Source organism: Lygodium microphyllum, chromosome 10 (genome assembly GCF_053477565.2).
Source record: "Lygodium microphyllum isolate KBCC chromosome 10, Lygodium_microphyllum_v1.1.10, whole genome shotgun sequence".
Lineage (NCBI taxonomy): Eukaryota > Viridiplantae > Streptophyta > Polypodiopsida > Schizaeales > Lygodiaceae > Lygodium > Lygodium microphyllum.
This window is the reverse complement of record NC_141144.1, coordinates 37,019,815-37,158,048: the sequence shown is the minus strand read 5'-3', so window position 1 is coordinate 37,158,048 and position 138,234 is coordinate 37,019,815. Positions and strand designations below refer to the sequence as shown.

Below are 138,234 nucleotides of genomic sequence, written 5' to 3'. Positions count from 1 at the left end.
GACACAAAGGAAGAAGCAAGAAGGAAAACGACCAAAAGCGCAAGGGCAACCTCAAAAGCTAAGTCAAAGGAAAAAGCATATTTTTAAATACATGTCACCCATAAAACTTTTGTAAAAGAGCGCCAAGCTCCCTCTTGTGCAAATTATAAGGGTAGATGAACAAGGCAGAACATAAAAATAGTGACAAATCACCCAACCTCTAACCAAAACCAGCTAAACCAGACCTTGGAACCCCCTAGATAAATGACCGCCTTACAAAAACCGAGAACACTGGAAATTGTGACCTACAGCCTAGAGCCAACCTCTAGTAGCCTAGTCAAGAGCCCAACCCCACTTAGAGTTGAAACCAACTCATAGATCCCAATTCCGCCCTGACCGAGTAGAGAAGAGTAGTAAAGACCCTAGACAATTCTTAGGAACAGCTAGAGAACGCGGTTAGAACCACATTAGGCTGCAAACGAAAATGGGAATAGTGTGAGTTGCATTTTCCATTCTACATTCACACCACCCCACATTGATTTTATCACTTGAAGTGCACTAAAAATCCGAAAGCCTGATTTCGCACCAGGCACTAAAGAGCACCACGTAATGAGTGTAAATAATTTGAGAATTGGTTGCAATAAGAAGGAACGCACCCAGACTTAATAAGCTGAAGGAACCCATGAGTAGGAGAAGACCCAAGACATAGAAGGGTGCCCAAGAGCCCCAATTCTAGGACCTTCGAATACATCAGAAGGAATTGCAGGGGCCAACATTATTGAAGACACAAAGCTATCGGATTTGATCGGGCTAATTGGCAGTCTCGTGGAGCTTGGCATTGCCAATATGTTAGGAACTAGTGCAAATCAAGGAGACAACCAGCTCGGACTTGTGAGAATTCCCAATCGAAATGCAGAAGATGGTAGGATAATACAATGTGTTGGCTAGTACAATGCACCACGATAGGCCAGCTGAGGAGATCATTGCAGACCTCGAGGAGGAGAGAAGATTTGTTAGGAAGGCGCTATAGAGCATAGTGACTTATAACCATGAGCAGAGGGCTAGGAAGTTGCAGCATGACATGGAAGTGTGAGAAGTCCAGCGAGTCCTTGCTCTAGCCTATAGAAATAGGACATGACCTAATGCAGAAAGGGAGCTAGAAGCTGACCTAATGCTAAGCAATCTTGTTACCAAGCGACTCATAAACAATATAGACACCGAGAAATACGTAACAGCACAAGCGACCTCATTGCTTGTTGCAGGGCTAGGAGTCAGCCACCATGGCTCCAAGAGCCAGTCCAAGATCCCTGCAATAGCCAAGCAGTTGGACAAGTACCAACCTAGCAATGATCCGTATATTTTTGTAGAGTAGTTTGAGCAGGTTTGCAAGGCCAATGTCTCACGGACCTTGCCCAACACTCCTAAGCATTTGGGCTTTACATAGGCGACAAGGGTAGAACCTAGTATACTAGCTTAGACAAAGGAGAGTGGAACGATTTCAACTGCCTTAAGGATCTCTTTATCAAGAGATTCTTTGAGGCAAGGTACTCAAACAACCTCATAGTTTGATTGATGAATATCAATCAAAAGGATAAAGAGGACATAAGGGACTACGTTACCCATGTGTGAAGTCTCTTTAAGAGAATCCCATCTAAAAAATGACCCAATGAATGAGAGGTCTCCATGGTGTCCATCAATAGGATCCACAGAGCAAAGATTTCTACAAGGCCTTAGCAAGCAACTCCAGCCTACAGAGAGACATCCTAGCTAGGGTTTTCAATGAAGCCATAAGAGTGGATGACCATATTAAGGAGAGGAGCTCTAGGATATTAACTCGAGATAGTGCTAGTTCTAGATGCTCGGAGAGAGCTGCTACATCTAGTGAGCCATCGGCCCCTAGCACCCAAGACAAGGGGAAGAGCATAGACCAAAGCCAAGAGTTGACTGAGATGAAAATGGAGATAGCAAGGCTACAAGAAATGGTGAGGAGACCAATGCATCCACACATCCAATGCATGCATTGTGGTGGAAACCACCTCCGAGTGAAGTGTTGGGATCCTAGATCCACGATTTCTTGCACTAATTGTGGTAGATTCAGCCACAATGCCATGCATTGTAGGCTACCAAGGAGATTTCCGTATGCCCAATAGTATAACCCACCATACCTAGGGAATAGGGCACCAAATTTCTTTGGAAGGAGAGCCCCATAAGCTCTCCCAATGCCCAATGATGTGAAACCATCTATTCCTGGGATCAAAATCAACCCAACAAGCATACCTCGGCCCCATCAGGACCCTTCATAACCCACCCCCACCGAGCAATGCTTAAGTCCACTATGTGGAGGAGCCAAATGACAAGGATGCATACATGAACCCTTATGTCTCATATGATGAAGAGGGCAATCCAATCCTCACGGACTACAAACCAGTGTTGGTGATGACATTAGGAAGAGGTAGGGGTAGAGGCTTGGGGGGGTAGACCCAAGAAACAAGGACTTGTGGTCACCCAAGGCATATCTCCTTGCGCTACTTGGAATAAGAGCAAGATAATCGAGAAAAGACTCAAGAAAAGGTCGATCTTAGGTACCCAGAGTGTGGAATCACTCACTTGTTTGCCGAATGCCCTAGACGAAAGCCACTCTCTAGTCCGACGAACAATGCATTAGCACCATTAGGGTTGTTTGGAGTTGAGATATTTGACGAAGAGGACCTATCCCGTTACATGTCATGACTTGTGCACAGATGAATCAGGCCCTAGCAATCTAGAGACAGCCTCGATAGGGAAAAAGAGCCATAGGAAAATGAAGAAGAGAATGGAAGCCAAGGTCATGCTTAAAATGGAGAGTGCTATGACACTACCCATAGGAAAGAAAGTCACTGATACAAATGCAGCAACATCTGCTCCAAAGACAACAAAAAATGAAAGTGGCAAGGTAGGGGAGTACCCCAACCCAAAATGCCAACTCGAAGCCATAGAGAAGGTCAAGGAATAGGTGAAAGAGGCCCAATAACACTTGAAAGATACTAAGCCCATCCTAGAGGATGAAATCGATGAGCTGTCTAGCATGAGTACACGGGTTTCACCTGCAAGGGTATAATGGAGAGATGTATCAGCACCACATGCAGTACCATAGATATGGAGCTTAGATGCTACGGGCCAACAAACTAGCCAGGGCCAATGGTCAAGGAGTACTAAATTAGGAGAGATGTACACGATGGCTACATCTAAGCTCCGTCTCTACAGTACCATCTATGGTGCTAGTTTAGTGACCTACACGATCATGATGTGGTAACTCAGATACCCAGTCTAACACTACACTCACTACCCAAGTCATTACACGTGAATGCTTTTTGGAAGGGTAGAGAGATGCATGCAATCCTACGGTCCTAGCATTAGGAGATGCCACACGAAAAGAGATCGTGGACACGAGGGCCAGAGTCAGTGTGCTTAGCCATGCTAGGTTTAATGCTACACATGCCAATGGAATGAAGGTTAGGCCATTCAGATTGTTGAAGAACTGGCCATTGAAGATGGCACGTGTCCCATTTTCTATGAAAATTGTAATGAAGGGAGTGGGCTATGACATCTTGCTAGGTCCCGACCCTGGATGAGGAATGCGCGAGTCATAGAGGACTGGGGCAACGGTTTGATCTTCTTAGGTAACCAAATGGAAGCAGTGAGAGTGGAGATGGACACTTGGAAGACCACTTCAAATGACTTGGATGCCGTCTCTGCCATGCTAAAGGGCGATGTACAAGCAAGAAACTATTACATGCCACTCACCAAGTATATCGCTTGTCCTAAGGATGAGCGAGATTGGATGCACGTGCTAGCCATGATCAATCTACAATTATTGGATAATGAGGAGTATGAAAAAGCCACTAAGGCAATTGGTAAATCTTGTGACATGCCTTCAATACCAGTTTGCATGATGGCTAGAAGCTCACAGAGATGAGCCACCCCTATTACATTCCACGTACCAAACAGCAAGCAAGAACTCCTTGAGATCTTAGAGCATCTAGCAAACAAGCTAGCTGGCAACCCAACAATTAATCTTGAACCCCTCAAGGACTCTTGGACGAACCCAAGTGGAGGTGGACCAAAGTGCATGATCTCAACTTGATGTACCATTGGGGCCCTAGTCACTGATGAGAAAGAAATGGAGCATTGAGGCTTAGGAGATGACAAGCAGTTAGATGAGGAAATTTCAAACAATGATTATAAAGATTTGCTATTCCATGAACCAAGACAGTAAAGAGGAGACTCGCAAGGTAGATCATGAAACTCAAAATGGAGAGGGCATAGGATTCTTTAACGGGAGTTGTATTAGGAAGTGTTACCCTCCCACGCATCCATTGCACAAGCCTCCCATGCTAGAGGCCCCCTCTGAAAGTTTGAGTCACCACATTAATGGAAATTGAGGAAGAAGATGAGGAGGCAATGGCACCCACATACCTGTGCATGACTGTCACTGCCCAGCAAACATATACATTTTATGCATTGATTGATGAGGGACCTAAATTTAATATCTTGACTCACAATCATTGGATTCAAATTGGTAGACCACAATTGCAGCCCACTAGCACCAAACTCATCCCATTTGGGGGTCAATCATATGCACTTCTGAAAAAGTGCAAGGTTGCGATCTTTATTAAGTCTGAAAACATGCCAATTATCTCTTATGTGTTGCCAAATGCAAAAGATGTAGGTCCAGAATTGTTGTTGGGACATGTGTTTCAAAAACGGACACTTTGTAATGTTGACTACCGATCACAACACATTCATCTAGCCATTGGCAACGTACGTATAGTCACGGCTTTTAGCAAGGGTAGTGCTACTCCATCAAAACCTACAAAGCCACCAAAAAAAGGGAAAAAAAAGAAAGTAAAATTGAAAAAAAAAATCATATGCAGCATCATTGCATGTAGGGCAACATCCTAGCTCATTTCCCCATGTCACAACTTTAGGGTACAACATTCCATGTTTACTTGGAATTCAACCTAGTTCCTAGTTGCACATGCATGCGTACCAACCACTACACGAGTAAGATAGACACCCCCCCATAGGGAGAGCTCACAAGATCTTTCCAAGACCCATTAACATTAGTAGCCCATAGCCATCAAGATTTTTCGAGTGTTGATAACCATCTCTTCACCCTCTTCAAAACAACTTGTCAAGCATAAAATCCATCAAAACACCATCACTCTACCAAAACTCCTCACTAGTCGTCCCAACACCTCTACCATATATAGCACCAAGTTACCCTTGAAATGACTGTCATGTGACTGTCACTCGTCTGGGGGGGGGACATAATGTTAACCACATTATCCATAATAGAAAAAGGCTCCATAATTTTTAAAAATTTAATCTTTAAAAAGATCAATTGGATTGAGATTTGATATTCCTCCCATGCAAATTATATCTAATCAAGTAGCACCATGGTCAGACCTTGTGTTTGTTGAGATGTAGAGAGAGAAGATATGTAGAGACGAGAGAGAGAGAGAGAGAGAGAGAGAGAGAGAGAGAGAGAGAGAGAGAAGAGATACACCATGTACACTCCCAAAGACTATATCATATTGATCACAATCTACATATGTTACGCTAATTTTCCATTATTCTATAAAAAGTGAGTTTCTGGTAGAGCTCACAAGAGACAAGGAGTACTAGCAAGATGTGCAAAACCCAAACCAACCTTATGAATAATATCTTCAATGAACTTTGTTTAACGCAATTAAAAAACACCATTTTCTCAATAGTGTTGAATCTAAATACCAAAACATGTGTATGTCTCCAAGATCCACCATATCAAATGTAGAAGATAAAACCTTATTCACTTGTTGAAGAAGGTTGAGATTGTCAGAAACAAGTATTGTATCATCCACATATTGAGCAAGAATAACAAAACTATCATTGCAATGCTTGACATATAAGTTAGGATCTGAAGAACAAGAGATAAAACCTTATTTTGTAAGGAAGAGATCAATCTTTTGATACCAAGCTCGTGAAGATTGTTTGAGACCACAGAGTGCCCAATGAAGTTTGCAAGCAAGATTTTCCTTATGTTTGACTACAAAATCCCTCTGGTTGCTCCATGTATATCTCTTCCTTTAGATCACCATTAATAAAAGTAGTTCTCACTTCCATTTGGTAAACCTCTAAATCAAATTCAACGGCAAAAACTAACAAGGCCCGAATACTGGTAATATATACAATCATGTGAGAAAGTTTCTTGATAATCAACTCCTATAATTTGTGAGAAACCTTTGGCAACTAGCCTTGCTTTGAATTTTTCAAATGTTCCATTTGTTTTTGTTTGTCTTATAAACCTACTTACATTTAATAGTAGTATGTCCAAGTGGTAACTTAGTAAACCCATGTACCTTTAGAGAGAAGAGATTCATACTCAGCTTTCATGGCCTCCTGCCATTGTTCCTTTTGTGGGAATGACATGGCACCACTATAAGAGACAGGGTCTTCACAAATATTGAGAGCATTCCCAAGAATAGCAGCATCATGAACATGACAAGTACCATGCTCATTGTCAATTGGAAGATCAACATAAAGATCAACGCCAAGGTTATTTCATTAGCAATAATTAGTGCATGTTGTGAATCCTGATTTGAAGAGTCAATATTATCCCATGAAGGAGGTTCATCATCATATAGAAAATGAAAATAAGTGTGAAAAATGACTTTGGATCATCAATGTCCTCTAGTGACCACATCCTCCCAGCATCCTGTTAAGACCATGTGATGTGAGTAATATCTTCTTGGAGGATGGAACATAAAACTTGTATCCCTTAGAAAATTTTGAATAGCCAATAAAAATAACTTCCAAACCAGGAGGATCAAGTCTTTTGCAAGTCTCTTTGGATACATGGATATATGCAATGCATCCAAAGGTTCAAAAATATAAAATGAAAGGAGTTCCACCTGTCCAAGTAGTAATCGGTATTTTACCAGGAGCAGTCGTAGAAAGATGATTTTGCTTAAATACTACTGTTAAGATTGAATTATCCCAGAAACATCAAGATAAGCCACAATGAATGCGTATACATCACATGGCATTGAGGATAGTCCTGTTTTTACATTCACCAATACCATTCTATTGAGGAGAGTAGGGAACTGTATATTCATGATGAATACCTTGATTATTACAATAATCATCAAAATCATTTGAAACGTATTCTCCATCATTATCACTACAAAGTTTCTTGATGTGATGATCAGTATTAAGTTCTACAGCTTTTTATATTGCTTAAAAGATAATAAAGCTTTTGATTTGTGTCGCAAGAGAAAAACAATGGCGTATCTTGAGAAATCATCAATAAAAGTCATGAAATACTAATAGTGAGATTTCGATGGAGGAAAAGGTCCACAGATATCAGTGTGAATAAGATCAAGCAAATCTCTCGAATGAGTTGTGGTAGAAATGGAAAAGGCTTTGTGAAAATGCTTTCCAAGTATACAATATTCACAAATACTGGAGGACAAGCTTTGAATTCCATACCTTGAACAAGGTCACATTGATAAAGATCGACAAGCATTGAAAAATCAAAGTGAACAAAGCGATAATGCCATATTTTGCTAGATCGCCATGAGCTGCAACAACATTTTCAACATCTTCATTTAAATATAACTCAAAAAATTTACCATTTTGAGACCATTAAAAAAAGCACATCTTTTGCTTATCTTGGAATGCCACAACAACAAAGGGAATTCATACTCATTCTTTTTCTTGTTAAATTTTGTTTGGTTTAGGTGAGGAAAAAGTGACATGCACACACATGCTCCAACTGGCACTACATAATTGCTTCATTACAAAATCGTCTCGAGTGAGTCACCCTTATCTTCTGCCCTATGCATAGCAAATACTCTAACACCCTTGTTCCTCTAACAGCATGACATAATGAGATATAGTGCCAGTAAAGATGAACAAACTCAAAGAATGCAATGAGCATCCTTTGAATAATAACCGTTCAAGACACATCACTTGATCAGTGACCTTACCAATGAGATACAAAGCTTATAGTAGCAATGTGCATGTGCCTCATAATTTCTTGGGAGATGATGAGTGTTTGTATATGCACCAACAATTGGCTATGGATGGTTGGTATGTATGTGTATATGTATGGGATTATTTATGTATCTATTGATGATAGAATCTGCACACCATATACGAAACAACAATGAAAGTGTAGCAAAAGAAGTCCTACGCAAAAGCTATGTTGTAAAGAAAGACATTTAGTTCAAAAAACATACTCCAAAAGAAAGAGACCCAAGATAGGCAAAACATGGGCAAGAATAAAATGACCCAAAATAGATGAAACGTGTGTGAGAATAAATCAGCCCAATATAGATGAGAAATATAAAAAACGATCAAAATGTTATCGCTTCACTTTTTGGCCAAGAATAGATAATGATTTGACTACTTTTGGTAGAAACTCAAAGCACTAGAATCAATAATATAAGAAGACATCCATTACAAACATGAAGTATCCTTTCTGAAGAGATAGAATAACTCACACAATTTGCTTCTTCAGTAGTGTTGTCATGTGTAGCAGCTATGCTCTATTATGATATGAATCAAAATGCCTCTTGAAGCATAGATGGATTGGATGATCACTCTTTTTGTAGTAGTCACAAGGAGAATAATCTCTCGATAAACATGGTTGTTTATTTGTAATACTATGTTCTTCATCATATTATTTTGCCCAGCAATCATCTATAGTGTGACCATTTCTATTGCAATAAGAATATTTTCTATTAGGAAACTTGAGACGAGAGAAGTTACCATCACTAAAGCTTGGTCAATTTTTTCTTACTGTGTGTCCTCTTGTGAGATCATAATTGTTTCTTGATTTGTGTGTCATCATGAATATTCAATCAAAGATATACAAGCTTGATCAAAATTGATCCCATCTTTGCTAGATAATATGATAACAATATTATCATAAGCAGGATCCTCTACAGTGTCAAGAAGTTGTGTTACAATTGTTTTCATAGAATGGCATCACAAGCAACAACAAGCTTATTGATAATGTTCTTGAATGATTTGATATGTGTTGTCATAGAAGTTCCAATGTTGTATTGTAACTCGATGAGCTGACTACGAAGATAAAGTATTTCTGTAATAGATTTCTTCTCAAAATTTACTATCAAATACTCCCATACAGCTTGTGAGGCTGAAAGATGGCATACATCAATCATAAGAGATTCTTAAAGAGCAGAAAGAATATATCGACGAGCTGCTTTGTCAAATCCAATCTGCTCATTATAAATACTTTGCCATTCTTCAAAGATAGGCCCTTCAGTTACAAGGGTATTATCGTGAGTCTACTCAATTGGTTGAGGTGGACATTCATAATTACCAAGAACAATATCATGCAAATCCTCACCTTCAAGAATTAGCAGCATCTTCACTTTCCATCCAAGAAATCCTTGTCCTTGAAAGTGAGGGACGGAACATTGTCTAGAAGGAAATCTATTGAGGATTATAGAATTTGGCATATTTGGCTAAGAGAATATGTACAATATGAGATCACAGACTCTGCACACCATATACGAAACAACGACAAAAGTGCAACACAACAAGTCATACGCAGAAGTTATGCTATGAAGAAAGGCATTTAGTTCAAAAAGCATACTCCAAAAGAAAGAGACCCAAGATAGACGAAATGTGGGCAAGAATAAAACGACCCAAAATAGATGAAACATGTGCGAGAATAAATCAGCCCAACATAGATGAGAAATATGAACAACGATCAAAACATTATCGCTTTACTTTTTGGCCAAGAATAGATAATGATCTAGCTAATTTTGGCAGAAACTCAAGAGTGAGTAATTGTCACGAAACATGTGTCGTAGAAGTCTACATGAAAAGCTATTGTCCTATTTGTTTCCCTATTTCAAGTCCAATTTACCTAAACTGACATAGATTTTGACACAGAACTCCAAATTGAGCATGGATTTACTAGGAAGAAAGCTTGTGAGTCCTAGCATATCACAAAAACTAGTTTTCCTTAGAAAGGCGTTGCCTTGAGAGTTTCCCAAATAGAAACTTTTAAGATCTCCAAGGCATACCTATAATTCAACATATCTGCAATCTAAATGATAATCGATGATGATCGAGTGAGCTTCTATGCTTAAAATTAAAAACATAAGATGCTTATACCATACACAATACATCAAATTTAAGCATTAAAAAAACATGAATCAAGAATTGAAGAGATACTACATAAGTATACTTCCTAATTGTCTTCTTCAGGGAATTGGTTGTAGTTGATTGTGATAGCTCTGCTACCATGTTGAGATGTAGAGAGAGGACATGTAGAGACATGAGAGAGAGAGAGAGAGAGAGACAAGAGAGACAAGAGAGACACCATGTACACTCCCAAATACTATATCATATTGATTGTTGTGGGTGTGTGTGATCTAGTCTAGATAGGGTGAGCTATATATAGCTCCAACACTATTAAGTCTCTTTTTCATCAAGATAAGGCCTAGGTGCATGTAAAAAGAGCTATGACTGGCTAGAAAGGCCACAAAAGAGATATGATACTCAAGGGGGATGGGGAAATCCTAATCCTAAATTTTTTGTATTTAAAGGATGAGAATGAATAGAACAAGCTATACATGTATGTGCAAACTTTGTCTACTTGCTTTCCTTTGTGTGTGTGTGTGTGTGTGTGTGTGTGTGTGTGTGTGGGACTAAGTGAATGAAGCTCTTCCATCTTCTCTCAAGGTTCTCTATTGCCATTTCCATGCTTTCTCATGCATGAGGAGGTAGTAGAGGGTGGAGGATCAAAGTGCACTCATTTGGATCATGGATTTTTCCATGTGCTTCTATCATGCTTGATGGAATGTCTAGCAAGCTCACTACTACAAGAAAATTGTTGATTTCATTAATTATGTGAGTGGCTAGGTGAGACCTAGACAAAGTACTTTTTTTTGTCAAAATCTCATTAATAATAGGGGTGTGTCCATCAGTCCCAATGTTGACCTCATGTAAAATAGCATCTATCTTCTACATGGCACAACTTTTGGCCAAATTCTACTCCATTTGACCAACACTTTATTTATTTTGGTACATTGTAAAAGAGCCATAGAATTTGACATATTAGCCCATAAAACCATATAATTTGATATATTAGCCCATAAAACCATAACATCCTTGTTATCCATATGGCAACATTTTGAGAAAAGGTTTCTCATATGGATCAAATGTGCATGATATGACATAGCTCAATGTATATTACTCCTCCAAGCACTTCTGTTGTTGAAAGTACTTGGGTCTGTGTCAACACAATCAATTGGGGAAGTTGGGAGGAAAGCCTCCCACTACCCGCTCCAATGAACATCAAAGGGGGGTCTCCTTAAAATAGTGCTTCCATCCTACAACGTTGCAAAATGAAAACCTTAACCTTTGATTATTCAGAGAATGCTTGCAGTGCAAATAAGCCTTCAAGCTCTTCAAGCCATATCTCCCAAGTCTTATCTTGTCTTCTTTTCACCATCAAACTTGTTCAACTTCACCTTTTGAAAACCTTCCTAATAGCAAATTCTCTACTATCATATTTGAAAGATCTTTCTCTCCTTTTTATTTGTTGCAGTCTACGTTGTTGAGTCAGCTCTCCACTTAATCCACTTAATAGCAAATTCTATAGTGTTGGCCTCAAATTATTTCTCTCTCCTCTTTGTTTATTGCACTCTACGTTGTTGAAACAACTCTCCACTTAATCCATCCATGCCAATCCTATTTGCATCACCTCCCAAATCCACAACAATCTTTGGTGCCTTTGTTGTTTCATCTTGTTCTCTTCGCAAATCCAGAAGAAGATATTGAATAAGTACTTCTTGCTCCTTTATTATTTGCTCCAAGTCTTTCATCTCTCAGAATTAGAACTACTCTGATACCACTTGCAACATGACTCCTTTACAATCACAATAAATTAGATGTACAATTGAACTAAATGAAGAGAAGTATATAGCAAAGAGAGGAGAAGAGAAATCCTTATTATACTTGATCAAATTTACAAAGTAGCAGTAGTGACAACATCACTCCAAGATGGAGCTTAAACCCCCTAACCACCCTCAAGCGATAATCATGTACATGAAGATCTCAACACACTCAATCTCAATCTCAGAATCATGATAAAGTTGAATAGGATGTCTTGACCTACTCTACTCTATATGAGTCGATGAACTTCAAATAAAGAAAAAAAACATGCTTCTTTTTCTAAAAAAATGTGTTTCCCAAAAAAACATGTTCCTAATCTATATGTTTATAAAAATTTGGCATGCATGCATGATATATCAAAAACAATGGAAAAAAAGTGTGAAAAAAAGGCAAAGAGCATCTTCTTTTATTTTTAAAAGTGGTTTTTTTAAATCTATTGTTGAACATAACATCTTCAAAGCACTAAATAATTTAGAGAATGCTTGTGAAAGGACAAAATATTCTCCTCAATGTCCTTTGAGCTCCATGAGACAACTTTCAACCAAATTCTACTTTGTTTAACCAAAAATTAAGCTCAGAGGTGAGACACATTCCTTTTGAGAGAAAATTTTTTACCAAAAATGTGTCATCACCAAAATTTTTCAATACATCCAAAATGACTTAAAAGCCATTTCTAAGCACTATTTACACATGCTACAAAAATGTTCAATATAACATTGTTCATGCATATCACATTTGCTTTTAACTTTCTCTATGGGCTACAAAGATATTGCATTTACCAAGCTAACATTTTATTTTCCTCTTACATCACATTTATTCAAGAACTGTAAATACGAATATAAAATTGATTTTCCAAAACATACTCTAGAATTGTTTAATCTTAAATTTTCACTCTTTATTTATGAAGGTACATTATAAAAGAGCCATAGAATTGGATACCTTAGCCCATAAAACCATAACTCTTATTCTCCATGTGGCAAAATTACAAGAGAAGTTCTCTAATATGGTTAGGATGTGCATGATATGGCATAGCTTGATGTATATTAGTAATTTTGGTATTGAAAGTACTTAGGTGTAACGTCAACACAGACAATTGGGGAGGCTAGGAGGCTGTCTCCCACCACCCGCCCCAAGCACTTCTGCTATTGAACTAAGTCACCATAGCACTAGGGAGACAAAGAAGTAACCTAGCGAAAGTTACCATTGCACTACTACGAAGACCCACATACATGCGTGTGTGCATGCAATGTGTATGGATAAAAATGTTATTTGAGCCTCACAAAATGCAATTCAGTATTATGTCTCATTTTCAATTGATGAGCTCTCTAATGGCAACTTCAACATGCCCAAATTCAAATGGTGTGTTTGATTGCTTCATGCTATCTTCTAGATTATATATTTGCTACTATAGAACTCTTGTAGATGCATCAAGTATTCTTGTTTGATGATCAAGTCAATGGTTACCTACTAAAGTTTTAATGTGATGCAACACATAACAATCTTTTTTTTTTCTAAAAGCTTTAATCAACGCATAATGAGTACATTGATTCTTGATGATTTGTCATTAGAAGTTTAAAACGTGAGTACTCTAGCATTTTTGTGTTAAGAGATATTTTGAACCTCATCATAACCAACTTTTAAAGGTGATGACTATCTTTCAAACATTACAAACACCATTTATATGTAATAAGCAAAAAGTTAATTGATAAGTGAGCTAATATGGCATTGCCCAACATAAAATATGGGTGTATTCACCATAGAGTTGAATAAACCCCCGCTAATTGAAATTTTCAAGAAGTGGGAATACTAATAGCAAAAAAAGGGTAAAATATTAACATACAAGTGGATGAAGGAAAAACAAAAAGCCACCTTTAAAAGAAGCAAAAGTGACCAAAAACATATGAATCCACAACAAGAAAACTCCCAAAATGGTTCAATATTAGAACTAGGAAGGAGAGGCTATGCAACATTATATAGCTAGGCAATCAACATCTCAAAGTTTGAAACCCTTTGGAAAAAACGTGGTATTGTCCGAAGATATCATAGTCAAGTGGGTCTAGGATCGCCCACTCCATGACAAATGGCCCCTAGAACACAAATGTAGATGGCCCCTAAAGGGACCAAATGTGCCGTGTAGAAAACTACATGCCCCCTCCAAGAACAAATGAAAATTTTGGGTTTCTTTTTGTAACTTGAGTTAGACGTCAATTATATCGAACATTAAAATCCTCACGAAGGATGTAGTGTGGTTCCATTAAATAGCTAGGCAATCAACCATTTCGAAGTTTGGAATCGTTTGGGAAAAGCATGGTATTGTCCAAAGATATCATAGCCAAGTGGGCCTAGGGTAGCCCACTGCAAGAAAAATGTCACCTACAACGCAAATGTTGATGGTCCTCGAACGGACCAAAATGTGCCCTGCGCATGCCCCCTACAAGATTGAAATGCCCTGTAGTGTCCCTTGCTCAAATGAAACTAAAGTGTGCTCAAATGAAATGCCATCTAGTGCCCTTTTCTCTCCTATAAATCGTCCTATGATATGCAATCGACAACTGTGAAGGTTAAAAAACACTTACTATATGAATACTCTCATAATCATCAAACTTTTGATAAGTAACCTAAGTAGTATCAACCAAGGTTTCATGAAGCAATCACAACTTTCTCAATCATGACATTAGCCTCAAAATGATGAATGACCATAGGGATTTGAATATTATTTGAACTAGCAATCAAAATGATGCACCCCTACATCTGCACATGTATCTCCACGTGCATCAAATAATATATATGATTGAATGGGTCTTGCACTCATAGCATCATATTGTAGTCTCAGAACATATGTAAAAAAAGAACCTCCAAATTACCATGAGGCGCATGCATAGGTGGAATTTGTTCTATTTTTCAAAGGGATGCAAGCACCATGGGTTGCACTAGAGAACACTAACAATGACCATTGAGGCCATGCACTAGAGAGCATCTTTCACTAACTCGTCATATTTTTGGTTGTTGCAACTTGCATGGCCACTTTGCTCTTGAATGCAATGAGTAGCCCATTTGACCATAATAAAACTTTTGCGTAGCTAAATAGAGAAGCAACACAAACAAGAACTTTGCATTTCAAAGTACGTAACTGGTGTTTCAAAGCGAAAGAGTTCACTTGCTTTTTAGAAGCTCATTGGTTGATGCCCTTTTGTCAGCTAAATCCCAACCTTAGTGTGCACTCGGCTGATTCTCATCAAATTCCACCTTCAAGTTCATATCTTAGCGTCAGGTTGGGTGGAATATCACCTTGCACAAACCGACTGTACTCCATTTGCGCGACTGTTAGGCTGTGGACCTTCGACTTGGTTAGTACACCTTCAGACAGTCCCCCCAGTCGGTACACACCTTGGATGGTGCACCTACATGGACATAATGCCATAATGTTCTGATGTGATCCGCAGCATAGCGTGCACTCTGATACCATGATGGGAGTACACTGCTGTCAAAGAGTATGAGCAAGAGTGTACGCATCCATGCATGTTCACAAGTGGGCGTCTATTGAGAAATGTACTCCCATCATGGTATCAGAGTGTGTGCTATTGATTTGAGGAAAGCCTATGAATGAGTTCCATTAAACTAGAGACATATGGAGTTCATCTCTTCATAACCTGAACATTAGAAGACTCTCTGCAGGCAGTCAGCCTTGATAAGAACACATAAGAGTACAAGACGGCCAGTTTATGCTGGGTGCGGTCTTTTCCTTTACTAGGGGTGGTCTTACATCGAGGAGACCTATGGGTGCAGGGCCCTCAAGCCAGCTGTGTGATCTCTCATTACAGAGTCTCACAGTTATCACTAAGCATCCTCTATGCCAAGCTTCTACTGCTGTCCAATATATATACGGGCAACGAGGGCCTAAAACCATGAGCTCTGGAGATGCAAAAAATTTTACTTATCCAATTAAAGTCTGTTTGCTCCAAAGATTATAATACATCTCCATACAATTTCCAGGGAGTGGAAAAAGTAAACACCCCGGAGTAATTTGCTTGCTCTAGAGGCTCCTTTCTTGCACATCGTCAGCTGTCTGATTGTTCAGAATTAAAAGAGACCACATACTGAAATTGGGAAACTTTACATGAATGCTTGAAATCTCTTGGCCACCAGAACTTGTGGTAACACTGGATCAATGATTCTCTTTTACCTAATGATGCCTGTCTACCTTCCTGTGCGGTACTGTATTTGGCAAGGCCTACCAATTAAAAATAAAATAATGAATATAACACCCCAATTGGAACCCAAAACCAAGGGTGGTAGATGGCATCCATCATCCCCTCAGCGCGCACTGCCCCCCACCCCCCCAACCCAAAAAAAACAATGCCTGTCTACCTTCCTGTGCGGTACTGTATTTGGCAAGGCCTACCAATTAAAAATAAAATAATGAATATAACACCCCAATTGGAACCCAAAACCAAGGGTGGTAGATGGCATCCATCATCCCCTCAGCGCGCACTGCCCCCCACCCCCCCAACCCAAAAAAAACAAACATCGACTCTAGTCTGATCAACTAGCTTCATGATCAAGTAAAATATCAACATCTGGCAGTTCTAGTTTGAAATACATATTGCAAAAATACAATGATGAATCAGACATGGACAACAGGTGATAAACGGGACAGAAGATAATGCAACTCTCTATTAGATTGAGAAAGGCACTTAACTTGATGCCAAAGGTTCTGTACAAGTTGATACTATAGATTTGCCAGGCCGGAAGTACCCATTATGTACAATTGGAGTAAAGCAGGCATGGTGTGCCATGTACATTCCTAAGCCCCTGTATAATTTTGCTGGTTCCCCATGTACACTTGCCATAAAGCTACCCAGCTCTTGTACAAAGCTGATGTATAAACATATGCACAACCATGTCAATTCACATATGTACATTCATCTCATTTACAGCACTATATACACAACACCTATCCACCAAAACAGCATGTCACTGACTTCAAGATTCCAAAATCAGGTACTGCAGACTTGTGTCACTGGATCCGCACAATAGTCAGATTAGGAAGCGATGAAGCCTGAAGCTTTTCAACAGCTGGCCCTGTTACTTTGCATGCTTGCAGAGCAAGAGAAGTCAAATTACTCAGGGGTCTCAAATATTGGAGGCCAGAATTTGTGACCCTTGAATTTGAAACATTCAATGAAACAAGACCTGTCATACCTGCAGCAAAAAGAGTGAATGAAACAAGACCTGCCATACCCACAACCAAGAGAATCCCTCCCTCCCTCCCACCCGCCAAAAGAATCTGTGAAAGAATCTGTGGTTTCTTAGAGGAGCTACAAAGCACTATGGGGGTGAAACATGGGTTCCCACTCTTCCCCGCCACATAGATGAGATAGCTGAGTTTATAGAGGAAGGTGGCAGTGGTGTCTGTCATTGGACTGTTAGTCACTTATATTGCGCTCATAGGTGGGATAACAGAGCCGCATTGATGCATTAGATGAGTTTTGCACAACAAAGGCTCTCTGTGAACCTCGGGAAAATCCAAATCATGGTCACACATCCAGACAGGTAATAAGTCAGAGATAGAGAGAGAAACAACAAAAGGAAGAAAGAAAGTTATATTAACATCCTGCAGAGGCCAAAACTGACCTAAAGTGCAAATCAAGTACATCAATCATCATTTGTGCATTCCACTTCAGGTGCCAAAAGGCATAGTGAACTGGAAAACTTTTAAGAAAAAAATAAAACTAAAGTCTAAGATCAACCTATCCTTACTGGATAGGAGTATAATATATGGAAAGATCCATCTTTAGGGTGTTTTAGATAGTCGCTTCCTTTCTACTTTGGATGTCAGAACATAATTGCCAAGAAACCCATTTCCTAAGGTTTGGAAACTCATTTCATACATAGGTGTTTAAGAAACCTATGAAACACCTATTTTAAATTTCCAAAAAAGCCCTACCCTTTAAAAAATATGTTGAACTTTTGTAATCAACATTTATCGCGGTTTCATTTGACACACTAACACAGTCATTGATATTGATTGCAATAATTTTTGTTGCCTATAGTGCATGTATATATTGATGGCTTCTTCTATAATTAAAGCTAATATTGTTGTGGATAATGAACAAGGATGCATGCATATGTTGTTGCTATGTTTAACCTCTATTTGCATTGTGTAGAATCATGAGTTACGATAAGTTGCATTATATGAGTCATACTCTATATATATAAAGTCTCTCTATATGCATAAAGTTTCATAATAGTTTTCTTCCTTCTAGAATGAAACCCATTTCGAATGTTTTAGGAAACTCATATGACACCTGTGAAACTTGTTTCATTTCTCCCATTTCACAAATCCTTGGCAACTATGGCCCAAAACTCTACAAAGACAACTCTACCTCATTTGTAGGCTACCCATTTTCCTCGTCTTTGAGCTTTGTGTACTTTGACCAATTCTTGTTTCTTGTTCTTGAGCTAGGTGGTCATGAGCGGCGGCGGGGCGGGGGGGGGGGGGGGGGGGGGGGGGGGGGGTGTGTTGGGGTTGGGGTTGGGGGGGGTTGTTTGTATGTGCGTGTGTGTGTGTGTGAGAGAGAGAGAGAGACACACACACAAAGGCATGAGGAGGTGACTTGTAAATATACACGACCATCACTTTTACCAACACAAGGAGCCATTTTCCATGAAGCAAGCATCAGAGGACTGGTGCATACCAAGGTATGCTGCAATTGCACAAATAGATGGACAACAAACTCATTGAAATTTACTTGGCATTTTTTCCTTAGGCTAATCAATCGGGCCCATAGGCTACTTTGTCCTTAGGCTACTTAGGCTTTAGGATTTCCTTAATTCGTCTTCCACTACATTCACACATACACATCTTTTCTTCCTTTTAGCTTTACTTTTTGTTTCGATTTCCTTTGAACCCTCTCATTTTGAAGCTCCTACTTTTTGCAAATTCTAATCTCTTTTGCAGGGTTTTGTATTTCAATCTAGAACTAGCATGCAGGTTTAAACCGGTCCTTCCAAGGCTGAAGACATGGGAAGTTCACCATTCCATTGTGGTTTTATCTTCCTTGGAGACTTACTCTTCTACCAATATAGAGCCTTCCGAAGCAAATCTTGCAACATCTCTTGATGCTATCACAGCAATAGCTTCTCCCTAGCTTCTCCAGCTAGGGTGGTTCTGTTAGAGATCATAGCCTGACTGGAGGGCAGGCAGCTGCACAGTCGGACCAGCAGGGCAGCTGCACAGTTGGACTGTGCAGTCGGACTGCCACGTGGCAGTCCGACTGCCTGCAGCCCAGTCGGCTGCATTTAATGCAGCCGACTTATTCAGGCTGCGCCCTATTTTCTGGCGCCCCAGTTCGTGGCAGTTTTCGACTATTTATAGTCGACGTTTCCAGCAGTCTGGCCACTCTTCTCTGTCGCAGATTACACACCGGTGCCGTGCAGATTTCTGTCTCTGTTCACAGATTTCAGACAGCAGACAGTGCAGACTGCAGCAAACTTCGAGGTGGACAGCAGGTCGCATCGTTGAGGTGGAGACACACAGTCCAGTGCACTGCGCCCGTGTATATCTTTGTATTCAGCATTCTTTATACAGCAGATCTTCATCGTCCACTGTCTCTTTCTCTCCCTTCTCTCTCTGCGTTCTCTCTCTCTCAGTCCTACGCTTCCGCACCGCTGCACTCTGACATGGTATCAGAGCAGTGTTTGAGGGCTGACTGAGCGCAGGATCAACCTGAAGAGGAGTTTCCATCGCAACACAAATTTGCGTTTTTTGCGTTTAAGGGCAGACAGGAGGGCTGCGCCTTGGAACAAGGCTGAAACGAGTGTGGGCGCATAGGAAAGGAGTACAGGTGGTGGATTTGCTGCTGTTTACTGCTGTTTGACGCGGAGGAAGTTTGAGTTTTCAACCTAAAAGTGCAGGTTTTGCTTTTTCATCGCCTCAGGCAGGTGAAGAAGCTTCGGGACGCGGAAGAGCCTTAGCAGGCTGAGTTTACCCAGTCAGAGGGGGTTGCTTTTGCGTTTGAGAAGGCATTGCAGGTGAAGATGTCTACAGAGATGGACTTGGAGTTCCAGGCGATTATGGACCGGAAGGTGCCTGTCTTACCGGCTCTTCCTACAGATCAGAAGCTCGACGGCGACAACTACCGCATTTGGCGCGTTATGATGTTGGCCATCCTTGAGTCCTATGATTTGGCGGAGTTGGTACAGGAGGATATTGACCGGCCGTCGGTAAGAGATGAGTCCAAACTCTCTTCCGATGCTCGTGCGGAGTTGGCCAGGGCCCAGTCTCATTGGGACAAACTGAATGCCAGGATTCGATCCTTTCTCTTTCTATCATGCACTACAGCCGTGATCACTCACATCGAGCACTTGACGGTGGCTCGTGAGATATGGCTGGAGCTTGATCAAATGTACAATCGGATGACCCTGCTGAAGAGGGTTTCTTTGGAGGTACAGATGCGGACCTTGTCCGTCAATAAGTCTTCTTCGCTAAGGGAACACATTAACAAGCTAAGACAGCTACAGATGCAGGTTCAGAATGCGGGGAAGCCGATTTCCTCCGAAGACATGGCGATTACACTATTGTCCCAGTTGCCGCCACGATTCGGTACATTTTACTCTGCCCTTATTGCTTCGGGGCGAGAGTCTACTCTTCGCTGGGAAGAGTTGGTTCCTATGGTCTTGGACCAAGAGGAACAGTTAAAGGGACAAAATGCTTCCAAGACGGAGGCGTTGACAGGTCAAGCCTCTCAGAAGAAGGGGAAGGACCAAAAGAAGAAGAAGGGGGATAACAAGTCCAAGAAGGACAAGGAGAAGGACAAGGACAAAGACTCCACATGTCATATTTGTGGAAAGACTGGCCATTGAAAGAAGGATTGCCCTGACAAAGACACGAAGGACACCAAGAAGGAGGATACCAAGGATTCTGGAGCAGTGGCTGCACCCTCATCAGCTGCATTTCTACATTTAGTTGTCATTGAGGACACTTCACCGAATGCTTCTGATGCTGCGATGACGGCTCCCCAAGCTCGAGAGTGGATTGTTGATAGTGGTGCCTCACGGCACATGACTCCTTCATCAGATGGTGTTGCCCAGCTGCGACCTTCGCGTGGGCAGGTTCTCATTGGAGACAGCTCTTCAGTTTCTATTGCAGGTCGGGGTAAGATGCAGCTTATTCCGGATGGACGAGGTGGCACCCATACCTCAGAGGTTTTGCATGTACCAGGATTAGGGTACCATCTCCTTTCAGTTCATAAGATTTGCTCCCTTGGTCTTTTGGTGGAGTTTGACAGTTCTACTGTGCGAGTCCTTGATCGTGAATCGAGGAAGGTTCTATCATCTGGATATGAGGAGAACGGCATTTACAAATTGAAGTCTTCCACTGCCCTCTCTACTCTTCTTCTTACCTCACAGTCACAGTCTGAGTTATGGCATGCTCGGTTTGGTCACCTGAACTATGACTATCTTCGGAGGGCGTCACGTGGACAGCTTGTTCGAGGGTTGCCGGATATAGTGGTGAGCCAGCAGCCATGTGTCTCATGCATACGGGGGAAGCAGCATAGGGATGCCATTCCCCACACAGCTTCGCGGCGGTCTACTTCACCGATGGAGCTAGTATCTACGGATCTATGTGGCCCTATGAGGAATGAGTCCCTGCGTGGAAGCTCGTACTTCATGCTGATCGTGGATGACTACAGCAGGATGACATGGGCCTACTTTTTGGCACTAAAGTCAGAAGCTTTCTCGCACTTCAAGGATTGGCTTCTCTTTGAGGAGAACCGCTCAGGCCGGAAGTTGAAGACCTTGCGATCCGACAAGGGAGGTGAATTTGTGTCTAATGAATTTGCTCGGTTTTGTGCAGATAGAGGAATTCACCAGGAGTTTGCCAATACCCATACTCCTCAAGAAAATGGTATTCTAGAACAGAAGAACCGCAGTGTGATCGAGATGGCGCGCACCATGATGGAGCACCGACAGACCCCTCAGGTTCTGTGGGCCGAGGCTGTGGCTACTGCAGTCCACATCCTTAATCGATCCCCTACTTCGGCCATGGAAGGGATGACTCCATTTGAGGCTTATTTTGGGACGAAGCCAGATGTTTCTTACTTTCGGGTCTTTGGATGTGATGCCTATGTTCACATTCCCAAGGCTCACCGTGACAAATTTGAAGCGGCTTCCCGAAAACAGGTATTTGTTGGCTACAGCTCTCAGTCCCAAGGCTACCGACTGTATGATCCCGTTAAGCGGGATGTATATACTAGCCGTGATGTGCGGTTTGTGGAGGTTCCGGCTTCTTCAACGGGTGAGGAGCACCCCGTTCTTGGCGATCCAGGGGAGAGTTGGGCTCCTTCTACAGTTCCACTGGAGCCCGTGCCTTTTGATTATGATTTTGTTTCTGACACAGAGTCTACTGTTCCACCGGACCCTTCTGAGGAGTTACCACCGGTGGACATTCCAGAGTCTTCTACTGATGGAGAACGACGAGGGGAGGTTCGGCCTCCTCCTCGCTGGGCCCGTGACACACTCCGTGATTCAGGGATTGAGGGGGTTCCTGAGGAGTGGGGACCGCAGGATGGTCCGCAGCGGTCACGGAGGCACCAGGCGCATTCTTCGGAGCTTGTTTGCTCCAATTATTGTTTGATGTCCCGTGTTATGCAGGATCGAGAGCCCACCTCCGTGAAGGAGGCTTTACAGTCCGCCCCATGGAAAAACGCTATGGAAGCTGAGTTGGAGGCTATTGAGAGGAATGGCACTTGGTCACTTGTGCCACGCCCCCCGAAGAAGAAGGTGATTGGAGTCAAGTGGGTCTTCAAGACCAAATATCTTAGTGATGGTACTTTGGATAAGCACAAGGCTCGCCTTGTTGCTAAGGGTTTTGCCCAGCGCCCAGGGATTGACTGTCATGACACCTTTGCCCCCACAGCTCGTATGGCAACCATTAGAGCTGTTCTTGCTTTGGCTGGCCATAGGAGATGGCCTGTTTATCAGTTGGATGTGAAGTCGGCCTTCCTAAATGGTGATTTGAAGGAGGAGATCTACGTAGAGCAGCCTCCTGGCTTTGGTTCTTCAGATGGGAAAGTCTACAGGTTGAAGACGGCCCTGTATGGCCTCAAGCAGGCCCCGCGAGCTTGGAACGAGAAGATTGGTTCGTTCCTCCAGTCTCAGTTGGGATATCGGCGGTCCAAGGCCGATCCGCAGCTGTATGTTCACACTTCCGAGGATGGTTGTGTGCTGTTTGTATTATATGTTGATGATTTGATTGTCACAAGTGATGATGCACAGCAGGTCCAGGAGACAAAGTCAGCTTTACATCGGACGTTCGAGATGACGGATTTGAGGCTACTCCATTTCTTTTTAGGCCATGAGATTTATCAGTCTCAGAGGGGGATCTTTTTCTCCCAACAGAGATATGTACAGGAGCTCTTGGTGTCTTTTGAGATGGAAGATTGTTGGGCCCTCTCTACTTCTATGGATCTGAACTGGAAGGCCACTTCCCATTCAGCTTCTCCTTTGGCGAATGCGTCCCGCTATCGACAGTTGATAGGGTCTTTGATTTGGCTTCTCAACACGAGGGTTGATCTATGTTTTGCTGTTGGGCTCTTGGCCGGGTTCATGAGTGAACCTAAGACGGTGCATTGGCAGGCTGCTCAGAGGATACTTCGGTATCTGAGGGAGACGTCTGATTTGGGGATTCATTACCCCGCAGGGACAGATGGGTCAGATCTTGTATTTGCAGGTTGGAGCGACTCGGATTGGGCCGGTGACGTGGACCACAGGCGGTCTACTACAGGTTACTACTTTACTTTGGGTGCAGGTGTTATTTCATGGAGTAGCAAGAAGCAGCCCACGGTAGCCCTTTCGTCTACTGAGGCGGAGTATCGGGCCGCGTCTTCCACCACATGCGAGGTTGTGTGGCTTCGGAGATTGTTGGAGGAGCTTGGGTGCCCCCAGACTCGTCCTACATTGCTGCGATGTAACAATGAAAGTTGCATTGCCTTGGCGAGGAACCCTGTTTTTCATGCCCGAACGAAGCACATTGAGATCCAGTACCACTTCATCCGAGAGAAGCTTTTGGATGAGACCATCACTGTGGAGTATTGCAAGACGGAGGATAATCTTGCGGATTTGTTTACGAAGGCGCTTCCTCAGGCTCTTCTTCGGCAACATTCCAGATCCCTCAGGCTTCTACCCTGTCCAGGCTCTGAGAGGGGGTGTTAGAGATCATAGCCTGACTGGAGGGCAGGCAGCTGCACAGTCGGACCAGCAGGGCAGCTGCACAGTCAGACTGTGCAGTCGGACTGCCACGTGGCAGTCCGACTGCCTGCAGCCCAGTCGGCTGCATTTAATGCAGCCGACTTATTCAGGCTGCGCCCTATTTTCTGGCGCCCCAGTTCGTGGCAGTTTTCGACTATTTATAGTCAACGTTTCCAGCAGTCTGGCCACTCTTCTCTGTCGCAGATTACAGACCGGTGCCGTGCAGATTTCTGTCTCTGTTCACAGATTTTAGACAGCAGACAGTGCAGACTGCAGCAGACTTCGAGGTGGACAGCAGGTCGCATTGTCGAGGTGGAGACACGCAGTCCAGCGCACTACACCCGTGTATATCTTTGTATTCAGCATTCTTTATACAGCAGATCTTCATCGTCCACTATCTCTTTCTCTCCCTTCTCTCTCTGCGTTCTCTCTCTCTCAGTCCTACGCTTCCGCACCGCTGCACTCTGACAGGTTCATCCACGTCCTTTTTCATGGTTCTTGGCACACCACACAAAAACCAACATCAGGTTCCTCTTTCTCTTTCGTTATCAACATCCATGGTTGAGAGGGGGTTCCAATCCTTTCTTAGTATTCTACAAGTTTCGGCATTTGTCTTTGACATCAACCTCTCTTCTCTGTTGTACCTCCCCTTCCCATTGCATGATCATCATCATCTTAAAAGGGTACTTGAGCAAGTAACCAATTTTCCCACGAGGAACACTATCCAAGTGGCACTTGTTACATGCACATTCTCATCATGTAGCATTACTCTATGCATCTCATTATACAAAGCACCCCTTAGTGGATCTTGAGTTGTTTCCACCATCGGTTCTTCTACCACCTTACCAACACACCATACTTCTTCACCCTTGCACTTTGTCAACAACACCCAAGGATAGTCAAAACAGCTTGTCTATTGTGTGATGCAGTGGATCTAAACATCTCTTTTCATTCTCTCCCTAGGAGATAGTTACTTAAAAGAACAAAAACCTTATTCAAATCAATCAAAAAGGAAAAAAAAATATGGTTCCATCCGTCAAAAGATGACGTACCAGCGAGACAGTAGGGTTTGCAGGGAGGAACACGAAGTGAACTCGGCCAACATGGAGAAGAGAAGAGAAGAGAGATGAAACTCTAATGAATGTAATGATGAAGATCTGAATCATGGAGTGAATGTGATACAAGGGACCAAGGATGCCACGAACCACGAACCACGAACCACAATGTCCTCCTGAAGGGGTGTGAAGGTAGTGGAGAGGCTAGAGAGAAGAGGTGACGGACTGAATGAATCAGCCATAAGGAATGAATGAGAGAGTGGCCTATAAATAGGCACAGTTAGTCTAGGATGGCGGCCCTTTTTGGGGCTACAAACCCTAAACGCAAAACGCAAAAACGCAAAAACACAAACTGCGGGTGAAGGGTGAAGGGTTTCTCAACACCATCCACCTTTGTAGGTCCTGGTAGGCCACTGAGCAACCGACAAGCACCCTTTGTCCGATGCATTGGCCTCTCTAGGGTGATCACTTGGACTCCTTTGGTAATATAACCATCGCCTCTATAGTCTTGGGAGGCCATTAGGTAACCAACATGTTCCCTTTATCTAATACATTGGTGGCTTTGGGGAGGGATGCCTTGAGGCAAAATTGGGCTTGAACTTTTTGTACCACCCCTTTCTGGTTCCACTTTTCATCAAGAGAGGGGGTTTTTCGTCTGGAGGGGGTGTTGAGCTAAAAATAGCATTACAAACTAATTACCTCTTTTAAATAACCCCAAAAATGATATTATCAAAACTTTCATTAAAGGGACAATTGGGAGAATCCAATCATATATAAATAGACAAGCTACCAACCATTCAGCTCTATCCTTATTTTGTAGGTCAAATCAGTCCACACTCTCTCTTCTATTATTGGCACCAAGTTTTCAGCCTTCAGTCCATATCCATCAACTATCCATCCCTTGCCAACTACAGCCATGTTCACTCAAGCCCCTGCCACCCAATTTCCAACTATAGCATTGCTCCCAAGAGGTGTCACACAACTGTGTTTTCAGCCTGCAGGTCATTGGCAGCTGCTGACATCATCACTCCATCTGTGTTGCCTGCCTTTTCAAGTTGTGCAAGCCACCCTACATCAGCAAACCCTCTTCTAACTGTCGCCTAACTATTATCAGCCTCATGTGTTCCGCCAAAAAGAGCCTCTAAACTGCTGTGTTTTGGTTATCAACCTGCCACCCTTTCATTCTCAGCATTATTTCAGCTCCGAGTGGTGGTTACAACTCTCGGAATCCGTCTTCAGTGGACATCACACTTTTAACTACTCTCTTTGCTTTGCCTTTGAGCATCTTGTACACTCTTTTCATCACTCACTTCAAGGTTCTCTTTCTTCTCCATTTGTGTTTGTGTTGATGCATTTTGCATATATTGCATTATTATATGAGTTATTGTCTTTTAATCGTGTTCATTATTTCTCTGTTTTCTCAATGCAAGCCCTAGCATATCTTCACAAACGATGATGTTAACTTATAGAACACATAGAAAGAAAGACTAGATGCTAATAGAAAGGTTGTCTAATAATATTGCCAAAAATAAAAAAAATCACGGCTTGATAACATGACTAGAGTTAAAAGAAATATGGTAAAGGTGGAGTTGGAAATAAATTAATACAAAGCCTCTCAAGGTGTTTTCAAGAGAAATGGGAGAGAAGAAAGAGAACATGAAGGGACTAAATCAATAAAAGCCACATGCTGCAAAGGAAGAGACATCTTAGCTATTACTATTAATGGTATGAATTTCCTTTTGGAGGAAGAGACATCTAATCTACCGCTGCTAATTGCATCAATCTCCTTGCAGCTGATCCCAACATATTTCGTGTATATGAATGATGGAGTTCACTAGTTGTAGATATTGATGTCTTTCTTAACAAATTGGCATACAACCTATAAAACCTTTCTTAATTCACAAATTGGCATCCAACCTGTGACCCCTTTCAATCTATATATCTATGATAAACAGGTAATAAGCTCACTACTAATGACATGAATCTCCTTGTGGCTCTAATCCCAACATCCTTGATTGTATGAATGATGGAGCTAGCTAAATATAGATATCGAGGTGGTCCTTATTTCGCACTAAACACAAACTAACATGCAACCTTTTAGATACACCATATGAGACCACCTTTAATCTCTCAACTTCCAACAAAGATATCGTGAAACACTAGAATATATATATATATATGGGAATGCCTCAAACCAAACCACAAGTAGGAGCCACTCTCTATGATGAGAGTAATGTCATGCATCTCAACCTAATGGCTACATGATCCCAAGCTAATGAACTAGCAACAAAAAGCCTCCCAAGTAAAGCATTTTGGACTTAGCTCCACTCTACATGGGATCTACAAGCTCCTTTCAACACCCTATAATCCTTTTGTTAACACGACAAGCATGAGGCCCAAAGTAAATATTCCATCAAAGATTACATAGATTTATGCACCACCATCTAAATAGATCTATTCAACTTTCCTTCCGTGTATCCACCTTCATGCTCAGTTTTAGTTCTTCATTTCCTAATACTAACCAACCCATGCCATTGTCTTCTCAATGATGAATTCAATTGCAGAAGCTATCTATATTAATTGTAAGGTTCTCAAGAAGATTGAAAGGCACTTTTTGACTCCCAAGGGAACCCAAAAGAATAAAGGAGAGGGAAAAAAAACTCTCTTAGTTGAATCAGGTTGATTGCACAAAAGTTTCATCAAGTGCCAATCACTCCATAAAATAAATCAAACATCATAAAAATAACAATGCCAAAGTTTAAATGCATGGATGACTACCATGAGTTCCTTCTCTTCTATGATCTAACGTCTCTAGGCATCGATGAGGTTACAGCTCTCGAACACAATAGGTCAGCCATCTTGATATAAGGTATGTCCTGAGCATTAGTAAGCCTACAGCTCTCCAATGCAATGGGTCAAATGTGTTAAAATAAGATGGCATCTGCCTTTGTAATTTAAAGATCCTCAAGCACGTAATAAGGAACTTGATTGACTCCCAAAGGAAAATCTCCTAGCTGAATCAAGCTGATCCCAGAGAAATTTCCGCAAGTGGTGGTCAATCCATGTAATGAATTGGGCGTTATAAAAATAATTATGCCAAAATTTAAGCACGACCAACTGTTCCTTCTCTTCTTACGTGTAACGGGTGTCAACATCCATGAGCTTATGACTCTCGAACACAATGGTTTGGCCGTCTTTCTATAAGGCATGTCTAGGTATCAATAAACTTATGGCTCTAAAATGCAATGGGGGCAGCCCTTTGGCATAGTCACTAGCATCCATATGAACCTTACAAGGTTTATTTGGATCAAAAACCTACAACATCGTAGACACTTAGATGTTTGAAAATATTAATCAAGCTCACTAATCCAAACAAGTGGACTAATGTGCTTCTTGCTTCAAATAGCCTCCAACAAACTGGTCAAGGGTTCAACAATTTTAGTATAGTTCTTAATAAGCTTCCCAAAAAAACTAATGAAACCCAAAAATGATTTCACATTCCTAAAGGTCCAAAAAATAGGGCAATCAAAAGAATAGACCAATTGAGTACTACTCCTCACCTTTTCAAGATCAATCCTAATGCCATCAGCTGACATAACATGTCTAAGGTAAAATTGCTCCTTGCAAAAAAACTTGCACTAGGATAGCTTCGCAAATAAGTGCTCTTGTTTTAAGAGATGTAAAATGATACGCAAGTGATTAACATGGTCCTCCAACAACTTACTATATATAAGCATGTCATCAGGGAAGGAGACTATCCACTTCCCAAACACGAACAATACAAATAGTTTACCCTTTGTTGGCAAGTTAAAAGAGCATTGGTCAACCCAAAAGGTAGGATTAAAAGTTGATAGTATCCAATACCATGTATGAAACCAACCCACAAGGCTATAGCATGATTGGACTTGTTTCTACCATATGGGAGGAGATATCATGAGTGCTATTAGTGTTAAAGAAATATTTGATACATTACAAAGAGCATTTTACATATTAGACTTAATCATGAGGCCTTCTTTCAGAACTGATGAAGAAATAGATTGTATGGCTGCCATCAAAATAACAAGGACTGGGGAGCCCAATGTTCAACTGCCAGTACATCCTGGTTTTGTATATCAGGATGCAGAAACTGGAGGTCATTGTCACCTTGTATTCAGTCATCCCCAACTGAAAGCCACCTTGGAAACAGTTTTAAGTTTCAAGATAGTTTCTGACATGTGCCAGTAGTAGTCTCTCATCTTCGATTGACCCATTTGGCTTTCAGTTGACATGGCAGGCAGAGTTTTTATAGGAAGGATTAGACTGTCACCAGTATCACCTACATGACTTGCAGGAGAGGAAGATCAAATAAAATGGCCAGAGGTAAGGGTGATGACGACTGGGCAACCAGGACTGCATCACTATTACAACACTGTCCTCACCACAGCAAACATACCACCTCTTCCAAGGTCTTAAACAGCATATTTGCAAGTGAATAGTCTACTCGGACTGCTGGTTATACAATGTCAAGGCTCCCATTGTCTTAGTTCCTAATGACCACCAACTCAAGCTACTTAGGCCTTGCTTGCTTTTCATCCAAACAAACATACAAAATTGCCATCCCAGGAAACTTCACAGACATACAATCAACCAAGCAAGCATATTAAACTGCCATTTCAGGCAACTTCACCAGCATACCATTCATACGATGAGGAAAGGACTCAACAAGAGCAACATACTCAACTGCAACAGATCTACTAAGATCCTTGCATCTCTTTGTAGGTAACCTATGAAGATTTCTTGAGCTACCTTACATTATGCACCATTATCTAATGTTTGTTAGAATTCTGCTTGTTCAACTGGACTAAAGTGTTCTGAAAATATCAGGTCGTTTGGAACACTGTTTATCATCACTCAGAATCAAGTTTTAAAAAACAATCATCAATCAAACTCACCACCGAGAAACTCAAGTGCACGATCTGTAAGTTGGCAATTTTGTGACAAGTTAAGCGAGGTCATGGCTGTAAGGTCTCTCATGTTTTTCACGCCAGCATCCGTTATCCCACCTCCGCATATCTCTAGAGACTGTAGCTTCTTGAAATCTGAAATAGAACTCAGGTCAGATCTATAGTACATGCAATGTGTTTGAACTGACACCAGATGCTGTTGAAAAACAAACAATATTTTAAAATATGCAGCAGACTAGAAGAATACGCTTCAAGCAAGATGTGCCGCTATCTGTTATCTTTGCTCCAAAAAGATCCAAGTGCTTGAGATTAGTCAAACCTAAAGAGCCAAAACACATTCAAAGCCTGATCAGTTGCAACTTCTAACCAAACTTTTGAAACTAAAAAAGTACAAACAGATACTTTGCCAGATAATGTTTGAGCTGCTATACAACAATTCTAATTTTGTCCAAAGGGTTTCAGCAAATATTTCATAGAGATGAATATACTTTAACAGACTGTTTTTATTTAGTTTACTGCAACAGACAATGGTGAAATATTAAAAACCCAGTATCATAAACACAAGGAAATTAACCACTTTAACAACTCTCTGGAGGGTGCTAAAGCAGTTGAAAGCAATTGGACCAAATGTCTAAATGTGGATAAAATGAAACAACGTACTGGTAAGAGCGTAAAGTCCCATGTCTGTTACATGTCGTGTGTCAAGATTGAGTGAAGTAAGTGAAGTCAGCCCTGCTATTCTAGCCAGACCACTATCACTTACATTGGTAAAAGACAGATTCAGGGCTTTGAGCTTCTTCAAACCTGCAAAATAAGCTTGAAGTCAAAGAGAAATATATTTGAATTCACCTTTTCAAGGACACCAAAAAAAAGAGGGTTTAAAGAGGGTCAAATGATCACCAGATATATGACGAAGTCCATTACTGCTGATTAGAGAATCTGAAAGATCTAAACATCTCAAATTGGCCAAACCTGCATTCATTATATGCCAAAGTCCAATTAGCAAGCTAGGCAATAAAACACACATACACATTATATTAATGGCTTTAGAGAGGCCAAAGTTGCCAATGAGACCCAACAAGTACAGTGCCATGATTCCAATAGAAAAAACACCTAGGTAAAAGAAAAGAAACATTACGTAAGGAAAAGCTAAAGGACTGAAACTGATAAAAGCATGCTAGATTGCTCTGGATGTACAACCCTAATAGCCAATAAGAGGTACCACACACAGACAAACATATATGTATATGTGCATATCTCTCTCATGAGATCAAAAAGGGAACACAATTGATCAAAACATCTCAACTCTCATTGTGGGTAAACGAAATGAACCACCCAAAAAAAAAAACAGAGTCGTCTCTGCATGCAAGAGCTCCTACTGTCCTAAAGGATCCAGGATAGGGTTATGATAAAGGGAACTTGATACATCTATAATGGTATCTCTTGAGGTCAGTCTCCTTAACAATGTCGAACATGACAGGCTAGATTCTCCCAATAGTCTCTTGGACAATGTCTGACAATCAGAATCAAAGAATAGAAGCCATTAGTTATTGGCTCTTCAAGAAATATTTGCAACCAATGAAACCAGCTTTCAGGCATCAAGGGCAGTAAGCCACATTTAAGCGAACACTTAATTCTGCATGATAGTAAATTTCAGTAACTTAATTCCACACAACTAGAAGTGCTCCTACACCACACGTGACATTAATTGATCCCAAAGCCTAGCACTCCGTTCACTATTTCTTTAGATTATTGATAATGCTCTGAAATAGATACAAATGGCTGGATTTTCAGCAGTTTCTCATGACACAACTGATCAAGAAGGGTTCAATGCCTTCATCACCTTCATTGTTGGACTCAAACCAACTCTGGCTATTCAAACATCCATCCGAAGACTTCAACCTACCAAACCCTAGAAACAGCCAGCAATTAAGCTTAATTTCACAGAGCATTTGTTTCAATATTTCTATAGATTATTGCAAATGCTCCAAATTAGATACAAATGGCTGGTTTTTTCACACAACTGATCTGCGAGTGTTCAATGCCTTTGTCACCTTCATTTAGCATCCATCTAAAGACTTCAGCCTACCAAACCCTAGAAATGACAGTCAACAATCAAGCTCAATTTTGCAAAGCATTCATTTCAATATTTCTTTAGATCATTGAGAATACCCCAAATTATATACAAATGGCATGACACAACTAATCCACAAGTGTTTGATGCCTTTGTCGCCTTCATTGTTGGGCTTAAACCAACTTTGGCTATTCAAACGTCTTACTCCAAATTAGGTACAAATGGCTGGATCTTCAAAAGCTTCTCACAAAACAACTGATCCGCAAGTGTTCAATGCTTTTGTCACCTTCATTGCTAGACTCAAACCAACTCTCTCTATTCAGACGTCCATATAAAGACATCACCTTGCCAAACCCTAGAAATGACAGCTAGCAATTAAGCCCGAATTCACAGAGCATTCATTTCAATATATCTTTAGATCATTGAGGATGCTCCAAATTAGATATAAATGGCTGAATTTTCAGCAACTTCTCACAACACAATTGATCCGCAACAAGTGTTCAATGCCTTTGTCACCTTCACTATTAGACTAAAACAAACTCTCAGTATTCAAACATCCATTTTAAGACTTCAACCTACCAAACCCTAGAAATGACCGCTAGCAATTAAGTTCAAATTCGCAAAGCATTCACTTAGTTAACTGTCTCTACAATCCCCATGATGCCTACAATGTTCACATTGCAAAAAGAGGGATCTTGCAACAAAACTACGAGGAAATCACTTTCTTTGCAATAGGATGGTCCAAAAAGTGCACAAGGCTCAAGATGAAGAAAGGATCTCAAGCCAAGCTGCTGCATAGACATCTTTTGGCTTGTTTAGAAAGGCATTGCAGCAGGTCAAAAAATGAAAGCTTTTTCCCCTTCTATACTAGTCACAAACTAATTTCATCAACCTTGAGAATAGTGCCTCAACAGTATGCATCACAAACAGTACACATGTAGGCCACATTCATCTCATGTTGAGACGTTCTCTCGATATACCCCCCATTGAATTGTTGCTTACCATGTCATGATTCAGGCAAAAGTTGATATTCTACCCAGGCTCTTGAATTGCTCTATATGAATGCTATGAGATGCTTGCCTTCAACTCGATACACTAGCATTTGAGACCTTTGATTACCAATTTGCATATTTCAAGAGCTACTGTATCATGATTTCATAAATTTAAAAAAGCTACTAAATGATATTGGTAATCTTCGAAAAAAAAATTCTATTGTCCAATTTTTTCTGTAGTGCACTAGGAACAAAGATAAATGCCCCAATCCTTTGGCTCTAGGCAAAGTTCCATCCATCCAAATGGAACACCTAAAATAATTGAACATTACTTGTCTCTTGATGATTTCTCTCTCTCATCAAATGAAAAAAGACTAGCTGATCCGTTGGTTTCTCTTCAAAATTTTACGAAACTTTGCATGGCATTTTATTCTTTCTTTTATTCAAATGCCTTATTCCCTAAGACAGCCCAACGAATGATCAGAGTCAAAGTCAAGGGCTGCTACATGTCTCTGTTAGCAAATATGTCAGTTCATGGCTGAGTCTATGCATGCCAAAGAGGGCTGGGCACATTCTAGATATTTTAGGCATTTTTTATTCGTCGCTTTGATGGTGTTTATGGCATTTATTACTGGTCGACCAGCATTTAATGTTGGCCAACATGGCATCATTTATGGCATTATTTTTGCCTATTTATTCAAGCTCCTCCTCCATGGTCATTACATATCATCTGTTATTCATCATTTGAGATGTTCTGGTGGAGGGAGAGGAGCAGGTGTGAGTGCCTTGGCCCTTCACAACCGGGGACTCACATTGGTTTTGTACCGTCTCATATCTTGGTATAGGCATTCCATTTCCTAAGTGACTCTTTGCTTCTGAGTTCTTTGTGCAGTGTTCTTTTCATTTGCAATGTTTCTCTCTCTTTCCTTTGTCTCCTGTGTTCAGCACTCTATTACAGCATTTTTCCACACTTCCCATGTCTGCATTCACTTCTGACATGGTATCAGATTGCAAGATCATTGTTCCTACAGCTGTTTTACACTTTTCCAGGTCTGAGTTTTGACTTTTCATCTACTGATTGGACCTGTTTCTGAATGCTGCACCTGATTTGCAGCCTAGTCGACCATTTGCCACAAATTTTAAGCCTGTTTTTCTGCTATTTCTCAGCATTTTGCAGTCTGCCATTTGGGTTTTTATAGTTTTCTGGGGCTGTTTCACGGCTGATGGCCTGTTTTTGCTCCTCCTACATCAGCATTTTGGTGGCTGCTGGCTGAGGTGACCTGTTTTCCTGCAAGCCGACTGCATTTAGTGCCATTCCTACCTGCATTTTATTGATCAGTCTCTATGTTTTGCTTTTTGTTTCTGTGCACAGTTGGGTGACATGTTACAGGCTGCTTATTGGCTGTGTTTGGTCTGTATTTTCCTTCTATGCTACACTACTCAGCTTTAGATAGGGTTCATGTGCATCCGGTTGTCATGTTCTCATCACTACGCCCTAGTTACCGTTGATCTTTTCTCTCTGTGCTTTCTTTACTACTTTGAACTCGCACAATCCTTGTGAGTCTGTATTTTGGGCATACTTTTCTCCCTGAAGATCCCTTGTCTTTCTTCATCTTCTCGGTATCTCCTTCCTCATGGCTCATCCAACATCTCCTCCTGATGGTCAACATGCAAACATTATTTCCTCCTCTACAAGTGTTATGTTGGAGACTTGCTATATTCAACTTCAGATTACTATTAGGATGCTATCACTTGGTGCTTCATATATTCCAGTTTCAAAGAGGGGTGCCATACGATAGAGGAAGAAGAAGTCTCAATGCTATTATTGTGGTAAGAAGGAACACCTCCGGAAGGACTACAAGACATTGCTAGCTTTACAGCAAGAGTGGGAGTGAATGGTGACGAAGGGTGACGACTCTCTTGGTGAGTCTTCCTCCTCTCAAGGTCCAAGTCTAGGCTCCAACTATGTGGCCCCGGCGATGGCTCCAAGGGCCTCGCTTCTAGGTTGCTAGTACAAGTGATGCGGTCATCCCTCACAACTCTCTAGTGCCAAAGAGAAAGTGTGAGAGGGTGGTGAGATGGGACCAGAAAGCCTCATCTATACAGGTATACAAGTGCATAGATTCCCAAGAGGGATTTTCCTAATACATCGACCAAAGTCTGACAAGTTCAAATCCTAGAGTTGGGATTGACATCCAGATTCATGATGAGCTGGTTCATCGACAAAGAGCATGTTTGGCTCCTAGTCTGAGTTCACATGACGGGACACTTTGGCTTGGCCAAAGGCAAGGAAACCCTAGTCACATATGTTCAGAGATACTTTTGACAAGATGGTCTTCTATGCTATTGCAACACATTCTTGATATATATTGAGCGTTGCTTTACTTCTCTAATTTCAAGCGCGTTGATACGATCAACATTGACATCGGGTTCTCCAAGAGGCACCTTGGCAGTGTCTTGCACACCCACTGCTTAAGTATCCATGGTTCTTCTCTGGTGGTCCTTGTTGTATGTACTATGATGGGCCATTATCATTGTATATTCTATTGTATCAAATCACCCATGATCTGAGAGAGGGTGTTAGCAGATATGTTAGTTCATGGCTAAGTTTGTGCATGCCAAAGAGGGCTGGGCACATTCTAGATATTTTAGGCATTTGTAATTTGTCATTTTGATGGTGTTTATGGCATTTATTGCTGGCCAACCTGACATCATTCATGGCATTATTTTTGCCTATTTATTCAACCTCCTCCTCCACAGTCATTATGCATCATGTGTCATTCATCATCTGACAAGTTTTGGTGGAGGGAGAGGAGCAAGTGCCAGTGTCTTCACAATCAATAACTCACATTGGTTCTACACTATCTCATATCTAGGTATATGGATTCCATTTCCCGAGTATCTATTCGCTTCTTAGTTCTTTGTGCAGTATTCTTTTCTTTTGCAGTGTTTCTCTTTCTCTTTCTCCTTTGTCTCTTGTGTTCAGCAGTCTGTTACAGCAGTTTTCCACACTTCCATCACTGCATCCACTTCCAACAGTCTCTTGATTATCTCTCTCTCTCATCTCAAAAAAAGTAAGGCTAATCCATTAGTTTCCCTCCAAAATTTTAATAAACTCTGCATGGAATTTTACTCTTTCTTTTATTCAGATGCCTCATTCTCTGAGACAGCCCCATCAATTATCAAAATCAAAGTCAAGGGTCTGTGGATTTCCTCAAATGCCCACAGACTGACTTCCTGACGGTGATAGCAACCTCCACATAGCAAAAATTTCAGAGGCTAGGGTAAGAAAGTAAGCCAAAGGAGTCATTCGAGGCTTTGTGATATTTTTCTCTCTGTTGACTTTGATATCCACCCTTCTCAGAATAAGACTATCAAATACATTTTTCGTTGTGTGCATACACAACCTCAAACTTAGAAACACACAGCTTGTTACTCAACTTAACAAGGAATGTACCTTTCAGATGTTCCAAACTGTTGTCACCAATCTTACAAGAGTCCAAGATTAGTTCCTCCAGGTTTATCAATCCTATGGAAACAAACCTTCTATCATTCAGTCTGTTTGTAAGCAGCCGACAAACACATAGCTCCTTTAGCAACAGTGAACAGTTATACAAACTGCAGTAGGCCAAACACAACCTAAGCAATCCCATTCTGTATAATTCACACATAGACAAGCTTCTGATCCCCTGTTAAGTTTTCTTCCATCTCTAAAGACACACCCTTCTATGAAGCATACCTTTCAAGTAAACCAACCCTTCATCCGTTATGTCATTGTAAGCAAGATTCAAGCTCTGCAAGCTAGTTAGTTCTGCAAAGAAAATCAAGAATTACTATTAACCCAGACATTGATAATACAACAAATAAGGAGAGACACGTCTTATTACTATGGCTGAAAACTATAAGCAACTAAATTCGTGCATGTCTTCAAAGTAGACAGGATGATTCAATGCCAATTGCATTATCAGCACTTGTTCGCATATCGTGGGTTCTCTTTGATGCCACTGTATTACAAGACAAATTGAAATCCTACACAGAAACGGTTTACTGTTTCATATTAACCCTAACTGACAGGTCAAGGAGGTCAAGCAGGTCTCTACAACAGTTTACAATAGCTTAGAAAACTCAGAAGACTCAGGCTTCAGTTTGGGATGCAGGATGGATGATTGGATAAGTCAATCCTGAAGGGATGGATAATTATAAGCAGTTTCAGATGGATGTGGGTTTGGAAGAGGGTTAAAGCAGGTTCCCCAAACTGATCCCAAGATTGAGATGCTTTATTGCCTTTCCAAAAGGCTTCATGACAACTATATGGAATAGAAGCTTTGAGTCTCTGCAGAGGGAGAATAAAGGTAGGGAATGATCAAGTCCTATGACTGTTTTCTAATACTTTATGATCTTATGGAGTCTGGACAATCCACTGACATTACAATAAAAGGAATAAGAAGACATTGGCAGGTAGTGCTTCCCATTCTAGAATCACTGTGGACAGACAACTAAAATTAAAATAAAAGAAATAACAAGACATCAGCAGCCACCTCCACAAACCTGGCTTCACTTAGAAGAAGTAATCTACAAACTGGTTTTGCATCGGGCCACAGAATAAAAATAAGTGAACTAAGGCAGAAAAGATAACACCTAAAAAGAATTTCCAACCTATATTAACAATAATAATTACAGAGTAAGCCAAATAGAGCACTCTTTGGTATACCTTTGATCTTTTCACAGCCTTGATCAGGTAAACCACAGGCCTTAATGTCCAGAGTAGTCAATGAGGTTAAGCCTGGATGATGACAATTATCAGCCATAGCCACTACTTGTTAACAAATCATTATTTCCATTCTCAGATGCAAACATGCCATATACAGACTTACGAACAGAAAACTGAGGGTCAAAAACCTGAAATAGTTTCCATGCATGCCAGTGTCACTTGGCATCCCTCCATATGGAGCACGCACAGCTTCTTTAAGCCTGTGAATTTCAAAATGTCAGTAGTATCAACTATCTACATTCAAATATAGTAAGATTGTAACTCTAAAAAGAGCATGCATTCATACTTTTTTAGAAGGGAAATCTAATAACTTCATAGGGGAGCACATAAAAGGAATTTTATTTGGGCTGCTGCTTTCACAACTTCCTCAAGTTTAATTATGTGGAAGAGTGCACATGAAGCAACAGATGGTCCGGTGCCGTTACCGTATGGGTAACACTAGTGACAAGAATGCCTCCTGTCATATGGGCAACATGAGTGACAATGTGCCTCTCATTTTGCCTGATTTTTGTTGCTCCAATACTTTTGAACTTTCCTTCATAACATCAACTGTGCTAGTGACAAGTGTGCCTCTCAGTCTCAAATTTTTTTCTTTTGCCTTTTTGAAAAGGGTAATGAAAAGGAAAAAGCATGCAGGCAGGTCTTGAGGATTTGTGGTGCAATGAATCTGCTTAGCAATAGGGCCCCTAGTATGCAGTAAATATGATCAGCAGAAAAAGCATGTCAAACCAATAGCATCAAAGGTAATTTCAAGCAAAGCTAGGATTATTTTGCAGTGCACCCACTGATAAAAAGTCAACATTATGCCACAGTACCTGTAAGAAATGCAACCCCAGCATCTGTAACTTTACTACGTGAGATCTGTAACTCTCGCAAATTCACCAATCCTGCATCCAAAGAAGTCATCCTCACAAACATAAGCGTGGAAAATACAAAATCCTCAATTTCTTTTGACATGAAAAAATAGAAAACCGCATAGTGCCTTTAAACAAATGAAACCCAAATGTTAACAAGTTCATTCTAATGTGTAATCTCCAAAGAGTTTCATAACAAAATATGGCATATATCATTGAATACAGCAACACCTTCCATGTTGCTGTTTGATATGCAAAACAGCAAGCTTCCTAAAAGTAACAAAACCCACATGTTCACAGGTATGTTCCAAAGCCCAATCTCCAGATATTTGCAGTGTAAAAACACACTATGTCACAGACCAACCAAAATACAAGATTTCAATAAATTGGAAGATATCTACTAAAGCTACCCTGCCTTTACCAGAAGGCTAAGCCATTGTACAATGCCTGGGTGGATAGCTTGGAGATACAGTATTTATTGCTCCTGCATCCAGGTCTTGGCCTTGCTGCACAGTAGCCCATTTTATAAGACAGCCAGAAATGCCCTTTGCATGACACGACATCTACCGGGAGTGTGATGCCTTGTGGTGGTTGGGGGGGTGGTGTGTGTTTTAGGTAGACTAGTAGTAACTTAATTTGTACTTTCCTTTGCATGACACGAAATCTACCAGGAGTATGATGCCTTGTGGTGGTTGGGGGGGTGGTGTGTGTTTTAGGTAGACTAGTAGTAACTTAATTTGTACTTTGATTGATCTCCTAGTCCTTCATTTGTTCACGTTACAAATCCATACAGCAAGGCACATTACAAGCTCAATTCACTTCTCATACACAAAGGAGTACAGGGGTATACTAGAGAAAAAGGTGTACTATTTTCTTTCTTGGAAGACTTTTGAAATTCTTTTCACATTGCTCCAAAAATACTCCACTTTTGTGGGTTACATGAGATGGGCATACCAAGAAAGTTTATATGACAGTCAACTGCTGTATGTTCATCATCACTTTTTGATACTCAGACATTGTAGTTTAAAGTAGCTAGGAAACCCAGTTGCCTTCTCAAAGAAGCAATAAAATAGGTGACCCTCAGAAATGGCAAAGTATAGAAGAGGAGCTCTCAAGACAATCCTAACAGTATTGAGGACCCCTCAGGACTGAAGGTAGCTGTCAAATCATGGACCGAATGATAATAGGAGGCAAAAGTCCAGAGATCCCTTCCTCATCACCACCAAGATAAGCTCCAATACCTTACGTTGATTAAAATACAGACGACCAAACAAGTGTGATAAAATGTGGATAGAGCATGGACAATCCAACATGGTAAGGGCCAAGAATCACACAGAGGTGGCAAGCCATGTGGTGGATTGCATGTAGGTGCCTAGGCTGCACCATGCAGGCAGTCAGACTAGAACACAGCAGCATCAGCCTGACAGGCCAGGTGGGCAGGGCAGCCAACCAGCAAGGCAATCAGGCCTGGAGGTATCACACACATGAAGGCAACAAAAAATCACCTTGCAGACAGAAAAAACCAAATGTTCCAAACGAGTAAAAAAAAACAGCAAAGCAAGTCATTTTGTTTAAAAACAAAACTTATTAACCAATTTGTTATATCTTCTCAACTAAAAAGTGGATTTCAAACTAGCCTCAAAAAGAAATAAAATTTTAAAAAAGTACCAGATATAGATTTGATATCGTAATTCTTTATGCAGTTGCACCATCCAATATTCAGCCGTTCCAATTTAGTCAGGCCTATTAAAAACACAGCATGTCACAAAAGTCATGACACACAGAGGTCTGAACTCTGTGAATCAGGCCAGCTAATGAATAGCAGCAAGACTGTTTGGGAAAAGCCAGTGAACTACTAAGCAACTCAAGAAGATTTATCAACCTTTTATATGAGATAGTCCACCATGTATTTTTGGACACCTCTCCAAGTCCAAATCCTTCAGATTTACAAGCTCTGCCAAGTGGTGCATGCTGGCTGCAGTTATGGCATTGCTCCGTTTAAAACTTAAACTCGTTAAATTCCTGAAGCCTGGACAATTATCAGAGTCAATTCTAATGTCAGATTCAAAGACAACATAACATCTATAGCTCGTCACCAAAGTCACTCGCATAAAAATAACTGATAATCCCACCTGACAAACAGTCCAAGCCTGTTTCGGAGATATTCTCGCAATAATTCAAATTCAAGTTCTGCAAGTTCGCACACTGCCGGATATGTGCTAGTCCTCCATCAGTAATGATAGAACTGGATATATCCACTGCCAAAAGAGAGAGACCTTGAGATCCAATCACTTCAAGCCAGCAGTCTTCAACACCTGGATAGTCACCCAAAAGCACATCCTGATTGACAAAAAGAAAAGCAGTGAGTGAGTCCAAACAAAAGATGCCATCACACAAATGGTGAAGCCTGAAAATTAGTGAGTCACCTGAATTCCACAATTCTCAAAGGCTTTAAAAACACATCCATTGAGGGAATGACTGCGAATCAATTCATTGAGAACCTGTTGACTCAAGTCTCTTGGAAGATCGCAAAGAGGACCATAATCTTCTATTCTCTGCAGCACAGGACCATGCATTGAGAGAATGAATAAAAGAGCATATTCCATACATTTTTTCTTTACTATAAAAAACCTCAGCTCACCTTGCAGATAGCCAAAATTGTCAAGTGTAATAGAGAAGGAATTCGAGCATAAGGTTTCTCTTGTGAGTCCACAATATGACTGATAAATGGCTTATGAGGCCATCTAAGACTCATATTTCTGTTTGACCTTGATGGACCAACCCTGTGAGCCTCATCTCCATCGTTTTCTTGCTGATTCCTCTTACGAGAACAAGTCCCGCCCATGATCGATGCGTTGTAAAAGCTGTGTCAAGATGAATAATTCTTCCAGGAAGGAATATATAGGAAGCCTCGATCCTAGCCAACAAACTACTTAAAGAAACCTGTAAAATGGATAAAAATAATAAACTCCGTGCTTTTCTTGACCTGTAAAATTTTCCTGGCCAGCTTGAAGGCTGACATCTAACTACCACATATAACAACTCATAGGCCCATCCGAAGGATTTATCATGTGCAGGAAAGACACAGCGTAAGGCCATGTTACAAGAACTGTTTTCATCACTTATCAGGGACCAAACAAATACACTCTTGCTTTAGAAAACCAAAACAAATAATGCAGCCAGGTCTTCATACAAGGAAGACTAAAGACATGCAGCATATCTAATTAGATCAACACCAACAACTGAGAGCTGTGCAAAAGCTGAAACTATTGCAAGAGCTCAGAAATATACCATTACTGCCCACTATCTTGCACAATTATCACACACACAAGTTAAATACATGTGACATGCAAACAGACTAGGTTGTGGCACGGACATCCAACAGGGCAGGGTCAGTTCTTCAGTCGTACAATCATCCTTGAATTAGTGATTTTTCTCTCACAGTTCTGACATGCAAAGATACTAGGTTGTTAGTGTGAGTGATTTGTCTCTCACAATCCTAGAATGACACTTTGCAACTCTTGATACAAAGCAAGCTTCTGACAAGTATTAAGAATTATTCAATATGATTTCAGTACACTACTCAAGATACAAGGTTTGATTACCGGTCTCTAAATGGAACCCTCTGTTTCATTGTGAAACCTAAAAACAAACAGACATCACCTTCAAGCTGTATTTTTCTTATTTTTATGGTACAGTATTAAGATGTACATAGACGTGTGCAACTTGCAATAATGCTCAATACAACAAGCTTCCATGCATGTAGATGCCCAACCACAAGGGCTACCTCAAATAGGTCAACAACACACCAACCTAGTCCAGCACATGGTCTGGTTGGCAACAAGATCAGCAATCTTTGGGACTCTGTAAGGGTTGCATCACAAAGATTCAATACTCTTAATTACAAACAAGTAACAGTACCTGAAGGGAAAGACAAAGACCATACAAGAACATAATACTAGGGTGGAAATGAAAGAAGCCCTCAGATAGAAAACCAGCACTCAGATCCAAGACGCTTAATAAGTCTCCATACAGTTAGCACTCAATGTATTCATGCATGTCGTCTCTTGGCTGTCAATTAAGAGTCTGACAGACACAGAGAACCTCCCCTCACTGACACATTGGGCTGCGTGCAGGGACTGATCAGTCCTCTTTGTATTTAGCACTCTTGGAGTTCATTGCAGATTTTCTTCTTCCATTCTCTTCTTTCATTGCAGTCTTTCTCTTCTCTTCTCTCTCCATGTTCATGTTCTCTTCCATTGAGCACTCTCACCACATAGTAGCATTGCCAGAGTGAGGACTCTAAGGAGGTACAAAGAGAAGACCACACTCAGCTTGCTGTTTGGAGCAGATTTTCTGCCTTGTTTGGGCCTTCTACAAAGTGCATAGGGCATCTACAATTTCTCTTAAAGGGTATAGCTGATTTTCCCTCCGTTTGGCCAGCCCAACCCCACATAGGAGTGTCTTGCATGTTTGCAAGCCTATTTGAAGAGTTATGGAGTACCAGTTTGACAAGTTTAATAATCAAATGAGGTGACCGTTCAATCTTTGCTTTGGTAGGCGATCCCATCAGCGACTATCACAAAGAGCAGCGCAAAGATCAACATTCAAAGCCTTGTTCTCACTCTGGTAAGTCCAGAAAAACAAAGCACCCTTCTCCCTTCCCCCTGCCCCTCCCCCTCTTTTCCATAGTTGCACTCGTACGTAGTACGAACTGGTTCGTACTATACGGTTCGTACTGTACCATACCGTACGAATTCGTACCAAAAAACAAGCACTTTTTTTTTATTTTCTTTTCTTTTTTTTTGGTTGGGTGTGGCTGCTGTTGTTGGTGGTGGTTTGGGTTGTTGACTGTTGTGGTGGTGGTGGTGGTGGTGATTTTGTAGCCTTGATCGATCAACCAAGAAAGGGGGTGGAAGCTTGATTAGACTCCTCATACATGTTTTGTTATGATTTATCCTAGAGCCAAAGGCCATACATAAGGTATTCAAGCAATTCCAAACGTTTCTAATTGATGTCCCATCATTTTTCACAATATGTTAGTGTCATCAATAAATAAATTCAGCACCATTTGAGAATCATCAAGAAGCTTAATCCTATTGATTTTACATTTGTTCACAGCTCATTTTGCACCACCCAACCCAAAGCATTAGTACACATTGCTAATAAAACTAGGCTAGAGGATAGCTTGGCCTAATGTACCTTCTGAGAGTACACGAATTAGTGAATGTACCATCAGTAGCTACTTTAGGCTTAGCAATGCCAAACAAAACCATAACAAAATTCATAAATCTTTTACCAAAACCTTGTCAGAGATCATAGCCTGGTTTCAGGCAGGCAGCAGCTGCACAGTCCAGCTGCACAGTCGGACTGTGCAGTCGGACTGCCACGTGGCAGTCCGACTGCCTGCAGCTGATTTTTATCAGGCTGCGCCCTATTTTGGCGCCCCATTCTAGGCAGATTTTCGCCTATTTATTGCTGACGTTTTCAGCAGTCTGGCATTCATTCTCTGTCGCAGATTACAGACCGGTGCCGTGCAGATCTCTGTCTCTGTTCGCAGATTTCAGACAGCAGACAGTGCAGACTGCAGCAGACTTCAAGGTGGACAGCAGGTCGCATCGTCGAGGTGGAGACACGCAGTCCAGCGCACTGCGCCCGTGTATATCTTTGTATTCAGCATTCTTTATACAGCAGATCTTCAGTGTACACTGTCTCTTTCTCTCCCTTCTCTCTCTGCGTTCTCTCTCTCTCAGTCCTACGCTTCCGCACCGCTGCACTTTGACATGGTATCAGAGCAGTGTTTGAGGGCTGACTGAGCGCAGAATTAACCTGAAGTGGAGTTTCCATCGCGACACAAATTTGCGTTTTTTGCGTTTAAGGGCAGACAGGAGGGCTGCGCCTTGGAACAAGGCTGAAACGAGTGTGGGCGCACAGGAAAGGAGTACAGGTGGTGGATTTGCTGCTGTTTACTGCTGTTTCACGCGGAGAAAGTTTGAGTTTTCAACCTAAAAGTGCAGGTTTTGCTTTTTCATCGCCTCCGGCGGGTGAAGAAGCTTCGGGATGCTGAAGAGCCTTAGCAAGCTGAGTCTACTCAGTCAGAGGGGGCTGCTTTTGCGTTTGAGAAGGCATTGCAGGTGAAGATGTCTACAGAGATGGACCTGGAGTTCCAGGCGATTATGGACCGGAAGGTGCCTGTCCTACCGGCTCTTCCTACAGATCAGAAGCTCGACGGCAACAACTACCGCATATGGCGCGTTATGATGTTGGCCATTCTGGAGTCCTATGATTTGGCGGAGTTGGTACAGGAAGATATTGACCGGCCTTCGGTAAGAGATGAGTCCAAACTCTCTTCCGATGCTCGTGCGGAGTTGGCCAGGGCCCAGTCTCATTGGGACAAACTGAATGCCAGGATTCGATCCTTTCTCTTTCTATCATGCACTACAGCCGTGATCGCTCACATCGAGCACTTGACGGTAGCTCGTGAGATATGGCTGGAGCTTGATCAAATGTACAATCGGATGACCCTAATGAAGAGGGTTTCTTTGGAGGTACAGATGCGGACCTTGTCCGTCAATAAGTCTTCTTCGCTAAGGGAACACATTAACAAGCTAAGGCAGCTACAGATGCAGGTTCAGAATGCAGGGAAGCCAATCTCCTCCGAAGACATGGCGATTACACTCTTGTCCCAGTTGCCGCCACGATTCGGTACATTCTACTCTGCCCTTATTGCTTCGGGGCGAGAGTCTACTCTTCGGTGGGAAGAGTTGGTTCCTATGGTCTTGGACCAAGAGGAACAGCTAAAGGGACAGAATGCTTCCAAGACGGAGGCATTGACAGGTCAAGCCTCTCAGAAGAAGGGGAAGGACCAAAAGAAGAAGAAGGGGGATAACAAGTCCAAGAAGGACAAGGACAAAGGTTCCACATGCCATATTTGTGGAAAGACTGGCCACTAGAAGAAGGATTGCCCTGACAAAGACTCGAAGGACACCAAGAAGAAGGAAACCAAGGATTCTGGAGCGGTGGCTGCACCCTCATCAGCTGCATTTCTACATCTAGTTGTCATTGAGGACGCTTCACCAAATGCTTCTGATGCTGCGATGGCGGCTTCCCAATCTCGAGAGTGGATTATTGATAGTGGTGCCTCACGGCACATGACTCCTTCATCAGATGGTGTTGCCCAGCTGCGCCCGTCGCGTGGGCAGGTTCTCATTGGAGACAGCTCTTCAGTTTCTATTGCAGGTCGGGGTAAGATGCAGCTTATTCCGGATGGACGAGGTGGCACCCATACTTCAGAGGTTTTGCATGTACCAGGATTGGGGTACCATCTCCTTTCAGTCCATAAGATTTGTTCCCTTGGTCTTCTGGTGGAGTTTGACAGTTCTACAGTACGAGTCCTTGATCGTGAATCGAGGAAGGTTCTATCATCTGGATATGAGGAGAACGGCATTTACAAACTGAAGTCTTCCACTGCCCTCTCTACTATTCTTCTTACCTCACAGTCACAGTCTGAATTATGGCATGCTAGGTTTGGTCACCTGAACTATGACTATCTTCGGAAGGCGTCACGGGGACAGCTTGTTCGAGGGTTGCCGGATATAGTGGTGAGCCAGCAGCCATGTGTCTCCTGCATAAAGGGGAAGCAGCATAGGGATGCCATTCCCCACACCGCTTCGCGGCGGTCTACTTCACCAATGGAGTTAGTATCTACGGATCTATGTGGCCCTATGAGGAATGAGTCCCTGCGTGGGAGCTCGTACTTCATGCTGATCGTGGATGACTATAGCAGGATGACATGGGCCTACTTTTTGGCACTAAAATCAGAAGCTTTCTCGCACTTCAAGGATTGGCTTCTCTTTGAGGAAAACCGATCAGGCCGGAAGATGAAGACCTTGCGATCCGACAAGGGAGGTGAATTTGTCTCTAATGAATTTGCTCGGTTTTGTGCAGATAGAGGAATTCACCAGGAGTTTGCCAATACGAATACTCCACAAGAAAATGGTATTCTCGAACGGAAGAACCGTAGTGTGATCGAGATGGCGCGCACCATGATGGAGCACCGACAGACCCCCCAGGTTCTGTGGGCCGAGGCTGTGGCTACTGCAGTCCACATTCTTAACCGATCTCCTACTTCGGCCGTGGAAGGGATGACTCCATTTGAGGCGTATTTTGGGTCGAAGCCAGATGTTTCTTACTTTCGGGTCTTTGGGTGTGATGCCTATGTTCACATTCCCAAAGCTCACCGTGACAAATTCGAAGCGGCTTCCCGCAAACAGGTATTTGTTGGCTACAGCTCCCAGTCCCAAGGCTACCGACTCTATGATCCCGTCAAGCGGGATGTATGTACTAGCCGTGATGTGCGGTTTGTGGAGGTTCTGGCTTCTTCAACGGATGAGGAGCATCCCGTTCTTGGAGATCCAGGGGAGAGTTTGGCTCCTTCTACAGTTCCACTGGAGCCTGTGCCGTTTGATTATGATTCTGTTTCTGACACAGAGTCTACTGTTCCACCGGCTCCTTCTGAGAAGTTACCACCGGTGGACATTCCAGAGTCTTCTACTGATGGAGAACGACGAGGGGAGGTTTGGCCTCCTCCTCGCTGGGCCCGTGACACACTCCGTGATTCAGGGATCGAGGGGGTTCCTGAGGAGTGGGGACCGCAGGATGGTCCGCGGCGGTCACGGAGGCACCAGGCGCATTCTTCGGAGCTTGTGTGCTCCAATTATTGTTTGATGTCCCGAGTTATGCAGGATCGAGAGCCCACCTCCGTGAAGGAGGCTTTACAGTCCGCACCATGGAAGAAAGCTATGGAAGCTGAGTTGGAGGCTATTGAGAGGAATGGCACTTGGTCACTTGTGCCACGCCCCCCGAAGAAGAAGGTGATTGGAGTCAAGTGGGTCTTCAAGACCAAATATCTCAGTGATGGTACTTTGGATAAGCACAAGGCTCGCCTTGTTGCTAAGGGTTTTGCCCAGCGCCCAGGGATTGACTGTCATGACACCTTTGCCCCTATAGCTCGTATGGCAACCATTAGAGCTGTTCTTGCTTTGGCTGGCCATAGGAGATGGCCTGTTTATCAGCTGGATGTGAAGTCGGCCTTCCTGAATGGTGATTTGAAGGAGGAGATCTACGTCGAGCAGCCTCCTGGCTTTGGTTCTTCAGATGGGAAAGTCTACAGGTTGAAGAAGGCCCTGTATGGTCTCAAGCAGGCCCCGCGAGCTTGGAACGAGAAGATTGATTCGTTCCTCCAGACTCAGTTGGGATATCGGCGGTCCAAGGCCGATCCGCAGCTATATGTTCACACTTCCGAGGATGATTGTGTGCTGTTTGTATTATATGTTGATGATTTGATTGTCACAGGTGATGATGCACAGCAGGTCCAGGAGACAAAGTCAGCTTTACATCGGACGTTCGAGATGACGGATTTGAGGCTACTCCATTTCTTTTTAGGACATGAGATTTTTCAGTCTCAGAGGGGGATCTTTCTCTCCCAACAGAGATACGTATAGGAGCTCTTGGTGTCTTTTGAGATGGAAGATTGTCGGGCCCTCTCTACTCCTATGGATCCGAACTGGAAGGCCACTTCCCACTCAGCTTCTCCTTTGGCGGATGCTTCCCGCTATCGACAGTTGATAGGGTCTTTGCTTTGGCTTCTCAACACGAGGGTTGATCTATGTTTTGTTGTTGGGCTCTTGGCTGGGTTCATGAGTGAACCTAAGAGACGGTGCATTGGCAGGCTGCTCAGAGGATACTTCGGTATCTGAGGGGGACGTCTGATTTGGGGATTCATTACCCCGCAGGGACAGATGGGTCAGATCTTGTACTTGCAGGTTGGAGCGACTCGGATTGGGCCGGTGACGTGGACCACAGGCGGTCTACAACAAGTTACTGCTTTACTTTGGGTGCAGGTGTTATTTCTTGGAGTAGCAAGAAGCAGCCCACGGTAGCCCTTTCGTCTACTGAGGCGGAATATCGGGCCGCGTCTTCCACCACATGCGAGGTTGTGTGGCTTCGGAGATTGTTGGAGGAGCTTGGGTGCCCCCAGACTCGTCCTACATTGCTGCGATGTGACAATGAGAGTTGCATTGCCTTGGCGAGGAATCCTGTTTTTCATGCCCGGACGAAGCACATTGAGATCCAGTACCACTTCATCCGAGAAAAGCTTTTGGATGAGACCATCACTGTGGAGTATTGCAAGACGGAGGATAATCTTGCGCGTTTGTTTACGAAGGCGCTTCCTCAGGCTCTACTTCGGCAACATTCCAGATCCCTCAGGCTTCTGCCCTGTCCAGGCTCTGAGAGGGGGTGTCAGAGATCATAGCCTGGTTTCAGGCAGGCAGCAGCTGCACAGTCCAGCTGCACAGTCGGACTGTGCAGTCGGACTGCCACGTGGCAGTCCGACTGCCTGCAGCTGATTTTTATCAGGCTGCGCCCTATTTTGGCGCCCCATTCTAGGCAGATTTTCGCCTATTTATTGCTGACGTTTTCAGCAGTCTGGCATTCATTCTCTGTCGCAGATTACAGACCGGTGCCGTGCAGATCTCTGTCTCTGTTCGCAGATTTCAGACAGCAGACAGTGCAGACTGCAGCAGACTTCGAGGTGGACAGCAGGTCGCATCGTTGAGGTGGAGACACGTAGTCCAGCGCACTGCGCCCGTGTATATCTTTGTATTCAGCATTCTTTATACAGCAGATCTTTAGTGTACACTGTCTCTTTCTCTCCCTTCTCTCTCTGCGTTCTCTCTCTCTCAGTCCTACGCTTCCGCACCGCTGCACTCTGACAAACCTTTGGTGGTTTGTTTGGTAACTGTTGGTCTCATAAGTCACTTGTAGACGTTAATAAAGCATCTCATGTCATTTCATCTCTCTCTCTCTCTCTCTCGCCTCTCCCTTTCTCTCAACCTTCTCTCTCTCAAGCATACATGCCTCTTATTTGTATGATCATTCATGTATGATATATCCACTCCTATGTATGTACTTGTAAGTTGTAGCGCATGCGGCATATGCCATAGAGGTTTTGGCGAGTTACCCTCAAGTATTCATCTTATATACTCCAATAGCATTGCTATTTAGACTTTAAATATCTATTCTATCATCTATAGTTCAATATAATGAAGTTAATTTTTCTTTTCGTACTAATATCGTACCATACCTTATAAAATCTTAAGGTACCATTTGGTACCGTATTTTATCGTACTGTACCGTACTTTTCGTACCTGACAACTATGCTCTTTTCCTCGGTGCTTCTCTACATGTTTCTTGCAAGGCCCATACTACAAGTCCTCCCATAGCCATGATGACTCCTGTTCACATGCCAATGCTTCCTTCTCTCCCCAAAGAAGATTAACTTCATGTTGCAAACTACTCCCTTTGGTTCTACAGCGTGGAGTGTATCCTTGATGAAACAAAGCTTTCTCCTTGGATAGGGTGGTACTAACCTAATTTAACACTAATTACAGCAAGTAATTCACATAAACTGAAAATACAAAGGTTACCACTTAATCTTGGACAATGGACAGCCTGTTGGCCCCAAAGCCGACACCCCTTGGAGTATTTCTAAAACTTTTATTGCAAATGGATGGAGTACAATTGAGATCCTTTGACCTCCTCCACTGATCTAAGTGCCACTTACTATCAAAACTAACCAACAAGCCTTCAAACCAATTTTCCCCTTAGTTCGCTTAGGAATTGGCCTTTACCCTGCTCCTTGAAAGACATATAATCCCAAATCTGATATTGCCTAGCTAATCTCTTAAATCTCTCCGAAATTCTTTGATTTTAGCTACTAGAATTCAAGTCCAAGGGCCTCAATTTTGAGCACACATCCCGAGGTGGCTATCAAACCCTAATTTCTATTGTAAATTAGGGTTTACAGCAAAGATTTTCCAATATCCCACCTCTAATTACTCAAATGGCTAGATTTTGCTAAGATAGCTTGAGAGATGGCTAGGGGATGAGAGAAAATGACATAGAAAAAAAAAATTTAGAGTTTCATCGTGAGAAATACTGAAAACTAATGCTACCCTGCTCAAACTACCATGGAAGCTATCATCCACAACTTCGGACCACCAAAAAGACTACTGCCCCCTCCAGTATGCCATCACCAACACTAGAAGAACCTTGAGCTACTATCATCTACTCCTCGAGGGCTCCGAACTATGGTCACTTGCTGTAGGAATGGTCCCTAGTGGCTACAAATCACATCAGCAGCATCTCCTTGCTCTATAGCAACCTCCTCCTCTCTCACAATGCTTGAATAGATTCCCACTAGTCTCCCAAAAACCTTTTTTTTACTTGAATAGACAAGTTTAGCAAGTGGCAGTCTTCTAATCTTGATTTTCTACATTATTCAGCTTATTAAATTAATTTTCAAGATATTAATTTTTAAAAAAAAATTAATGATTATTCTAATGCCCAAAATTTTAATTTCACCAATCAATAATTAAATTAGTTAGGCCAATTTGACTTCCAAGTATCCCTCAGCAATTATTGACCCTTAGACTAGTATTAATTAATTAATTAGTACCTAGTCTCTAATGTCACCATTGACATAAGCGGTCAATATATTGGTCTAGGCCAAAACCTTGGGTAGGTACCACCTAGTACCAGTCATTCAAACCTTTTTTTTTAGGTTTTTCTCAAGCTCCTTTCCCTAACCGGGGTTCGCATGTGCAAGCACAAAACATCAACTTTGTGCAATTTTGGCCCAGAAAGTTGAGGCTTTGCCAGACTAAGCACTGTTTGTGGAAAATTGAGGCATCTGTGTCAGAATTGCAGACATTATACGCATTTGAATTGGGGATTTCACCAATTGTTGAAATTTTGCTCATCTGAGTGAAATTTCTCAACATTTAGCCCAAAAATTTGGGGCTTTTTCCAGATTTGGGAAATTTGAAGAAGGAAAAGCAAATTTGTCTCAGAAATTGCAAGAATTTGTGACATTTCGTCCCCAATATTTGGGGCTTTTCATGTACATGTACAAATTGGGCTGAAATTAACCCAATTTCTCAACATTGAGGCACGTTGGACCCCGTGCAATTTGGGGCTTTTGCAATTTGGGCAAAATTTGTGCAGCATTTGGTCATTTTATGTACATGCAGGTTGAATTCCGCGCAATTTGGACATCAACCATTGGTGAAATTTGGGGGTTTTGCTGAAATTGCTTTATTTTGGCAAAATTGGGCAGTTCTATGCATGACAAAGGAAATGCAGATATGTGTTTGACGCTTTTGAGCACAAAATTTTGGGCCTTTTGACCATTCGTGTCAAATTTTAAGCCCGTGGGTACACGTACAACAGAAATTGCAGCTGAAATTTTGGGATTTCTCATGTAATCTGATACACATGCCCTTTGGAACAGCTGAAATCAGTTGGATAATGCCGTAGCACTTGGTTTGGTGCTTCTGAAAACTGAATTACAGATCTGAAATCTGTACTTCTGGGTGGTAATTTATTGCTGATTGGTACTTGTTTGTACCTTGGTCACTTGGGTGACAATTTGGGCCTGTATTTACTGGTTTTTTGGTCACTTTTGAGCTGAAAACCATGGCTGGCAACAATGACAGCAGTAATTTGATGCATATAAAGAAGCTTGAATGCGCACATAATTTTGCAGTGTGGCAAAAACAGTGCTACAATATCCTGTTGCAAAAGAAGCAGGCAAAGCCGATCAAAACTAAAGGGGCAAAGCCTGTGGACATGGATCAGGACGACTGGGATGAGTTAAATGAGCTTGCACGCTCAACCATAGAGCTATCGATTTCTGATGCCTTGCTCTTCAACATTGAAGGTTTGGATTATGCATATGCTATATGGACTAGACTGGAAGAACTGTATGCATAGAAGAGCGCTGCAAGTAAAGTGTATTGGCTGAAAAAGCTTATGGATTTGCGTATGAAAGAAGGTACAGCAATGTCTACTCACTTAAGTGAGTTTAACACCATTTTTAGCCAGCTGGTTGCCTTGAAGTTCATGATTGATGAGGAATTTAATGCTACTTTCTTGCTTTGCACTCTACCAGAGAGTTGGGATACATTCAAGACTGCCATGAGCAATTCTAATGTGATCCTTTTGTATGCTGATGTAGAGAGTGCTCTACTTATGGAAGAAATGAATCGGCAAAACAATGTATCCAACAAGTCTTCCAGTGCTTTGCATACTAGGGGCAGATCACAACAAAAGGGCAAATATAATGGCAAGGAACGCAGTAAATCACGTGGCAAAGATGTTGAATACCATCATTGTGGCAAGAAGGGTCACTTTAAATGTGACTGCTACAAATGGAAGAAAGGGAAAGGAAAAGGCAAGAAGACAAATGATTGCAAGGAAGAGAAGAAGGACAATCAACCTAAGAAAAGCAGTGTAAAAATTGAAGAGGTGAATGTAGTCACTCATGACAGTGACTGTGGTAGTGATGTACTCTTTGTCTCTTCACATTTTGATACACATGCTCTACTTGCAGATACAGATGATGACATGCATACCTCGATTCTTGATTCAGGTGCTTCCTTTCATGTCACCCCTCATCGTGAGTGGTTTTCCGCATATACAGGGAATCGACATGGTGTTTTCCATCTTGGGGACAACTATGCATGTGAGATTGCAGGTATTGGTAGTGTACAGTTACAGTTTCAGCATGGCTCTGTCTTTACACTTCAGCATGTACGGCATGTACCTCAGCTCAAGAAGAGCTTGATCAGCACAGGACACCTAGATGATGATGGTTTTCATACCACCTTTGGCAATGGAAAATGGAAGATCTGTAAGGGATCTAGGGTTATTGCCAGAGGTTGCAAGAGTGATACGTTGTATCCACTTCATGTATCTAGTGTGCGTGACCATGTTGCCGTGACCGAGCAGCCAAGTGTTTCTTTGTGGCATGGCCGGTTGGGACACATGAGTCAAAGTGCTTTCTCGTTTGGGTTACTTGCCTTGTCTTCGTTATGTTGATTTTGAGCACTGTGATCATTGTATTTATGGAAAACATGCACAGACTTCTCACAAAAAGTCTCTTTCTTTGAAATCTTCTCCTCTAGAGTTAGTACATTCAGATGTATGTCAAATGCCAAGATTATTTTTAGGGGGAAATAAATATTTTGTCACCTTTGTCGATTAAGCTACACAGAAAGTATGGGTTTACCCTATTCGTAGCAAGGATGAAGTGCTTGATAAGTTAGAAAAATTCTTGGCATTAGCTGAAAATCAAACAGATAAGACACTTAAGTGTCTTCACTCTGACAATGGTGGGGAATATGTGTCCAAAGCCTTTCAGGCATTTTGTAACAGCAAAGGGATAAAGAGGGAGCTCACTACCCCTCATAATCCACCCCAAAATGGAGTTGCCGAGCGTATGAATCGGACCATACAGAATAAGGTCCGTACGATGTTGTCTCATGCTGCATTACCCCATGGTTTTTGGGGGGAGGCTGTTATGACAACCGTTCACTTGATTAATCGGTCACCAAACAGGTCTTTGGGGGGGGGGGGGGGGAGGTTCCCCAAGAAGCGTGGTCGGGCAAGCCACCTTCATATGCTCATCTGAAAGTGTTTGGCCGCGAGGCTTTTGTGCACATTCGTAAAGAAAAACGCAGCAAACTTGAGCCAAAGTCCTGTAAATGCATTTTCCTAGGATATGGTGACGAGGATGAAATGGGGTATAAATTGTGGGATCCCGAGAAAAGAAAAATAGTACGCAACAATGACGTTATCTTCCGGAAAGATCGCATGCACAAATAGCCTGAAAAGACTGAGGAGGTCCGTAGGGTTATATTCCGGGAAGAAATACCTTTTGGACAGTAAAATGTGCCCGCTGTACAGCAGCAAATACCTGCTATAAATGAACCTGTAAATGCAAGAAATGATGCTGAAAATGATCAGCCAGCTATTGCCCACGAAAATGAGCCATTACATGTGCAGGAACAGCCAGGACAGCAAGCTGTTAATGCTGATTTGCAGGCTGAAATGCCAGGACAGCATGTTGAAAATGGAAATTTGCAAGAACAGCCAGCAAACAATGACTATTGGGTTAGAAGATCGTCTAGGGCTACAAGACAACCTGATAGATTTGTTCCTGGTGCAATTAATGTGGCTGAGTATGTCATGTTGACAGACTGTGGTGAACCGTCTTGCTTCAAGGAAGCAATGGACAAACAGGACAACAAGAAATGGTATAAAGCCATGCTGTCAGAAATGGAATCTCTTGACAAAAATGGCACTTGGGACTTGGTGCAGTTGCCTAAAGGGCAGAAAACCCTTCCATGCAAAAGGTTTACAAAATGAAGGTCACTTCTGGTTCCTCACCAAAGTACAAAGCAAGATTGGTTGCAAAGGGGTATAAGCAGGAGCATGGAATTGATTTTGATGAGATTTTCTCTCCTGTAGTCAAGATGACTACATTGAGAACCATTTTGGGCTTGGTTGCAGTTGAGGATATGGAGCTCATACACATGGATGTAAAGACTGCGTTTTTACATGGTGATCTGCATGAAAACATATATATGCAGCAGCCTGAAGGGTTTGTTAAACAAGGAAAAGAACAAATGGTCTGTAAACTCAAAAGGAGTTTATATGGGCTAAAACAAGCACCAAGAGAATGGTATCATAAGTTTGATACATTCATGCAGCCCCAAGGCTTTCATAGAAGTCAAGTGGATCACTGCCTGTACACCAAGAAGGCAGCAGATGACAGCCTGATTATCTTGGTTTTGCATGTTGATGACATGCTGATTGCTGGCAGCGTTTCAATATGGAGGGGGGGAAAACAATTGGGGTTCCATTGCCTCCACATGTGAAACTCAGTGCAAAGGACAGCCCTACATCTGATGATGAGAAGGCTGAAATGGCCAAGATACCATATGCTTCAGCTGTTGGCAGTTTGATGTATGCTATGGTTGCTACACATCCTGACATTCTTTTTGCAGTGGGAGTGGTTAGCAGATACATGGGAACCCCTGGCAAGAAGCATTGGGATGCAGTGAAAGGTATTATGAGATACCTCAAAGGCACAAAGGAGTTGTACATCTGCTTTGGAAAGCAGAAGGCATCTGTTGTTGGCTTTACGGATGATGACTATGCTGGTCATGCGGACTACAGGAAGTCCACTTCTGGGTATGTGTTTACTTTCACAAGAGGAGCGGTCTCTTGGATCTCCAGGCTACAAAAGTGTGTTGCATTGTCTACTACAAAGGCAGAGTATGTAGCTTCCACTGAGGCATGCAAGGAGCCTTTATGGCTTTCACGTCTGGTGGGAGAGCTTGGCACCACAAAGTTACCTATTCTCCATTGTGACAGTCAGAGTGCTATCATGCTAGCATGGAATCCTATCTTTCATGCAAAGACAAAGCACATACAGGTGAAGTATCACTTCATTAGAGATGTACTTGACAGCAAGAGCATTGAGCTTGTCAAAGTGCATACAGATGATAATCCTGCAGACCTTCTCACGAAGGGTCTTTCAACAGAGCAGTTTGCTCATTGCCGACAGATGATGGAAGTTGGATAGATATACTTATTTCAGCTTTGTACATACTAAGACTTAGCTAATTCTTTTCTCCTCTTAAGGCACATTGCCTTTAGGTGGAAGGTTGTTGGGAATAAAGGGCCATCGTGCCTTTTATATGTGCATGGGTGTGAACACACCCTTAGCACATTGTACTTTCATACATATATCTATCTAAAACCAAAAGTGGTACACTCGTCCTTATACCGAAAAACATGTTCAATCTCTACTCTGCTTACTCGCACTCTCTGTCTCTCTCTCAGAGCGTAAGGTCAGTCTACCTCTATCTCTGTGCCTCATCGACTCCTACAACGTCCTCATGACTGACCACCCCCATAAAATCCTTGCAATCATCCTCGATTGCACTACAATGTACCATTGGATCCATTGTCACTATGGAAAAACATTCTAGCATCGTAGTCAAACAACATGTGTACCTACTACTTAACCATGCTCATGTCTTCTACATGTCTAAAATTCTAGTCACTTAAATCAGTTATGATGCACACATATGAATCGTGACCACTATCAAAGCCATAAGGGATGCATCCACATGCCAAAATGCAACACTATTCTGCCCACCAAGGCATTGTAATGCATAAACTAAGGACGTACTACATGATACTCATGTAAGGCATACATCAATTGCAAACCATGTGTAACTTAAGCAATTATACTTCTCTTGCGTCAGCTGCAAATGTATATCGCATGCAATCCATATATCCCAAATATGCCTTGCAAATGCACATCATATCCAAATGTACATTCCATGTATTCCATACATGCTAGCAACCTTGCAAATGTATAGTTTTAGAGCCTAGGTATAAACCATACCACATCCATACCAACTCAAAGTGACTAGTACACTCAATAGTGATCCCAATGATAGAAATATTGTCAACGTGTAGTACCCTGAAAGCAAACTAAGTACATCCAAGATCCACTACATAGCCGAGTTGTCCATCACTAGGAGAGTGGAGGTACTATGAGAGAACACAACGGAAAAAGAAACTCAAACACATAGAAAAAAAGAGACAATCTGCAAGAGAAAAAGAAAAGAAACCTACAATAAACAAGAAACAAATGTTAAATATAGAAGGAGGACTGATCAATCCTTACACACAGCCCACAACGTCAATGAGGGTACAAGATCAAGCTGATGATGATGCCAACTCTAAAGACAGAGAATGATGACGGAGTCAGAGTGTGCACCTACCAAGGAAGGAGGGAAGATGATAATCTAACTAACTTACAAGTGGGAAATGGCTATAAATAGCCAAAAATCCCAAAAACTAGCTGACCTGAAATTTGGGGGCAAAAATATGACCAACCAGCATTTAATACTGGTAAAAATGCCAAAAAAATCTCAAACAGGGTGAACAATGTCTGGCAGGTGAGGTAGACTCAAGAATGCAGAAACTACCCCAGGAAATACACATAAAATCTCAACTGGATGAGAAAATGCACTAAAATGCAATAAATTGAGCACTCTAGAATGAGCTACCTCGTCCATCAAAACAAGTGATACACAGGTCAAGCTCCTAAAGTCCTCATCTGACACAGATTGAGGCTCACAAGCAAGAGATGACAAGGCATGACAAACATGACTGCTAACACCCCCTCTCAAATCTTGGATGTGGCGGAAGGCCAAGGGAGAAACGGATCCTAAGATGGCAAGAGAAATGCCAATGTCAATGAATTCCATTGATGAAGATTGCCGATAAAGAAACTCCTTGCGATCCTAGAAAGCCTCCTCTAAAACAATAAGGTCCAAAAAATCCATAGCTGCATCACCGAGATTGTCTCCTCTGAAAGGGATAGGGAATATGAGGGAACCACCCGAGGAGAGGGTAGGGGATGGGAAGGAATCTATGGACAAGAGAGTGCACAAGCAAGAACGGGTGTAGCAATTGACAACTACCTTGGAGGACCCCACATAAGAGAAGGGGAATGGAGCCTGTAAAGCCCACTCTCCTGCCAACCCAACACAATAACAGCCCCTGTAGAAGAATCCTCAATACAAACGGCCCACTTGTGAAGACAACCCGATACCAAGCCTTGTAAGGCCATAAATTGAGAGGAGTGGAAAGCCCAAGTCTGGAACATAAAGAGCCTATGAAAGGGAGCTCGATGCGCGATCGGGAAATAAAGACAAAGTGCCAATACCACAAATAGGCACTGAAACAATGTCACCAACACTGACTAAATCCTCAGAAGGTCATAGATCATGCAACAAATCACCTTGTGGAGTCATATGACTAGAAGCTCCACTATCAACCAACCAAGGCCTCTCAAGAGATGAAACAACCACGAAAGAAGGCTCCTCCAAGTCAATAATACGAAGGAACGGTGACTCATGGGTAACCGCTAGAGTAAAGGTAAAAGGCTCGGATGTTTTAGTGCCATCCTTCACTCCCAAACAAAGGTGAGGATACTTCTTCCAATATTTCGCCTCTGGATGTGTCTCCTTCCTACAGTATGGGCATTTAGGCTTCTCTGAGTCAGAAACAGAACTTGAAGAACTCTCTTGTCTTTTAGTGTGTGACTTTCCTTTCTTTTGCATCCCCCCTCCCAACTTGCAACAAAAGCTTTGGTAGAGGTGGATCCACTAGCTACCTCTTTGGTGCACTCGTCATTCTCCAAAACAAGTGGAGCAAGCTCCTCCCATTGAAGCTTCTCACGGGTCCTTGATGTAAGAAGGCTAGTGAAGAAGATATCAAACCGGGAGATGGCAACTGAGTCAAAAGAATCATGGCCATATCCTCTGAAGAGATCATCTTGCCAAGGGATGCAAGCTCATCCCCCATCCTCCAACCTATTGATATGATCCTTCATGGAAGAAGAATCATCAAGAACGAGCATCTATAGTTTCTTCTCAAGAGTAATCTGATGGGCAAATGTCTTCAGATGGTACAAAGAAGCAAGCCTTGTCCACACTTCCACTGCTTTCCACAACCTGTGCACATACACTAGGACGAAATCCGGTAAGCTCGTAAAGAGGAAAGATCAAGCTTTTGAGTTGAGCTGATACCATAAGGCCGAACGATCCATTGATAATCCAATGATTGGACGCTCCACTAGATGAGGAATAGGGTGGGTAACAAACTCCCAAAGATGGAAGGTATCAAGGACGCACTCCACCTTACACGACCAAAGCAAGTAGTTGGAACCATCAAGCCGGTCTTTTTTAGGCGTACGGACACTTGCATAGAGAGTGCCACGGAAGGCATATGAAGGCTAGCAAAACAAGCCTTCTATGAAACATTGGAGGGAACGGGGAGGAGAGGAGTCTCATACAAACGGGCTAGGTGACCTCTAATCATCACGTAAACTAGCATGAAAATCTCTCCGTCTCTCAGAGGAAGAAACAGAGACCTCATCCTCTGAAACAACAAAAGACTGATGATAAGACATCTTTGTATATATCTACAAAACACCCACAAAAAGTTGCATTTGGCTATGGACAGCCTCAAGACAGGAGGAATCGGCTACAAGATACAAAGATCTCGATGTAGAAGGTCTGCCTGAGGGAGAACATACTGTCGACTACTCACGAAAATGCAAGAGCACCAAAACGCTAATGTGAATGCTATCGCTTGCTCCTAAAAGGTTGTGTTTAACTATATAAGGTAGTCGCCCGACAAACAGTCACCTCCACCCAGTAGGCTCCAGATGATGATGCCTAAGCACTAAATGCAATCGCTAGCTACTAGGAGCTTGCATTTTCAGCAAACACAAATGTGGATGGCCTCACAAACTCTGTGTCACTCTCAAATACCATGCTCTGATATCATGTGAGAGTGTGCAACGAAAGAAGAAACTCGAACAGGGAGAAAGAGAGAGACAATCTGCACAAGAGAAGAATAAAAGAAGCCTTCACTAAACAAGGAACAAATGCTGAATACATAAGGATTGATCAATCCTTGTACGAAGCCCATAGCGTCAATGAGGAGACCAAATCTAGCGTCAATGAGGAGACCAAATCTGGCTAATGACGATGGCAGCACTAAAGACTGGAGGATGATAACAGACTCCGGAGTGTGCACCTACCAAGAAAGGAGAAAATATGATAATCTAATTAACTGTCGAGTGGGAAATTCCTAGAAATTGCCAAAAATCCCAAAAACTAGCCAACCTAAAATTTGGGGCCAAAAATATGGCTGATCAGCATTTAATGCTGGTAAAAAATGCCCAAAAAAAGCCCAAAAAGGATGGACAATGTCCAACAAGTGAGGCAAGATGAAAAATGCAAAAACTGCCTCAAGAAATGCACATAAAATCGCGATTGGAGAAGAAAATGCAATAAATTAAGGGCTCTAGAATGAACTACCACCTCCATCAAAACAAGTGATACACAAGTTAGAGCTCCTAAAGTCCTCGTCTAACTCAGACTAAGGCTCACATGTAAGTTATGACCACGCATAACAACATGACTGCTGAAAGATACAACTTGCCCCTTGAGCATCATGCAATGCTCTAGACCTTCTATGCTCTGCTAAACTTAAATGAGCCCTGCTAAGAAACCCTTCACCTGTAGTTTTGCATTCTGCGTTTTGCATTTAGGGTTGTGTTTTGTGTTTAGGGTTTCACAGTGGAAAGCCCCAAAAAGGGGTTGGGCACCCACAGTGGGGCACCACCCTAGACAGGTAGCGCCCTCCCTCCAAGCGCCACCCTAGACAGTCTCATTCCTATTTATAGGTTGCCTCTATCACTCATTCAATACGGCTAATTCATTCAATCTGTCGCCTCTTTTCTCCATCCTCTCCATTGCCCTCATACCCCTTCAGGAGGACACTACGGTTTGTGGTTCATGACTATCTTCATCATCTTCCTTGTACTATGGCACCCTTGTTTCCTTGTATCACATCCACTCCATGATTCAGAACTTCGTCATTTCATTCATCAGAGTTTCTTCTCTCTTCTCTTCTCCATGTTTGCCAAGTTCACTCCGTGTTCCTCCCCGCAAACCCTATTGTTTCGCTGGTACATCATCTTTAGACAAGCCCAATCCAAAATCGGCTCTAACTTAAACACATCAAGGTAAAGTGCAACATTGAGGATAATCTGCCAAGTCTCCTCCATCCATTGCATCCATCAAAGGAAACAATACTAAAACTTCACCAAGAAGCACAAGGAAACTTTACCTCTCTCTTCACTTGCCTTAAAACCTCCACTAGGTTCTGGGCCTTTGTCTCCCTAGAGCATGTGACTTTGCATAAGAATTTGCATACTATCCCAACCATACCAAGATACATTTTCCCATACATTGTATGCATTACTAGCTATATTTTTCCTCATGACCAGAACTATATGGAGCATTTGCATGACCAGCATTAATACCGAGAATCCAAAATATGGTGGACTACATATATGCATTGTCAATCTTGCCACTTCGTGTCACAACATTATCCCAACATTGCTATACATGGGGTTATGCATATTAACAACCATACCCGGATACATTGAGCCTTACACACTATGCATTGGTTGTTATATACCATAAGGAGTTGTGTTATATATCCCCATATACAGTCCTTGACCCACTATAGTATGGAAATTGGTGCCATCCCAAAGTACCATGGCTGCCTCATCATTGCATGCATTCCCTGCTATCCAAAAAGGATTGGATTGGCACTTCTAAGTTGGCCTTGCATATGCATTAATTGCTAGACTAGCATCATTTTCTTATGCTCACTACCCACATTTGGAACATCATCCTGTTGTATTGGCTCTTCCTTCATTACATCTTGCTATCTCGAAGCTCTTTCAAGATTATGTCCTCTTCTTGCTTTTGCTGCTCTCTTTTAAGAGGTACAAAAAGTGCATGCATTGAGGATCATTTGCCAATTGCATAAACATTTCAACTATTGTTCTCAACTCACTGTTAAATTGGTCATCAAATTCCTCTTACTCTTGTTGGTCGTCATCTTTAAGAGACCTAGAAGGACCCACCTCTTGTCCAATTCCCATTCTCAGCTTGCTACCCATGCTGCGTACCTTGTCCAAGATTAAGCATTGCATTTTTCCCAACAATTTATGAATTTTCAGATTGAGAGGGTATCATTCCTACTTGATCACATTCACTATCTAAAGACATTCCTATTGTAATGCTTAACTAAATACAATTTCAGCACTAGAGTAAAGCTTCTAGCCTTCAATCAAGTGCCTCGAGCCCACCAATTCCAAGGATTTGATAGTATCCCAGTGGTGGAGCCTTGGAACTAACTATCCTCCTTGAATAGAGTGATACTAACCTGATTTTACAATAATTACAACAAGTAATTAATTCACATAAACTGAAAATACAAAGGTTACCACTTAATCTTGAACAACGGACAGCCTATTGACCCCAAAGCTAGCACCGGTATTTCTTTAACTTTTATTGCAAATGGATGGAATACAATTGAGATCCTTTGACCTCCTCTGCTAACCCAAGTATCACTTGCTATCAAAACTGACTAGCAAGTCTTCAAGCAAATTTGCCCCTTGGTTTACTTAGGGATTGACCTTCACCCTAATCCTTGAAAGATAAATTCAACCCCAAATCTAATGTTGCCTAGTTGACCTCTTGAATCTCCCTAAAACTCTTTAATTTCAGTTACTAGAATTCAAGTCCTAGGCTTCCAATTCTAAGCATGCATCCAGAGGTTGCTATCAAACCTATTTTCTACTGTAAATTAGGGTTTACAACAGAGATTTTCCAATATCTCCACCTCTAATGACTCAAATGACTGGATTTTGCTAAGATAACTTGAGAGGTGCTTGGGGGACAAGAGTGAATATTGTAGAGAGAAATTTTAGAGTTTCATTACGAGAAATGTTGAAAAACTATTGCTGCCCTACTCAAACAACCATGGAAGCTATCACCTACAACTTAAGACCACCAAAAAGATTACTACCCACTCCTGTATGCTGCCTCCTACAATAGAAGGACCTTGGGATGCTATCATCTACTACTAGAGGGCTCCAAACTATAGTCACTTGTTGTAGGAATGGTCCTTGGTGACTGCAAATCACATCAACAAGATATCCTTGCTCTGTAACAGTTTGTTTCTCTCTCACAATGGCTAGAATAGACTTCCACCAGCCCCCAAAAAAGTTTTTTCCACTTGTATGGGCACGTTGCCCTAGTTGCGGCCTTCTAATCTCATTTTCTAGCATTATCTAACATATTAAATTAATTATTAGAATATTAATTTTGAAAATGAATTTAACTGTTATTTTAGTGCTCAAAAAACTAATTTCACCAGTTGATAATTAGATTGGCTAGGCCAATTTGTCTTCCAAGTATCCCTAAGATTGACATTAATTGATTAATTAATGTCCAATCTCTAATGTCACTGCTAACATTAGCGACCAATAAATTGGTTTAGGCCAAAATCTGACACCAGGTACCACCTAGTATCTGTCAAACATAACTTATTGCAACGTTTGCCTTTGGCATCAACTAATATTTCAGGGTCCTAGATCCCACATTGTGAAATAATTAACTTCCATCCCACATGTACAAGTCACATTAGCACATTTGATTTAACTTTTAATCGAATGCCAAGCAAAGCAATTAAATTTCACATCCTCGTGACACCTGACATCTTTGATTTATGGGACTTTGTTACTACCCCAACCCCCCTTCCAATGAAGAAACCCTGCATTGATTCTACAATGCACCAAGCAACCCTTTGGGATCGACTCAATTGTAAAGCACGATCTTCTCTCTTTATGAGTATGCATGTGCATAGACTTCAAACTACAGCAAGCCATATAACCATAGATGAGAGACTCCGAATGTTTTCTGTTGACGATTCCCCTTCTATGCAGGATCACATTAACAAGATGGAGGATATATTAGATAAGCTTGCATCCCTTCACAGGACGATATCATCGAAGGACACAGTGATGATTCACATTACTCAATTATTATCTCCCAAGTATGATATCTTCTACACTAGCTTGCTTACATCTAGAATTTAGGAAACTCTTCTATGGGGAGAGCTAGCTCCACTTGTTTGGGAGTATAACAAGTGACTTAGAGAGAGGTTGGTAACATGGATCCAACCTTTCTAAAGCTTTTATTGTAGGTTCGGGAGGGGGCAATAAGAAGGACAAGGCTAAGAATAAGATAAATCTAGTTAAATATTTGGAGTCTTCTTCAAGCTCTAGCATAGATTCAAAGATGCCTAAATGCCCACACTAGGGGAATGGTACTCGTCCCAAGAAGAAGTGTTAGAAAAAACACCCCTACCTTCATCCAAGAGTAAAGGATATAGCCAAAATATCTAAGCCCTTCCCTATTTCTTTACTAGCCGTTACACAAGTCCATGTTCCTTCACATCCATGAGACGAAGAAGCTTTCTTCATTGGCTCCAAAGAGGCCTTAGTTATCGACAATGGTGCTCCAAGTCATATGACTCCTCAAGGAGATTTGTTACAAGATCTTCATCCATCAAAGGTAGTGACATTTCTTCAATGCCTATTTTTCATGTTAGCACATTGCTATTATTGTCTAACCATCCATCAAGCTCCGATTCAAAAGTCCTACATATTCCAGACTTGAGCTTTCCACTCCTCTCAGTTTATGGCCTTACTAGACTTGGTATCCAAATTGTCTTCAGCAAGCAAGGTGCTTTTAATTAGGATTCTTCTATAGGAGTCATTTACCAAAAAGTTGGCAGGAGAGGACTATACAAACTCCATTCCCCTTTCATTGTACAATGCCCTTCCAAGCCAATATTCCATAGTTGCACCTGTTCTCGATTGTACATCACATTTTTCACGCGTTCCATCCCATCTCCCAACATCTCCTCTAGTGCTTCCCTCATTCCTCCCATACCTTTCAAGGGGGGGAACAATATGGTGATGCACTTATGGATTCCCTGGCCCCTTACATTTCAAAGAGGGATTCCCAAGATCATGAGAAGCTTCTTCATTGACAAACGTCATGATTGGCACTTCAAGATTTGAGAGGGCGTGCCAACAATCATGTCTGATGCACAATCATCTGTTGAGAAACCCTTCACCCGTAGTTTGCGTTTTTTGCGTTTCTGCATTTTGCGTTTAGGGTTTAGGGTTTGCAGCCCCAAAAAGGGCCGCCATCCTACACTGACTGTGCCTATTTATAGACCACTCTCTCATTCATTCCTCACGGCTAATTCATTCACTCCGTCACCTCTTCTCTCCAGCCTCTCCATTGCCCTCACACCCCTTCAGGAGGACATTGCGGTTCGTGGTTCGTGGCTGTCTTCATCATCTTCCTTGTGCTACAGCACCCTTGTTCCCTTGTATCACATTCACTCCATGATTCAGATCTTCGTCATTCCATTCACCAAAGTTTCTTCTCTCTTCTCTTCTCTTTTCCATGTTTGCCGAGTTCACTCCGTGTTCCTCCCCACAAACCCTACTATCTCGCTGGTACGTCATCTTTTGACATGGTATCAGAGTTGGATTTGCTCACCTAGCAACAAAGATCCTCCATTCTAGTGAAGGCAAAGACCAGTGGCAGGTTCAACTTCCACTTCTCTTCTTCTTCCGCTACATCAAAATCTCGTTTTTGCAGATTTCAGGTGTTTCAGCTTATTGCCCACACCCTGTTTGCAAAGGACATCTCAGCCGAAGCTGTCCATTGCTATCTCCATCAATTAGCGTCTGATTTTCAGTCCTCTTCACGCAGTTTGGAGCTGATTTCAGTCAGGCGACTGTTGTTCCTGTGCAAACCTGCTGCCGTACAGCCTGCCACGACATCACAGTCCTGCTGCCTACGTTTTTAGTCTTTCTCTCTCCTGCAGGCTGCCCTGCCTACGTTTTTAGTCTTTCTCTCACGTGCTGCCTACGTTTTTAGTCTCTCTCTCTTGCAGGCTGCTCTGCCTACGTTTTTAGTTTTTCTCTTGTTGCCTACGTTTTTAGTCTCTCTCTCTCCTCACTTGCGTTTTTCTACTGGTTGCTGGTCACATCCTCCTCACACTGGCAGCTCACTTCCAGCCCTTCCACTACCCTCCCACCTCTTGAGGCAGACATTGCGGTTTGTGCTTCACACTGCCCTCACACCCCTTGAACAAAGAAAAGTGCTATATCAATCCAAACCTAGCCAACTATCTATTAGATGAATAGAGATATTGGGCTTATCAGAGGTGATCTTTCTAGAGGTTGCAATGAGATCCAAGAAAATGGGTGTGGAGGGATCCATTCCTCAATAGGCCATGCAACATGACCTTCCTAAACTATACTATTAAGCTAGGGAGGAAGATTCAAATGAGCAAAATCAAAGCACAATTTGTTAGCAAATATGTTAGTTCATGGCTCAGTCTGTACATGCCAAAGAGGGTTGGGCACATTCTAGATATTTTAGGTATTTTTTATTTGTCAATTTGATGGTGTTTATGGCATTTATTTCTGGCCGACTTGACACCATTTATGGCAATATTTTTGCCTATTTATTCAAGCTCCTCCTTCACAGTCATTATATATCATCTGTCGTTCATCATCTGATAGGTTCTGGTGGAGGGAGAGGAGCACGTGTGAGTGCCTTCACAACTGGTGACTCGCATTGGTTTTGTACTGTCTCATATCTTCGTATATGGATTCCATTTTTGGAGTATCTCTTTGCTTCTGAGTTCTTTGTGCAATGTTCTTTTCATTTGCATTGTCTCTCTTTCCCCTTCCTTTGTCTCTTGTATTCAGCAGTCTATTACCACAGTTTTCCATGCTTCCATCACTGCATTCACTACTGACACAACTAGCAACCACCTCCCCCCTACCATAAACAAGGCATCTCATACCATTTTATATCAGATTTTTGGAGACAACTAGATGATAACTTTAAGCCTAGAAAGATATTCCTCCCCCTATGATTATTAGCTTAAAGTAGCTTGGTAGTTGGTACTTGACTTAGACACCACAAGGACCCAATGGCATCTACAAGAAATAGTGAGCTCTATGGAGGGGGGGGAGAGAGACTTCCTATGGACTATCCCAAAGCTCAATAGGTATGGAGGAGAGCCCTTAGGATGATCTTCCATAGCATAGCAAAGACCATGGTTGCAACCTAGCTTTTCTTTTATCATCATTGATCATCTAAGCAAAGCTTTCCATTTCAAATTACTCGCATGCACAGCTAATCCAAGAACATTGTCAGAAATGGGAGGTGATTGCAAGGTACATTTGGAACATGAAGCACAGCCATACTATAGATCTTTAGGATATGTTTGTCAAAATCATATAGAGCAACGAAAGCAAAAAGATAGAACTATTTTAAATACAAAGGACTGAAGAGACGAACAAGAACACGTAAAATCAAAGATAATAGACTCAAGAACAAAATCCATGTACCAAGGCATAAGAGTATATACAAAGGCATGTATTGTGGGCAACCAACATAGTACTCCCGATCTCCCTCTCACCAAAACGATGCAATGTGCTCATACCAAATGCATGTGAGATGGAAAGACAGCCAATAAATAGGCTGAATCAATACATCCAAATAATCAAGTCGGATTGGCCAACACTAAATATGCACCACCTCAGAAATGAAATGCACTTAGACCATGAGCCCATAGATTCATGATATGTGTATCACTAACACCCTCTCCCAAATCATGGATAGTAACTACAATAAACTATACAATGATGAAAAACCCCACCATAAAGATATACAACAATGACAATCAAGTAGGATCATGGAGACCCAAGCAATGGGTGATCAAGTCACCACCAAGGTGCCTTAGAAAGACATTGTATATCAATATCAATCATACCAATCCTTGACCATAGAGAAAAGAAAAAGTTAAATTGCCCATTATGAACCAGCTCCTCGTAAGTGCTATCGCAACCATAACATGGATTCCCCACCTTCAACACCACCAAAGTATCCCCTTATGTGGGAACAAACTAGGACCAAAGATCTATCTCATGAACAGCTCCAAGATTTTGATTCTAGTAGACTTCATTGTGTACGTAGCACACCTCACTCAAGGTCCACCATACCTCCATATGGATGAGGCTCACATGCCCTACCACCACCATCCACTCGCACTCCTCCAACACTAGAGAGTTGTAAGGGATAACAAGCTAGAAGGACAATTCAACAGCCATCATGACCGTGGAAGCACATCGAAACCCAAGGATAATAAGTCGTCAAATTGGCCTTTGCCCCCCCGCCCCCCCCCCCCCTCCTCCTCCTCTTTCCGCAACACTCCTAGCTTGTAATAATCCTTATAAAGATACTCCTCCTTACCACAATGATAGCATTGACTTCTTTTTCTTCTACATATCATCCCTCTAAAGCAGCTAAGGCACCCAAAGAATAGCTGCCAAAACAAGATGAAAACTTCCCCTATAATTATAAAGGGGACTTATGCTCAAGTATCATTTATGTCGTGTTCAAAAATGGCGGGTGAAATCGATGTCTAAGCTCACAAGGCATTTGCAATATTATCAAAGTCTGGAGGCAATTTGTAGAGAACAATCCCCAAAAAATTGTTAATACCTTGAGCACACAAGTGATGCTAGTTTGAAGTCCTAACAAGTGACAGGCAACATAGCTTAGTCTAGATCTTGTGCAACCAAGAGCTGAACTTAAACAAAAATAACTTTGTTCAAAGATTTCTTATTTGCATGATTTGAAGCTGAGTTATTGGCTTACGTGACAAGGTCAAAGGTCTAATTGTGAGAGTGACCTCTGCAGTGCAATGTTCATGGTAACAACATTTTGAAGCTGGGACTTTGGAACACGCATACATTGCTGGATATAACTGCCTGCACCTTAAGTTGCCTATGAGGGCAGAGAGAAAACTGGAAGAGATAATTCTTCTCGATTTATCAATACCCCATTGCGTAACTGAACCATTAGTAAATCTCTACATCCTCCTGCCCATGATCATTGCGGTTAACAGACTCTCATATGAAGGAGAATCTCTACGTCCTGCCCATCATCATTGCAGTTAACAAACTCTCATATGAAGGAGACCTGCTCCACATCCATATATTGTGCTCTCCAACAACCATGTCTATTACTAACGAGCCAATAATGCTACACAAGGTTTCACTAATCCAAAGCCATAAGGTTTAAAATCCAAGAGAGGACGCTTCAGAAACAGTTGATGGTAGCCATAGGCCAATTGTAGTTTGAGAAATTGTAATGGAGGGGAAATACTTAGGTCAAGTTGACCTAAGTATAAAAGGTGTAAGGGACACTGCATAGGGACCATTTTGATAAATATACATCTGTCCTTTCACCTTCTTCATCTTCTTCCCTATCCTTCCATGGCTGCCAACCATCTCTCTCCTCTTCTTGCCTTTCTCTCTCTACTCCTAGTATTTCTCTCTCCTCGTCACCCTCTTTCTCTCTCCTCTCTGCAGTCTCTCCCTTCTCTCCTCTCTCCTAGGTCTCCTTCATTACAATTGGTATCAGAGCTTAGTTTTTAGATCCTTCATTTCTCTCTCCTTTCCCTCAAATCTAGTCTCATTTTCCAACAATAAACCCTACTTTTCAAGTACACAAGCAGAGATGGCAGCTTTCTTGGAAGACACACAGGAGTTATGGTAGGAGGATTGGCCAAATCTGGAGGCAAGGAGACAAGAATAACAGCTCGTTTTTACTTCACAGAGCAATTTTAGGGTTGCCTCTTCCAAGAAGACCCCTCCGGACTTGGGGAAAAGACTAACCGTGACTATCTTTTACAAAAGTGAGTTTTCCCCCTTCTTTCTCTCAGAACCCTCAAGCTGCCATGGAAGCTCCAACCCAAAATCTTGCAAGATCTCTCTTCCCCTTCTTCTAGGGCTTGCAAGGTACCTCCAGCCACTCTCAAGTCCTTGGGCTCACCCTGGAGTACCTGAGTGCCACCCCATACCTTGCTCAAGCCCCAAAGCTGCCCCCTTAACATGACTTTGTGGATCAATGTTACAGTTCTCTCAGACGATTAGTCCAGTGACATCTCTGCTTTTACAGAAAGTAGCTGCCTAACAGGCACTTTTCTTGCTCTCTCCTCAGCAGCTCAACGCAGGTTGCGCTGAAACTTCAACTCTGTGATACCCTGGTTCTTAGGCTTACAATACACAATACCCTTAGAAACTAGCCGCCTTCTTCCTCCATGCCTCACTCACACTCGATACACTACATAGCCCTCTTTAACCTTGTAACCGAGACGGCGGGCTTTGTCGAGACGAGTGATGCGCACAATATTGAGCAGCTGGCAGTACTCCCAACAACGAACACGGAGGAGGAAACACATCACATCCGACTGCTTCTTGCGAAGATTGGCACAGAATGTTTCACTGAGAGAATGTGTTTCACCTTGGGTGTACATTAGAAACTCACCAACAGATAGTGTTGCTAAAGCCAGGCTGTTGCTTCACTGCAAGATTCGAGGGTTGAGCAAGAAACCTTGCCTCCTTTTCCCAGCAAGCAACCAATCTGGCTGTGAGGCACAAGGAGACGCGCCATTACAAGAGGCGGAGGTTCATCGTCATCAGAGGCCCCCATGTCTGCCTCAACAATCAAGCCAAACACTCTGAATAGAGCCTCTTGAGCAAGGCACAAGCTCTAAGTGCCAGGAATTCGGTTTTCTCTGCTGGAAGCTCATCCTTTGGCGTGACTCTTATTTGACAGGGTATTTCTCGCCTCATCTGTTTAATAATCTTGCCTCTTTTTCCCAGCAAGTGAGGCACAAGGAGACGTGCCATTACAAGAGGCGGAGGTTCATCATCATCAGAAGCCCCCATGTCTACCTCTACAATCATGCCAAACACTCTGAATAGAGCCTCTTGAGCAAGGCACAAGCTCTAAGTGCCAAGAATTCGGTTTTCTCTAGTCAAGCAGATATATATAACACTCTCTTTTGATCCCTCGACAGGATCCTCCACCTTTATCTTTGGCTTGCAATCATGCCGCAATGCCTTGATTGAGGCCCCTCCCTTCCCAATCAGGCTTCCGATCTTTGAAGAAGGGCATAGGATGCGGTGCTCCACATCATCAGACTGAGGGCTCTCATCAGGATTAGGTCTTTTCTTCTGTCGCCATTGGATTCAAGTGTTTTTTTTCATCATCGTAGTGTGCGTGCATGCGCTTTCCCGTAGATCCAAGGAATGATGAGCAAGTGTAATCAATCACAGAGCAGACATGAGGGATGTCTATCAAAGCTGATGGAAGAAGAGGCAAAAGACCCAAAAGCAGCAGGATTGGACAAGCTTGCAGGCCTCGACCCATGGCTTCTGTGTCTCTGACTTGAGAAGAGTGTTGCAGAAAGCAGGCCTTCATTTTATCGTGCCATCTCAATCATGGGCTCATAAAAGGGGCACAATCCTAGTGAATTCTGGGAATCTCGATAACTCCTGCACGTGAGGAGGCGGGTCTCAAGATTGTGCATTACACTAGTGCTCCCAGAGCGCTAAGAAGGGTAGAAATCCCAGAGCTTGAGGTCATCTCTTAGGCAGTTGCAGAATTCTCTTTAAAGAACTTTGCAGCACAGGACTTGTCTAGCTCAGTCATGCACATTTTGAGAGTGTAGACAGGGTCAGAAGATGAGCCTTTATCAGTAGCAAATCCTATGTAGATGTGCCATTTGTGTATCTTAGTGTGGTCACCCGGAACATATGCCTTGCTGCCTGATCCAAGATGGCAAAAAATTGATCAAGATAGAATATCTCATCCATGAAACTTCCATGTGGAAAATACTGCTCCTGGGGGAAGATGAACACCCTTGTGTATACTTGCAGCCATAAACCTCCGAGGACAAATTGGACACATACTCCAGAAAAATAGGAATACATCTCAACAGCTTGGTATTACCACATGTCTTCAGGATAATTTTGTAGGGGTACACAAAGAGGCTGGACTCAGAGAGCACATAGGAATCAAAATGGTCATCGCTCAGCTGCGACACAATGGTGCATTCCGCAGCGTGTAGGACATCCAGTTCCATCCGTGAGAAATTCCCTACTTCTTTGCTGTCCGACTCTGGTAAACTTCCTAATGTTCACACTATTTGAATGGTCACAATTGGCGATCTGAAAGTACTACTATTCAACAAATTATCCGCTGCTGCTCACTCTTCTCATTGTGGTCAAAATGACCTATAGTTCATCTACTATGGATAGCCCTTGTTGGCCATATCATTCTTGAGAGATTACTCCTGCTACTTAGCTAAAACATGCACCATTGCTACTGGTTAAAGTTGAGTTACTGCTGCCAAATCTTGGTTGAACATGAAGTCTGTCGCTCTTACTGCCACAAAGAAACTACTTCACTTGTATAAAACTCGTGGGAAATCAGGCGCAATGGCTACCAGGATCATGCTCTGTTTTGCTAATACAGTGTGTTTTTTATATCGGAAGGAGCAGTAGCTTGCAAATCATGTACCACAGATGTTGGAAGCAAGTTGGATATTTCAGAAGAGCTGAGTGGACTCTCTAATATCTGTTTCAAATTTGGAAAAACATCAGCAAGAGCAATTCTGCCTCTCTTGACATACTACTTGAGTTGTTTGGTCCAACTCTTGTGAACATTTTGATGCAGCAAGCATGTGCAGCTAGTAATTTAGTCAATTAGCTTACCCAAACCATGGTTGCTATGGTGTATGCCTTTGTTTTTTTAATTGTGGCTTTGATGCAATCAGTGAGTCACTTATTTGTAGAGATGCAGGTACTCTAAATTGGGGGCCCGAGCCCCAATCATTGACATCCAAGCAGCTTGCACATGTATGGACAGTAAATGTATGACTTGATGGATGTATGGTGAATGTATGCAGTGGGAGATAGGTGTACCATGTGTCTCAACTTTGAAAAGTCAATTACAGCAAATTTTGCATATTTACTGTGAGAAATATTTTTGCATGGCCTCGTAGAGGGGATCAAGGGCTCCGTTTCAAATCAAGAGGCTCGACGATTGGAGCTCCCTACCTCGAGATATTGCAATTTTGTGACAGGAGGTCCCGTGGACTGCACCTAGTATGGTAGGTCATAAGGGTAAAGCCAAGACCTAGAAGAGGACATACATCAGGCATATTTGGAGCAGAGACTGACAGGACTAAGAGTAATGCAAGAATGATGGTTCTACTGGAAAGAAGGTGAATCTCAGTAGTCAAATCTGCAAGCTTTAAGGTTTCTTGACAATCTCTTTACATCACTCAGGGAGATTGACAAATCTGAAGTAGATTGCAGGTTGGTTGTTGGAACTGAAGGCTCTGTGTGAATAGCATTCAGTTCATAGATGTAGACACATCAGTTACAGCATTTAGAGGCATTCTCTGAACGCTCTGTGTGAATATTTAGGGAGATTGACAAATCTGAAGTAGATTGCGAGTTGGTTGCTCGACACATTAGTTACAGCAGCAGCCTGCGGAATAAGAATAGCAGAGTTAAACAGTCAATACTGATGCTTGATCCATAAACACTCTATTCTGACAATAACAGTGTGTCGTATGCACTTGCAAAATACTCAGTGACTGCATCTCAATTGTCATCATTGAATGAAGATGCTCTGAATGCAAACAGTAGTGGTAAATATGTTTATGAGCCTTGAATAGTGAGCAACAGTTGCTTAAATGGTCTGAAATCAGCAACAGCAGTGAGCAGCAATTCTGAGGCTTGAAGCAATAGTGGGCAACAGTTGCTTACGTGGTCTGAAGTTTAAAGCAACAATGAGCAACATTAGTGGGCAACATGTATGCATATACTCAACCACATTGTCCCTATGGACAACAACATGGTTCCTATCAACAGCAGACATATGGAGATTCCTATGCCACGCAACCATATGGGCAGCTGCCTCATGGAGACCCTGATGCAATGCAGGAGCGGCAAGCAAGTGATTATGACCGACATCATGCCGATACCTATGCTCATGGACTTGCCAATCATCATACTTATGGTCAGCCTAGGATGCAAGGACACCATTGTAGTCATGTTGGACAATTGAGACATGCATTCTCATAGATATTATGGACAGCATGACCAATGATGTGGGATCAATGATCAAAGGCAGCATGCTTATGACGGTTATGCGTGTGATGCGTAGCAAGGCTATTATCACCACATGCAGTATGGACAGCATGAGTATCATTATGAGCAGCAGCCTCATTGCTACAACCATCCATATGGGCAGCATGAGCATTATCGTCATAAGCATGGACAGCCATCTGCTGTATATGAGCAGCATGCTTATATACGTGAGTAGCAAATACCAGTGGAAGCAAATGCATATGCTCAACCAAATTGTCCCTCTGATGCGCAACAGGGCTATTATCACCATATGCAGTATGGACAGCATGAATATCATTGTGAGCAGCAACCACATTGGTATGACCATCCATATGGACAGCATGAGCATTATAGCCATGAGCATTATCACCATATGCAGTATGGACATTGTGGGCAGCAGCCACATTGGTATGACCATCCATATGGACAGCATGAGCATTATGGTCATGAGTATGGACAGCCATCTGTTGTACATGAGCAGCAAGATGACTATGAGCAACATGTCAGAACTATTACTGAGCTGACCAATGGTGATGAGCAGGTGTGTAAATTACTATCTAAGACTAAACGCATTAGACACCTTACTAGTGATACAATACGAGAATTGCATGCTGCGGGCTTATGCTATCGATGTGCTAAGCCAATATCTTGTAATCATCAAGCCACATGCGGAGCAAAGACTGCCAAGACACGCTTAGTATTAGAGTATTATGATGCAAAGGATGGAGAAGATCTTGTTGAAGACCGTTTTGGTATGGATCCACAACAAGAACCTCGGTTCAAGAAAGCAGATCATGGGCAGCATGTGGATTTGGATGATCATGACCCCATGCGGGAGCCCCGTCAGTCCACAGACTTGCAGTTTAAATACTTGGACATCACTAAAAATGCAAGGTCCATGAATATGCAACACTTAGGGCTGATGCAGTCCATGCAATGGTGACTTCAGCCTCATATGTTTCAATCATACGGAGCATGGTGATGCCTGAGAGGCTTATGGAATAGCTAGAGAATACCACCATACTGATCATGCTTCCAGTTGTACTTGACTTTAACCTTATGGAAGCTGATCCAATGCATGGCAGCGATACCACTTTCCCTTTTGATCCAGGTGGCTACAGGCTGACCTTGACCCTCTGCATAGACTAGTACTACTCTTGAATATTAGGCAATCTTGTACTGGGTCTATGCCAAGAAAACCCCCCTCCCCCCCCCCACTACCTTTTGGCACTTGTAATGCTATACAGAGTAGTACTCTGCAGCCCACTACTTGGCTATACCAATAAGTCCGATCTTTGTTTTTTAGGACAAAAACTTCATTTTGAGTGGGGATGGATTGTAATGGAGGGGAAATACTTAGGTCAAGTTAACCTAAGTATAAAAGGTGTAAGGGACATTGCATAGGGACCGTTTTGATAAATATACATCTGTCCTTTCACCTTCTTCCCTGCCCTTTCATGGCTGCCAGCCATTTCTCTCTCCTCTTCTTGCCTTTCTCTCTCTACTCCTAGTCTTTCTCTCTCCTCATCACCCTCTTTCTCTCTCTCTCTCTCTCTCCTCTCTGCAGTCTCTCCCTTCTTTCCTTCTCTCTCCTAGGTCTCCTTCATTACAGAAATAGAGGATAATCGCTTGTAATAGGTGAAGAAATGTGGTTCAAAGCTCTCTCAACCGGTATGAAGCATGATTATATGCATGTATGCATCAGAGAACAAGACAAAAAACTGGTAAAATCCAATGCAGAATTTGGTTACAGATATCAGTTAACGACAGAACAAATATGTCTCTGCAACGCTATGCACCAGACAGACAGACAAAGGGAACGAAACCAAGCTACACAAAAGCTTCCTCGGAACAGTCAGGAGCAGATTGACAAATAACAAAATTAAAGAAAAGCGACCCAATTACTGGAGAATCGTAACACCAGTTACTACAGAAAACAATATACGGATGGAAGCAAACCTGCTAAGAGTCGCAGAGAGAGAAACAGAAGAACGTGGATAGGCAGATTGAAGTGGCAAGCATTCCTTTGTAGCAAACCATTGCCTTTTTCAGGGCAGTGCGAAATCCCTGCTTAGGTCCTCAACATTCGCTGTCTGGTCTTCTTCTATCATGTGGCGCTACAAGCCCCAGAAGCCCCTGTTTGTATTGTCCTGCAAGTGAGGCAAAACGCGCAGGTATTGGAGCATCGCCAGAGGCTTAAAAAATAAGCAAATCGCAAAACTAATCGCAGTGGAGGCCGAATGATTAAGCGAGCGATGCACTAATTCCGAAACCGAGGTGACATGACTTCAAGGTATTTCTTTCTGGTCACGGAAGATTGTTCCGCATGTTTAATAGGCTGTTCTGACCGACAAAGAGCGCAAAAAATGCCACAAAAATGGGGGAGGGGGAGGGACCGACTACAGAGGATATGGAGCCTTGTAGGGTTTAAGTTTCCGGCAGGGCAAAGCACTGGCTTGTGTTGCGTGGAACCGGGGCCGTGCTGCCGCAGGACGGTGGCAGTTGCAGGATCGTTTGGGGCTGTAGGAAGAGGACTGCGATACGATGATGGGGAGTCTCAACATCTGGATGGAGGGGGTAAAACCCTAGGAGGATCTGGAAGGCAAGGGAAGGCAAGGGAAGCGGGGCGAAGAGGGAGGAAAGGGGATTATGATAAGAAGGTCTGTACAAGTGGTGGAAGAAGGAGGGGGGCGCCGGCTATGGAAGAGGGCCACAAGAAAGCTTAATACGCAGAAACGAGGACGGGGGGAGAGAGAGTGGAGAGAGAGGGGGATGACGGGGGGGTGATGGATTCCCGGCTCCACGTCATCCTACACGTGGCCCGCCTGCCGTCTGCGACGCTGCGTTTCCCGCGCTGACGTCACCAGTGGATAGAGCTCCATCCCCTTTATTCTGGCTTCTCTGGGTTCCTTTTATTTTTAGAGAGATCCTTTACTTTTCCTTGACGATGAACGAAATGGTTTTTAAAAATCCCTACCTTTTAGATTCGGATGGTTGCATTACCCGCAGCACCACACGCAAGTCCTGAGTCGATGGACCTACTTCCGTGGGCTACTTGCACGACTCTTGCTAAGTTCACATCCAGATATCACATGCACGATGGATGGAATGAGGAACCCACCATTTGTCGAGTTAGAGAAGCACCAAGCGAATGAGAGAAAGCTAGAACCTTGCAACCATCCTCTACCTGTTCAACACTTGGCCCCTTGTGAACATTGCTGTCACCTTGACTGTTCAACACTTGGCCCCTTGTTGTGAACATTGCTATCACCTTGACTTTCATTGACCCATCTAACTTAGAGCCTTCACTAGACTTTCAATGTAAAGGTAGCCATAATTTAGTATGGCTGCCATCCTATTATTGATGAAATTATCAAACATACCATTGATCCTACATGGCAATGATTCCAAACCTCCAAAATGTGCAAGCATATAAGGTGATGGAATAATAAAACAATAGTCAAATGCACGTTCCTCTCTATCATGTGTGAGTTAATGCACATTGCACTATATGAACTATAGTTAAGAAATAGCTACAATACCTCTCTCTCTCTCTCTCTCTCTCTCTCTCTCTCTCTCTCTCTCTCTCTCTCTCCACAATGGATCCTAGGACCTCAGGAAGGCACGCTCCTAAAGGACATCATGTGTTGTTATGGCTACATTGCCTCGAGATGAAGGGTCAATGGTACAAATGCAACCATTATAACATTAGCTCTCTTGTAATGGGACAAGGAGAAAGAATGCACAACTACCTCGCCCTATAGATGAGTAGGCAAGGGTTGGGTTTGCCTACAAAAGGAGGGGTAAAAATATGGGAGCTAGCAAGGAGGGAGTAGGCAAAGAAGTAGCATCATCACAATTGAATAGATGGAGGAGATCAAGGGAGAAAGACATGGTAGGTGCTTTGCATCCCCCTATTTTATCATCACCATATTCCCTTTGCAATCTTCCAACTAAATCTAAAATGGTTGCTAAGCTACTTATGCGAGGAATTATGAACTAGTATCTCAACATCATCATCCAACTCTACTTCCTCTAATTGTGATAGGTGATCATTACCCCTTGCACCTACACGGTCTTCCACTAAACCTCTTATGGGTGATCTTTGTGGGGCTTAGTATATGGCAACATCATGATTATATTGCCCACAATTAGTGGTGATGGAGATCGTCATTGACATATGTTGGGGAGTCGAAGTCATCCATAGGAGGTATCAAGGCTCACAATAGCACACTTTGGATATGGCACGAACCATGCAGTGGCACCCAGTGTTGAGAGTGGAAAAGACTGAATTTTTGACTGATTTTTGTTGTTTTTGAGGTTTGAATGATTGATTTTTGAAGGATTTAGAGTGATGTATGGTTGTTAATGGAAGTTTTTGAGAGTGTTTTGGATGATATTGATTATGTTTTGGAAGTTCATGATGATTTTTAGTGGAGAAATGAAGCTCTGTGAAGTTCTGATAGGTTCTGTTGAGGTTCTGATTGGTTCTGATACCTTCTGTATAGCTTCTGTTTTGTTCTAATTTTCTTCTGTATGAAGTCCCATGGGCTCTAATGGCAAGTGGTTGTGCCACCACAACGAGTGGATCTTCAACCTAAATTTGAGGCTTTCAATGACCTTCATTTGTTCTTTCCATAGTTTGATGTTGATTCCCTTTGATCATTTCCTTCAAAAGGTGATCAACTCTAATCACTTATTTGAAAACTTCATTAAGATCATTCTAATCCAAGCTTGAGTTTGCAGCTAGGCTTTGTATAGTTATTCATCTTTGATCCCATCGATGAACATGATTGCCATAACTTTCGAATTTGGTCTCTAAGAGCACCGTATTTTCTTGTATAAACCATGGATGTTAATCATGCAATCTCTAATTGCTTCATTTTCCTCTTGGCTTACCTTCATAAGCTTGGTTTTTTATGAGAGTGTTTGCATGGCCATCTTCTAAGAAGCTTTGGATGAATAGGTCCTTGAGCATACTAAGGTCATTATTTTCTACATCTAAGCTCTAGAACCATCTTCGTTTCTCTCCTAAGCACAATCCAAAAGCTTATGTTTTCTTCTCGCCTATTTTGAGGATATTAGCCTCACAAACTTGCTCAAATCACTCCATCAAAGCCATATGCTTAATATTTTTCTAATCATTTAGCTATGATGGGAATTTGAGCTTATTCTTACTAGGGTTAGTCCTAAGTCATTCATCATTGTTGTGGCTATGGTCACACTAGTTTGTTCTATTGAAAATTTAACTAATAAATTTTTAAGTAGTAGATTGACTAAGGTGTGAGTGAATGTTCTAGGAACTCTTAATAGCTTGATCGTATTTTCCATTTCATCCATGTTCTTATCTAATTTGTTTCTCTTCTCTTATTGTAGGGTCCATTCAATCATTCTTGTTGTAAGGTTTTGGGTTGCCACTCTAGTGGCTTTTACATCTACAAGTCACTTATCCAATGTTCTCCCTACAAGTTATGTCCTTAAGGCTTTGGAGTACTCATTCAGATGGACTTCCAAAAACTCATGGAAATTCATTCTTCCACCATCTTGAGGTTCACTTGCTCTTTAGAGGAGTGGGAATTCTTTGGAGGAAGTTGTTGTTAGGTGATGACACTTTAAAGCCTTGATTAGCCTTTAGTATATGTAGGTCAAAGATGTGTTACAATGAGTTGCCTTATAGCCCTTATCAACTTGATTGGTTGTTTTGGTTCCTTTATGCAAGGCTTAGTTCTTAATTTCTTTCTAAGATGCTTGCAAGAATGTATTGCTCTTGAAGAGCAAGTGGCAGGTTTTTTCTTCTAAGGTTTCAAGGTTCTAAGGTCTAGGTCACCTACTTAGTTAGCTCTTTGGTTTACTTAATGTGTGCTCCACTCAAGCTTGTTAATACAAGTTTTAAGCTCTTCTACCTAGTTTTTTGGTATTGCCTATGCTAGTCCTCTAGGTCCAAATTGTTATCCAATTGTTATGGGTCACTTAGTGTTCTTTGAAGCACAAAGAGTACTTCTTGATAGCACTCTTGGAAGGATGCCGACTTATCCTTTGCACTTAATAGTTGGTCAAGATGACTTTCAAGGTATTGTTTACAGTTTGGGTTGGTCACAACACCCTATCTATGCTTTTTGGATCAAGTTTAGAGTCAAGGTAGGATGCCAATCCCTCTTATCACAAGTAATCAAATCATTAAGGCATGTACCTTGTAGAATTGGTAGGCTTGAGTAGGTGCATCCCTTAAGCTTGGTCTATTTGATTTCCTCTACAACATTGAAAAGTCTCTAGTTTGATCATGCTTAGCAATCCCTTTTGTGGTTTTTATGTCTCAATTCAACTTGGTCAAGATTGCTTCAATGCCCAAGAGAACTATCTTGAGGATACATAATGCATTGATCTCCACCTTTCTACAATCCAGTCTATTAGGCAAAGTTTTCAATATGGGTTCATCTCAAAAGCACTTAAGACATGGTATTGGCTAACATTTCATTATGGCATCTTTTTAACTTAGGCACCAAGACAAGGTTATTCTTCAAAGCACAATGTATAGGTTCTCAAGAGAGTGGAATTCGACACTTCAAGGACTTCGGACTTGACACTATGATGAACTTTCTACCTTTTTGTACTTGCCAAAAGCCTTAAGTGCCTCCCCTTGTGAATGTCAATTCAACACAGAGTTAAGTGCTCAACTCAAGGCGTCACTCAATGTAGTTCCAGAGATGCAAAGGAGATGTTGCGCATCAGTCATGGTGATTTCACATGTGGTTGTGATGATTAATAGGCAATCTCGATTATCTCTAGAGCAATCATGGTGGCACTTTGGTTGATGTTGTGCACTCCATGGCAAGTACTTGCACCAATCAAGCACACTCACTACGATGTGTAGAGGTGACTAGACAAGTTGCACTAGTAAAAGACACTTATGGTGGACACAAGATAAGAGAGTGAGTCAAGGTAGTATTTCTAGTGTGAGATGCCTAATAGTTAAGTTGTTTGTGGCCTACATTGATAATGTTGATGGATATGAACATGCAAGTGATGATCCAACTCAATGAAGGTAATGTGTCATGCCAATGGATATAATCTTTGCACCAACCTTTAGTTGTTAGTCATGGTGGTGTAGACCACTTTCTAAGTTACTCATAGTAGTACATATCACTTTCCTATGGCTTCCACTACTACATGATCGAGGTGATTTCAATCAAGATGGTAAGATATGCATGCAGTCGAGGTGATTTGTCGGACATTGAGAGAGATCCTAGTCAACTAGTTGTGGTGTCTTTTGCCTCGTTAAATCCAAGCATGGTGGTGTAGGTTGGATAAGATCTGGTGGCATAGGCTATTGCTATATATAGGGTATTGACTTGGAGGCAATCAAGGTAGAAATCAAGTATTCTATAGTTTACTTAATTTCTACTTATTGTACATAGGATATGGTCTTGGAGGCAATCAAGGTAGAAATCAAGTAGTCTATAGATTACTCATGATGGAGTTCCATTTTAAGAAATAGAAGTGTTTGAGATCAAGTAGGACATTTACAAAATATATGGCATCCAATCACAGTAATCATATTATAGCACCATGCCTCATGGTAATCAAGATACAATCTCACAGGTGGTACAAAGATGCACAAAAAGCATGCAATCATGGTAGTGTATGCGAGAGCTATGCCTAGTGTGTTGCCTATTTCAAGTATTCATTGTGATAGAAACACATGTTGTGATTATGGATATTAGACAAGGTCAAGCCTTTGCTATAATTATGGTGATTTGGGGAGCAATTACAAGTCTAAAACAATCCATAGAAGCATAATCTAACCAATCCCTTTGACAAAAACCTTGATGCAATGGATGTGGAGATGGCTACCCCTACGATCCCAAGTTCTTGATTTAATGTAGCCTCATTTCCACCATGAAGGCCATGGTGTAATTCCTAGCTTGAAGCAGGAGAAAGATGCAATCTTTTTGCACATTGAACATATCATGGTTGCAAAAGAACAAAATTTGACATGCTAGGATCTCAATTCAACCAAAAAGCAATGTGTGTTTTTGGAATTCAGTAATCATGGTGATGCCAAATGCAATCATGATGGTTCCCTAATCCAATCCATGCATGGGATCTTTCTATTTGTCTTGTAGGATATTTTATTGTACATAAGCCTGCTAGGCATTTTATCTTTACTTATAGATTCATACAATTGCATGAGAGTAAGCATGGTCTTTGGATTTCACATAGGTACTTTACAAATTTCCTCTAAAGTATTATAGACTAGTCATAATTTTAAAGGGACACAAATTCCCTAAATATATAAAAGAGTCAATTTATTATGTTTTTAGGTCCCGTCTTAGTCTCCTCTTGCTATTTTCAGTTTTTCTTATTGTCACTTACTGCTTTGTTGTCCTTTATGATGGTAGCTTGTGAGCATGATGCTTTCAACAACTTATAATGTTGTTTGCAACTTCCTTCACACTTTTGGACTCCAACAAGTGTTATTTTTGGGAATCTTTCATTGTTCTAGAGTTCAATTAACAAGTAAGTTTGCAACAAAAAGTATTAACTAGAAGATATATGCAATAATTGAATGCTTGCATAGGATGGCATATAATAATTAAGATGTTGGGGAGGAAACAAACTGAATGTGATCATAAGCCCAAAGGGGGTGTGATAGTAACAAGATCTTGATTCATGAAAAGATATTTTAAGAAATATGAGATTGACTAGATTGCAAGCTTGGCAACTCTCCAATAGCAAAAATGATGTACATTCTTCAAATACTTGCATAGATCAAAGAACCCTAGACAAACCATTTGAAACATGAGCAACATGGGCATAGGGAGTATTATGTATCATAGAAAGACAACAAGTTTTTTCCCAAACTACTTGAGGATGTGCACTTGTTGCACTCCAAACCATGAGAGGATGAAGTGAAGATGATAAATAGAGAATAGACACTTTTGCAATGCAAGTAAACGAAATATAACATTTATATGCAACACACACACTTTCCCATATGCATTGCAACCAAAATTACCTTGAATAATGCCAAGTGTGTTCATTGGATGAACAAGAGTGTACAATGATTGAGAAATAAGGGCCTTATTTGAGAAGATAAGTTTAATCATTTTCTACAAACTTGTTGTTTAGTAATGAAGATTGCTCACAAACCTCATGTTAACACTTGCAAGATCCACTAATAACAATCAAATGCATGAGATAGGAGCTTACAAACATTATTTAATTTGTATAACTAAAACTAGAAACCATAATGTTAAACACTCACAAATTGAGAACAACATTATTATGAGTGCTTGGAATAATTGTGGAGCTTCTCCCATGCATACTTGATATAGCTCCACATATGTTTGATGCATGTGAGCACATGCACAAGTGTAGACCTACAAGGGAGAGTACGCGAACGGGAGAAGAATGAGCATCAAAAGCATAGATACAATAGCGCAACATGCATACATTAGGGTTTCTAGAAAAAGCTAGAGATTCAAAATTTGACCAACAAGAGGTGGTTCACATAAAAATTAAACAAAGTTTGCTATAATATTGATATACCCAAATTTGAACATGGAGCTTATTTGATGTTGATCATCTTCACTCAACAATTTGAATGTATTGCCCTTTTAAGCCTAAGGTAATGTTAATTGTTATTATCTAGGATAACACTACTTGAAATTATTATAATGACAAACAAGGAATACTATCGTCAATGTAGGCAAGGTTTCCAAGAATGTACCAAGGTATTTCCTTCATAAAATTTTATGACACTATAGAAGATGCATATTTCAATATAGAAATGAAGAATTAACTACTAGAAAGAGTAATGTTACTTATGAATTACCCTTACCTAAGTTAATGCTAACTAATATTACCTAGGATAATGTTACATGAAATTATCCTTAACCACAAATGAGTAACATAGTCGCAACTACTTGAGTGACATTACCCAATGTCACTTTAGGGAATTATGATTTCCAAGAAGGGCCCAATGCATTTCCTCCCTAATAAAAACCAATGAAATAATCACCTAGATCAATTTTTGCAATGCTACCATAGCAACATCTTACTTGGATACTTTACATGTCTTTAATCTCCACATTTGTCTCGTTCATAAAAATATATTTGATTTGTTGGAAGTGCTTAACCTATGGCCAAAGAGATTATGTAATGTGATATAAAGCCTACTCTCTATTCATGGTAGCAATTGCCTAATAATGAAGCCATAGAATGTTGGTGGTGCACTTAATTGTTGCAAGAGGGAACTTAAAGTAAACTAAATGTTGCATTTATAGGAGAAGTAAAAAAGGTACTATCTTTGACGTGCTTTGTTGTAACCAAGTGATAGGTGTAAACTATATATTGAATTTGTAAAAATTGATGTAGGAAGGTGTTATGCATGGTTGTAAATGTATCCAAAATTATAAATGCTAGTGGTCCTTCCACACTATATTATGGTGATTACTCGCTTCCAAGCAATGTTTCATTTCTTCATTCACAATGATCCATTCTCCAAGATAGGTTTAAAGTTAACAAAATTTCTAATTAGTTGATGATGTTATTACATTGACTATATAATGTTGTTGTAAAAAATATAGAATGAAAAATGTGATTGAATACTTCTAACTCACCGTGTTAAAACTAAAGTAAAGCAACAAAATGAAAGTAGAAACAATTAAGTGTCAGCTAGGGTAAGGGGGTCAATAAATTGATGGGCCCCTATACTAAATCACACCTCATGCCTATTCTAAAACATGTTCAACTTGGTTGTGTGATAGAGACAATCCATTGATGAAGTTGAACTTTGCAATTTCATTGACTCAACTCACTCTTATCTATTATCATAATAATGGTAAGTTATTATCATCTTTCTATGGGCTATTTCAACAAATTGTGTGAGGAATTCAATTGGTTTTATGTTCCACAATTGTCATTGAGAAGTTTTTTGTTTTGTTTTTTTGGCATTGCACTTGGTGGTCTAGATTATGTGAATTTGGGATTGAGGCTAGGAAAATAGACAAGGAGGGGCACTGTAGTAGTCATTCACACTTGATACCTTTAGCCTAGAAGAGATTATTTTTAAAACAATGAGCTATGCCACTTCACACACGCACACAAATGACAACATGTATTAGAGATATCATTTCAAACTATTCATAAGAATTGACAACACCACTACCATTGTTTCTCAAAACAATGGCAAAAGGGGATATCCATTTTATGATCATATGACGTATAGGATGATGAATACCTTTTTTGCAATGTGTTATGTAGCTCTAAACAAGATGAAATGAAAGTTCCTTTTTTCTTCACAATAGCCAAATTTGCAAGAGATGGATACCTCATTGTACCATGTGTATATGAGCTTTGAGAGGGCTCATTGTAGTGAGATTGTAGAGTGCCAAAAGTCTACTATGGGATGTATTTAGTTGCACAAAGATTATCGAGAATCCTTAGCCTTACAATTGTTTGATATATAACAAAGAGGCAAAAATACATCCAATTATAATATACAACTGTCACTATGTGCATGTTATTAGGAGTGCTGATAAGTATTGATATAGGTGATAAGGAGCTTCAGCAAAATGCTTTTGAACTTTAGAAAAGTGGGAGGGAGAGAGTGTATGAATTATTTCCTTATGATTCATGAATAAGCATCATTGCCTAGGCAGAGATAACGGGATGATAGGCCAAACAACTTTAACTCATAAACTTCTTACACATTTTTCTATTATTTTTGTTGGGACCTTGCAAATAGATGTATTGTGCTTCAATCGAGTCTTTGATATAACTTGAGTCTTGTACTTCATTTATAGAATTAGCTTAAATTGATTTGATACTTCTTTGTGTTAGTAAGTCTTTCTATTAGAAAAAAAAATGTTACAAAGTTTCAAAGTGTGACTTCCTCCAAGTTTGTTATTGAGAACAATCTTTTAAATTACTTTTGTTTTGAAGAAAGTAACGAGGTGATGTATAACTTAAGAGGGTTTGATTAGAGCTTGGGTCTAGATTTCACTACTTATACATATTAACTTATTCACACATACAAAAAATATAAAGAATATGGATAAGAAACAAACCATGTATCACTAAATAACATCTTCTATTAACTTATTCACACATACAAAATAGATAAAGAATATGGATAACAAACAGACCATATAAACAATGACTTCTTCAAATATTTATCACCATCACTAAATAACGCATTCTATAAGAACTATGATATCGTGCAATTGAGTTGCTTCTCCTTTAGCTAAATGTTCTATGATTCTTGTAGAGCCTAGCTAATGTGTGAATATAAGTAGAGGTGACCAATCTTTCCTTGTTACTTTCCAGGGAACTTGAAGCTTGTATTGCATGCATGCTAACTTCTATGGTTGTTTTCTACCATGTCCACCTCTTTCTTTTCTATTGGCTTAGTTGTGTTGCCCCAACCCTGTAACAAGCGGGATACATAGAAACTAGGGGTTAGACACCCAATCACACTGACCATTGTCAGAGGGGTTTTTGTCGAAAGGTCGAATCCACCGGGGATTAGAGGTAGAAGGAAGTAGAGATAGGAGATGGAAGAGAAGATAAAGAGAATAGACAAGAGGTAAACATGAAAAAGATAAAGCACAATGAATTGAATCAATATGTATTGAAAAAACCTGGAATCTTTGCAGTACTCAGAAGCAATCGCCAAGCATTAGATCTCCTGGAGCTTCTTTGTAGAACAAAACGTGCATCAAAATTAGAGCTCCTGCTCTGCTGCTCGGAACCCAAATCTGATGGCTTTGTTGGCTCTAAAAGGGGGGTAAAACCACATGACACCTGCCCACAGATCTCCTAGATCGCTTCTTCTTCCTCTTCCAATTCAAACTGCAGTTTTCAGCCTATTTATAGCGATCGCGACGCGTACAATTTTGTCAATCTGTTTTTTTAAAATGAAAATCCCATAACTGGCTGAAAAAGCAACTTGCTTTTTGCATGCCATCCTAATCTAGAAGCTTTTCTAACTTTTTTAGATTTTTACAATAAATAATATAAAAAATTGGCTAAAATTATCCAAAAATCTAGTATTTTTGGATAATCCATGCAACTCACACCAGTACTAATGACTCAAATCACATTGACTCTCTAGATCAATAAAGAAGTCGGATGATGATACATTCCATGCTTTTTCACACTGTGTCCGCATAGCATCACGACACCGGGGTATATAAGGTGTAAGAGTCCCAGATTAAGGCAACCAGATATTATCAAGAACATACTCTTCACCTTCATCTTCAGCTTCCATGGCTTCTCCTCCCTTCTCTCTCCTTTTTTGTCTTTCTCTCTCCTCTTCTAGTCTTCTTTTCTGTACTTCTTGTTCACTTTCTTTCTCTTCAACTCTTCTCCTCTCTCCTCTCAACTTCATTCATCACAAGTGGTATCAAAGCTTCAAGCTTTGGTCATTTTCTTCTTTCCCCTTTCTCCCTTTTCAAATCCCAAAAACCCTATTTACTCAGGTTATAGGTACATGTATAGCAAGAAGGACTACTGTTAATCTCGGCTTTTTGGAGCAACAAGAGCTATGGTTAGAGACTCAAACATATGTGGAGGTAAAACGACTAAACTAGTAGGTCATCACTTCTTTTCATGCAAATTTTAGGGTAGCCATGAAAGCTTCATTTAAAGCTTTCCACCCTTGAAGTTCAAGCTCGGGAACAAGCACAAGAGCCCTCATCACCAATGGAAGCATTCGAATGCTAAAGTTTTCTTCTATGGGAATGCTCCAACCAATGGGGCTTGCTTGATGGATCAAATGGGCATCACGATGGGCTATGCTTAACCATCTCCCCAAGCGCTAGAGAGGTATGTCAATTTGATCTTAATCTCTCATATTTATCCACTTGCTGAGCTTAATCCCTTTGCTGGAGAGATTAAAGATTGAATAGGCTTTATTAGTTCAATCCCTCTTGTATGCATGCATCTACTGAAGGTCAATATTCCCCTTTACTTCCTAATGCATCATAAATAATCTTGAATCAATTGTATTAGCTGACATTAACCCCCGTCTTTGTCTTGTTTGCCTTGGATAAGCCTCAAAGTGAGTAATAGCCTTTGTAAATGGGTAAGTAGGAGCTAGTGAGTCAATGGACTGCCAAGATAACCCCCACCCAAGCTTTTGTTCATCCTTGCATCTCATGAAACGATCCAATGTTTTCTTTCCAATGCATCTCATGTTGATTGCTTTAAAAAATGTTTGCCATATATACTCCAGCTGAGGAAAAAGGCCAATGCCAAGCGAGGTGGCAATACAAAAGAGAGATGACCCTTCCTTACCACTTAAGACCTTGAAGGGGTGCACAACCTTACATGCGAAAAAATTTGCCCACCTCCCAGTGATCCAAAGCTCGATACTTGTATGCAAGTTTAGGTACTCTCCCATGATGCAATGATCCCCCTTGGACACCCTTTCAGTGCCAATGGCATCCATGTATGACACTTGAAGTGCATGCAGTCAGAAGAGATGTATGGCAATAAACTTCACTTATGCATTGATGACAGAGTAGACAAATATGCAATGATGCTTGGGATGGTGATCAGAATGCTTAGAATGCTATTCATGTTGTTGATCAAGCCTCTCAACATCTGACTTATCCATATAATGCTTTTGCACTAAGAGACACATAATGTTTTTGGTCATAGTTAAGTAGGACAGTCATAAAGATCCTATTACATAAAATTTTGCATTGCATATGGGAGTAAACCCTATAGCTCATCTCAAAGAGGGATTTGTCACCTCCATTTTGCATAAAAAATATCCCCAATTGGAGCTACCCTTTGAAAGTTATGCCCATTTTTGTGCACTAGGGTCACTGTGGACAGGGTGAATACCACTCTAAGATAGACACAAAATTTCCATTATAGAATATTCTGATAATTTTCTATCACAAATATACATAGCTCATCTCGAAGAGGACTTTGTCCCCTCTCTGAATCAAAAATCTCACCAATCGGAGTTTCCTACCAAAAGTTACACCCCATGTACTAATAGCAAGTCTTGTGGACTGCATCTAGATAGCTAGTCAGAAAGGCAAAACTAAGGCCCACGAGGAACTCTAGGGGGAGATTAGGGAATCCAAGACCTCCATGAATGATGAACCAAGCTTGGCTCAAGATTACCATGGTGATATGCAGGAGGAAATGCCCAATACGGATCCCTACAACCTGCTCAACTACACCCTATGTCAGCATGAGCTTCATCACATGGAACAACATAATGACATGGTCACCAACCACTGCCAAATGATATCCAAGTTTGATGAAATTATTGAGAAAATGGCCCTCTCAAACTTGAGGACTCAACAAACCTTGGAGCAGGTCACTACTCTTGTTGCTCAGTTAGTTATAGCTTCATCCCAAGAGAAGGCAAATGACTCTAGGTACGAATTTAGATGTCCATTACCTTAGGAGCCATTGCATGGTCCACAGGGCATACTTGGTGCTAAGGGAATCCCCTCTTCTACCTATGAGATTGGTGAACCCTCTCATGCACATAATGAGCCTCTATTGAGCTCCCTTATCAACCATGTAGCCAACACCCCATTAAGGCCCTCTCCCACCCTTAGTAGAAATTCCTCCACTCTCCCTAGGAGCCCCCATGCAACCTATATGAATCAGCCCAATCATGGACATTATGGTACCGATGGCCAGCATGGCACTCATGGCCAACATGGCTATAATGGACAGTATGGGGGATAAATGCCCCACATGGTATTTATGGGTAGCAAGGTATGTATGGACATCATGGGATGTATGGATAGTAAGGGTTTCATGGGTAGTAAGGCCCTTATGATCTATGTGAGAAGATTATCCTCACTAAAAGCAATGGGCAAACTCCCTTGCCATAAGAATTGGAGGAATAAACGTCCAAGTTGGAGTCCTACTTCAATATCTACCCCCGCACTGATGATCACAAAATAATCTTTGCTTCTCTCCACTTGGAAGGATTTTCCCGCATATGGGGCCACTATATCAATTAAGAGAATCATCAATTCATTGATTGTGAAGATTTTAAAATGCATATGGTCCAAGTATTTGTGTCCCCTATGGAAAAAGAGCGGTTGGCAAGATAGTGGTACACTCTTCACCAATGTAACATCACTATACATGAGTACACAAATCAGTTTATGAACTTGACCATGTATGTGGGGAGGAGCATTAGCGACGATGCTAAATTGCACAAGTATATCTATGGGTTGGAATCGAGCCTATTGGTAGATGTCATGGCCGAAAAGCCTATCACACTATTTGAAGTAATTGAATTGGCTAAGAGATATGCAAGAAAATATTGTAAGAATGAACATTTTCAACAAGGATTTGGACAGCCCCGCATCCCTTCAAGATCAAGCCCATAAGGAGGTGGTTTTTGAGGCATTTCTATGCCTAATAAGAGCCCCAGAATACCCACTTACTCCACCTTCCATGCTGAAAGAAAATAGGGCACTTTTGGGACAACATTTGGCTCTAATGTTGAGAATAAGTATGCTGAAAATTAACAGCCCATTGCATGACCTTCCCATGGCTCCAGTGGGGCCAACACTTCATTTCTCTGGATGTTGTGAAGGAACGGAAGGAAAAAGGCCTATGCATTAAATGTGGGGATAAGTAAACTGTTGACCATGCCTCCAAGTGCCCTTACAAGATAGCTAAGGTCAAGGTCCGTAGCATGTATGTCATGGAAGATTGGCACAATGATGAGGATGACCTACCCACCGACCATGTTGAGCATGTTGAGGATCTGGATCAGAGCAGCTCTATGACCCAGAGGATGGGTTTCCTTTTAACTTGGGTGGCTATCCATCATGGATACTTGATCTGACATCCCACTCACCTACCACTTCCCTTTGCTCTATCTCCTTAGACTCTTGGATGGGTTCTCAGAGCCCCAGCACCTTGTGCATTCAAGGAAGTATCCATGGGAAGCATGTCTTCATCCTTGTGGATAGTGGTAGCACTCATAGTTTGTTAATAAATTCAACCATTGACCGGTTGAAATGCAGCCCTACGGAATTACACCACCCCTTGAAGGTCCAAGTAGCAAATGGAGAAGAAGAAATCAACACATATGTATATCCTGTAGTCCCCTTATGCTTGGTTGAAAATTATGTGGCATTGGCTGATCTAATTGCCCTAGATATGGGTCCCATTGATGTTGTCTTGGGTTGTGATTGGTTGAAACAGTTGGGGAAAATTTCTATGGACTTCTCTTAACTCTAGATGGAGTTTACGATGCATGGACAACCCATCCGCCTAGAGGGAGTTCAAGATCATGCTCATTTTTAGCTCATTGCAGCAAAGCAACTCAAACAATAGTTTAAGAAATGCTCGCAAATCTTTGTCTTGCAATTGAATAAGGATAATTCAGGTCAGTCCTTTGAAGTATCTAATGATTCAACCTTGCAGGCCCTACTTGAGGAGTATAGTGATCTATTTCAGATGCCTACAGCCCTTCCCCTTAAGAGGCAAGTGGACCACCCACTTGATTTAGAGCCCCATTCCAAGCTAGTAAACAAGACACCTTACAGACTCTCCAAGTGTGCATGTGAAGAGGTTGCAAAACAAGTCAAGGGGCTATTGGAGATAGGTTTCATTTAACCGAGTTCTTCCCCTTATACATCCCATGTCCTATTAGTCAAGAAGAAAGATGGCTCTTTTCGCATGTGCATCAACTATAGAGACTTGAACAAAATCATAGTGAAGAACCGCTACCCCATCCCACAGATTGATGACTTGCTGGATGAGTTGAAAGGGGCATGCTTTTTCACTAAGATTGGCTTATGCTCTGGCTACCATCAGATTCATATGATGAAGGGAGATGAGATCAAAATGGCCTTTAGGGTGATTGTGGGCTTTGTCATTTTCTAGTGATGCCTTTTGGGTTGACTAATGCCCCCTCCACATTTTAGAGCCTCATGAACAAAATCCTTCAACCCTTTCTATTTAAGTTTGTGCTTGTTTTCTTTGACAACATCCTCATTTACAGCAAGTCACCAAAGGAGCACTTGGCACATGTCAGAAGGGTGTTTGACATATTGAGAGAGCATTAACTCTTTGCTAAGAAGAGAAAATGTGCCTCCATTGTTGTCAGCCTTGACTTCTTTAAGTTGTTTACCATTCATTGTGATGCCAGTGGTAGGGGTATTGATGTAGTATTGTTGCAAAAGCATGGTGTGATTGCATTTGAGAGCCATAAGCTTGATGAAAAGGAGATGCAAATGAATGTGTATGACTAGGAGATGTTGGCCATCCTCCATGCTATCAAGAAATGAAACCACTATTTGTATGGTAGTCACTTCCAAGTAAAAAGTGACCACCGAGTCCTCCAATACTTCTTGACTCAATCCACTTTGACTCCTAAGCAAAGGCGATGGGTGGCAACATTACAAAACTATGACTTTGACATTTCTCACACTCGAGGCAAAGATAACATCGTGGTTGATTCACTCTCTCGAATGTGAACATGCAAAGTATCCTCTATTTCAGAGTTGCATAGGGATTGGATTAAAGCGCTTTAAGAAGCTTATTTGTTAGATGATCACTTCAGCCACATCTTCCAAAAATTACCGGATAGGGTCCTGCTTGAAAATTCCCAATATAAGCTTAAGCATGCCCTTATTTGGTTCCATGGCAAGATCATCATCCCACACACTTTCTCCTTCATATAGAAGATCATGGAAGAGATGCATTTTTGCCCCATTTCTAGTCACTTGGGTGTTTTCAAAACAAATGATAGGATTGCCAAGAGATTTCATTGGAAAGGCTTATGGAGGAATGTCAAGGACTTTGTGACCAAATGTGTTCCATGCCAACAAAACAAGGATAGTACACTCAGACTCGCGGGTCTCTTGCAGTCCCTCCCTATTCCTGAAGGGAAATGGACTCATATCACAATAGACTTCATCATTGGCCTTCCCATGACTAAGAAAGGGTGGAATAGTATATATGTGGTAGTTGATTGCCTCACCAAAGCTGCCCACTTTATCCCCACTAAGACCCAATACATTGCCTCTCAGGTGGCCACTTAGTTTATGGAATATGTCTTCAAGTTGCATGGCTTACCACAAGTCATAGTATATGATCGTGATACTAAGTTTATGAGCAACTTTTGGCAGACAATTTTCACCTCCATGGGCACCAAGCTTACCCCATCCTTTGCATACCACCCTCAGATTGATGGCCAAACCGAAAGAGTGAACCAATGGCTTGAGACACATTTGAGGCACTTTTGCCATGATGTATAACACAGTTGGGATATGTGGCTCCACTTGGCTGAGTTTGCCTATAATAACTCCACCCACTCTAGCATTGGAGTCTCCCCTACAAGAGAAGAAGTTTCTTCTCAAACAAATTAAACCACCAGAATTTGACAAAAAAGAGAAGACTGTTGAAGCCGATGCCGAAGTATGGCTTGAATCCATGGAGGATTACTTTAGTGTAGCAGGAACAACACCTGTAAACCAGGCTATGATTGCCAAGCTCAAACTTACCAACGAAGCTAGGCTGTAGTGGAAGCAATGGTGTAAAGACCAAGTAGTCAACGGAAAGCACAATAACTTGGGATAAGCTAAAGAAAGCAATGCATGGAAGGTACATGCTACCTGCATACAGAACTCAGAAGATGAATGAGTTCTTCAAATTGAAACAGTTGGGCTTGTCTCTAGAGGCATACTACTCGAAATTTGTCTCCTTGTTAAAATACGCCCCGACAATGAGTATTCCCCAACAAGTCTCGAAGTTCTGTGATGGGCTGAACCCACCAATGAACACCTGATTGGAATCAATGCGTCCTTTCGATTTACAAGATGCATTGATAAGAGCATGACCTATCATCCAATAAGTCCAGTCTAATTCCAGGAATAATAGACCCTAGTCTCACAAAGATCAGAATCCAGGGACGTTGAAAGCTCAATTTAAAAGTGCAGAAGGATAGAGTCAAGGCCAACGGAAGAAGCCGAGGGCAAATGCAATCAGTGGCTTTGTCTCCACTCAAAGAAGTGACCAAAGCTTGCAATGTTTTCACTGCAATGAACCTGGGCACTTCAAAAGGGAATGCCCTAAACTTGGCAAAAATCGTTGTCAAGGAAAATTTAGTGGCCAAGCCAGTGCTACCCATGGCTGCGGTCGTGCAACAATAGGAAGAGCAAAAACTTCCAATATCACCACTAAGGGAATCAACAAAGAAGAAGACCCATCCATGGAAGCCGAGATTGAGAGGGCATTCGTTCATGCTGCTCTCCATAAAAAGGGGCCGAACAGCCAATTTTTGGTGATCCAAACACCATCGGATTACCAAGGTAAGAAATTCAAAACCCTGATTGACTATGGTAGCACTCATTCTTTCATTTCACCAACTTGTGCAAGAAGGTCAGGGATAGCCACTGTAGTTGCACCTACTTTACTTGTCGAACTAGCAAATGGGTGAGAAGTCACTTGCACTAGAAAAATTGCTAAGGTGGAATTGCTACTCGGAAACAAGCCCACTTCTATTACGTTCAAGGTAATGAATCTAGGAGTCCATCAGTGCCTACTCGGGATGGATTGGCTAATCCCCAACGATGCTCACATCCATTGTGGAAAAGGACAAGTCTAATTTTTCGGAATCCTAAAGGTGAGCTAGTTACAACACAAGGAGAAGCATGTAAACCAAAGATCCAACTAGCTAAGGCAACATGAATAGTTTAAGGAATAAGAAAAGGATTACCCATCTATCTAATCAAGATAAACAAACCAGAACAGGTAGAAGACTCTAATGAAAAACCATCATGGCTAAAAGAGTATGCAGATGTGTTCCCAGAAGAATTGACTGAATTACCATGAGATTAAACTAATACCAGGAGCTGCACCAGTTGCAAAAAAGGCCCTACAAGATGTCCATTCCTGAAGCTATTGAGTTAAAGGAACAACTTAAACAACTATTGGACCAAGGGTACATATGCCCCAGTAGTTCCCCTTGGGGGGCTCCAGTCTTGTTCCAAAAGAAGAAGGATGATACACTTCGCGTTTGCATTGATTATAGAGGGCTGAACCAAGTAACCATCAAGAGTAAATATCCTATCCCAAGGATAAATAAGTTACTTGATCGATTGCTAGGAGCAAAAATCTTCTCCAAGATTGATTTGAGGTCAAGATACTACCAGATCCATGCCAAGGAAGAGGATATTCCTAAGACAGCATTCGATACTAGATATGGTCATTTCGAATTCACAATAATGTCTTTTGGATTGACTAATGCCTCTACCACCTTTAACAGGCTAATGCAGGACATTTTTAGACTATATCTAGATGATTTTATACTTGTCTTCTTTGATGACACCTTGGTTTATTCCAAGGAAGAGGAGGATCATGAATCCTAAGTGCATATTGTCCTTGAGACCATGAGGACTCATAAGCTCTATGAAGAAAAAGTGTGCCTTCCTCAAGAGGTAGATCGAAAATCTTGGATTTATTGTGTCAAATTAAGGAATCTCTGTAGATCCTACAAAGGTTAAGGATGTCCAAGAGTGGCCTCCACAAACTACTATTAAAGAAGTGTGTAGCTTTCTTGGATTAACAGGTCGGTACACGATCTTCATTAAGGACCATGTCTTAATCGCAACACCCCTCACAAATTTGCTGAAAAAGTAGGTTGCCATAGTGTGAACGCCCACTGAACAATCAAGTTTTGATAAACTCAAGCATAGCTTAGTGACAACACCGATTCTGAAACTCCCTGACTTGAGCAAGAAATTTGAAGTTGTCACGGACGCTAGCTCACTTGTACTAGGCTGTGTACTAATGCAAGAAGGTCATCCTATAGCATACTCCTCGAGGAAGCAAAAAACCCATGAAAGAAATCATACCACCCATGACCTTGAGCTACTAGCAATTATTCATGCTCTCAAACTTTGGCGTCACTATTTGCTTGGTAATAAGTTCTCTTTGGTCATAGACCATAAGAGCCTTAAATGGATCTTCACCTAGATTGACCTCAATATGAGGCAACATTGTTGGATTAGGTTCAACAAGAATATGACTTTGAAATCAGGTATCGACCCTGTAACGTGCCCGCTTCTCAAATTGCGGGACACGTCTTAGCAGTCCATCGAGAGATATATCTAGAAGATGCCACCCAGCACTCCCAAGGAATGACATGGGGTTTGCCAACTAGGGTCTCTCGAGTCTGCCTCGCAACAACGGAACTCATCCGGCCGTTTCCACTAGGATCGACTTGAAGTCCGGGTTCCTTGTAGTCGGGTCTTCCCAGTCTTCTAGCGTCGGTCTACAACTGCTCCACTTTGCGCAGATACAACTGGACCAAAGCAGACTCATACTGCACTTGGTTCAAAGAGAATGGGAAACGAGAGGGATGCATCACTCGATCTCTCTGCCCGTAGGGCATAGTCCCATTCCGGTCCCCTAAAACAGTATGAATCAGGTTTTTAACTTACATTGTCTAAGGTCATCGTCCGACTTTTTCTAACATTTCTCATTAATATTTCCTTTGAGGAAAGCTCTCAGCTAATCGAGACCACCCTTCCGTAGGATAGACCCATTGGTCACATCCACCACACTTCCCTCGGGGGTTGTTTTAGTTATCAAATTACCTACCATGTTATGTTTGACACATAAAAGCAGCTTCCTTAATTAACCCGTTAATCACAGGTTCCTTTACGTAATTTAGGGCATAGATACGAAGACAAGGTAAAACAAGATCAAACACTTCCTTAACTTATCTTTAGATTAATGCTTGTCTCCCGCCCATACAAGAGAATTAAGTGTCCCTTTCTACCTCCGCAAAAATAATCCTTCCGTATCCTGAAAATAAAAACTCGAAGGTTTATCCTACCAAGATTCTGCCTTGTAACTAGTATCAAGGCCTCCACATCCCATCTCGAGTCATGTAGAACACTTGTGTAGGGTTCAGAGGCATTGGGATTTATGGCTTGGTGCGTAGATCGGTCGCAGATAGCTCACGTGGTAAATCCCGGAAGGTCCCCAAGAACAAAGTACTCTACCTTTTTGCACAAAAACCCATGTAAAAGCATGCATGACAAGAGGCAAGAGACAAATTGGGTTCAATCTCCCCCATGCCTTGTGTGAGCGCTTCAGAAAGCATGTATTTTATGTATATTTCCAATCTTCATGCTCAATAATAGCCCAATTACAAAAATATGACAAGCTTTTTAGCTTTTGAGTTTGCTTTCTACAAAAATAGGAAAATAAAGCTAATGGACGGTGCCCATAGAGTCTGGCATGCCCAATCTCAATGTCCAAATAGAAATAACATATCCGGGCGCATAAGCGCATACAAAATAATAATAAATAATCGATGTCTCAATAGACATAACAAAATATAGGCGTGGCGCCTATCAAAATCTAGTCCAAGAGTCGAAAAATCCGCTAGACTCCAATGCTTTCCTCCGCCACTGCTGCTATCTCTACACATCAACTGAAGCATTCACAATCGTTAGTAAAATAATACAATTAAACCGACAAAAGTGAATACCTAGCAGTCTTCAGCTACATAAATAAATCAACTGGTTAGAAATAAATCCTAACCTTAATTTATTACGAGTGCGCACTCTAAACTCATAAACGTTTATTAATTTAATATGCATTTTGCGGAATCACCCGCTATGGAATCACCCATGTACACACTAAATTAATGAAACGCCCGAAAAGGACAGGCGTCCCCATCAACTTCTCGCACAAAGAATCCTCTTTGTGTATGAGCCCCGGTCATCTAAGTTTACGGAATCCACCGTAAAACCTCACGGAATCCACCGTGGAATATGCCTCCTGGCATCATGGCTAGAGCCCCCCCTAGCACCCAAGCGTCCTCCTACGCCATGTAATTTCCACGAAGAGACCTCTCGTGACGGGTTCGGTCCACATTCCCGGCACGGATTCATAACCCCCTTGGTTTGGGTTTGGGAGTTCGCAGGGGGTAGCTAGCGCCATCCTTCGTTAATTATCCCTTTAGGAAATCATCCACAGCTGAAGCAACCAACCCAATAACATTTACTAGGGAAAACATCCCTTTTGTTCCCCATGGCAATTTATCCTTACAGTTCCCGCCATGAAAGTATAATCACTTGGATATTCATCCAAAACCACAACCAATCCTTAAGTATCCTTCCGGGAACAATCAAGCTGAAACAACCAGCCTAATATCCTTTAACTAGGAAAATATCATTTCCTAATCCAGCAAGTAACCACTCTACTTACTAACCTCTTTTCCATCTTAAACAAGGTCAATCCTCATTAGAAACATCAATGGTAAACTATCTCAACAAGTTCCTCAAGCCACCGTCGCATTGGATCTTAGCTTATCCCTACTTAAATCAATTTCAGTCTTGATATATTGCCTCCCTAGGGTTTGCTCTCCCCCTTGGGATCTAGGGTTGCTCAAGGAACAACTTTAACGGTTATCTTCTAGATCTTTTTAATGATCTATGTGATTTCACCTTGACCCCTATTAATCATGGCTACCTATTTAGGGTAGAAGATCAACCTATCTTAAGCCCTTTAATGGCAAATACATGCAATTCTATCTCTATTTAAGAATTCAAGATGTGCGAGAAGAATCTAAATCTTGGTACAACCTGGATATGAGCTATAGTTGCCGGAGGGTTGGTGGTATTCATATCTCCGCTTGCATTGGATATGTTCCTAGCTCCATTTGCAACTTCAGCACTTGTGCTCCTTGTATCTCGTCTCTTGGGTGCCATCCTTGTGCATTCTTGGTCTTGCAACCCTTGAGGTAAATTGATCGCTCTTGCCTTGGCAGAAGAAAGTGGTACGAGGGTCCACAAGGAATCCAAGGCCAATCAATGTGACTTTAAACATGCATAACTCTTCTTCTTCTTTTACCCTCTCCCCAATTTTCTTTCCCTTCCATCTCACCCTCTCCATCTCATAATCTTCTCTCCCTCTCTCTTTCTCTCTCACTCTTGTTTTACTTCTTCTTCTGGTGCGCAGATCGGATGCCGTATGCTTGCGTAGTGAATGTCGGAAGGTCCCCAAGAACAAAAGAACTCTACTTTTTGCACAAAACTCAAGGTAAAAAGCATGCACGACATGAACAAGAGACCAATTGGGTGCAATCTCCCCCCATGCCTTGTGTGAGCGCTCCACAAAGCATGTATTTTATATATTAATCATCTTCAAGCTCAAATAATAGCCCAAATTACAAAATAGCAAGCTTTTGGCTTTTGAGTTTGCTTTATCACAAAATAGAAATAAAGCTAATGGGCGGTGCCCAAAGAGTCAGGCGTACCCAATACAATGTCCAAGTACAAATAACATAATCGTGCGCCATGCGCATACAAAATAATGAATAAATATCCAACACCTCAATAAATAGGCGTAACAAAATACAAGTGCCATGCCTAAGGTATGCACCCATCAAAATATAAGTAATAACTCGAATACTCGCTATCCTCCAATGCCTTCCTCCGCTACTATTGCTATCTCTACACATCAACTGAAGCATTCACAATCGTTAGTAAAATAATACAATTAAACTGACAAAAGTGAATACCTAGCAGTCTTCAGCTACATAAATAAATCAACTGGTTAGAAATCAATCCTAACCTTAATTTATTACGAGTGCGCACTCTAAACTCATAAATGTTTATTAATTTAATATGCATTTTACGGAATCACCCGCTATGGAATCACCCATGTACACACTAAATTAATGAAACGCCAGAAAAGGATAGGCATCCCCATCAACTTCTCGCACAAAGAATCCACTTTGTGTATGAGCCCTAGTCATCAAAGTTTACGGAATCCACCGTAAAACCTCACGGAATCCACCATGGCACGGAATCCACCGTGAAATATGCCTCCTGGCATCATCTTCTCTTCTTCTCCTCTCTCCTCTCTCCTCTCTCCCCCTCTTCTTCTCCTTCTTCTTCTCCTTCTCTTTCTCCCTCTTCTTCTCCTTCTTCTTCTCCTTCTCTCTCTCCTTCTTTTTCTTCTCCTCTCTCTCCCTCTTCTTCTTCTTTTCTTCTCTCCTTCTCCCACTCTCTCTCTCCCTCTTCTTCTTCTTTTCTTCTCTCCTTCTCCCACTCTCTCTCTCCCTCTTCTTCTTCTTCTTCTTCTTCTTCTCTTCCTCTCCTTCTCTCTCTCCCTCTCCTTCTTCTCCTTCTTTTTCTTCTCTTCTTCTCCTCTCTCTCTTCCTCTTCTTCTTCTTTCCTTCTTCTCCTCCTCTCTCTCCCTCTTCTTCTTCTTCTTCTTCTCTCTCTCTCCCTCTCCCTCTCCTTCTTCTCTTTCTCTCTCCCTCTTCTTCTTCTTCTTCTTCTTCTTCTTCTCCTTCTCTCCCTCCCTCTTCTTCTTCTCCTTCTTCTTCTCTCTCTCCCTCTTCTTCTCCTTCTCTCTCCCTCTTCTTCTTCTTCTCTTTCTCCCTCCCTCCCTCCCTCCCTCCCTCCCTCCCTCCCTCCCTCTTCTTCTTCTTCTTCTTCTTCTTCTTCTTCTTCTTCTTCTTCTCTCTCTCTCTCTCTCTCTCTCTCTCTCTCTCTCTCTCTCTCTCTCTCTCTCTCTCTCTCTCTCTCTCTCTCTCTCTCTCTCTCTCTCTCTCCACGCTGATCGAGGGGGGGGGGGGTTTCGTTGTAGACGACGAAAAAGGGGGGGGACTGTCCAGGGGGGCGCTCTTTGTTTCCGACCCTCAGGGGGGAGCTGCTGCCTCTTAAGTTGGGGGGGGAGAGATGGCTTATGGGGGGGGAAGACGACGCCTCCTGCCATCTGGGGGGTTGCATGCCCCCCCTTCTCTACCTCTTACTCACACACACACACTCTCTCTTCCCACCATGCACATGGTAGGGGGAGAGAGAGGGAGAGTAAAAAAATTTCAAAAAAATTTAAAAATTTTGAGGGGGGTTCTCATGGGGGAGGCATGGGGGTCACGGGGGGGGGGGGGGGGGAGATATTATATCCTCTACCCCTTAGAGGAATTGAGATGTCCTCATCTCAAGAGAAACTGGGGAAGACAAGCACTAATGGGGCTTATGACCTGTGGGTTAAGACCCACCATGCATCCGCTATGCTACTCTTAATGTTTCAAGTAGTGCACTCATATTATTCGAATTAACCATAGGTACAAGAGTAGGATCTATTCTCAGTTACATGTCGACTAAGCTTCTAGGAATTTTAGTTCTCAAAATAAGGTTTAGTGGGCTCTAGATCTTCGTCTTCATCTGATCCGTCTATATATCCATAGACTACACCTGTGTAGCTTCGTTTTCTTGGAGGCTCAATGTCTTCTGGACTTAGATCAGGGCAATCTGCTTGGATGTGTCCTAGCTCATTACAATGGAATCATTGACAGTAGGGACATCTCCTATGGATGTGCCCTATCTCTCTGCACGTATGGCATCTCCTATCCTGATCTCCATAGTCATCTTTGCTGCAATTGCCCGATTTAAGTTCTAGGACGATTGGATTTTCTCGGAGTAATGTGTCTTGCAAGTCCATTGGGCACATTGATTCCAATCGAGTGTTTATGGGTGGATTCAACCCAACACAGAATTTTGACACCTGTTGTGTCATATCCATTGGGGGATGCATACTTTATGAGTGAAATGAACTTCGAATAATATGCTTCAAGGGATAATCCTAGTTGCTTCAAGTCATAGAATTCATTCATCTTTTGTGTGCGGTAGGCAGGTGGCAGATACCTCCCTCGCACAACTTTCTTAAGCTTATCCCAAGTGACTGTCCCCTCTGAGATCGCTTGGTCTCTACACCACTGTTTCCACCAAAGTCTTGCTTCGCCTGTAAGCTTAAGTTTGGCGAGCATGGCTTGGTTAGCAGGTGCAGTTCCTGCTGCCTCAAAATAGTCCTCCATGGACTCAATCTAGATCTCGGCGTCGGCTTGAACAGTCCTTCCCTTGCCATCAAACTCGGGTGGCTTAATTTGTTTGAGAAGGAACTTATTCTCTTGAACCACAACTGGACTTAGTGCAGGAGTCAGACTTGGAACCTGCACTTGGGGTTGCGTCTGGACAATAAGATTCTTTATGTTAACATCTTATCAAACGTTTCTCATATTACGTTAATATGACTAGCACAACTTTTAGCCAAGTGATTTAATCACTTAACACCTTAGCTAACATTTACGATCAAGATAGACAATAAAAAGTCTTATTCATTCATGAGGGAATAAGCCTTCGAGTACACTTATTTTGGATAAGTAGGACAAGCTGATTGATACATCAGTTTGGGGAGAATAGGATGGTGTTACAATCGGCTACAGGGACGGAATAGTAATATGGAGTGGGGTCATGGATTTTCAGGAAATGGTAAGTCATAGGAAGCTTGGGGTATCCCTTCCTTTGATACCCGTTCTTCTCATAGCATCCTAACACTCCGGCTCCTCAAATTGCAGGACACGTCTTACCAAACTATCAAGAGATATATCTAGAAGACGCCACCTGGCACTCCCAAGGAATGGCACCGGGTTTGCCAACTAGGGTCTCTCGAGTCTGCCTCACAATGGAACTTATCCAGCCATTCCCACTAGGATCGACCTGAAGTCCGGGTTCCTTGTAGTCGGGTCTTCCTAACAGCCTTCTAGCATAAGTCTACAACTACTCCACTTTGTGCAGATACAACTGGATCAGAGCAGACTCGTACCACACTTGGTTCAAAGAGAATGGGAAATAAGAGGGATGCATCGCTCGACCTCTCTGCCCGTAGGGCATAGTCCCATTTCGATCCCCTAAAATGGTATGAATTAGGTTTTTAACTTACATTGTCTACGGTCATCGTCCGACTTTTCCTAACATTTCTCGTTAACATTTCCTTTGAGGAAAGCTCTCGGCTAACCGAGACCACCCTTCTGTAGGATAGACCCATTGGTCACATCCACCACGCTGCCCTCGGGGGTTGTTTTAGTTATCTAATTACCTACCATGTTATGTTTGACACATAAAAGTAGCTTCCTTAATTAACCCGTTAATCACAGGTTCCTTTACGTAATTTAGGGCATAGACACGAAGACAAGATAGAACAAGTTCAAACACTTCCTTAACTTATCTTCAGATTAATGCTTGTCTCCCGCCCATACAGGAGAATTAAGTGTCCCTTTCTGCCTCCGCAGAAATAATCCTTCCATATCCCGAAAATAAAAACCCGAAGGTTTATCCTACTAAGATTTTGCCTTGTAACTAGTATCAAGGCCTCCAGATCCCATCTTGAGTCACATAGAACACTTGTGTAGGGTCCGGAGGCATTGGGATTTACAGCCAGAGCCTCCCCTAACACCCAAGCGTCCTCCTACGCCATGTAATTTCCACGGAGAGACCTCTCACGATGGGTTCGGTCCACATTCCCAGCGCGGATTCATAACCCCCTTGGTTAGGGTTTGGTGGTTCGCGGGGGGTAGCTAGTGCCATCCTTCCTTAATTATCTCTTTAGGAAATCATCCACAGCTGAAGCAACCATCCCAATAACATTTACTAGGGAAAACATCCCTTTTTTTCCCCATGGCAATTTATCCTTACAGTTCCCGCCATGAAAGTATAATCACTTGGATATTCATCCAAAACCACAGCCAATCCTTAAGTATCCTTCCGGGAACAATCAAGCTGAAACAACCAACCTAACATCCTTTAACTAGGAAAACATCCTTTCCTAATCCAGCAAGTAACCATTCTGCTTACTAACCTCTTTTCCATCTTAAACAAGGTCAACCCTCATTAGAAACATCAATGGTAAACCATCTCAACAAGTCCCTTAAGCCACCGTCGCATTGGATCTTAGCTTATCCCTACTTAAATCAATTTCAGTCTTGATATATTGCCTCACTAGGGTTTGCTCTCCCCCTTGGGATCTAGGGTTGCTCAAGGAACAACTTTAACGGTTATCTTCTAGATCTTTTTAATGATCTATGTGATTTCACCTTGACCTTTATTAATCATGGCTACCTATTTAGGGTAGAAGATCAACCCATCTTAAGCCCTTTAATGGCGAATACATGCAATTCTACCTCTCTTTAAGAATTCAAGATGCGTGAGAAGAATCTAAATCTTGGTACAACCTGGATATGAGCTATAGTTGTTAGAGGGTTGGTGGTAATCATGTCTCCGCTTGCATTGGATATGTTCCTAGCTCCGTTTGCAACTTCAGCACTTGTGCTCCTTGTATCTCGTCTCTTAGGTGCCATCCTTGTGCGTTCTTGGTCTTGCAATCCTTGAGGTAAATCGATCGCTCTTGCCTTGGCAGAAGGAAGTGGTACGAGGGTCCACAAGGAATCTAAGGCCAATCAATGTGACTTCAAATATGCATAACTCTTCTTCTTCTTTTACCCTCTCCCCAATTTGCTTTCCCTTCTATCTCACCCTCTCCATCTCATAGTCTTCTCACCCTCTCTCTTTCTCTCTCACTCTTGTTTTACTTCTTCTTCTCTTCTTCTCCTCTCTCTCCCTCTTCTTCTCCTTCTCTCTCTCCCTCTTCTTCTCCTTCTCTCTCTCCCTCTTCTTCTTCTTTTTCTTCTCCTCTCTCTCCCTCTTCTTCTTCTCCTTCTCTCTCTCCCTCTCCTTCTTCTCCTTCTTTTTCTTCTCTTCTTCTCCTCTCTCTCTTCCTCTTCTTCTTCTTCCCTTCTTCTCCTCCTCTCTCTCCCTCTTCTTCTTCTTCTTCTCTTTCTCTCTCCCTCTCCCTCTTCTTCTTCTTCTTCTTCTTCTTCTCCTTCTTCTTCTTCTCTCTCTCCCTCTTCTTCTCCCTCTTCTTCTCTTTCTCTCTCCCTCTTCTTCTTCTTCTCTCGCTCCCTCCCTCTTCTTCTTCTTCTTCTCCTTCTCTCTCTCTCTCTCTCTCTCTCTCTCTCTCTCTCTCTCTCTCTCTCTCTCTCTCTCTCTCTCTCTCTCTCTCTCTCTCTCTCTCTCTCTCTCCGCGTTGATCGAGGAGGGGTTCGTTGCAGACGACGGAAAAGGGGGGGGCTATCCAGGATGACGGGGGGCCGTTGCTTGCCAACATGGAGGGGGCGCTGTCCGTTTCCGACCCCCAGGGGGGAGCTACTGCCTTTTAAGGTGGGGGGAGAGGTGGCTTATGGGAGGGGAAGACGGTGCCTCCTACCATTTGGGGGGGCTGCATGCCCCCCCTTCTCTACCTCTTACTCACACACACACACTCTCTCTCCCCGCCATGCACATCGTAGGGGGAGAGAGAGGGAGAGTAAAAAAATTTCAAAAAAATTTAAAAATTTTGAGGGGGGTTCTCATGGGGGAGGCACGGGGGGGAAGCACGGGGGTCACGGTGGGGGGGGAGATATTACAGACCCGGTAAAGAGAATGTGGTTGTTGATGCCTTAAGTCGCAAGGTGTTCTACAACTCTCTTATCATGGAGGAACCCTCAATGGCAGAATCATTGGCAACTATGGTGTCAATACTTAGCAACCCTATCCTTGAATTAGCTAAGGAGGAAGCTATCCATGACCCGAAATATCTGAAGATGATAAACGAGATTTTGGAAGAAGACCAAAACCCCAGACTTAAGGGCAAGTATCAAGAATTTTCTATCAATGGGGAACTTGTCTATTTCAGGACAAGATTATGCATACCCTCAAGTAAGAAACTCAAAGAGAGAATACTTTGGGAAGCACACATGACTCCCCCTTTTCAGGCCATCCCGAATATGTCAAGACCCTCAACACGGTCAGAAAGAGCTACCATTGGGAAAGGCTTAAGGGAGATATGCTCAAATATGTCATGGAATGTTTGTCTTGCCAACACATTAAGGCAGAACATGTGAAGATGCCTGGGAAGCTGCAACCTCTTGACATTCCCCAAATGAAGTGGGAATTTATCAGCATGGACTTTGTTGTTGGATTACCTTCGGTCCAAGGAGGATACAACTCAATTATGGTCATAGTAGACATGCTCATTAAGGTTGCACACCTCATTCTAGTCAAGACAAACTATAAAGCTTTAGATATTGCTAGATTATTCATCAAGGAGATATTCAGACTCCATGGGTTGCCTAGAAGGATTGTTAGTGACCGCGATTCCCTCTTCACATCTCACTTCTAGAGAGGGATATTTGAGGCCATTGGGACTCAACTCTGTTTTAGTATAGCCTATCACCCTCAAATTGATGGCCAAATGGAGAGGGTCAACCAGGTGATTGAAGGTATCCTTAGAGCATATTGTTGTCACTAACCCAAGAGGAGGATCCAATATCTACCATTGGTAGAGTTTGCCTATAATGCTTCCTACCACCAAAGCATTCAAATGACACCCTTTCAAGCATTTTATATGGGCATGATTTTCGTATTCCATTGAACTTTTCAGATCCTACCTTAAGGGTAGAAGCTTCCAAGAAAATACTTGAGGAAATGGATGAGTAGGTCAAGGCCATCAGACAAGACATTAGAGCTGCCAAGGATAGGCAGAAAGCCTATGCAGATCTAAATAGACAAGAGTGACTCTTCAATGAGGGAGATATGGTTTTATTTGTGTATGACCCAAGAAGAATTCCTTATCATTGGGAGAATTTAAGAAACTCAGTCCAAGGTATTGCAGACCCTATAGGATCCTCAAGTGCCTAGGGCCCAGTGCCTACAAACTTCAACTCCCCGAGAATGTAAAGGTTCACAATGTATTTCATGTTAGCCTACTAAAGAAATATTTATCTAATATTAGCCATCTACTCAATGATCAACAAGTTGTAATGCCTAGCCAAGGAGTCCTTGAGCTCTAGCCAAATAGAATCCTAGACATTCAAAAAAGAGATTGTGGAGTAGAATTGTCAGAGAGTACCTCATTCAATGGAAGGACTATCTTGAAGAATATGCCACATGGATTGATGTGAGTACTCTCAATCAACACTACCCCCAATTTTGTTCGAGATGAGGACATATCGATTCCTTAAGGGGTGTAGGATATAATATTCCTGTTAGCCGAAAGACCTTCCCCCCTTTTTTAACAAATTTAAATGAAAATTTTTTACGTCTCCCCCCTTGTCGATGCTGCCAGTCGAAGCTAAACACGTAGTTGACATAGCAAAGGATTAGATCGTGATGGTGAGGGGGAGATGACATGGCGACGGTGGAGCTGCCGAGGTTCACTTTGGCACCTTAAAGACGATGATAATGATGACTTTGATAGGGGAGGAGCACAGGTGTGCCACCTCCAACCCCCACTACCCCTTCTTTTTAGGCCACATGGCGATAGGTACACAGGCCGTGAAGTGGAGCTAAGGGTCCCTTGTCAACAACACCTTCCCCCCCAATCAATACCCATCCCACCTCTATAAAAATCTTCCCCCCCTTAAGCAAAGGGACATGATAATCTCTTCTTTCCCCTTGCTACTGGTTTGAGAAAGGGTGAGGAGAGAGAGAGAGAGAGAGAGAGAGAGAGAGAGAGAGAGAGAGAGAGAGAGAGAGAGAGAGAGAGAGAGAGAGAGAGAGAGAGAGAGAGAGAGAGAGAGAGAGAGAGAGAGAGAGAGAGAGAGAGAGAGAGAGGAGGCTCAAGGGAAATTCACTTCTTGGACGGACCTTTGATTACCCTCTCTCCCCATCACAATTTCCAAGATCTCTCTATAAACTACCCCTCTACATGGAAAAAGGTTGCGGGAGTCATTGGAAATTCTAGCACAAAGGAGTGCTCCGAGGGAAGAGAATGCTCGCATTCCAAGCTCCAAAATGGCCCCGAAGGGCAAACTCTCCCAATGGGTTTTCGGGTTTAAATGCTAATTTGACACTCCAAAACCATGTACCGTTACGATGTCTAGTCCTGTGAATGGAACAGTAAAGCATAATCATCATAAAAAGAAATCATACTTTTGCATTGCGCAAATTGCTTAGCTGGAAAGGTAGTTGTAAAGGCTCAATGACCATGATTTACCACGAATTGATTAAGCATCTACGGTTTGTTGCAGTACTAAGCCGAGTATTAGGCTCGAATTTTTGCAAGCACATCTTGGTTGCCAATGTATGTAAATATACTGTGTAAGTCGATTGCATCCTATATACCATTAGAGTGAATTAACTCACATTTACTTTAGGCATGACGAAATTCATGTACCTCGCATAAAGAAAAATACAAATCACAATTTATGAATTGCATAAGTTCATTGAGATGAATTTCCAAGAACGAAAGCTCCGCATTGCATCATCAACTCAGGAAAGACTTGCATCTGGATTTGCATGGCATCTTGGATAATTTTGGTTGCACTACATAATAGGGATTCATCTTAAAAGATAGATTTAAGATGCGTAAGAGAATTGCTAAGCTTAATTGCAAGAGGAGGCACTTCGGTAAATGAAATCCTATATGATAAGTAAGGCTAGGGTTTAATTCGACTCAGATAGGATTTAATTGTAAATAAAGAAAATTATTACTACGATCATATGTTGACTTAGAGTCAAGTAAACACACCCTTTGGTCTCTATCCTAACAACTAGCCGCGATGAGTCCAAAACACCCTTGGAGATATCATTTTTAAAATATGATACAACTCAAAGCCAATACAAGAAAACTCGAATGTCGTATCCACAAGAAAGTATGACCATTCACCAAAAGACATTCGATGCTTGAAACTATTTAAGGATTGCAAAAGGGCTTAGTTTACTCTTGACTTGCGAGAGGAATGAACAGAAGTTCATGTTATCTTGCGAGAATGAAACCCTAGGGTAAAACTTAAAAACCCTGATAAAGTTCTAAGGTGGGAAAATGGTTACCAACTGACTAATTGAAATCCTAGTTTGAGTCATCTAAGACCTGTGACCTTAAGATAAGAACCCTGGACTAAAGGTTAGCAAAGTAGGGGAACTACCATCCGAAAACTATCGGATATAGATCTAATAGTGCAATTGCTCACTCCTATCACATAGGATTGAGGTCGGAATGAGGGTATTCTCTATCCCTGAGAAGGTTATGGAAGTTGATATCAAGGCAAGGAAAACCCAAAAAGGGGTGAACGCTAAGCGTTCAAAATAGAAACTCCACCTTGGCATATGTCACGAGCACTCACCTTCATTATTGTTTGTGCTTGTAAATTTAGGAACATCGTTTGTGAAAGGATTGTATGACCCCAAACTCACAAAAGAAATTGGAATAATGAATCAGGTTGAATTCATGGAGGGCGTGCTAAACCACCCCCAGCTGGCCACCAACCCTATCCAAGGGGGTTCTAAATGAATCAGGTTGAATTCATGGAGGGCGTGCTAAACCACCCCCAGCTGGCCACCAACCCTATCCAAGGGGGTTCTAAATAACCATGATGGGAATGCAGACCGAACTTGCCATGAGAGGTCTCTTGGATGTAGAGAAGGATGCTTGGATGCCGGGGGGCTCTAGCTATAAATTTCCTGCCTTCGAGTCCTACTCAAACAATCTACGTGACTTGAGATGGATTCTTGAGACCCTGCTACTAGTGCAAGGGCGAAAACTTGGAAGAAATAAGATGCATCCTCACGGATTGCGAGAATCATCCTTTTTGGACAAGACTTATATCTAAGTTAAAATGCTAATATAAAGTTTACTTCCATGGAACCTATCTGAACTGTTTTTGTGTCAGTGCCATAAGTTACCTGAACGAATCTTGTTCCCTAAAAGGCTTAATTAAGGAAGCTAATTTTAAATGTCACACATAAATGTGACAGGATCTAATTAAATAACTAAAGAATGCCTATTGAGGGAAGCGGGTGGGTGGAACCCCCGATGGGTTTGTCCTACGGAAGGGTGGTCCCAGAGGACTAGGAGGCTTCTCACAAGTTTCTACAGTCATACGACCTTTAGGTATTGTTAGGTTAGAACCCGATTCATGCCATTTTAGGGGACCAAAATGGGACTATGCCCTATGGGCAGAGAGGTTGAGTGGCACATCCCTCTTGTTTCCCATTCTCTTTGAACCAAGTGCGGCATAGGTCTGCTTTGGCTTGGGTACCTTTGCATAAAGTAGGATATCCAAGTATTGACGCTAGAATACTGTCAGGAGACCTTGTCCACTAGGAAGCCTAATTTCAAATCGATCCCAATGGGTTCGCTACGAACGTTCTGTTGCGAGGCGGAATCGAGAAACCCTAGACGACAAACTCCATAACATTCCATGGGAGTGTCGGGCAGTGTCGCTTAGATTCACCATTAAAAACGTGCCTGTATAGTGGATAGACGGGCACGTTACATTGAGAATTATTTTCATACCACATTTCATCCCATGATAATACCATAGATACAACAAAAATCCCCAAAATCCATGATTTCCCTTAAAATCACAATGTTGTGATTTTTTCGTGTTTATGGAAAACTTATTGCATGACTGTTTTTGTAAATAAAATTTTTCTTAACATTTTTAATAGATCACAACATTGACAACCAAGAACAACCATTTTCAACCATTTGCAACGAAGATCTACCATAAAACGATGAAATTTATTACTTACTCATAAAATTGCACTTTATCTTATACACATCTCGTGATTGGAAGGCTACTGATGCTTCGTAATAGCCGCTGATTCTTCTCCAATCCTTGATCTATGGTCCTTCATGCTCCAGTATCATCCCATAATCCATATCTCTTATTTACATATCAAGAGGAGAGAGGAGAGAGAAAGACTAGAAACTTAGAATTTCATTCAATGCATCATATCATGCATGAAGATAGGCGATTTGAAGTGAAGAAAATGTGCATCCTAGCCCTCTCTTGCCATCCCCTGCTTTGCTTGATCAAAAATCCATTTTTTTGAGAAATGAGGGGGCACCAAAAAATGCCCCCTTCCCTTCCCCAATTCATTCTAATTTTTGGCTTTAAGTCTCTTAAATAGGTCATTAAGCTTAAACTTTCACAAATTGAGTCTTCACATTATAAATGAAGTTGTTTCCAACATTTTGGAGGGCCAAATGAGTTTAGAATCAAGATTCGAATCGACACATGACTTCATGGCATTGAAATCTATCAAGTTGGCCTCCGCTACACACTTTTTGACTCCCAGATCACATAGCTGCTTTAGAACGCCAAACCTTGCAAGAATTAAATAAGGGAATCAAACGACCTCTGATCAAAGAATAGAGACTTTCGCTAGATTCCTAGCATTGAAATCTACCTAGGAAAACTCTAGCTTGACCATCCACCAACGTTCAATTTTCCATGAGAAATTGGTCTTTTAGGTCTCCTAACCACTTTTGCACTTCAAAAACAAGTCCCAAAATCCAGCTCTCAGCAATCCTTTTATATGCTTGAAAACACCCAAGTAACTAGTAATGGGGCAAGAATGCATCTCTTTCATAATCTTTTGTGTGAAAGAAGTGTGGGGGATGTCAATCTTGCCATGGAACAAAATAAGGCCATGCTTCAGCTGATATTAGGAGTTTTTAGCCACTACCCTATGTTGTAATTTATAGAATATATGACTAAAGTTCTCATCTAACAATAAGCTTCTTGAAGATCCTCAATCCAATCACTATGCAACTCTAAAATGGAGGATACTCTACATGCCCACATTCGAGAGAGTGAATCAACCACGATATTATGAGAGATGTTAAAAACATAGTTTTGCAATGTGACCACCCATCACATTTTCTTAAGAGTCAAAGTAGACTGAGCCAAGAAGTATTGGAGGACTCTATGGTCTCTCTTTACTTGAAAGTGGCTACCATATAAATAGTGGTGCCATTTCTTAATAGCATGGAGGATGGCCAACATCTCTTGGTCATACACATTCATTTGCATCTCCTTGTCATCAAGCTTACGGCTCTTAAAAGCAATTGCACCGTCCTCTTGCAGCGCAAGACTGCACCAATATCTCTGCCACCATTAGCATTACACTGAACAATAAATGCCTTGGAGAAATCATGGCATGTGAGGATGGGGGCTGAAGTAAGCATTTCCTTCATTTGTTTAAAGCTATGATCAACAGTGACATCCCAAAAGAATGATCCCTTTTTTAGCCGATCAGTCAAAGGTGCTGCAATGGTGGCATAATACTTAATGAAGCATTGATAAAATGAAGAGAGACCAAGGGAACCATGTAATGAAGTAAAGGTGGATGAAGCAGGCTAGTTCATAACACATTGCACCATCTTGGGGTCAACATGTATACCATTTTTGCGACAATGTGTCCCAAGTACTCCAAGGATGTTTGCGTAAAGATATACTTACTTTATTTAGGAAAGAGTTTGATGCTCTGTCAAAATGTCAAACACCCTTCTGACATGTGCCAAGTGCTCCTCTTTTGACTTATTGTAAATGAGGATGCCATAAAAGAAAATAAACACAAACTTGAATAGAAAGGGGTGAATAATTTTATTCACGAGGCTTTGAAATGTGGCAGGGTGGCATCACTAGAAAATGATAAGGCCCACGATTAGTACTAAAAGCTATTTTGATCTCATCACCCTCTCTCATACGGATCTAATGGTAAGCTAGAGCGTGGATCGATCTTAGTAATAAAGCATGCCCCTTGTAACTCGTCCAACAAGTCATCAATCTATAGGATGGGATAGCAATTCTTCATTGTGATTTTGTTCAAGTCTTTGTAGTCAATTATTGCTGCCTTATCTATGCAGACCACATAATAGAACAGACAATGCCTAATGGGGAAAATACTAATCTTATATAAAAAACTCATAGAAACTCAAAGATAAATCACATAGAGACATAATAACACAGACTTCAATACTAATTATTAGAGAATGAGAAGTAAAACACAGAGAACTTGCTAAGAATAAAACAAGAACACAATGAATGATGGTGCTAACTAAATCTGATGTATAATAATGAGAATCTATCATACACAGGTTGTGAGCATCAGAGAAGAGCCCAAAAACGAGAATGACAGTGTGTGCCTCATCAAGTCACATTTTTTACAATTGCCAACAAACTGCACTTCATGAGACATACAACTTCATGAGACATTTTAAGACTGCTTCATACAACAAATAGTAAAGACTAAGGCTCTAAACCACATTAAGGAAAAATACTGTGTGAACCACCATAGCTAACATTGATGCACATGTGGAAAGAGCCATCTTTCTTCTTGACTAACAAGACAAGGGATGCATAAGGGGAAGAACTCGGCTCAATGAAACCCATCTCAAGCAACTCCTTGACTTGTTTTGCAACCTCTTCCCATTTGCATTCAAGTGGGTGGTCCAGTTGTTGCCTCTTAGGGGGAAGGGCTGTAGGCATCTGAAATAAATCACTATACTCCTCAAGTAAGGCCTACGAGGCTGAATCCTTAGATACTTTGGAGGGAAAATCAGAACTTCCCTTATTCAAGTGCAAGATAAAGATTTGTGAGCATTTCTGAAACTCCTGTTTGAGTTACTTGTTGTAATGAGCTGAAAATTAGCATTATCTTGAACACTCTCTAAGTAGATGAGCTCTCCATTCATCATAAATTCCATGTAGAGATGAGAAGTCCATAATAAAATTTCCCAATTGTTTCAGGCACAATCACAACCCAAGGAAATATCAATGGGGCCCATGTCTAATGCAATTAGGTCAACTAATGCCACATAATTCTTAGCCAAGCATAGGAAAATTATGGAACATATATGTGTGCTGATTTCTTTCTTGCCATTTGCTACTTGAACTTTTGGGGGGTACTATAATTTATGAAGGGTGTATTTCAACCGATCAATGGATGATTTATTTACAAAACTGTGAGTACTACAACTATCCACAAGGACGAAAACTGCTTCCCATTAATATTGCCTTGAATGTGTAGGATGTTGGGCCTCCTAGATGATGGGACCTAAAACGGGCCGGCACTGGCTATAGCACTAGCCGGACCTCATGGTCATGACACACAAACACCCTCACGGACCAGGAGCGTCAATCTAATGCCAAAGGACACACTGCCCTAAAGCTTAATTCATGCGTTTATAGTTTATAGCCCAACATTTCCCTAAAACTCCTCAGAGGGAGATCCCAAAGTACTTAGGCATAATGCCTCGTCACACACATATAGGAGGCACTCCACCGACTAATAGTCGGAGCCCCACTGCAGCTCTCCTACATCTCAGGGATTGGCCCTTTGATGCACTGCTAAACATATAACACAAACGAAAACAAACTCCTCTCTTTTATATTTCTCGTATTTCCAGGAGGTATACCATGCTTCCTCACTTCACAGTCCCTTAGGAAACCGACCCTCTATCCTACAGCAAGGGATAACCTCACACTCTCAATTGTGGGTCAAAGTCCTAAGAAAGCAATTGCTATGCAGTCCAGGAGATTTTCCTTCGATACCATGAACCATGCATAGTGCATAATGTGAATGGTTTAGTGCACAAACAAAAGAAAATCAGCATTGTGCATCATGCACAACCAATCTTTTCATGATTTCCATGCTAACGTTTATGTATTGAAACGAGGAGAGACACCGAGCCTTATGCTCATGCTGCCTTTTCCTTTATTTTAAAACAACATCCTATGGCCATGATGCAACACATAAATCATATTTAAGATTGTACTTTGACGCTCAAACTCTCCTCTCACCCTACCATTTAATGTTTTGCAATCGTTGATAGGTGTAAGAGTCGTTTTATGTGTATTTCTTTGTAGAGAAAGCAATAAATACGGACAAAAACATAGAAATGAGGGTAAACCGAGTCTAACCTCGTGCTCTACCTTCATTATACATTGCACAAACACTTATGTGATTTTTTGGAATTTTTCTTTTATCGTTTCCTAATTTTCTCCCATTTAAAACCCATTTTCCACCATTTCTTGGTATTTTTCCTCTAGTATTTTCAATTAAAAATGACTAGAAATTGAAATTGATTATGGGCTGTGAACCTTAGGTTCTTTGACAGCAAAATTTTAGGTTTTATTGATGTTATATCTCATGTTTCCCCTTTATTTTACAAAAAACCCCCATTTTGCCTCTTAAACGCGTGTTTTACGGGTTTTATAACACTAATTTCAGTCATAACACTTATGATTTTCTAACTTTCTAAGCATAAACTAATCAAACTCTTAGCAAACAACAACATGATGCATAATCAGCCCATGGGAACAAATATTCATGAAGCAAATTGCATAAAACATCAATTCCCTTTGTAAAAAAGATAATATTACCGTTCTTTGCGGGTTGCGGGTTTTTATTTGCCATGTTTCGGGACTGATTTCCAGCAGCCATTAATGTCCATGATAGTCCGGAATCAGCAATCTACCCTCCTCTTGCATCACGGAGCAATCCCATCTCAGTTGGACAAGCATCCGTCGATCCTTCTTCTTCCCACATGAATCTGCCTCTAGAGGAGAGAGAGGAAGGAGAGAGAAAGACTGAAATCGGAGATTTCCATTGAGGCCACCATTGTGCGAGCGAAGGGCGCCGAAATGATCAGCAGGCAGAGGGGAATGAATGCCCATGATCATTGGTATGGGTTGCATTGAGGTTGCATGATGCCTCCATCTCCTTCAAGCGCATTTTTCGGCGCAGATATGGCGCCCTCCTCCTCACGTTTTTTGCCTCATCTCTCTTGCCCATGATTTGTGCTACATTTTCCCGCCCCCCCCAAGGGTCATGACCACTTGTCCAAAGTTTGGTCCACCTTTTCAAATCTTGCTCGGTTTCTTGGCCATTTCCCCGTCCGGATTCCGAATTGAGCTCTGAAAAATCCTGGGCGTCCGGCTTGACATCCCACATTGGCCGGTAACTGTTGACAACCCGCACGGCAGTCTGAAAAATTATCAAAAATCAACAAGTGTCGCTCGGGTGCCTTTAAAGCACTTTGATGCTTAAAATTGTCCTAGGTCGAGCCGCCACGACGTTGAATATTTTTCCCTTGATATTCGTAATTTTTAGCTATTTTTAAGCACTTCTCGACATCAAAATTCCGCTCTCACTAGAACTCATCCAAGCATCCAAGGAGATGGAGCGAGGGGGAGGTGGTAATCAGGTGGGATGCCAAATCAAGTGCATGGGATGGAACATCACTTGCCTCAAAGGAGAACCCATCCTCTAGGTCATAGAACTACTTGTGGTCCACATCCTCAGTATGCTCTTCACTATCACAGGTAAGTCATCCTCATCATTGTGCCAATCTTCCATTACATACATGTTATGAACCTTGACCTTAGCTATTCGTAAGGGCACTTGGAGGCATGGTCGGCAGTGTACTTATTCCCACATTTAAAACATAGGTATTTTTCCTTCTATTCCTTCACAACATTTGAGGAAATGAATCATTGGCCACTTGAGCCATTGGAGGGTGATGCAATGGAGTGTCTATTTTCAGCACACTTACTCTCAGCATTAGAGCCAAGTGCTATCCCAAATTTGCCCGATTTTCTTTCAGCAAGAAAGGGGGGTAAGTGGGTATTTTGGGGTTGCTATTAGTCATGGAATTGCCTCTAAAATCACCCCCATATGGGGATGATCTCAATGGGGTATGGGGTTGTTTATAACCTTGTTCAAGACTCTCATTCTTACAGTACCTTCTTGCATATATTTCAGCCAATTCAATTGCATCAAATAGTGTGGTAGGATTTTCAGCCATGACATCTGCCAATAGGCTTGGTTCCAACCCATAGATGTACGTATGCAATTTGGCATCATCACTAATACTCTCCACATATATGGTCAGGTTCATAAACTGATTTGTGTACTTTCATAAGTGATATTACATTGGCCAAGAGTGTACCATTGTCTTACCAACAACTCTTTTTCCAGGGGAAATACAAATACTTGAATCATATGCATTTTAAAGTCTTTCCAATCAATGAACTGATGATTCTCTTGATTGATATAGTGCCACCATGTGTGGGCAAATCCTTTCAAGTGGAGAGAGTCAAAGATAATTTTCTGATCATCCGTGAGAGGATAGATATTGAAGTAGGACTCTAACTCAGATGTCCATTCTTCCAAGTCTGATGGTGAGGGAGATTTCCCACTATACTTAGTGAGGAGGATCTTGGCATAAAGATCATGAGGGCCTTGTTGCCCATGAAAACCTTTTTGTTCATACATACCATGATGGTCATACATAACTTTTACTGTTAATACATACCATGTTGTGCATTTATCCCATGCTATCCATTATAGCCATGCTACCCATGATTGCCATATTGGCCATTATAACCATGCTGCCCATTATTGCCATATTATCCATGATGTGGGGTTGAGTCATATAAGTTCCATTGGGGCTCTAAGGGAGAGTAGGGGAGTTTCTACCAATGGTGGGAGAGGGCCTCACTGGAGGGTTGGTTGCATGGGTGATAGGGGAGCTCTATAGAGGCTCATCATGAGCATGAGAGGGTTCACCGACTTCATAGGTAGAAGGGGGGATACCCTTGGTTCCAAGAATCCCATGTGGCCCATGTAGTGGCTCCAGTGGTGGAGGCCGTGGAGACTTGCACTTGGATTCATTCCCCTTTTCTTAGGACGAAGTGGTAGCTAGTTGAGCTACAAGAGTGGTGAGTGCTCTAGCATTTGCTAAGTCCTAGAGTTCAAGAGGGCCATTTACTCAATTTCTTTATTAAAATTTGACATCATTTGACAGTGGTATTGGGGTAAAAGGCTCTTGGGCTTGTGGGTGTACAATGACCGCCCATATTCTTTATTCATATATATATATATATATGAAAGTGCAATAAGACTGTCATAACATTGTTGATAGCACCTACATTGTGTGTGCTTTTCTCTCCCGCATCTCCTGCATCCCTTTTAACTGGTATTAGAGCAGGTCCTAGTGAGCGCTTCCAAGCATTCCTCGGCATCTACATGAGGTATGAGAGCTTGCTTCTCACTCAGTTCTCAACCATTCTTTAACATGAACAGCAGGGTTTCATGAAGAGATAGCCATAGCTTCCATCATTGAAGCTTGTTCTCTTCACCTCTTGCTTGGACTTGTCCTAGGCTTGTGTAGGCCTATCGTAGGCCTTCATTGGGCTCTTGCTTATCCCCACCCTGATTTGGCCCCTCAAGTACAGCAGCATGCTCACATTTTATTTGCACCTATTTGTAAAAATTGCTAAAAAATCACTCTTTTTGTCATTTCTCGGGCATTCAAACCTGATTCAGGCAAGGTAAGAGTCTAAGTTGGGGTTTTGGCATGCTCCGAACATGATGGTGATGTTAGATTTGTCAAATCCTGATGACAAAATATTATGCAATAGATTTCAGGTCTGAGATAGCATGTATTTGTATGCCTACAACTTATGTGATGCTTCTACTGATGTCTATTGATACCGGATCACTTGTGGATGTTATGCCTCTTGTGTCAGATACATTTGGAGCTGATTTAGCTTAGCCATTGACTGTTTTGAACAGTCCTAGATCCATCCAAAATAGGGCAGCCACCTGTTACTTCAATTCTATGCTTACAAGTCTTGGCATTTGATGCCCGATTATGTCCGGTTGGTGCCTATACATGCGGGAATGTATGCCTATGGCTTGCCTATGGACTTGAGCTTGGATTGAACATTGATTTGCTCAGTTTATAGGGGTTATATGCTGCTGGAAATTTTAGGGCTGAAGCTATTTATGCTACAGTTGGGTTATGCCTATTGGTCACGGGGTGCTCTCGGCTACTCGGTATGATGTCATGATGTATTTGGACTATGCCACATGTATTGTTTATGCTCCGGAATGCTTTTGAGCTGAGATTAGAGCTGATTTGGGTTTGACTGTCACTTCTTTGCAGCTGGCATTTCATCTATGACATGGTTTATGCCTAGGCTACCCAGTATGGGCTATGATGTATTGGTGAATGCTTTATGCTTTGGCTGTGGATGGCAATTCTTTGAGCTTGTCTCGACATTCATTTGAGTATTCCCTTGAGCAGTTGGACGTTGACTTGATTTTTCCGTTAAGACTTGGCTTTTTTCATTACGACCTTAGATGCTATATGGGATTTGATGCTCTGATTATGGATCTTGGCGATTACTTGGATGCACTTACAAGTATTGAGCAGTGAACTGCTCCCTTGTTTTGGCACTTGCCTATTGAGCTATGATTGCTCGTTTTCATTTGATATGCGGGATACTTACTGATTAGTGGACTTGGATAGTGCTTGGGATTTATAGTTATGGCCATCCTGCTTCTCTGTTGTATGGCATCTATGCTATTTGGGCTGCTATTGCCTGTGTATGTTAGGGAGAAGTTGATCTTTATGGCTACCCATGTATGCACATGGTCTGTTGCTATGTATTTTACAGAGCCTCTTACCTGGATGCTTTTACACAGTTATTTGGGCTTTTATTGGAGCTTGATTCTTGCAGGTATATTTGCCACCTGTAGTTCTTGGCTGGACATGTATATCAGTACATGGTATGAGACATTGCAAAGTTATGTCTACTCCTATGTTTCGGGGATGCTTATGCATTTATGACTTCGAGGCATGCTTATGCTTTTATGACTGCAAGCCATAGTGGTTGGATATGTCATGCTTTTATCTGCTAGGCTTGTTTGTGTGGGAGCTTTTGCATTCGTGGTTGATGCCTTTGTGTTCTCCCCTTCTGGTTTGGATGAGTCCCCTTTGCAGTATGCCCTGATGACTTCCAACTCTTCTAGTCATGCAGATAGTCCTCTTGATGAGCTTGTTCTCTCTGATGAGAGTTCCCTTGATTCTTTGAGCTCCTTGGATATATTGGACAACCCTACTCATGCTATTACAGAGTAGTTGTCCTCTTCTATAGGTTTTACATGTTCTGTTTGCTTTCATTGTGGAAAGACAGAGCATGTGAAGCGTAAATGCTTCAAGTGGATTAGAGAGTAGAAAAGATTGCGCCGCACTATATGTAAGAGTAGAGTGAGTGATACAGTAGGTGAGACCACTGTTGATAGTGGTATGGTGCATGTAGTTACCCATGATGATGCAACTGAGCCTAGACTCCTGGCATCGTGTTACCTTGCAGATTACTTGCTTAGTGATACGGCCTATACCTTTGATTGGCTTTTAGACAGTATGGCATCTTGTTATGTTACTTCGCATAGAGCTTGGTTTTCTTCTTACAGGGAGGTTGACGGATGTATTTCTTTGGTCCTTGAGCAGGATTGTCATGGTATTGGTTAAGGGGATATACACTTGGCTCAGTAAGAGCCTGATCTCAGTAAGATACCTACGCTTGATCTCAGTCAGTCAGTTGCATGGTGTAAGATATTATGTCTCTCTTGGGGATACTTCATGGAAAATCCATCGTGGTGGCTTGGTATTGGCTAGAGGTGCTAGATATGGTAGTGATTATGTAGTACATGTCTCTCATGTGGGAGATTCTATGGTTGCAGTTATGTAGATACCACATGCATTGTTATGGCTTTGTCGCCTAGGCCATGTACGACACATTGAGGTGGATGCTTTATGTGATATGGGCTTATTGCCTGCTCTTCCCCATGCTACTTGCCCTCATTGTACTCATGGTCCGTGCAGAGCGTCTTTGGCTTATGGGGATTGTGTAAGGCATGCTCCTCTAGATCTAGTTCATGTTGCAGTATATGGACCTATGCCTTCATAGTCACTTGGTGGAGCGTCATCTTTTGTGACCTTCATGGATCATGCTACCCACCATGTCTGGGCTTACCCTTTGGTACGGATTGAGGATGCTGTTACTATGATTGACAGGTTTATGGATTCTACTGGTAGCAGGCCTAGATGCTTACAGATGGATTATGAGAGTCATGCTATCTCTCCCAGCTTACGGATCTCTTGTCAGCAATATGGCATTGATTTCTTATGCCCACAGTATTATGGGATTGCTCATGGCATGTGCCTGACTTTACAGGCAAAGGTTGCTTCTATGCTTACCACAGCTAGGTTGTCTTATGGCTTTTGGACTGAGGCCCTTATGATGGCAGTCTACTTGGTTAATCGAATGTCTTGTTTCTCTTTGGATGTTATTACTCTGCATGAGGCACGGAGTGGCATGAGACCCTCCTATGATCACTTGAGGATGTTTGGCTGCCAGACATCTGGGGGGTGCTGATGCCACGTGCATGGCTTGCTGCCCTTGTGATCTGGGTCTTTTGCCCGGCTTCATTCTATTGGAGCCAGCAAACACACCTTTAATTTGAAACATGCACTTGGATGAACTCCACAACACACCTGGACACAAAAGCCCTAAACCATGCTGTGCGGCTATGCTATCGACTACGGGCATGGATGACATACCCTGCAATTACTGCAATTAAGTGGAATTCTTTATTCTATGCCAAGTGCAACACAGATCGCAAAGCTGTAGAGGAACTCACCTGAGCAAATTCTCGTCTCGCAGGCCGTCGATACTGAGGGTCGACACTCCTTGCTCCAGAGTTTGCGCACACCACCCTTCTGCTACTGCTCCATCGTCAATGTCCATGATACAGGAGAATTCGTGCTTGCACCACCTCTAATCCCAGGACTCAAGCTTTTCCAGGCAGAGAGAGCTGACCCTTACAAGTACCATAGCCCCGTGAGCCTGCACATATCGGCCAAAAGAGTTCCAGACAGATAATTGTTTCTCAGGCCTTTGCACCACCAAGATAGAGATAAGATCACCGTCGTATTCTAAACGCCCAGTGATAAGATCACCGTCGTATTCTAAACGCCTGAGAAAGTAACTCACAGTATCTTCAGATTGGGAAGTTGCGATAAGGTTGAAGGGATAGGACCCGCGATCATGTTATTTTTTAGGACCCTGTTCAGAGAGAACAAGATGAACGTAAGAAAGAATGAGCCAATGAACACTGTAGTTGTGCAGATATAATCACGGGGCTCACAGATGCTCAAGCTGTTTCAACTTGGAAATGGAGAAGGGTATCTCGCCAGAAAGAGAGTTGAAAGAGAGATCCCTGCAAGTAGATCACAACCATGAAAATCCAGAACCTGTAAGCGAAAGCCATAATGGCTAGCTTTTTTGCCACATGCAAAGCTTGCGGCACCGAATGTGCCAAGGGCCGGGCACCCCAGGATCCGGGCACTTCCGAGACCGGGCACGCCCGGGGTTGGGCACCCCAGGATCCGGGCACTTTTGAGGCCGGGCACGCTCGGGGCCGGGCACATTTGGAGCCGGGCACATTTTGGGCCGGGCACTTCCAAAGCCGGGCACATTTGGAGCAGGGCACGTGCGGAGCCGGGCACTTGGGCGACAAGACGAATATCCGTTCGAATTTCACAGTCAACGTGATCGACGGCCCAGATGATCGGATGTGATGGGGCAAAAAGGGGGCCGTCGATCACCACTCTCCCCTCCTTAAAGACCCCCCCTTACCATAGACACGAGGGGGGGGGAGGGTCTTTATAATGGTGGCGGCGACAGGATGTCACATCAACTTTGACACTTGCCATGGAGGAAGATGAAATTGAACGTCTCCAACATTGCAGCAAAAACTTGATGAAAAATTACAAATAGCCTGCTTCATTTGGTTGCTCTAGGTTATCTTGAGTTGAGGTTGAAGAAGGCACAAGTGAAGATGTAGAGAGAGTCCCTATTGTAGCCATTGTCAAGAAGCTCAATGTTGGATTTAGAGAAAATTGATAGGTTTCGAATCATTACTACTATTACAATTGGCTGTGGAGTCCTATATACTACACACCTAGATGGAGCACTCTTCTTCGTCTATTTTAGTGGCTACATCTTTTCTTTCTATGGAATCCCCACATATGGTGTGATAGGGCCTCTAAAATTATGATCAAATCATTGTTAAAGAAAACCCTTCAGCTAGACAATGTGGTTCATAATTGCAATCATGAAGGAGAGAGCCTTGGATTTTGTAGATCTCATCCACGATTACATAACATTTGAAGGACTTAATGATGCATGCAAATGTCAGCCCATTGGCTATGTAATAGAATCTACTGTGCAAGGCTCAAACAAGTTCAAGACACTTTGCTGCAATAACTGATAGCTCATCATACCCATCTAGATACTCTGCAATCACTTGTAACCTTTGAATACCTATTGTGCAGGAGTTTTGAGGGAGCATTGATACTAATGGGAAGATATAATAAACATCAATAGTACTTCATCATTCTAGTGTAATAGAACTGACTAACAAGAATCCTTTTGGCAAGCTCGCTTCAATCATGACCTAGTATAGGCTCATTGACTTGCATCAAAGCTTTTTGGCTAGCAAACTCTATCAGGATGCCATGATGGTAACATTGTATGAATTAAATAATGGTATGAATGCACATCAAGTTCTCACCAAATTGTAGAGCAATATGGAGGTTGGCTCATGATTGTTAGATTGTTCCAAGGAGGAATCTACTTCAACAAACTCCATAGTTGCATTAGCAAAACATTGGACCTTGCATAACATAGAGTTACACTATCACTTCAAAATATATGCTTTAGGTCCAAAATGACCAATTATCTAGATGCATATGTGTTCATAGACCTGGGATTTAGCAAAAGAGTAGGTCCATAACAAGATGTTCTAAGATTATACAAGCAGATTCTAAACCTTGCTACAAAGCAACACTCAAAATATGGGACCAACATGTTGTATCTACTTCTGTAAGATAAATAAAAGATCTTGTAGTAATGCTATTTGACTAAAGGGAATGAGGATCAATCATTGAAGGAAGATACCCAACCATCAGTAGAATGACAAGCTTGCACTTGTTGGTAAGAACAAAAGATGGCATGTTTTGCACTGATCCATTACAAGGTTTTCAAAATGGGTTTTAGTGCTTCTCAAAGGAAAGAGAGATGTTGGTAAAATCATTCAATTAGGGCCATGCATCTCCTTGGATGACACATTTAATTTTTTGAGTTAACTAAAGGAGATGGCACAGTTAATTTCCTAAGTTAATTGGAGGAGATGGCATGAATAACTTTCTAAGTTAATTGAGCATACTAACAAGGTTGCATATACTAAGAACTTCTACGGTTGCTAGAGTACAAGTGGCATACAGTGTGAACTTCTCTAACAAATAGAAAGTTCTTGACAGGCATAAGAAGAACAAGGAAAACTCTCAGCCATTATAAAGAAGACAATTCCAAGTTGTATCATCTGTTAGATGGCAAACAAGCTTGCATGCACTATATGCTTATAAAAAATGACCTCCTTTTGGAAGTTTTATAGATATTCCTTTGCATAGTAGCTACTCTGTTCAGCATTAAAAGCAAAAAAGTACTATATCAAGAGCATCATAATAGAGAGTATCTTCATTGCTTATAGCACTTGTTGTAAGGTATTGGAACCAACAATACCTTGATGACAAGGCTGTGATTCCTTTGATGATGAGCATGCCATTTGTGGGCATAGTTCTTAAGAGATTCGATTCTCCTTTTTCTCAGCTTGCATCTACTCTATTATTAAGCATATTGAAGTAACTCAGTTGATCCAATCATCAATATTCAAATCAGAGAATCCTTCTTGTGTGTGGTGCTAGAATCATAAAAGTATTTTCACTATTACTACAAATTCAAGACTTGCTAAGGAAGCTCTAAAGTTACTACTACAAAGATCTAACTCATTGCTTCTGTATATAGTGATTTAGGTGTTGCACTAGACAAGTAAAAGATAGTTCTATATAAATTGTTGAAATCATGTTTCGCAGTGTGACAAAAATCTGGATGATCTAGACAAATTTTCTGCAAATTTTGTTCAAAGCATTGAGAAATTAAGGGAAGATATATCAACTCCCTATGAGAATGAAACTGTTACTAGGCATATTATTGAGCTTGCAAGGACTAGAATGGAAGCTAGGATTGCAATTGGTGTTCACACTTAAGCTATACCTTTGCTTGTAGCATTAGCTAAGTTAGGAACAATGGATGCAAAATTAATGTTGTAGGCATATTTAGGGAATTATGTCAAGAAAATGAGTGGAGAGTGAAGATGCTAGATGGGGGATGCATACCTCCATTACTTACCTCATTGGAAACTACATGTAGAGATGCTCAGCTTATTATTGCTCAAACAATCCTTGATATCCTTCGGGGGAGAGATTATAGACCATGTTGGCTGTTAAGACTTTTGTTATAGAGGGCATTGTGCTAAAATTGTGGGAATTAGTACAAACAATCTAGATTCAAGGTTTGATAACAAAGATATTGTATATTTTATGTGATCCTACTGAATGATTTTGGCTAGCAACACTTTACCTAATGGCTGGACAACATGAATATTTGATACCATGTCATGATGGAGCTGAGAAAGACAATGACCAAGAAGATGTACAAGTTGATGACATATTAGTTGAAGAATCTCATGAGGCATTCACGAATGCAGATGGTTATGTTGAAGGTTTTGAAGTCTTGGAGTAATCTCATGATGAAGACAAAGAGAAAGAAAGGAAATACATGTGGTAGAATATATTTCGAAGCTCCTATGTGTGGAGAGAAGTAATACTTGTGGCCACTCCTCACTGAATTCAAGGGGTGCACTTCCTTTGAGGCATTGCATACGGTTGACAATGAATGCAAACATGTACACAATTGAGGATTTTGTTTGTGAGTATTATGGTATTTTGTTCACCTTACCAACTTGGTGTGCTTTGAGAAGAGTTGTTGGGAACATTAACAGAGCATATGTTGCATCAATTATCTTTGGGAAATTTCCAATCCATTTGGTTGCAAGATGTTGCCAAGTAATGAAGCTTTGATGCATATGTGAACATGAATGTATTTTAACAAACTACCATGGACTTCTCACTCTAAGAATGCATGTCCATGCAAATCCTTATATCCTTGATAAACAAATTTATGATAGGGTTGAAGAAGAGAGAATATTCTCACATATGGAATGTATGCTCAATGATGCACAAAGAAATTCCTTCTTGGCAATAATGAATGCTATTGATGGGCATGAATTTTTTCTTGGATGAGCCGAGAGGTTCAAGTAAATCGTTTCTATACAAATGTGTGCTTGCAAGCCTCCATAGTAAAGGTCACATTGCCTTGGCTACAACATCCTCAGGTATTGCAGCATTGGTTTTGCCACATGGTTGCATAGTCCATTCAAAATTCAAAATACCATTGCAAGCAAACAATAACTCCATGTGCAATATACATGTTCAAAGTAACCTTGCAACATTGCTAAGAGAGACAAGTCTTATTTTGTGGGATGAAGTTCCAATGATACGTCATTACAAATTTGAAGCACTTGACACAACTCTCAAAGATATTATGCAATGCGATAAACCATTTGGTGGTAAGGTTGTTTTGTTGGGTGGAGATTTCAAGTAGGTATTGCTACCTATTATTGAAAAGGGTAACTCTGAGGTTTATTGTTGGTGCAACTCTGTGCGCTACTCCAATTTGTGGCAACATATCAAGGTGTTGAAACTTACACAAAATATGCAAGTGACTATGAATGAGGATCATTTTATTGCATGGTTGTAAGTTATCATAGATGGAAAAGATATGTTATGCAATAACAACATATTGCAAATTCCATCTACAATGGTATTCAAGGGAGGATCAATATAGGTCTTAATACAATTTGTCTATCAAAACATGCATTGCATATATGATTTTTACTCATTTTTTAGTGAGTGTGCCATTCTTGCAGCTCGAAACAATGATATGGAAGTTTTGAATACCCATGCATTGCCATTGATACCAGGAGAGGTTAAACAGTAGTGTAGTGCCAATTTTGTTGATAAGACAGAAGAAAACACCTTCTTGTATAGTGTCAAATATCTTAATTCCCTTGACCTTGGTGGTGGTATTCCTCCTCACACATTTCTACTGAAGATAAATGCTCCAATAATGTTGCTTAAAAACTTGACTCCTTCAAAAGGTTTTTGCAATGGTACACGGCTTATATGCAAGTCATTTAACAACAAGGTCATTGAGGTAGAAATCATAACAGGAACCAATATTGGGGACATAGTATTTATTCCAAGAATAACTTTCATCCCAAAACTACATTTGGAACTTTCTTTCTCAATGAAATGTTTACAACTCCGTGTTCGTTTGGAATTTGCAATGACGATTAATAAATGCCAAGGATAAACACTGTCATATTTGGAGTTGTATTTGAAAACCCTGGTCTTTACTCATGGACAACTATATGTTGCATTATTAAGAGTAAAGTCACCAAATACTTTAAAAGTTCTACTGAATGAGAGAGAAGATATGGTAAATGTTGCCATCAACATTATGGATAAAGAATTTTTACAAAAAATATTGTAGCCTCTCAAATATGAGCTCCTATTTGATTTGGTTCTTTTTCTCAAATCATACATCTTTATTTCCTTATTGTTCTTATGGTTTATTTGTGGATTGTAAGGTGTTTTAACTTCTTTAAATAACATTTCAATCTTGATAAATACTATTTTTTTTCTAATTTCTATTATTTTACGAATCAAACTGTTTTTTAATATTATTGTGCATAAGCTTACCAAATGAGAATTTAAGGGGCATTACACATTGTGGCTATGGATGACATTATTCGTGCAACTTTGTATGATGGAATTCCTAACCGAAGTAGTCCTTTGTATATAGAAATGTATTGTTTATATATGTGTGTGTATTAATGTATATATGTGTGTGTGTGTGTGTGTGTGTGTGTGTGTGTGTTAATGTTTGAATTAATGCATATTTAAAAAAAATTAGTTTGATTTTTAAATATAAATTATGTTTATTATACATAAATTAATTTTAAATTAATTATTATTTTATAACATTAATTTTTTTCTTTCATTGTTCTTAGGTTTTATTTTTTGATTGTGATGTGTATTAACTTCTTATGTTCTTAGTATTTGCTTTTGGATTATAAGGTATATCGGCTTCTTTAAATAACATTTTAATTTTGGCAAACATTTCTAGTTTTTGTATATTTGTAAATTTTTTTGCTAGATGGCTCAAACAATTTTTGGATGTTCTCATGCATTGCCTTACCAAATGGGAATTACCTTTGTGATTCCAGATGACATAATCCATAGAAGTTTGGCTAGAGGAATAGAAAGATTACCAGATGATGGATTTAATAACGCACATACTCCTTTATATATAAAAATTCTATACTTTGGATATGTCTAGTGCTATTATGTTGGACAAATAGAAGATGATTACTTCATATCCCGCTCCCATAGTAGACATTTACCAAATGATTGGAGCAAGTAGGAGCTCTAGGATTTGTCATGTCTCGTTACTTTGCACCAGCTCCATTGCTTTGCAAATGTTGGAGCTAATTGTGCCATTTTTCTAAGTAGTACTTACTCACTTTTTTAATAAATATTTTATTTTTATGAAACTAATAAAATTAATATTATGTTTTTAAAATTACTTTTTTATTTTTAGGTGTTGCAATAAAGTCTAGAGAGGGCATGACATAGCTTCACTATTGCATATTTTGCGTGTTACATCCACTTTGAATAACTCTACTAAGAAGAGAAGGCTTTGTTTTCCATATATAAATTAGAAAATTACATACATTCTTACATTTTTTTGCTTCTATTATGATTGGAATACTAGAATTTCAAGATTGGTTTTTCTTCATTCATCTTTTTGTATTCATATAGTTTAGATAAATAATGTTATTGGTTTCATTCTTTTGTATAGTGAAGTCAATAAATTGTAAGAGCATTTGGATATTAATAAATAACATAAACATTTCTTTCTTTTGTATAGTGAAGTTAATAAATTACAAGAAAATATATTTTTAAAAATCAAGTTATTCTCTCAATAATTGATATGAGAGTGTAGGACATTAACTATTAATAATACAAGTGCTTTACAATGGTTTTGAGATCTCTCATGCTTTGCTTTTTAGATACTCAAAAAGTGGCCATGAATCATATTGCTACATAAAACTTAGGAAGTGAAATGTCGTTTTAACCAATAGTAACAATGGTCCTTTTGCAATACCAAACATGAGCAAGTAAGTAGCACACCAAGCTTGGTGTAGTGCCAACAGAGACTAGGCACATAAGACACACTACAAGGATTTGAGCTAGTAGCGATGTTTAAAGCGACGAAAATACAAACAACAAAATTTGCCCCCGTCGTCGCAAAAAGCGTCGTTATTGACGACGCCATAGAAACATCGCTATTGGCGTCGCAAATACGACGCATATAGCGACGCAACCAGTAAATTTGTGACGCACATAGCGACACCAATAGCGACGCGAGCAGTAAATTTGCGACGCAAATAGCGACGGTAACAGGGAAATTTTTTTTTGTGGCAGGGCAGCTTATAGCACTGTGTGCTGTATGAGAGCCATACAAAATAGTTTCTGCACTACTGCATACAAAGCGCTTGCAAACAAAAAGAATGTATACTGAAATCATAAAACTGATACATGAAATAAATACATGATCGCATAAAATGCGATTGGTACAATCATGAAAGGATATCACTAATACATAGAAAATGTCTACATAGATCAGGCGACTAAAAACTAAAGGTGTGTGAGCTCCAAGGATCCAAGGGCGAGCTACAAATCCTCATCCCCCGAAAGCTCATCCCGCCGTAAAGGAGCATCGAACGGATTTTGCAGAAAAAGAAACAACACATCAATCCACCATACAATAATGCATTCAAATATCTCATGGTAACTACGGACAAGAAAGATGAGTGAATTACAGGGCCGCCGCGTCTATACAATCGGTCAATCAATACATTGAGACCGTGCCTCTCTGCATATCGAGTCTCAAGGCCTTGCGGATTGCGATTTGTAATGGAGTGCTACAAAGAAAACAAAATGCTAACTGTTAGAAACATGATTGTCAGTACAAAGAATATTTCAAAAAAACAAACAAGCAAAACAAAAGAGAAACTTACAAAGTCCTCCAAATATGTCCTGTGGCCGCCACTCCCAAGACGATGGACCACTCCGGCCTCGAGTCGTGCCCTTGCCGCCTCCCCCTGCTGACTCCAACTTCCTGGCGAATCTATAGCCTCCTCCCTCAGTCGGCGCCAGTCGTCTACATCTAACCACTCAGGCTTTGCAGCCCCACTCTTGATTGCCTTGCGTGCGTCGGATCGTCTATGTGACATGTATGCACGCATGCAATCCATCATCCAGCTTGTAGAGAATCTATCTATTGCGCCTGGTACCGAAAACTCCTCGTGCAATGATGCTACTATGTAGTCCTTGCTCCCCTCCGGTATGTTCTTCCAATGATCTAGGACGTTGTGCCGAAAAACTTGTTGGCACAACTCTCTCATGCGAGTCATCACCCTCCTCCCCTCATCATTCATAATGATGGCTCCTGACCTACTATCAACCAGGTATCCATAATCCCTAGGAGTCTGCCTAAGATGGGTCCTCTCCCATCTTCGTCCACGCTCCTGGGCATATCTAGGAGACCCCTCTACATCCGGTGTACCGATGGGGGTAACCTCTCTCGGAGTGGCACTCAAAGGGGTGCCACCAAAAGGGGTGCCACTTGCTGACGGCTGCACAAAAGCTGGAGTAACTGGAGTAGACGTCCCCACAGGTGTGACAAATCCTGGAGGTGACGCAGCTCCAGCTGAATGATGAGACGGAGACACCACATCCGTGTCTCCACAGCAGCATCCCCCTGATCCCGATGCAGTCCCTCCCTCTGGCCCAAGTCGTGAGCGTTGAGATCGTCTGCTCGAAGCTGAAGCATCTGATCGCGCTGAAGCAGATCTAGCAGAGCGTCCTGATGAAGAACGAGGCAGCTCCTGGTCTGCCATCTCTCTGAATCTCGCGAGCTGGTCTAGAGACATGCGTGCCATCATGTCCTGAAACTCCTCATCGCTCATCCCTCCACTCATCCTAAAAATGTCACCTGCACAAATAAAAAATGGTGTTAGAATAATCAATTTAAACTATACAAAGCACATTAATATAAATCATTTTTAAAAAATCCCTCTTAAAATGCATATCTTATGTACCTTTATGGAAGATCTAAACAACGAATTGAGTAATACAATTCTCCAAGAATGAAGTATCCTATGGTCCCATGTTAATCTCTTGACACAACTCTGCAGACACTGGAAGGTCGGGAAGGTTGTCTGTCTCCTCTGCCATTGACGGTATAGATGGGCCTTGCGAGTGGTGGATTGGCTCCTGCAATCCATCCATCGCACGTCCACGAACTCTTCTAATTGGCCGCAAAGGGTGCACTCCCCCTTGGGTCGAGACATCACCCCCCTGGATAGAAAATTTGCCAACAAGACCCAATCTTATTGTGTATGGTTTTCAATTAGCTTGCGAGTACAATGCATGATTATATTAACTTCAAATTACCGTTTGCTGAAAATCCCCAATCGCCTGATCAATGATCTCAGATTGAAACTCGCCAAATTGTCGTACGTGTTCTATAGACAATCGACGTTTTCGTCTAATTGCCAACTTGCATTGAGAGAAAGGACATGGGACACGCTGATTAAGATACGTCTCACGATCTTGAACAATAAGACCTTCTTCGTTTTCCATCTTATCTACATTACAACAAACGAGGCTTAAATGGATAGCTTTATGGAGATGTACGTCAAGTTGCAAGTTGACCATAAATCTTGCATTGCACATAGTAGTTGAGAGATTTATTGATGTTATATCTTGGCCTTGTATCATGCTCAATGATTCGTTTGTCCCGATAGATAATTATTCGTTATTGTAAAAAACTGCACTAGAGGGCTTTGAGTATAAGTAATCCATTTATGAGCATTATTGAGGATCTCTTAGTCTAATAATAAATCAGTCTCAACAAAAAACATCTTAGAAATGTGGTTTTTTTGTCCTAGGATTGCGTATTAAAATTAATGCCATCTATGAAATTTATCAACTATAGTAATAAAATTTATTTCAATCAATTCTATTCATAGTCATAAGACCTGAGAGAAAATATCCTATACTCAATTTAAGGGATTCTTCTTCTATAACAATACTTTTGGGTTCATTTTGATGAAGTACCGTAATGACCATTAGCTAGGGTATCATTTTCTTTAGTCCTTCCGTTGACTAGTTGGCATGATTTCTAATTTGTTATGCCTATAAAGTTAATACAAAAACAATGAATTATGCATATCACAATTAGATCCCCTACTTGGATATTATGAAGGACATGACCAATTTTAAGCCATCTTAAAGAGTCACCAATGTACGTGGCCCATGGCAAAGCACATTGCATACCATTATCGATAAGTCTATTATCGTGCATCTTAAATTTCCTAATTAGACTTTATAAACGGTATGACTAATTTTTAGCCCCCTTAAGGAGTCGATGTAATGGTACCCATAAAAAAAGTAAAGTGGATACCATTACCATAATCATGGATATGCTATCATTCCAATATATGTTATCTTTCTCTTTCTCTCCCTCTCCCTCCCTCTCTTTCGCCGTCTCTCGTATTTCCTCTCCCTCTCACAATATATCTTAACACTCTCCAAAAGCAAAAGGAAGAGGGAGAGAGAGAATGCACTCTCCCTCCCTCTCCCTCTCCCTCTCCCTCTCCCTCTCTTTCTCTTTCTCTCCCTCTCTCATTTCCTTCCCCTCCCTCTCCCTCTCTTTCTCTCCCTCTCTCTCCCTCTCCCTCTCTTTCTCTCTCATTTCCTCTCCTAAACAAGCAAAAAAGAAAGTGATTCAAGCATTAAACAAGCAAAAGGGAGAGGGAGAGAGAGAATGCACTCTCCCTCCCTCTCCCTCTCTTTCTCTTTCTCTCCCTCTCTCATTTCCTACCTCTCCCTCTCTTTCTCTTCCTCTCTTTCTCTCTTTCTCTCTCATTTTCTAAACAAGCAAAAAATAAAGTGATTTAAACATTAAACAAGCAAAAGGGAGAGGGAGAGAGAGAATGCACTCCCTCTCCCTCTCCCTCTCCCTCTCTTTCTCTCCTCTTTCTCTCTTTCTCTCTCATTTCCTCTCCTAAACAAGCAAAAAATAAAGTGATTTAAACATTAAACAAGCAAAAGGGAGAGGGAGAGAGAGAATGCACTCTCCCTCCCTCTCCCTCTCCCTCTCCCTCTCTTTCTCTTTCTCTTTCTCTTTCTCACCCTCTCTCATTTCCTTCCCCTCCCTCTCCCTCTCCCTCTCCCTCTCATTCTCTTTCTCTCCCTCTCTTTCTCTCTCATTTCCTCTCCTAAACAAGCAAAAAATAAAGTGATTTAAATATTAAACAAGCAAAAGGGAGAGGGAGAGAGAGAATGCACTCTCCCTCCCTCTCCCTCTCTTTCTCTTTCTCTCCCTCTCTCATTTCCTCCCCCTCCCTCCCTCTCCCTCTCTCTCTCCCTCTCTTTCTCTCTCTCTCCCTCTCCCTCTCTTTCTCTCTCATTTCCTCTCCTAAACAAGTAAAAGAGAAAGTGATTTAAACCTTAAACAAGCAAAAGAAAGAGAGAGGGAGACTCACCGATGAGATATGGCGAGCGTGGGGCGGCTCCTCTTTGCAATGAAGGCTCCTCCTCTCCTTCGCGAACAACGGCGGCGGCGGCAAGTCTTTTTCCTCTCCTTCTCTCACGATGGTCGCTCTCTCCCTCACTCTCGCTCTCAAAACTCACAAGCCGCAAACACGAAATGAAAACCGCGCTCGGTTTCGGCCGCTTTTTTTCCTTATGGAGCGTCGCTATTTGCGTCGCGTCGCTATTTGCGTCGCAAATCGCAAATCGCGACGCTATTAGTGACACCAATAGCGACGCCGCTATCTGTCGTCGCTAATCGGCATTGCTACTAGCTCAAATCCTTACAGTGACACGCACACTAAAAGACGTGAAATATATTAACCAATAGTAACAATGGTGCTTCAAAGCACCAAACATAAGTTGGCACATAGTGCTAGCCACGGTGCAACACTCGGCATGGATCACCTAGTTGAATTATTTATTTAAAATTACCTATTTTTTTAATATTATGTGAATTTTTACTTTCTATCAATTTGTCATACAATCATGACTTGTTATACACGTGAATGTTGTTAATAATCCACCATGAAGAATAAAAAATTGATAGCTTTCTTGCACTAAAATTGAAATTCCACACAAACAAGACAAAAAGAGAATAGAAGGAAAATGCAAAAAGTAGATAATGATACAAATTGGGTGCAATCTTCCCCCCATACATTAGGAGGGATCTCCATAATGCATGTATTTATAAAATTTTATTGGTCTTGTGCCAAAATTAGCATATTGCATCCATGCTCTGTTCTCTTTTTGCAAACAACTCCTCTTTTCCTAATATCTTAACAATATCTACAAATCTATATGATATCTTAGGGATAAATGATAATAATAATAATAATAATATCCAATCTTATAAGTATATAAATAAAGAAGTTTGGTGCTTCAAACATGCAAATACATGACTAAAAATGCCAATACTAATTATTTGTGCTTCATTCAACACTTACTTTCCTTCCCACCAATAACCCAACAACACAAAACACATTAATCCTCTTAATATCCACCTAGCACAATGCCCGGGGGGTCCACTAGGGTAAATTTACTGTATGGTACCATGTGAGTGTAATGGAGGGGGGTTATTTAGGGGAAGGAAGGTACATTTTATAAGGTAAGGTCCCATAAATAGGGGGTAGATAAGGGGTATTTTCATATATTTCTTGCACATAGGTGACATCTCCTTATTACTACTAGTGAATCTCCCGTGGCACAATGCAACCAGTGCTACACATGCACACATGTAATAAGTCATGATTGCATGACAAATCAGTAGAAAATAAACATCTGGATAAGCTATTAAAAAATTAAGTCACTTTGAATTTTTTAATAAAATAAGTCATTGATATGACCACACAAATGCTTCTAAGAAAGATATACCAAGAAACGCATGCCTCTACTATTCACTAACAATGATTTAGTATGGCTATAAATCGAGAAGTATGCCAAAATTGAACTACATCCAATATATTATTGACATTTCCAAATTGTTCACAAGTTTAATGACACGGTTTTTTGTTAAGGTATTCCACCACATTGGCAAATCCATAAGTTGTTTCATTCATTAAAAGCACCACCTATTACTCTAGTATTTGATAATCTACCACTATTTGAGGAGAATACTAAGGTTATTGTATATTTTTAAGGTTGGGCATTATTATTACTATTGAGCCTATAGATATTGTATAGATTTTTGGATATTGTTTTACATATTAGGGAAAGGAAAATCATTCATAAAAAGAGAATAAAGCATGGATACAATATACTATTTTGGGCACAAGCTGATCAATAAGATTTAATAATACACTGGGGGGATTCCTCTCGATGTATAGGGGGAAGATTCTATCCATACATACATTAGGGCACAATATCAATAAGAATTAATAAATACATACATAAGGGAAAGATTACATCCAATTTGTATCATGCTTTCTTGTGCATTTTTCCTCACTCTCTTTTGAATTAAAACTTCAATTTGTACAATTGAGTAGTAAGCCTATCAATTTATGGTTCAATTTTTTCAATATTGATATTAGAATAATATTATAATTATTTATTATTAATTTATTTAAAGTGTCTTGATTTTATTTTTATGTAGGCTTTTATTTTCTACTAAGTTATCACACAATCATGACTCGTTACATGTGTAACATTGTAGCATTGGTCACATGTATAAGTTGGATATTAGGAGCATCAACATGTTTTATGTTGTTGGTGGATAGATGTTTAGATTGAAGAATTGGAGAAAGTAATGAAAATTATGATTCATCAAAGGGGAACAATGGATGAAGTGTGTCTCACCGTGCTTATCATTGTCAACAAGTAAGTCATCCTCATCATTGTGCCAATCTTCCATTACATACATGCTCTATGAACCTTGACCTTGGCTATCGTGTAAGGGCACTTAGAGGCATGGTTGGTAGTATGCTTATCCCCACATTTAAAAAATATTCATTTTTCTGTATGTTCCTTTACAACATCTAAGGAAATGAACCATTGGCCACTTGAGCCATTGGAGGGTGAAGCAATGGAGTGTATTTTCAACATACTTACTCTCAAAACTAGAGCCAAATGGGTGCTGCCCCAAAAGTGCCATGTTTTCTTTCATCATTGGGGGGGGGGGTAGGTGGGTATTTTGAAATTGCTATTAGGTGTGGAATTACCTCTAAAACCACCCCCATATTGGGCTGACTGCAATGGGGTACAAGGCTGCCCATAACTTCTCTGAAAACTCTCATTCTTACCGTACTTTCTTGCATATCTTTTAGCCCATTTGATTGCATCAAATAATGTGGTAGGATTTTGAGTCATGACATCCGCCGATAGACTCAATTCCAACCCATAGATATACTTATGCAATTTGGCATCATCACTAATGCTCTCCATATACATGGTCAAGTTCATAAACTAATTTGTATACTCTCGTACAATGAGATTACATTGGTCAAGAGTGTATCATCATCTTGCCAATTGCTATTTTTCCACAAGGGATACAAATACTTGAACCATATGCATTTTAAAGTCTTCCCAAGCAATGAACTGATGATTCTCTTGATTGATATAGTGCCACCATTGTTTGGGAAAATCCTTCCAAGTGGAGAGAGGCAAATATAATTTTTTGATCATTCGTGCAAGGGTAGATATTGAAGTAGGACTCTAACTTTGATGTTTATTCTTTCAATTCTAATGGTGAGGGAGATTTCCCATTGTACTTGGTGAGAAGGATCTCTTTATGGAGATCATGAGAGCCTTGCTACCCATGGAAACCTTGCTATCTATACATACCGTGATGGCCATACATACACTATTGTCCATACATCCCATGTTGTGCATTTATCCCATGCTTCCCATTATAGCCATATTGCCCATGATTGCCATGATGCCCATGATCCCATGCTGGCCATTAATACCATACTATCCATATGGTCCATATATACTAAAAACATTGCAAATGCACCATATCGATGGCTCACAGGCTGAGGGCCAGAGAAACATCATAAACAACATCTTGGGTATATTGATCATAATCTCAAGCACATTTACATATCCATCTACTCTATCATCACTACATAAGTGGAGCTTAAAGCCATACATATCTTCTAATGGCATACACCTCAAGTGTCATACATGGGTACCATATAAGCACTAAAAGGGTATCCAAAGGGGATGATTTCATCGGGGGACTGGTGGTGATCATAGGTAGATACCTACACCTTCATATAAGTATCGGACTCCAAAACAGTAGGAGGTGGGCAAATTTCCCCCCGGGCCGGGTTGTACACCACATCAAGGTCTTAACTGGTAAGGGTGGGTCACCTCTCTTTTGGTTAACCACCTTACCTAGTATCAGCATTTTTCCTCAATTGGAGTATACATGGTAGATATTTTAATTAAGCAATCAGCATGAGATGCATTGAAAAGATAACATTGGACCGTTTTATGAGATGCATGGATGAACAAGAGCTTGGATAGGGATAACCTTGGCAGTCCAGTGACTCATTGGCTACTACTTACCCCTTTTTACAAAGGCTTATTACTCACTTGGGATTAATCCAAAGCACAAAAGATCAAGGAAGAGTTAATGTCACCAAATGCAATTGATTTAGGATTAATCATGATGCATTGGGAAGCAAACAGGGTATTGATTTCAGTGGGCACATGCATACAATGAAGGATTTAACTAGTAAAGCCTATGCAACCTTAATCTCTCCAACAAAAGGAATTAAGCTCAGCAAGTGGATTAAGATGAGAAATTAATATTGAATTGGCATACCTCTTCAGTATTTGGGGAAGGTAGTTGAAGCATGATCCACCATCATGCCTATTTCTCCATCAAGAAAGCCCACTTGATTAGAGCACTCCAATGGATGAATCCTTCAAGCATTCGAATGCTTCTATTGATGATGGGGCTCCCGTATTTATTCTCAAGCTTGAACTTCAAGGATGGAAATCTTCAAATGGATATTTCATGGCTACCCACAATAAATCCCTATATGCTAAGCTCCATGTCTTCAATCCAAGTATCGGGGGAGGGGGGCCAAAAGGGACTAAAGGATCTCTTGAGGAATGAGCTTCTAGAGGTTGTGGGCTAATTTAAGAGCTTGGGCTAAGCTTTAATGGTGGCTGGCCTCAAGTAGTGTATAGCAAGGTGCCTCACATAGAAAAAATCCCATCAAGAGGGGTCAAGTTTGCTAAGGGGGGAAAGTATTGCATGCCC

At 41.4% G+C, this 138,234-nt stretch overlaps 1 protein-coding gene and 1 pseudogene across 2 annotated transcripts; both read right to left on the bottom strand.

Annotated features, from left to right (window-relative positions):
- Positions 1 to 16,593: 16,593 nt before the first annotated feature.
- LOC148029879 (Leucine-rich repeat family protein) lies at positions 16,594 to 77,084 on the bottom strand. 2 transcript variants are annotated; one of them, XM_087686189.1, is made up of 17 exons: positions 76,296 to 77,084; positions 41,520 to 41,821; positions 41,305 to 41,433; positions 41,011 to 41,218; positions 40,761 to 40,907; positions 40,547 to 40,621; positions 38,840 to 38,911; positions 38,153 to 38,224; positions 37,965 to 38,036; positions 36,993 to 37,064; positions 36,711 to 36,782; positions 32,031 to 32,099; positions 31,088 to 31,159; positions 30,848 to 30,991; positions 30,435 to 30,506; positions 30,176 to 30,322; positions 16,594 to 17,139 (listed from the first exon to the last, which is right to left on the bottom strand). In XM_087686189.1, the coding sequence occupies exons 2-17, from the start codon at positions 41,721 to 41,723 to the stop codon at positions 16,955 to 16,957; spliced, it is 1,812 nt and encodes a 603-aa protein (XP_087542315.1). In that variant the 5' UTR covers positions 41,724 to 41,821; positions 76,296 to 77,084; the 3' UTR covers positions 16,594 to 16,954. The 2 variants fall into 2 exon arrangements, with proteins under 2 accessions (XP_087542315.1, XP_087542316.1); XM_087686190.1 differs by lacking the exon at positions 32,031 to 32,099 and having other exon boundaries at positions 76,296 to 77,083.
- LOC148029880 (S-adenosylmethionine decarboxylase proenzyme-like) lies at positions 71,725 to 74,668 on the bottom strand (annotated as a pseudogene).
- Positions 77,085 to 138,234: the final 61,150 nt, after the last annotated feature.

Bases quoted from the DNA above. Each gene is read 5' to 3' on its own strand.
- LOC148029879 (XM_087686189.1), bottom strand. From the start codon at position 41,723: ATGGGCGGGACTTGTTCTCGTAAGAGGAATCAGCAAGAAAACGATGGA. The intron at 30,992-31,087 runs GTGATCATTTGA...CTTATTTTGCAG, and splicing joins TGGACTTCGTCATATATCTG to GTTTGAAGAAGCTCAAAGCC. The intron at 17,140-30,175 runs GTGAGTTTGATT...TTTTTGCTGCAG, and splicing joins TGCACTTGAGTTTCTCGGTG to GTATGACAGGTCTTGTTTCA.